At 42.1% G+C, this 144,179-nt stretch overlaps 2 protein-coding genes and 2 pseudogenes across 4 annotated transcripts; 2 read left to right on the top strand and 2 right to left on the bottom strand.

Moving 5' to 3' along the window:
• Positions 1-15,731: 15,731 nt before the first annotated feature.
• LOC309958877 (uncharacterized protein C5orf47) lies at positions 15,732-31,729 on the top strand (the record flags this gene model as incomplete). The annotated part of the gene is made up of 4 exons (XM_082835010.1): positions 15,732-16,317; positions 28,787-28,872; positions 30,637-30,727; positions 31,719-31,729. The coding sequence occupies 4 exons, from the start codon at positions 15,732-15,734 to the stop codon at positions 31,727-31,729; spliced, it is 774 nt and encodes a 257-aa protein (XP_082691136.1).
• Positions 31,730-36,961: 5,232 nt separating this feature from the next.
• On the bottom strand, positions 36,962-37,474 carry LOC309959129 (golgin subfamily A member 7-like; annotated as a pseudogene). Its single transcript has one exon. The product of its transcript is annotated as a golgin subfamily A member 7-like (transcript).
• A 39,764-nt stretch (positions 37,475-77,238) lies between these two features.
• LOC309959408 (large ribosomal subunit protein uL11-like) lies at positions 77,239-77,731 on the bottom strand (annotated as a pseudogene). Its single transcript has one exon. The product of its transcript is annotated as a large ribosomal subunit protein uL11-like (transcript).
• Positions 77,732-81,212: 3,481 nt separating this feature from the next.
• NSG2 (neuronal vesicle trafficking associated 2) lies at positions 81,213-136,685 on the top strand (the record flags this gene model as incomplete). Its single annotated transcript, XM_082835887.1, has 4 exons — positions 81,213-81,341; positions 97,164-97,247; positions 134,092-134,202; positions 136,494-136,685. The coding sequence occupies 4 exons, from the start codon at positions 81,213-81,215 to the stop codon at positions 136,683-136,685; spliced, it is 516 nt and encodes a 171-aa protein (XP_082692013.1).
• Between the last annotated feature and the right edge of the window lie 7,494 nt (positions 136,686-144,179).

Raw genomic sequence — 144,179 nt, 5'->3', positions numbered from 1 at the left:
GGGGAGGGGATGTGGAATGGCTTCATGACCGCGAGGACGATCGATGGTTTGGTTCTGCAAGAGGAAGCTAGCGACTGCTGATTGACGGTGGTGCATCAGGCACTTACGTACTTTGGCAGGTTAACCCCCATTCCCCCCCCCCCGCCCCCGTGAGGCACTGAACAGAATACAGAACTGTGTCCTGTCCCAGAGCAGTTGGGTGACCTGGAAGCTTACACAGCTAGTATGTGGTGAAGCCTGGACTCCAATCCCCACCTACCACAACCCTTCTTCCTCTATAAACCTCACTGCCCCTGGAATAGCAATGGACAGGATTTTTTTTTTTTTAAGTTAGGTTTGTTTTCAAAACAAAAAATGTTATTCCTAAACCTAATCCGGGTGCAAGCTCTCGTATTTGAAAGTATAGAGTGAGGGTGATGAAGCAATTCACTAGAGAGAAGGTGAGTTTTGATTGGAGTCCACGCGTGAGGTCACTTGCTCCCCCAAGAACTGGTTCTTGGTTAAAGGATTTTGCTCAAGGTTGTATAGGTGGGTAGGGGAGGCCAGGTAAGGAGGCTAAAGCGCTTCCATCTGTGAGGCGAAAGGGGGCTCCTGTTTACCTCTACAATTCTTGTCTGCCCCACTGGCCTCCCTTAAATGTGTGTATGTGATTCAGCAGCCAGACTGGGGTATACATTTCCAGGAGTAGGGGCAAGGGAGTTGAAATGTCATTCACTTCAAGGGACTACAGACTCCTGAGTGCATATCCTTTCTCTTTGACTTCACTACCAGGAAAAGACACGTATCAGTTTGGGGGGCAGGAAACAAGGAAAAAGGAAGGGCCTTTTCTCTAGTACTGTGAACCCCCAGATCCCAGAAACACAAGCAGCTCTGGCAGTGAGAATAATAATCATGATAATGATAACATCTACTAGCATCGATGGAGTGCTTACCAGGTGCAGGCATCGTGCCTCTCTGCCTCTGCCCACAGTCCTATGAGGCAGGTACTATTAGCATGCTCCTTTTAAACATGGTCAAGATTTAGAAAGGTTAACCAGTTTTCAAAATCAGGGTTCACACCCAGGTGCTGTTTCTCCTCACCCCTTGTAAGTTTCCAACAAGAAAGAAATTTTAGTAAAATTTTATTCCCCGCCCTGCATTGACTAAGAAATCACCAAGACGTTATACCGAAAGGATACATACCATTTTAGAAACCCATCAAAAAATTATTTTCCTTTATTTTGTTTGACAAGGATGTCTTTAAAGATAAGGTGATGGCTATTCCTTGTGGTTGTTATGTTGCCCGCTAAGTTGTCGGGTGACGAAGAAGTGGTCCAACCAATCATTATCACGTGGGTGCCAAGGAAGGATCTCTAGTTAGCTGGATGGATGGATGGGCAGATGGTTGGATGAACGGATGGAGAATGGTTGGTTACGTGGATAGGTAGGTAGGTAAGTAGGCAGACAGACAAGACAGACAGATACAGATAAGGTATACAGGTATAGAACTATACATCAGATTTTCTTTGAGATTCAAGGAAAATCCCACCAAAGAGAAAGGGTTTTACTTCCTTCTATAGAACTATAATTGAACAACACGTTCTATATAGAAATCAAGCCTCCTCATGAATCTCATCCTTTGAGACTCTGCACCATCTCTGTAATCAGAACAAAAATAGTCCTGAAAATCCAAAGGAGCGGGGGAAAGGCTTTCTTACTGGTGTGCCCTGTTGAATTTCAGAACAGCCCTTGAGTATTTTGCTTCTGGGCTGAGATGTCAGAATCGTTAAAATAGATTTCTACAGAGAATTTATGTTCCTGATTTTTATATATATGTAGAAAGAAAGAAGACGTGTTTGCCATTTTTAGAGCACTGGAGCTCTGGAATGTAGAGCTTTGATCATTGCTGCAGCCTGAACAGCTGTTCCTGAACAGATGTGACACTGTGGAGCCTGGAAGAACCAACTTAGAATCTGGAACATAGATTTGCAGCACAATGGTTCTTCTGAGGGAGATACTAAGGCCATAGCCAAACACAGTCATCAGTAACTTCCTTTTTATTTGCCACCCAAAGAATTCAAATCAAGGACCAAATGCAAAATTCTAAAATTGGAAGGGATGCAAGTGGGGACGCAGATTTACTGCCCTAAAGAGTCCGACTTAAATCAGGATCAGCAGCCCTCCTCGAGGGGTGTCAGAAGGTGGTGGGGAGGAGGGTAGGTGAAGGGGGGTGTGGAGGGAATGGGAAGGATGGGAGGAGAAGGGCAGTGGAATGCAACTGTCAGGTGCAATTTAGTGTCCAGAAGCCACTGGCACCTCCCTCCACCCCCATACACCCCATAACCAGGACACAGCGTCCCACACTCCTGATCGCAATCTCATCTCTCTCTCTCCCAGGGCGAGGCGATTTTGTAGTGACGCTGTAGTCCCCCATAAAGGGGGGAAATTGGAATCTTTTTTGGCTTTCCTTATACTTGTTTTATATCATAATAGTTTCTTTTCTGAATTACATATGAAGAGTGGAGCTCCATAATTCTCGAAAGTTGGGTTCCAGCCATGTCTTTTTTTGATAGGAGTTAGTGCGTGTTATCACAGAGTAAGTACTCAATATGTTTACCTGTAATTAGTAGCATCATAATGACAGTTGTTGTGCTATTATTATTATCTACACCCTTACGAATTGCGAGTCCCTGTACTAGGTGGGGGGGGGGGCAGGAGTGGGCGGCAGGGTCACTGGCAGCAGGTGGAACCCTCTGATGCTGCTTTCCCACCTCCTGCTTATTCTCACGGTTCAACCAGATCCACCCCGGCAGAGTTGCTATGGTGACGGAGAAAGCAGAGACTCCAGGCCCAGTGCCCACTGCTGCTGTGCTCAGTTCCTGCTATTTTCCTTCCCATCTTAGGAACAGGGATCCTCCCATGGGGCGACCACACTCTGCAACAGAGGGGCTGAGTCTGTGCTACCAACATGAGCATGAACTCCAAGGGGCTATGTCTTGGGACCCTGGTTGTCTGCAATATTTCTCTTTAGGGAAAGAAACAGGAAAAGAGGAGTGGGAGCTGGAAAGTAGACCTTGGGTCTCTCAGCTGACAGCTCCATTATACTGCTTTTGAGAAAATACGATTTTCAGTTCCTCGATTAGTTCCCCTTTGCCCTAATGAATGGCAAACTGTAGGCAAAGTGACCCAGGCACAGAGTGGGATCGTAGAGACCACATGGGTTTTGAAGTCAGGCAAAGCTGGGTTCAAACCCCAAAGACAGGAACCACCAGGGTTAAGGACGTGGCTCTGGGGTGAGACGCCCAGGATTTCTGTCTCTTTGCCACCGCTGGCTGAGTGACGTTGGCCACAGTAGGTAACCTCTGAGTATCTGTGGTCTCATTCATCAGAAGGGACAAATAATAATACCTCCATCGGGTTGAGGTTAAGATTAAATGAGGCAGTCATAAACACACACACACACACACACACACACACACACACACACACACCGCAACTATAAACATTAGAGACTCTCATTATCGTCACCATTATTGCCCCAGATCTGGCCATTACTGGCAGCAACTACCTCGGCAAAGTCCCTTCCCCTCTGCGATATTACACCCTACCCCACCCATCTCTGTACGGAGGGGATGGTGAGGATCAAGTGATGTGAACGCCCAGTGCCCCTCGGGCTGCAGCAGCGTCTCCTGGCGGCCCCTCCCCGCTGCCATACTCACCCTGCTGCAGTTCTCCCCCTGCAGCTAGAGTGGAACAGAAATCTGGCTTTGCCAGGCTTTGCTAAAACCCTCCAACATCTTCCCTTGGCCCTGGAGATAAAATCCGCACCATTCCCCAGGCCCGGGCGCCTAGCGTGATCTAGCCCCGGCTCCCACCTCAACCTCCTCTCCTTTTTCTCTCCGTCTCCATCATGCCCAGCCACGCAGCGGACGAACCTCTCCTTCCTCCAACGCAAGCCCCCTTTCCTCGGGCAGGGTGTTCGCTCTCGTTTTTTTCCTCCTGTGAGAAATTATCCACCTGCCCTGCTCTGCCTTCTCCCGCGCTTCAACTCAACTCAGAACAGACCAGGCTCCTCATTCACCCTTTGGGACTTGGATTAAACATCACCTCCGAGAGAACTTCCTGAATCACCCTTTCTAAAGATTCCCCCCGCCCCGACTCACCATCATCACACTTGATTTGTTATCACAAGCGCTCCTTCTGAGTAGCATTTATTACACTAATTATCACGCTATGTAATTTGTGTACCTGCGTTTTTGGGTAGGGGAAACAAATGCTGTCTTAATCATATTGTGTCCTTAGGACTTGTCACGCGCCTTGCACATCATAAGTGCTTAATAAATGTTTGCTGAGTGGGTGACGCACAGGATCCTGACGTAAGTTCTCTTTCCCAGGCCGGCTCTCAAAACTGCCACTAAGAGGATGGCTGTGCTGCAATGGGGCCCCAAGCCGAAGGTATTTCCCAAGCAAAATAGAGATCAGAATGCTCGATAAAGGCAGCTCAGAGTCCTCAAATGCTAATGGGCGCCAAGTTCACCTGGGGATATTGCTCAAATGTGGGTTCTGGTTCAGCCCCCCTGGGAGCCTGAGACTCTGCCCTTCTAACAACCTTCTCGGACCACGCTGGAGGCTGGAGAAAGAAGCAAGTCCCTGTGGAAGCCTTGGAGTAACAAGGACAGGGATAGTGTGGGTGCTGAGAGAAGAGGGTCTGGCTGGGTTAGGGATGCAGCTTGTGGACTGGAGACTGGGGGACCCAGGCCCCCGGGGGGAGGAGCAAAGAGCTGGTCTCTCCTGAGGCTAGAACAGACCAGCCAGATACAGCGAGAGGCTGGGAGCTGCTATGTCTTAGAATTTGCCTTAGTCCCAGAGAGAGAATTCTGTCCAGGAGTTTGCTCATTCATTTATTCATTCATTTCGTCAACAAATATTTGCACATTATTCTGAGGATACTGTGGGGATGAGACACATAAAGTCTCTGTCCTCTTGGCATTTACATTCTGGGGACAAAGACATGGATTTGAGCCCTAAGCTGTGTGTGTGTGTGTGTGTGTGTGTGTGTGTGTGTGTGTCTATGTGATTTTGGTGAGTCATTTCAGTAATCTGAGCCCTAGTGAAATGTGATGCCCACACCCAGCATTGGGAGTTGTTGGGCGGATCTCAGGAGATAATGCCTTACAAAGATAAGGCTTTATAATTATTCACAGAACCACTAATCTGAATTTTGAACTTGCTCTCTGTTAGCCAATGGTGGCAATCTGCAAAGGAGAATCGTATCAAGGAGTTTTCTTACTCATTCAATCATTCATCTAAGTGTTTGCCCTGTTCTATACTCTGGCAATATTATGGGGGCAAAGCCATGAAAGTCCCTATCTTGTTGGCATTTACATTCAGAAGAGGAAATCAGACAATCGCCAAGTAAGCACATATATAAACAAGAAAATGTTATTACTGTTAGTGTTATGAGAAAAACGAAACTGGATAATATGGTGGAGACTGGGAAGGGGCTACTTGAACTGGGGAGATTAGAGAAGGCATCTCTGACAGGTAAGATTTAAGCTGAGATCTGAATAATACGAGAAAAACTAGCCATGCCAAAATCTGAGGGAAAAGTGTTCTGGGCAAGGGAACAGCATATGCAAAGGTCCTGAGGCAAGACTGAGCTTGATATATCAAGGCTGTGACAAGACAGGGGGGTCATGAGATAAGCTCAGAGAGGTCAAGGGGCCAGATAAGGCAGGGCCTTGCTAGCCAGGGTAAAAATTTTGAATTTTATTTTAAATTAGATGGAGAGCCACTGAAAAGTAGCTGCAGCAGAGGGACGGGAAGTGATCAGTGATGACTCTGGCAATTGCATGGAGAATAGATTGTAGGGGAGCAAGAGTGGGAGCAGAAGAACCATTTAGGAGGGGGTGGCAGTGGTCTCTGTGAGTGATAATGGTGGATGACGGTGAATGTCAGTGGATGTCAGTGGATGACACTGGCTTGAGGATATGTGGGGAGTGAGGAAGATATCTGAGAATGACTTGGGTTTTGGCAAAATCCCACAAGCTGCACTATTTTTGGAGGAGATACCAGTTACCATGCAGTACTAACCCCACTCCCTCGGAACACTTTGGCAAAGGCAAAACCTTTGTGAAAGCAGAAGGAAACAAGGCCCGTCCTAATCCTACCCAGATACACAGATGCTTCAGAAAGGAGGGTGTTGATTACAAAGGGCAATCTTTACCCCAGTCCCCTCCCTGTCCTCTGAAGTCTCATTGAAATGCTTGGCTTGTATGAAAGGGCACAAGAGATCCTGCTTTAACAAGTAACAAGTGGCACTTAGTGGCATTGAACAGGCTCTAATTCTGTGTTGGTTTAGTGATGGTGAGGCAGCAGGGGAGGGGGAATGGGCTGAGTTTCCCTGCTACCAGGCCTAGAGGATTCTCTCTCAATTCCCCATAGGGTGGGGTCCTCCCATCCATTTGGTCCCAACAAACTCAGTGTTAGGCTAGGTCCCCTGGGACCCAAGATCCTCTCATTCACAAAGGGCCAAAAATGGAGACAGTTGACATTAAACAATGGCCATAGAGATCCAATGACAAGTAGGAGAACAGAATCGAGCCATCACACCCCTTTAAGCTCAGGGCCATTCCTCTGCTTGTAACACAAAGAATCCAGTCTTAAAAGTAACTCCTGGGATTTCTTAGAGAAAAGCATAATTCTGTTACACTGTATTTTGGGGGTTAACAGCATTTATTTGTTCGATGTAAGCATTTATTTGTTCAATGTAAGCATTTAAAACATATCACAATTTCTTCATTTAAAAATAAAGTATATTGGGCTTCCCTGGTGGCGCAGTGGTTGAGCGTCTGCCTGCCGATGCAGGGGACACGGGTTCGTGCCCCGGTCCAGGAAGATCCCACATGCCACGGAGCGGCTGGGCCCGTGAGCCATGGCCGCTGAGCCTGCGCGTCCGGAGCCTGTGCTCTGCAACGGGAGAGGCCACAACAGTGAGAGGCCTGCGTGCCGCAAATAAACAAATAAATAAAAAATAAAGTATACCTTTTCCCTTGCCTCCCTCCTCCTGCTATGGAATTGGCCTGGGCTTCTTTCTTTCTCGAAGTCCTGGGGTTAGCTTTTGGAAAGTCAAGGTGGGCTTGGCAGCAAGAACCATTTCAGTCCCCAAACCCATTCCACTCTCAGGAACACGGTGGAAGCTGCCAGCAGCGTGTGGCAGAGCCAGTGGAGAAGGAAGGAACAACATTTCAGGCGCAGATGAGGTGGGAAGGCCCTGTTCTGACAGTCATCTGTGGCTATCTCCTCAGGGGACCGTATGTCCCCACGCCTGCTGCTGGCCAAATGGAATTCACGACTAGGAATATGCATCTTTTGCTTTTCTGCTCCTGCAGCAGTTCGGTGAGGGGTGGGGGGAGGAGCAAATCATCTCTTCTGCTGGCTGAAAAGACATCTCGCACAGTTGCTCCCGGTCTTTCTATGCAGGGCACCCCCCAGGCAGGCGCTGAACTTCTCCACCAGCCTGGCGGAGCAGCCGGGGGCCACGCACTCCACAGCGCCTAGGGATTAGAAACGCACTTTCTCCAAGCACCATTTTCAAAAAGCTCAACCGAAAAGAGTCGAGGTTTGAATTCAGACTACTCATTCCTTGGTAAATATAAAAATTGAGTTCTTTCTGGAAATGGGGGGAAATAAAGGGAGAGATGATTTTATCTGGGAGGTGCGACTGCCACCTGGTGGATGAAGCTAACTGAGCAACTAAAAGGGCTGCTTACTTTAATGAGTCAGCCATTCAGTCATTTCTTCCCTCTTCTCAATTGTTTTCACGCGGAGAAGCTCCGTGGAGGGGAGGAGAGGGCTGGCCACCGCACAGTGGGATGGATGCTGTGATAGGGCCAGTCTTGAGTAGGGGTTAAGGGCATGAGTGCTGGAGCCACACCGCCCAGGTTTGATTCCCTGCTCTAAGACTTTTCTGTTGTGACTTTGGCTGAGCTGCTAAACCTCTTCTGTGCCTCTACTTCCTCATCTGTGAAGTGGGGCTAACACTTCCTATCTCATAGAGTGATTGTGAGACATAAACTACACGCTCCATACAAACGGTTAGCACAAATCTGGTGCACAGAAAGCATTCAGTTAAAGTTAGTTGGTGGTATGGTGTGGAGAAAAACATGGGGCTGTGGGCACCTTTGGACCTACTATGTGCTGGGCACGCTGTGGTGCCTTGGGGATATGATGGTGAGCAGAAACATTGCCCTGATCTCATCAAGTTCATTGTCTGGAGGGATTCAGGCACAAGCCAGCAAATAACCACAAGAAGAGCAAAATAGACATGGTCCTTACCCCCAGGGTCTAGCTGGGGAGTTAGACCTGTAAACGGGTGATTATAATTTGAAATAACTTTATTCCAGGATGGTCCTCAGTGCCCTAGGAGCACATAAGGAGCAACTAACACCTGGGGAGGGGGATGCTTTGTGAAGAAGGAGGCTGTAAGCTGAGTTCCAAAGGATGAGAAGGAGTAGCCAACTGAGGCAAGGAGAAGAGGGTTCGAGCAGAGTTGAAATGCTGCTCGCGGTGGCTCATAGTGAAATCAGACTCAGTGCCTTTGAGGAACTGACAGAGGTTGGGTAGGGCTGGAGGCCAAGGGAGAGCTGGGATGAGGGTGAAGATGCAGGCAGGGGCCAGCTCCGCAAGGGCCCTACGAGGCCCATGAAGGGGACTGCATTTTGTCTTCAGAGCAACGGGGAGCCATGGTGAGGTTAAATCGGGAGAGCAAGGTCAAAAGTGGAGAATGACCTTGTCATGTCAGTGGAATGGCAGAGGTGGGACACCCTGGTACAAAGGGTTGATTACGTAGGAGGAAATGTTGGCTAGGTAAATGGTGGAATGAACAAGCACACTCTCTCACCCTGTTATCAGAGGACTAAAGTCAAAGGAAGCTGGTACCATCCCTTGGAAACACACTTAAGGACAGGGGTGGCTTCTTTTGAAATGGCACCAGCAAGGTGAGGTGGAGAACAGGAGAGAATTAGAGATCTGGCCTCTAATGCTAGCAGGGGAAATAAACAGCTCTTCCTCCACAGAGTTTTGACCTGTATGTAGCCACAGAAAATGAATGTTTATCTTCGCTAAGTGACTTAATAAAGAGAAGCAGCTGTGCTGACAGAGAGACCCAACTGGGATTGGGACACTCCCATCCACCCTGGTTCTTAGGACTCAAGTCCGACCACCATCCTCCCCATCAGGTAGGACAGAGCGGAGAAGGCCACCGCCTGCCTGGCGGACACCAAAGGCATTGCTTGGGATTCCAAGACACAAGAAGGGACCAAGGGATAAGCTCCTCCTGGGCAGGGTGAAGTTTTCTGAGGGAGAAGGTGAGTTCTGGGAGATATGCAGGAGGCTGCATGCAGGGAGGGGTGGGGCTGGAAAAGAGCAAGACCCAGGAAGGGAGGAAGCTTTTGCTCTTTGCAAAGGTCTTGTGTGGAAGAGATGGTTCTTGTGGGATTTTTGCCGTTCATTCCTTCTACTCTTGCCCTTTTGTAATTTGTCTGCCCATTCATTTAGTTACAGGCAGACCTCATTCTATTGCACTTCATTTCATTGCGCTTCACAGATATTGCTTTTTTTACAGATTGAAGGTTTGTGGCAACCTTGCTTGGACAACTCCATCCACTCCCTTTTTTTGCAAAAGCATTTGCTCATTTCCTATCTCTGTGTCATATTTTGGTAATTCTCACCATATTTCAAACTTTTTCATGATTATTGTATCTATTACAGTGATCAGTGATCTTTGATGTTACTACTACAGCTTGCTGAGGGCTTCAGATGATTAGCAATTTTGACCAATAAAGTATTTTTAAAGTATGTACATTTTTTAGACACAAGGCTATTGCACACTTAATGGACTACAGTATAGTGTAAACATAACTTTTATATGAGCTGGGAAACCAAAAAATTCGTGCGACTTGCTTTATTGCAGTATTCGCTTTATTGCGGTGGTCTAGAACTGAACCCGCAATATCTCTGGGGTCTGCCTGTACTTCCTTATTAATACAACAAATGAAAGTGGAAGGCCTGTGTGTTTCAGGCACTGTGTTAGGCACCTGGGTACATGCTGTGGGAACAAAAGGGCCAAGGTCTTCACTTTCGTGTAGCAGTTGTGGGGTTGTGGGGAGAGGGTGGCACTCAATAAACAAGTAAAGCACTAAATGAGAAAGACAGTTTCAGGCCATGGTGGAGACCATGTATGAGGGAGGGACTGGGGACAGGGGCTGCTCTGGACAGAGGGTCCCAGGGTGGGCGCTCTCAGGAGGGGCCTATAGGCTGAGAACTGAACGGTGAGAAGGTTCTGGCTATGTGAACCCCTTTCACCCACCAGGCTCTCTTGTCATCCTGCTGGTCACCCCGTCAGTATCCATCCATGCTGATCTCGGGTGGAGCGCTGCGAAGGCCCGAGACTTTAAGTTGGGAGACCTGAAGAGCTAAGCACTGAAGAGTAAGACCAAACAAGATATACACTCGCCTATGTAAAGACTGAAGCCAAGCTATAAACAACTCAATTTCTGACAGGATTAAGATGAGCTCCCCCTACCTTAAGTGCCTGCCAGAATCAAAAGTAAATTGTAAAAGATAACATCATCCCAACCCTCCAATAAACTCTACAGCTTTAATTATACAATATCTGGCATTTGGTTAAAAAAATTCCCCATCACACCAGGATAAAAAAAAAAAATCAGATAACCAAAACACAAGAGAGAAAAAAGTTGTTACAGTTATCATAATGGTATTGAAAATAACTCTGATCAACATTTCTAGAAAATATTCTGAAGAAGAAAATTCAGCAGAATGGAAATGAAATTCTAGAAATGAAAACTATAATAATTGAAATTTAAAACTCAGTAAGGGAGTTTAATGGAAGATTAGATGGTACTGAAGAGAGGATTAGTGAACTGCTATATTGATCAGTAGAAAATAACTAGACAGAAGCTTCAAGAGAAACAAGGACAGAGACTACAGACAAGAGCAAAAGAGATAAATGGAACTGAGTACAAAGATTTAAAATGTGTAGTGGAGTCTCAGAAAAGAAGGGAAAGATTAGAGTAGAATTCACCCAAACTGATAAATGATAAGAAATCACATATTCAAGAAGCACTATGAAGTCTAAGCAAGACAGATGCAAAGAAAATCATGCTCAGTTGTATCATGGTAAAATGTCTGAAAAGCAAAGACAAAAAGAAAATCTGAAAAACAGGCAGAGGGAAAAAGAATGTATTACTTTCAAGTGGGGCAGTAATATGACTGACAGCTGACTTCTCAATAGAAATAGTAGAAGCCATAAGACAGAATGTATCAAAGTGCTGCAGAAAAAATAGCTGGCAACCTTGAATTTTATACCCAGCAATTTTATACCCAGTTATATAAAAAAATACAGTTATAAAAAAAGACATATCAAGTAAACAAAAACTAAGTGACTTCATCTCCAGTGGAACTATACTAGTGTAATGTGTAGAGGGAAGGTAAGGGAAAGTAAGGTAGAAAGAAAGTTAGGTAGAGGGAAAATAACCCCATTTGGAAGAATGGATATGTAAGAAGGAATAAAAAACAATGAAAAGTGTAAATATATCAGAAAATCAAAATGAGTATTGACTATATAAAACAATAATAATTTTAATGTCTCATGGTGTTTAAAATATATTCTAGAATTTTAAAAAATCTATATGCTGCTTACAATACACATTATAAACATAAGAATGAAAAAAGGTTGAAAGTAAAAGAATGAAAGAGATAACACCATGATACACTAACCACAAGAATATATGACAAGAAGCAGCGTTAGAGACAAAGAAACACTTCCTAAAGATAAAAGAGTCAAACTACCAAAATGATTCTAAATGTGTAGGCACCTAACAACAGTTAAAGACATATAAAGTAAATATTGATATAACCAAAATGACAAACAAATTCAGAGCCATAGAGGGAAATTTTTAGCATACCCCTCTCAGTAACTGATAGAACAATCTGATCTATTGATAGGGCAAACAGATCAAAGAAAGATCAACATGTATACTTGGAATAGGAAACCCAGATAAGACACTTCACAAATATGATCTTATTTTGTATATATAACACTAGACACAACAACTACAGAATACACATACTTTACATATGCATACAGATATTTCCCAAAAGTGGACCACATGCTGGCTCCTAAAACAAGTCTCAGAAAATTTCAAAGGACTGAAATCACTCAGAGTATGGTCACTAACCACTACGGAATAAAAATAAAAATAAACAACAAAAAGTAGAGAGTTCCTAAATGCTTGAAAGTGAAACAATATATTTATCATAACCCATAGGTCTTATAAAAATTATAATAAAATATTTTGAACTGACCAGTAATGAAAATATGACATACAAAACTTGTGGGATGCAGCTAAAGCTATGTTCAGAGGAAAATGTATAGCGTTACATGCTTGCATTAGAAAAGAAGAAAGGCTTAACATCAATGATTTAAGTATCCATCACAGGATAGTATAAAAATAATTAGAAAACAATAGAAGGAATCAACAAAGTCAAAGTTGATTCCTTGAAAAGATTAATAAAATTGATAACTTACTGTTGAGATCAAATTTAAAAAAAGAGAGCATAAAGTAACAGTATCAGGAACGAAAAAGGGATATCACAATGCTCCTAGGGACATTAAGAAGATAATGAAAACGTATTTGAACATGTTTTTTGCCATCAAGTTTTAAAGGATAGGAGGAATGAACAAATTCATAGAACACAATTTATTGAAACCGACCCAAAAAGAAATAGAAAATCTGAATAATCTTATGATTACCAGAAACCTTCCTCATAAAGAAAACTTCATGACTAGATGTCTTCAATGATGAATTCTACGAAATACGTAAGGAAGAAGCCATTCTCTCTCATGAACATAGAAGTAAAAAATCTAAACAAAACACGAACAAATCAAATTTAGAGGTATGTCAAACATATTAATTGATGATATGTTACAAACAAGTTGGACGTATTCCAAAATGCAGGTTTGTTTTAACATTAGAAATCAATCAATGTAATACATCACATTTTCAGAATAAAGAAGTAAAATAATTGTCTCAATAGATTTTAGCAAAAGCATCAGATAAAATTTAACACCAATTTATTACCAAAAACTCTTGGCAAATTAAAAATAGAAGGGAACTTCCTTAATCTGTTAAATGATATGACAAAAAACAAACTTACAGCAAATGTTATACTTAATAGTGAAACATTGAAACTCTGCTTTAAGATCAGAAACAAGACAAGGATGTTCATTATCATCATTTGTATTCAATATTATATTGGAAGTTTTAGCCTGAATCAACTGGATATACATACGGACAAATAATTAATCTTGTCCCTCTACATCATACTATTCATAAAAAATCAATTCCAGGTGGATTGAGTATTTAAATGTGCAGATAAAACAGTAAAGCTCCTAGAAGATAACAGAGGAGAATATCTTGGAATAGTCAAAGGTTTATTTAACCAAACACAAGAAGTATAATACTGAAGAAAAACATTGATATATTGGACTACGTTACAGTTAAACTTTTTTTTTTTTTTTTGGTGATATGCGGGCCTCTCACTGTTGTGGCCTCTCCCGTTGTGGAGCACAGGCTCCGTGGCCATAGCCATGGCTCACGGGCCCAGCCGCTCCGCGGCATGTGGGATCTTCCCAGTCCGGGGCACGAACCCATGTCCCCTGCATCGGCAGGCGGACTCTCAACCACTGCGCCACCAGGGAAGCCCCTAAACTTTTTTATTTATTGAGTTTATAAAGAGAATAAGAAGGTGAAGCACAGATGAGAAGAAAATTTGCAATATATACAACTAACAAATAGCAAATATATAGAATATGTAAGGAACTCCTCTTAATGAATGCGAACATTATGAGAACCCCATATAGAAATAGATAAGAGGGACTTCCCTGGTGGTGCAGTGGTTAAGAATCCACCTGCCAATTCAGGGGACACGGGTTTGAGCCCTGGTCTGGGAAGATCCCACATGCTGCGGAACAACTAAGCCCAAGTGCCACAACTACTGAGCCTGCGCTCTAGAGCCCGAGAGCCACAACTACTGAGCCTGCATGCCACAACTACTGAAGCCTGTGTGCCTAGAGTCCGTGCTCTGCAACAAAAGAAGCCACCGCAATGAGAAGCCCGTGCACCGCAACTAGAGAAAAGCCTGCACACAGCAACAAAGACCCAGTGCAGCCAAAAAAATAAAGGGAAATAGGCAAGAGATTAAAATGCAAAAGATAATATCCAAATGGCCAATGAGCTCAGCTTCACACATCATCAGGAAAATGCAAATTATAAGAAAGTAATACCACATTGTGATGGTTAATTTTATGTGTCAACTTGCCTAGGCCACAGTACCCAGATATTTGGTCAAACATGCTAGGTGTGTCTGTGAAGGTATTCTTTAGATAAGATTAACATTTAAACAAGTAGATTTGGAGTAAAACAGATTACTCTTCATAATATGGATGGACCTCATTATGGTGTCAGTTGAAGGCCTTAATAGAAAAAACAGAAAAAGAATGATGTCTCTTGAAGAAGGGTGGATTCTGTTAGCAGAAGGCCTTCAGACTTGAACTGCAGCATCAACTCTTTCCTGTGTCTCCAGCCTGCTGACCTATCCTGAAGATTATGGACTTGTCTAAGGTACATATCCTATAACATATATTCAACTATATATATATAGTTGTTCCCAGAAGCACTATTGATTGATGATTACCCTAAATTGGAAACAACCAAATTTCCCTCTACAGTGGAATGAATGAATAAATGGTAGTATATTCAAATGATGTATAAACTTATGCAATAAATTGTGTCTCATAGACATACAGAGTAAAAGAAGTCAAACACAATGGGCAAAACTAATTGATGCTGTTTGAAATCAGGAAAGAAGGCAAAGGGATTGGGACTGGGCAAGGACGTGATGTGCTTCTGCAGTGCGCCATTTCTTAACCTCAGCGGATACTACGTGGGTGTGTTCACTGCGTGAAAATCTATCCAAATGTATACTGATGATTCGTGCACTTTTCTGCACATATTTATAATCCAATTTCTTGAAGTTTAAGAGAGTATGTCTCTGTCACTGTCTATTACTTTGGGGAAGTCACTCTACATTTTGGAGCCCCATATCCTCTGCTGTAAAATGCTGTATGGATTTAGAGATGGTCCATGGTAAAGCTACTTGACCTGGTCTCTTCCCTCTCCCCCCACCCTGCTCTTGGTTCTGTTCATTTTCTCAGAGAGATCTGCCCGTCATGGTCTGCTCCCCACCCCTAAGTGATCTGGTCTCCAAACTCTAACTCCAACTTTCAGATGAGCGGCCCATCATCCACCCCCCAACCAAACACCTTCTTGCTCCCCACTCCGTGCAGAGTGGTCCAAACTCCCCTCTTCCCGCTGCCCACAGGGTGACCGGTCTCTGTAGCCTCTCTCACTCCCCTACCTGTTCCCTCATCCCTCATCTCTCCCCAACCCACCTGCCGCCCCCCACGCCCCCAGGGTCCTGCTCCACAGCTCGCCCCTCACCCCCTACACAGTGCACAGTGGTCCAGCCCCTCAGCTCTACCCGTCCCCCCTTCACACACACAGTGGTCTGGCCCCCAGGTCGCCCCCTCCTCCGCGCGTCGTCCGCCCCCACTCGCGCTGGGCTGGCCGCTGAGGGCACTGCGCGGCGGTTGCGCGAAAAAGGCAGCGATGACGGCGGCGGGCCGTGAGCAGGAGCGGGACGGGACGCGCTTCGTCTACGTGACTCGCTTCGGCTCGCACCAATGCGGCGCCGTCCTTCAGCTGGGCGGCCGCCGGGCTCAGGGTCTGTGTAGGCCCGGGCTCGGGGCCGGCCGCAGCCGGGAGGAGCCGCAGGCGGCTGTGCCGGGGGCCGCGGGCGGCGGGGAGCTGTGCCCGGGCTCCCCGCCCAGGGCCCCCGCGGCCTCCTCTCCGGCGCGGGCGTCGAGCTCGCGGAGCCGGCCTCGGCAGGAGGCACATGCAGGTGGCGCGAAGGGCCGGGCGGGCGGGGACTCGGGAGGGGGCCCCCGGCCTGTGGAGGGTGCCGGCTGGTCAGCCCGCCTTTCCGTCCTCCTCGGCAGCCGTCCTGCCTGGGGTCCGAGTCTCAGGGCGGTCGGCTTCTCTGCTCGCGGCCTCCCTGTCAGCTTCCGGTCAGCCTCCCTCCCGGTGGGCCGCTCCGGGCTCGTAGCGTCGCTCAGAGGCCTCGGCGCTGGCCGCGGGCAGTGGTCGGCCCTCCTGTCTGTCCGGGGGCTGAGAGACAATCCCGACCTGCGCTTCGGTGTTGCCCCGAGAGGGCGCTGAAGCGCACGTGAAGGTCATTTGAGTTCCGAATCCGAGAGGGGAGGCTCTTGGACGGAGCCGCTGAAGTCCTTCAGAATGATGGGGGCCTTGGCGTGTGTGTCCATATTCCTTTCAGGACTCACTGAATTTATAAGTTAGCCTGAGGAGAACCGACATCTTTAATGATGTCACTTCCTCTTTGAAAAGGGAGGAGAGGATGTCTTTCCATTTTCACTCTACTTTTGTGTCTTTCAGGAATGTTTTTAAAATTTTTCCTTCTATCGGTTTTTCATGTATCTTGTTAAATTTGTTCCTAGGTATTTGATCTTCTCTGCTGTTGTAAATGGGGTTTCCTCTTCCATAATGTCCTCCAGATGTTCATTGTTTGTGTGTATAAAGCCTCTTGATTAAAACAAACAAACAAACAAACCCAACAACTTTCAGGAGATTTGACAAAGTTATACACCTGATAGTACACCACCACAATCAGGATCTAGAACATTTCCATCACCTGGAAAAGTCCTACCTCTTTTTGAGAGCCCATCCCTCTACCTGTGCTTAAAAAAAAAAAAAAAAAAGAAAAAATAGTTTATTGAGACGTAATTTACAATCCGCTCAGTTTACCCATTTAAAACGGGCAATTCAATATTTTTTTACAGTGTTGTGCAACCATCATCAAAATCAATTTAGAACACTTTTATTACCCCCTCAAACAAACCCTGTACCCATTAGCAACTAGTCACTCACCGTGCCCCCTCACTGCCCCCAACCCCAGCCCTAAACAAGCACTAAACTACTTTCTGTCTCCATAGATTTGCCTATTCTGGACAATAGGCAAATTTGGAAAATACCAAATTTGCAAATTTCTGGATTTGCCTATTTGCCTATTCTGCCTATTTCATATAAATGGAATCACAGAATATTGGCGCTTTTGTGACTGGCTTCTTTCACTTAGCCTACTCATTTTTGTACGTTAATTTTTGATCCTAGTACTTCACTGAAATCATTTATTATTTGAGTTAGTTTTGTCATTAATGCTCATGATTTTCCAGGTATACTATCATATTATTTGTACATAGAGATAATTTTATTTCCTTTTAACCCATTTTTATGCCTGCAATTGATTTTTTTTTGGTCTAATTGCACTGGCTAATACCATGAATAGAATGTTGAATAATAGTGGAGATAGTGAGCATTCTTGCCTTGTTCCTGATCTTAGGGGAAATCCCTCTAGTATTTCCCCATTAAATAAGGTATTGGCTTTAAGACTAAGGGGGTGTATGTTTAAAACATTAAAATGTATTCTTCAATTTTAATTTTATTCAATGTTTTTACTAAGAATGGGTGTTGAATTTTGTCAGAGGCTTTCCTAAATCTATGGAGATAATATTTTTTCCTTAGATTTATGAACATGGTGTATGATACAAATGGATTTCCTAAGATTGAACCAACTTTGCATTCCTGAAATAAATCCCACTTGGTTATGATGTACTTTTTTCTTAATATAGTGTTAGACTCTCTTTGCTAATAATTTGTTTAGGATTTTTGCATTGGAATTTAAGACAGGGTAGTTTTTCTTTCTTTGTACGTCTTCATCTGGTTTAGGTATCAGATTATACTTAGTTCATAAAAGGAATTAGGAACTTTTCCTTCCTTTTCAGTGCTCTGGAATAATTTATAGAACATTGAGACTATCTGGTGTTTGAAGATTTGGTAGAATTCTTCTGTGAAACCATCTCGGTCTAGTGCTTTTTGTGGGATAATTCCTTAATAACTTTTTCTGTATCTTCTATGGAAATTGGTCTGTTTACACTTTCCAACTCTAATGGGTCAATTTAGGTAATCTGTATTTTCCTAGGAAATTATCCATTTCATCTAGGTTTCCCAATTTATTTGCATAGAGGTCTGCAAAATAGTGTCTTATGATTTTTAAAAATTCCTTGTGTTTCAATGGTTATTCCCCCTTTTCATTTTTTTTTTTTTTTTTTTTTTGCGGTACACGGGCCTCCCGCCGCTGTGGCCTCCCCCGTTGCAGAGCACAGGCTCCGGACGCGCAGGCCCGGCGGCCATGGCTCACGGGCCCAGCCGCTCCGCGGCACGTGGGACCCTCCCGGACCGGAGCACGAACCCGCGTCCCCTGCATCGGCAGGCGGACTCCCAACCACTGCGCCACCCGGGAAGCCCTCATTTTTTTTTTGATGTATGTGCTTTCTTCCTTGTCCTTGATCAAGTTCACCAGTGTTTTGTTAATTTTTTAAAAAACACAGGATTTTGATTTGTTAATTAGGTATTTTGTTTTTTTAGTCTCTTCCTCCATAATAAAGGTAAATAATAAAGATAAAACTTCATTATTTCCTTATGTATACTTTCTTTTGGTTTACTTTGTTCTTGTGTGCTTTTATTTTGAGCAAGAAATTTAATTAATTTTTTTCTTCCTTTTTATTGATAAAAGTGGTTAGTGCAATGAGTTTTCTTCTAACCACTACTTTAAATCCCACTGATTCTAATGTGTAGTGGTTTTATTGTCACCATTTAAAAATATATTTTTTTGTAATTTCAGTTTCTATTATTACTTTCACTCTAGAGTTGCTTAATAGATTTAATTTTTCAAAAATTTCCAGGACTTTTTCTTTTTTTTTTTTTTTCCTAGTAAACTCTAGTTTTATTGCATGTGATCAGAGTGTTGTTTGTAATGTCTCCACTTTATGGATGTTACTGATGTTTTCTTTGTGACCTAATTTATGAGCTTTCCTTTTGGTTCTTTCTCTCCTCCATAAGCCAAGAGATTGGAAGACTGTCCCTTTAAGTTGTTTTTATCCCTTTAAATCATGCTTGCCCCTTTAACCAAAATCAGTCTCATTAAAGTGCACGTTTTTGGCATCTGGCCCTTTAAATCGTACATTGAAATTCTTTCCTGTAGTCTGTGCTGTGATCTGCCTGGTTGTCTTCTAGTATTTTCAGAGTTAGGGTGGATTTCAATTTGCTGTTGGTTGCTCCAGCTCTCCCGCAGCCACCTTTTCTAGGGTCCCTCCTTTCTCTTCCTTGCTGGCCACAAAACCCTGCTTAGGGTGAGGTTTGAGCAAATGGGATCATAGTGCCACGATGTAACGACTTTTCTCATTTCGCTTACATTTATTTTTCATTTCCAGCATTCTCTGTCTTCAAGTAATGCTGAGGGTGTGGTTTTGTGTAGAATTTTTGTAATGTAAAGTTGTTTGGGGAGAAATTTTGGGAAGTTGATTACTATACCCTGCCTCTCCCCCCAACCCCATCACATCGTCTAGAGCTACCCAGATGTTCTGCCTTGAAAGGTTTTGAACAAGAGAAGTAATAGGGTCAGATTTACTTAGTTCATGCTGTATAGGGGAGATTGCATTGGAGGCAGGCAAGACTGAAGCTCAAGTTGAAAAATATATAAATACATTTTTTGGTATCCTTTCAGAACTTACTTAATTTTACTTTGATAATTTAACTTACTTAAATTTACTACAGTATAAAACTGTACTCTGTGTAACTTGATTGACTCCTGAGAATAAGCTTTTCAGAGATCCTTCATCAGGGGCACTATTTTAGACTTCGTGCTCCTCTAAAGGTCCCATTGCTAAAAGGCACTCAGGTTTTTTGTCTTTTTTTGGCCCCTGTGCTGGTGATTAAAAAATTTTAGGGGTAGTATAAGACACTTTAGCACTAGGTTTCCCCCTCCTTTGAATAATAAAAACAGATAAAAGATTTACTCTAGGAATTGGAGAGAGTATGGTGGTGTTGGTGAGCTCTTCACCTTTAAAGGGGGGAGAGCAGGAAGTGAGGAAAGAATAAAATGGATCTGGTATTGCATTAGCACCAACAGATCAAAGAGACAAATAATAGTCCAGCACTAAGATAGTGGATTGGAAGTGAAGAACATTGAAAAACAGGTGAAGAAGCTCATCGGGGAAGGGAAAGGATGCATGAATTAGTGCTGGAGATCCCCACATAAGTCAGGTAGAAATAACAGGATGGCAAAGAGCTGAGATTGTGAAACCAGCTTTCTGCTCTTGTAGCTGGTTTGTGCTGACCTAGAATGGCTTTCCTCTAGTTGGCTTCTCTTCTGGGAAACAAACAATAATGCCGTTTGTTTTGAAGTTTGGTCCTGAAATTTTGGAATTTTTTGCCGTTCCTTTGTGGCAGGGGTGACATGATCAGAGCTGGAGGGAGGATAACGGGGAGGGAGTGGGATTGGGAGAGATTGGAAGCCAGAAACCAGTTTTGAGGCAGTAATAAAGTAGAAAGATAGAAGGCCTGAACTAAGACAGTGGCAATGGAGGCAGAATGGACAGGACTGATGACTGGCTGGAAGAGGGAGAAGGATGGGTTGAGGCCAAGTCTGAAGTTTATCTGCTGGGCAGCTGGGTGGATGATGGAGCCATTAACTTTGGTGACCACTCTGCTGTGCTTGTGAAACCAACAATAGAGTCAAGGGAAGGAGGTCCTGAGGTAGACTTATATTTCAATCAAGCCAGAAAGTGCTTAAGTGCTTAATGATTTTACTCATTAAGTAAAATGAGTAAAATCACTAAGTGCTTAATGATTTTACTCATTCTTGGATGTATTTAGTATTAACGTTAAGTGGACATTCATTGCATACTTTTGTCTGGCTCTCTGTTGGAAACAAAGGTGAATTATTTACCCATTCAGTAACATTTATTTAACATCTACCATACTGTAGGCACTAAGTCAGGTGCTAGTGACACAGATAGATCAGACAAATATTTTATTCTCAAGGGACTTATAAATGAATAATGTGAATAATGGAAATATAAGCTAGCAGGCATCAGTGCTGTAAGAGAGACGACTTAGAAGGGCTTTGGTAGTTCAGGAAAAGGGAGACATAGAAGGAAGAAATCAAGGTAACGAATGGAGAAATTGCTAGTGGGACAGTGGATATTATCAAGAGCATTGGCTTTGAAGTCAGAAAGTCATAATCTTGGCTTTCTCATTTACTAGCAGTGTAATATTGGCTAAGTTAATTAACTATTCTGATGTTCAGTTTCCCTTTCTGTAAAATGGGGATAATAGTTCCTACTTTAATGAGTTACTGTGAAGATTAAATGAAGTAATGCATGCAGAATGCCTAGCACAGTGTTTGGTATAGAGCAGGTGCCCAGTATATGTTGGCACACTCAGCAGGAATGGCCTAAGGGAAGAGAAGGTGATCAGCCCAGTGTCTAGCACATAGTGCATACACTAAATATTTATTGAATAAATGAAAAATTAGTTTTGGACCACATTATGGAATGCCTTGGGGACTCTAATTTTATAATCACTGCAGATTTTTGAATGGTGGAGTCGAGTTATCAGAGATACAGACACTTCTGGAAGATAAGCTTTTAAGCCGTTTGAGATGTCTTATAGTTTAGAAATCCAGGGGCAGCCAAGTCAGGTAACTCTTCTAATGTTTCAAACAAGACTAATAAGTCAAGCTGGTTCCCTGTTCTCACAGAACTTGAGATACATACCCATAATTTATATATGGTAGAGGATGTTGAATGCTGTTGTGGAGGTACAAATAAATGCTTTGGAGGTGGTGAATAATTTGGGGATGAAGAAATCAAGGAAGGCTTCATGGTGGTGGAAGTAGCTCCATGAAATTTACACATATTCCTGAGATAGGAGGGGATTACAGGTAGGAAAAACATGTTAGTGAAGCATTGAGTATGGATCAGGGATGGGTAATGATTTGGGAAGAAGGAGAAGTGTATTTTGACTGGGTCAGAGTGTGTGGAAAGAGGAGGAGAGGCAGATTTGAAGCATAAGCTGGGACAAAAATCTATGGTATACACTGGAGCCATAGCCTCAGTAGAGTACACAAAATAAGTGGAAGAAATAATTTTGCCTTTTTTCTTTTTCCCATCCGCTATACTCCTTGACATATTTTATATTCCCAACTAATACAGATAGACGTGATGGCTCGTATCTTGACCTCAAGGAGTATATGTCTAGGTTATGTAAGACTAACAAACAGAAAACATTTGGAAGTGATGCTGGTATAGTATTCCAAAGGTTGTAGGTACTTAGAGGGAAGGATACATATGGGTATATGAAGAGCTGAGTTTCCCAAACTTAAGTTATTTTCCTATGTTTTATCTGCACATCATCTGCACTATCATTTACTTAATGTATTTATTTAAATAGGTGCATGTTATTCCTCCCAACTAGTTTTCTTTTTAGAACACTTTACATCATTACCTCAGTGGAAAACATGTATCATTTTCCATAAATAGAAATTAATTAAAAACAATCTAATAAAGGTAAAACAATATTAAATTCTAGCCAAATAGGTTGCCTGCTGGAGGTTGCTGCAGTCATAAAGAGAGATTAGCAAGTCTTAGAAAAGTCTTAATGACATACTAGTTACAAACTCAGACTTTCTCCTACCTGTAATCAGAAGATTGAAAAAGAATTTGAAAGGGAACGAGTTTCTCACCATGTGAGTTAATATTCTTTAGTGCTATGTCTGCGCCCCACTCAGAATCAGTGGCATGTTTCTCACAAATTGGGACATGCCATTTTATTATTTTTTTTAATTTATTTTTTAACATCTTTATTGGAGTATAATTCCTTTACAATGGTGTGTTAGTTTCTGCTTTATAACAAAGTGAATCAGTTATACATATACACATATCCCCATATCTCTTCCCTCTTGTATCTCCCTCCCTCACACGCTCCCTATCCCACCCCTGTAGGTGGTCACAAAGCACCGAACTGATCTCCCTGTGCTATGCGGCTGCTTCCCACTAGCTATCTATTTTACGTTTGGTAGTGTATATATGTCCATGCCACTCTCTCACTTTGTCCCAGCTTACCCTTCCCCCTCCCTGTATCCTCAGGTCCATTCTCTAGTAGGTCTGCGTCTTTATTCCTATCTTGCCCCTAGGTTCTTCATGACCTTTTTTTGTTTTTGTTTTTTAGATTCCATATATATGTGTTAGCATATGGTATTTGTTTTTCTCTTTCTGACTTACTTCACTCTGTATGACAGACTCTAGGTCCATCCACCTCACTACAAATAACTCAATTTCGTTTCTTTTTATGGCTGAGCAATATTCCATTGTATATATGTACCACATCTTCTTTATCCATTCATCTGTTGATGGACACTTAGGCTGCTTCCATGTCCTGGCTATTGTAAATAGTGCTGCAATGAACATTTTGGTACATGACTCTTTTTGAATTATGGTTTTCTCAGGGTATATGCCCAGTAGTGGGATTGCTGGGTCGTATGGTAGTTCTATTTTTAGTTTTTTAAAGAACCTCCATACTGTTCTCCAGAGTGGCTGTATCAATTTGCATTCCCACCAACAGTGCAAGAGGGTTCCCTTTTCTCCACACCCTCTCCAGCATTTATTGTTTGTAGGTTTTTTGATGATGGCCATTCTGACCGGTGTGAGATGATATGTCATTGTAGTTTTGATTTGCATTTCTCTGATGATTAATGATGTTGAGCATTCTTTCATGTGTTTGTTGGTAATCTGTATATCTTCTTTGGAGAAATGTCTATTTAGGTCTTCTGCTCATTTTTGGATTGGATTGTTTGTTTTTTTGATATTGAGCTGCATGAGCTGCTTGTAAATTTTGGAGATTAATCCTTTGTCAGTTGCTTCATTTGCAAATATTTTCTCCCATTCTGAGGGTTGTCTTTTCGTCTTGTTTATGGTTTCCTTTTCTGTGCAAAAGCTTTGAAGTTTCATTAGGTCCCATTTGTTTATTTTTGTTTTTATTTCCTTTCCCTAGGAGGTGTATCAAAAAAGATCTTGCTGTGATTTATGTCATAGAGTGTTCTGCCTATGTTTTCCTCTAAGAGTTTTAGAGTGTCTGGCCTTACTTACATTTAGGTCTTTAATCCATTTTGAGTTTATTTTTGTGTATGGTGTTAGGGAGTGTTCTAATTTCATTCTTTTACATGTAGCTGTCCAGTTTTCCCAGCACCACTTATTAAAGAGGCTGTCTTTTCTCCACTGTATACTCTTGCCTCCTTTATCAAAGATAAGGTGACCATATGTGCGTTGGTTTATCTCTGGGCTTTCTATCTTGTTCCATTGATCTATATTTCTGTTTTTGTGCCAGTACCATACTGTCTTGATTACTGTAGCTTTGTAGTATAGTCTGAAGTCAGGGAGCCTGATTCCTCCAGCTCCGTTTTTCTTTCTCAAGATTGCTTTGGCTATTTGGGGTCTTTTGTTTTTCCATAAAAACTGTGAAAAATTTTTTTCTAGTTCTGTGAAAAATGCCAGTGGTAGTTTGATAGGGATTGCATTGAATCTGTAGATTGCTTTGGGTAGTACAATCATTTTCACAATGTTGATTCTTCCAATCCAAGAACATGGTATATCTCTCCATCTGTTTGTATCATCTTTAATTTCTTTCATCAGGGTCTTATAATTTTCTGCATACAGGTATTTTGTCTCCTTAGGTAGGTTTATTCCTAGATATTTTATTCTTTTTGTTGCAATGGTAAATGAGAGTGTTTTCTTGATTTCACTTTCAGATCTTTCATTGTTAGTGTATAGGAATGTAAGAGATTTCTGTGCATTAATTTTGTATCCTGCTACTTTACCAAATTCACTGATTAGCTCTAGTAGTTTTCTGGTAGCATCTTTAGGATTCTCTATGTATAGTATCATGTCATCTGCAAATAGTAATAGCTTTACTTCTTCTTTTCTAATTTGGATTCCTTTTATTTCTTTTTCTTCTCTGATTGCTGTGGCTAAAACTTCCAAAACTATGTTGAATAATAGTGGTGAGAGTGGGTAACCTTGTCTTGGTCCTGATCTTAGTGGAAATGGTTTCAGTTTTTCACCATTGAGAATGATGTTGGCTGTGGGTTTGTCATATATGGCCTTTATTATGTTGAGGTAAGTTCCCTCTATGCCTACTTTCTGGAGGATTTTTATCATAAATGGGTGTTGAATTTTGTCGAAAGCTTTCTCTGCATCTATTGAGATGATAATATGGGTTTTCTCCTTCAATTTGTCAATATGGTGTATCACATTGATTGATTTGTGTATACTGAAGAATCCTTGCATTCCTGGGATAAAACCCACTTGATCATGGTGTATGGTCCTTTTAATGTGCTGTTGGATTCTGTTTGCTAGTGTTTTGTGGAGGATTTTTGCATCTATGTTCATTAGTGATATTGGCCTGTAGTTTTCTTTCTTTGTGACATCCTTGTCTGGTTTTGGTATCAGGGTGATGATGGCCTCATAGAATGAGTTTGGGAGTGTTCCTCCCTCTGATACATCTTGGAAGAGTTTTGAGAAGGATAGTTGTTAGCTCTATCTCTAAATGTTTGATAGAATTCGCCTGTGAAGCCATGTGGTCCTTGGCTTTTGTTTGTTGGAAGATTTTTAATCACAGTTTCAATTTCAGTGCTTGTGATTGGTCTGTTCATATTTTCTATTTCTTCCTGGTTCAGTCTCAGAATGTTGTGCATTTCTAAGAATTTGTCCATTTCTTCCAGGTTGTCCATTTTATTGGCATATAGTTGCTTGTAGTAATTTCTCATGATCCTTTGTAGTTTTGCAGTGTCAGTTGTTACTTCTCCGTTTTCATTTCTAATTCTACTGATTTGAGTCTTCTCCCTTTTTTTCTTGATGAATCTGGCTAATGGTTTATCAATTTTGTTTATCTTCTCAAAGAACCAGCTTTTAGTTTTATTGATCTTTGCTATCGTTTCCCTCATTTCTTTTTCATTTATTTCTGATCTGATCTTTATGATTTCTTTCCTTCTGCTAACTTTGGGGTTTTTTTGTTCTTCTTTCTCTAATTGCTTTAGGTGTAAGGTTAGGCTGTTTATTTGAGATGTTTCGTGTTTCTTAAGGTAGAATTGTATTGCTATAAACTTCCCTCTTAGAACTGCTTTTGCTGCATCTCATAGGTTTTGGGTCATCGTGTTTTCATTGACATTTGTTTCTAGGTATTTTTTGATTTCCTCTTTGATTTCTTCAGTGATCTCTTGGTTATTAAGTAGTGTATGATTTAGCCTCCATGTGTTTGTACTTTTTACAGTTTTTTTTTTTGTTGTTGTTGTTGTTGTTTTGCGGTACGCGGGCCTCTCACTGTTGTTCCCTCTCCTGTTGCGGAGCACAGGCTCCAGATGTGCAGGCTCAGCGGCCATGGCTCACAGACCCAGCTGCTCCGCGGCATGTGGGATCTTCCTGGACCAGGCCATGAACCCGTGTCCCCTGCATTGGCAGGCGGACTCTCAACCACTGCACCACCAGGGAAGACCTATTTTTTACAGGTTTTTTCCTATAATTGATATCTAGTCTCATAGCGTTGTGGTCGGGAAAGTTACTTGATACGATTTCAATTTTCTTAAATTTACCAAGGCTTGATTTGTGACCCAAGATATGATCTATCCTGGAGAATGTTCCATGAGCACTGGAGAAGAAAGTGTATTCTGTTTTTTTTTGGATGGAATGTCCTATAAATATCAATTAAGTCCATCTTGTTTAATGTATCATTTAAAGCTTGTGTTTCCTTATTTATTTTTATTTTGTATGATCTCTCCATTGGTGAAAGTGGGGTGTTAAAGTCCCCTACTATTATTGTGTTACTGTCGATTTCCCCTTTTATGGCTGTTAGTATTTGCCTTATGTATTGAGGTGTTCCTATGTTGGGTGCATAAATATTTACAATGTTATATCTTCTTCTTGGATTGATCCCTTGATCATTATGTAGTGTCCTTCTTTGTCTCTTGTAATAGTCTTTGTTTTAAAGTGTATTTTGTCTGATATGAGTATTGCTACTCCAGCTTTCTTCTGATTTCCATTTGCATGGAATATCTTTTTCCATCCCCTCACTTTCAGTTTGTATGTGTCCCTAGGTCTGAAGTGGGTCTCTTGTAGACAGCATATATATGGGTCTTGTTTTTGTATCCATTCAGCCAGTCTACGTCTTTAGGTTGGAGCATTTAATGCATTTATACTTAAGGTAGTTATCGATATGTATGTTCCTATTACCATTTTCTTAATTGTTTTGGGTTTGTTATTGTAGGCCTTTTCCTTCTCTTGTGTTTCCTGCCTAGAGAAGTTCCTTTAGCATTTGTTGTAAAGCTGGTTTGGTGGTGCTAAATTCTCTTAGCTTTTGCTTGTCTTTAAAGGTTTTAATTTCTCTGTCAAATCTGAATGAGATCTTTGCTGGGTAGAGTAATTTTGGTTGTAGGTTTTTCCCCTTCATCATTTTAAATAGGGACATACCATTTTAGAACATACTCTATTTCACTCAACAAACAGCATATTTATTGTGTATCTAATTTATACAGTACTGGACCTCTAATGAAGAATAGAACATACTCCTCAAGTAAACAATGTGATAATTCCTATGATAACTGAGCATAGGGTGCTTTGTGGATCAGAGAAGGCCCTCCACCCCTGGAAAGCTAAGTATTGGAGGAGTAGAAGAAAGCCAGGTATAGAGTGGTGGTAGGGCAGGAATGAGGTGGGGAAGGGTTGGGGTACATATAGAGTGTTACAGAGAAAAGGAGAATAAATATAAAAGCTTTCAGGGAACACATGCTCATTGTTGTACAGGTTGTCTTTGGACACACAATCCCTTAGGTTTCCTTCTCACAGTTAATATTTGGGAAGGCAGCATGGTTTAGTGAGTAGAGTCAGGAAGCTTATCACTCTGACAAACCTTTATTAGTACCTACTCTGTGTCTGGTAGCATAGATAGAAAGATGAATAAGGCACACAGTGACACGGACCCTCCAGGAGGTCACAGCCTAGTGGCAGAAACAGTATAAACACATGCTATAAAAGTGTGCTGAGTGCTGTGAACAAAGTGTCCCTGGAACCTGTTCCTGGAACCAGTGCTGTCTACCCCGCTGTTTGTGGGGCTGTGGGTGTTTGAGGGAAGGCTGTAGAGAGGAGGTGATGTGTGGGCTGAGTCTTGAAGAGCAGGTAGACATTTGCCTGGCAGGTGTGTGTGTCTGTATGTGTGTGTACAGGCATGCATGCACACAGTGGTCTAGCCCAATAGAACAGCATGTGCAAAGACTGGGAGGGGTAAAGAACAAGATGTATTTGAGGAACCACATGGTCTCCTGTGCAATTGGAAGCATAATGTGTACCTGGAGTTGAACAGAGGAGAAAGACTATAGAGATAGCCTGGGGCAAGATGTGGTTTTTGGTATTTATTTACTCTGTTGCTGTCCTTTTGGGGGCTCAGCTTTCAAAACAGTAAAGGAAGGAGATCTCCTAGGCACCCCCAAGGTAGTTTATCCTTAGTTTTCTTTTTTTCCAATATAGTATTAGCTAATTGGTAAACTGGTATTATCTAGTGATCTGAAATATACCAACAAGTGTAAATATCCCCAAAGAGAGCTCAAGAGACATTTATAATTGTCAATTCTCAGGATAGTGAATCCTTTAAAGTCTGTGCTGACCTTGATATTTTACCTTGTGACTCTTTTTTTTTTAAATTAGGTTTAACCCAGAAGAATTTAGCTAAAAAGTTTGACTTCCCCATACCTTTGAATGAAGCTTCCAAAATAGTGAAGAAAAAGAAAAAGGTATATTATTGTAAAGGGGAATGAGTGATATTTTGAATTTTAGATTAACCTGTCTAAATACAAACATGTGAAGATAATCAAGACATTAAAAATAGTGCCATCTTTTGAAAAATTTAATTTACTGAGATGAGAAAATAGAATTAATTTAGCAGTAATGAAACTGGGTTTGGAAATATTTATTAACCATAAAGAGTAGTCCTTCCAGTGTCTGAAGACATAAAACGCATTTTAATCAAAATGTAGCTGACTGTGAGCTTTTTCAAAGCATGAAAATATATGTTCCATAGAATATAACAAACTCAGATAGTGTTACATAAGAAAATCATGGATTTCACAGAAAAGAAAAAGCATCTCTATTGGTGTCATATTGCTCTTTTAAAGGCAAGGGGTGTACAAGTTTCTAGCAGGAAAGCTGACAAGCATGAACCTTTATGCTGAACCATTTTCATGTCTGGCTGTCCAGATGTCATGGTAACTTTGAGTGTTTTAAACATATTCAAGGGACTTCCCTGGTGGCTCAGTGGCTAAGAATCCGCCTGCAATTCAGGGGACACGGGTTCCAGCCCTGGTCCGGGAAGCTCCCACATGCCACGGAGCAACTAAGCCCGTGCGCTACAACTACTGATCCTGCGCCCTAGAGCCCGCGAGCCACAGCTACTGAAGCCCGTGTGCCTAGAGCCCGTGCTCCACAACAAGAGAAGCCACCGCAGTGAGAAACCCGCACACCGCAACAAAGAGTAGCCCCCGCTCGCGGCAATTAGAGAAAGCCCGCGTGCAGCAATGAAGACCCAACTCAGCCAAAAATAAATAAATAAGTAAAATTAATTAAACATATTCAAGATCAGTTACTCTACTAATCTTTGTTTACCACTATATATTTTACACTTCAGTTTAAAGAAACTGTTAGTTGATAATGACACATAAAATTATATTATTTCTGAGCTTTGAGTTTGTTTGATTTCTAATACATGTATAGTATAAAATAGCATTCAAAGTGACTAATCCTTGCAGCAAGTGTATTTTGAGTGAGCATTTAATCTTCCCACTATACTAAGAAATTTTTCTTCTAAGAACCAATTCCTCTTGGGCAATAGCCAATATTTACCTGTAACTACTTTGTGCCAGACACTGGGGTAAGTGCTTTACCTATATTTTTCATTAATTCTAATAATCCAGTATTTGAAGTTATTCCTAAATGAGATTAAAACACTTGCCCAATGTCAAGCAACTGGTTAAGTGGTGAAGCCAGAATTTGAGCCTAGATCTATCTGCTTCTATAGTCTCCATTCTTCCTATTCTAGTATATTCACGTTCTCTAGTAAGTTTGCTTTGGTATGTCCTAGGAGAAATGTTTAATTATTAAGTAGAATAAAATACATTAAAAATCATATCATTGTCCAGTGGTTTAGACATAGACATAGGAATAGAAATTCGCTATTTTTACTACCTTTCAAAACAAAATTGAGTATGTTGAAACCATAGGACTTACTAGATATTGCCTTTGAAAGACATTGCCTTCGACTAGGACAGTTAATTTAAATACTGCAGAGAGGAAATGCTAGGAAGTTGGAAAAAGATATCAGAGAATTCACTGAATATGGGAAAACAATCATGTTTAATTTTTAGATCTCTAAGTATAATATTGCATTACAATGATAATATCAAACTGGCATGCAACACAGTTGGCTCACTCCCAATTGCCTACATCACAATGTAGTCCAGATTCTCTGCCCAGTGTTCCTTAACTGTGCTTACCTTTTTAAGGTTTCAGTATGGAATGGAGTGTACAAAGTCATTTCTAAAATGCTTGAAGAAAATGAAAAATACAGACTTAGGCTGAAATTATGTAGTGAAAGTAAGTTAACACAATTTTCATTGCATTAAAGAGAACTGGCTTCTCTAATAGTTTAGTTACCTTTGGATTACATTAGACCAGTAGTTTTCCTAATTGTCACATTCAATGTATAGAGCTATAGAAAAAAGGCTACCATATTATCACTGTTCATTGTAATGAAAAGTCAATGCATTGGAAAGCATTAAGTGTAGAGTAGACCACAGGTGTATGTGTGTGTGGAAGAGTGCAGAAGGTGAATGTTGACTGGAACTGACTGAGTCAAGGGAACACACTTGTCTATTAAATTTGAATTTTAATGCCAACTCTTTTTTAAAACGCCAAATTTTTAATACAGATTACAAAACTCATCCATATTGATGAAGAAAAACATTTTAATTGTATTATAGAAGTATAAATTCTGTGTTGCTTCATACAGTCACTTCCTTTTCATGATGCTGCAGTCCAATTTAATGCATTTAGCAAAATCTGCCCTTGAGTTATGGCCTTGATGTCATTATTTCATTCCTGGAAAACAATTCATAAATTAAACCATGTTTTAAGCTGCATCAGTGAGTTGATATTGTGGCCAGAGCAAAATTAGATGTCATCTAGTATGTTTACTAAAGTAATTGGAAGTTCTGGATGCTCAAACAATTAAGTTGGATAAAATTTATGTAACATGAATTGCTGAATCATAAGGCATTTTCTTTCCTTTACATGCATGTCCTAATACATATATTACCATGCTGAATGCTTCTAGAAGTTTTTAGTGCAGTCACTCAAGGACAACTTTTATATTGACAGTCAGTAAATCTGCATAATTTGATTTTGTGAAGAATATTTTCGTAAGGTAATTAAAACAGAATGCCATTTTGTAAGCAGTGTAACACTGGAAACTCATTACTGTTATTGTAATATTGCATCCATAATAGCATAAATTGTTTGCAATCATGGTACATGAACTAATGTTCACATTAGTGATACTCTGTTTTATTTTTCTTGTCCATTTAAGAAGGAGAATGAAGCAGAGGGCATTTAAGAGGAAAAAAGTTGTCAGTGGTTTCTTAGGTGACAAAGATGTTTGAACAGGCAGAGAAATGTGCACAAACCCTGGACATTGTTCTGAGTGTTAATCCAGATCCAATTACTCTAATAAATGTACTAGATCACATCTAATTTTGCTCTGGCCATTACCTTGAACTTGTCAGGTTCTTTTGTGCCTCAGCAATAGACCTTCTATTAAATATCAATGATCTTGTAATATGATCTTGTAAGGATTATTTAGCAATTTAAAATAATATGCTGTGTTTTCCAGAAATAGCCTCTTATAAATGAAAGGTATCCTTGTAATTCATTATTTTTATTACAATTTTTAACCTGATTATAGAAACTAATAATTATATTTTAAAAATGTATTATAATTCTTGTTCCTTATTATATATTTATTAATGGGAAAGCCAATGCCAGAGACCAACTTGAATTTTCCTTATATTTTATGTTGTTCCTAGATTCAAATTACACAAAATGAATCTTCTTGTCATCTTCTGGTAAGAATCCACTTAGATAACAATGAAAAGGTGTAGACTTTTTCCTTCCCCTTTACATCCTACCATCTCCAACCTTTAATGTATACCCATTGCTAATTCTAGCCTGTTTCCTTCCTTAAACCCAGTGTCTGACACATAGAAAGCACTCATTAAATATTTGTTGAAATTTAATAAGCTTCATTTGGGCCTCATATTCACAACGCTATTGAAACTACTCTCTCTATGGTCCAAGTTTTATGCTTTTTCTTTTTCATATCTCTGCTTAGTTCTCTTTTCTTTTTGAACATGCTGTCACATTTAATATTGTTTTACTACTACTTGTTCAAATTTTTCTTCTTATTATCCTGAAGACTATGTCATGGTTCTCTTTCTACCTTTCTGACCATATTTTCTATGTATTTTTTATTTGTCCCTTTTGCTACCATCTAATAACAAATGCTTCCCTAGGAGTAATTGTTGGTCCTGCTGTCTCTTTACATATTTATTCTGAGATAACTCACCCATTTTATAACTTCAGTTACTCTTTCTGGGTGTATGACCCTTAAATCTCTATCGTACTTCTGACCTCTGGTCATGTGCCTCTGAATTTCTTTAGGCTGTTCTACAGTTACTTTTAAATGCCACATGGTTTAAACTGAGCATGTCATCCCCCCACTTTTTTTTTTCCAATTGTGCCCTGATTTACTAATCATCTGGGCTCATTCAATTCTTAGGAATAGGTTACACCCAGTTTGGTGGGGTTTGGAAAGTAGTAGAAAAGGTAAGTAAGATGGGCTTTGGAACAGAGAAATTAGACTTTTATAAGTGGGAATGTGGGGGAAGGGAGTATACTTTAAGACATGGACATGAGAAAATTCATGGAGTCACAGAAAATGTTTAGGAATATACAGCTTGATTAAAGCTTTTCAAGGTAGTCATAGTGAAGAAAGGTATACAATGTACTGAGAATGTATTTCAAATGGTCTCACATGGATACTTGGCCAAGGATATGTACTCAGTTCAGTAGGCAATGAAGAAACATGGAACATTTTCGTAACCCTTTATTCCAAATGATTTCAAATGTACATAAAAATCACAAGAAGAATACAAAGACCTCCAGAATACCCGTTACCTGGGTTCACCGATTTTTACATCTTGCCACTTCGCTTTATCATTATCCTACTCCCCCTCTGTCTTTCTCTGTGTGTTATGTGTATCAAGTATTGCCCCTTAATACTTTAGTGTATATATCCTAAGAACCAGGATATCTTTTTTATAACTACACTACAGTTATCAAATTCAGGAAATTTAACATGGATATAAAACTTTTATGTAATCTATAGTCTGTATTCCAGTTTTTTCTTGTGCCAATAATGTCTTTAATGGGATTTTTTTCCTGTTAGCAGGTCTGGTCCAGTGTCATGTATCACATTTAATTGTCATGTCTCTTTAGTCTTCTTTAATCTGTAACAGTTCTTCAACCTTTCTTTGTCTTTTATGACATTGACATTTTTGAAGAATGCAGGCCAATTATTTTTCAGATTATCCCTCTGGACTTGCTGATACCTCCCATGATTTGATTCATATTTTGCATTTTTGGCTGGAACATTATATAAGTAATGTTACTTCCTTCTCTCAGAACATCACATCTGGAGTCATGTGATTTTCATTTATCCCTTATTGAGGATGTTAACTTTGATCTATTGGTTAAGATGTCCATTTCTCCACTATATATAGTTACTATTTTTCATTTTGTAATTAATAAGTATTTTATGGAAAGATAATTAGGACTTACGCAAATATCTTGTATATCATCAGTATAGAACATTTTAAAGCAGTGGGTTGATCAGATCTGCATTTTAGAAAGAATCCAGTGTCATTTTATAAAAAGGTTTGGAATAGAGGCAAGATAAGAGGTGAACAAGAAAATCTAGGGATTGTAACAGCAGTCCAAGGGAAAAGTGAAATGCACTTAATGAGAGTGGAGAGGATACAGATGACTAGATGTAGGACAGTATGAGAGATGATACTAAGGTTTGAGAATGAGCAGATAAGAAATAAGGAAGTCAAGAGAAAGAACTGGTTTTGTGAAGCTACTGAGTTTTATTTTGGCACGTACAATTTTAGACCATAGGTATTCAGGTGAAAATTGTAAGCATGGAAGTGTCATATCAGATCCAGTGTGATATCTATACTGCATAAAGGTCATATGTAGTTCTAGCAGTAGATGCAGATGAAACCTCAGTGCGGGGATGGAGGGAGAGGAGAGGACTGAGAACAGAATGTCAGGCAACGTCTAGGATGAAGAGGAAGTCTCAGTCCCTCGAAGAGGGATTCTAGGGGCTTAATTAGGAGTAATGAGAGAAATGATTGTCAGTTTGGGGGGATACAAATGAAGCTTGTGGGAGATCAAGGGATCAACAGTTTAAAGGACAGTGACCTTGTTCAGTGAGAGTATAGGGGTACAAAAAAGTAGGGGTATAGAAGTATATGTATATCAGCTGGGAATATTTTAGGAGTTCCAGTGCTTAGAAGTAAAGTAGAAGTTCCAAGTGATGACAGTGACCATCCAAGCAATGACTTTGCTTGTGAGTGGCTGAAGTGACTTTGCTTGTGAGCGCTTGTGACTTTGCTTTTGAGTGACTTTGCTTGTGAGTGCTTGTGAGAGGCCTGGAGATAAAGGCCTGTGATATAGTCTTTTCTGTGTCACAGTTCTTGTAATTGGGACTGTTGAAGTCACCAAGGGTATTGGCAGGAGTTGGAGTGGAGAAGAGAATATGAGTTACATATTGAGTCCATCAGAAGCTTTTTATGGTCAACTAGAGAAAGTAAAAATCCAAACAGTAAACGCAGGGAGTGGCTAACTGTTGCTTTGCAGTTTTAGAAATGTTAAAATTTTTCAGTGACTACTGATTATGACATTTTGTATTAACAAGATTCAATTTTGTCATCTTTTATTTAGGGTTAACCTATTTTTGGATCTGTTTACCAAAGAAGATTATGAAGAGTTTAAAGATGGAACTTTAAATTGAATTATAATTATATGTTAATTTTGATGTGTTTTGTTGGAATTGGAACTTTAATAGTTGAACAGAAAAAACTATGTTCTTTATCAATTAGTAGTGTTTCTTTGCAAATTAATAAAATTTTAGTTAAATATTGTTATTATATGCATACAAGTGTTATTTTTAGAATTAATACTTATTCCATACTCATTCAAATTAATATTTTACATAAAATTTAAATTAGCATATCAATATAATTGCATGCATTTAAAATTGCCAACTTTTCCCTTTTATTAGTGAGTCTGCATCCACTGCTGGTTTTTTTTTGTTTGTTTAAGAAAAGTTTTACTAATGTGTTAATATTTCAGCAAAGTTATTGCAATGGGTTTAAAAGGCAGACAGACACTATTATAGGCTATAAAGTAACAAGTTTCATACAATTAAAATATTACATAGACCTATGGGATTTACTGAATAACTAACAGACCCATAAAAGAAATTAAATCTGAAATGTTAAATCCAGTATTAGCACCTACAATATCTCTGAAAGTAAAACTTTTAACCGTTTCATTCTCTCCTAGTATATGTCCTAACTTTCTCCCAAATACAGTGCTCTCAAACCCCAAAGATGAAGGGCACAGGAAATCCCAATACTAAGAACACACAGCCAAAAAGAACTAGAAACAGTGACCCAGACTTGAGACTTTTAGTTGGAAATCACTTAACTTACTGAACTTGAACCAATCATAATATTTCTGTGCACTGAATACTGTATATGAGGAAAGTCTAGGAATCATAAGGTTTGCCAGTAGGGATAGTTAAAAATTAGCAATATATAGTATTATTCCTATCAATTTTTTTCTCTTAAGTTATATTTATAACAAAACTATAATTAAAATATTTATTAACACTTGCTTATTCAGGGACACAGCAGGGACATTTGTGTTTGATGGTTTAGCATCCACTTTATTGTGCTTACTTATTTTTATAAGGAACAAGCAAGACATACCACATCTTCCCAATATTCAAGGTAATGCAGTAATAACAGAATTCTCAAAAAAAACCCCAAAAAACAAAAACCTGGAAATTGCATTAAATACTGCTTTAATCAGGAATTGCTATAATAAAACAAGTAACATTATACATTATTTTTCCAATGAGCTTTGGTTTGAGAAACTGAACAGCAGAACTTGATCCTTAAGCTTTGAGTCATGGCAAAACTGGTAATTCTCTGAAATCTGGGAGATGCATTAGCAAAACCAGACACAGCCCACCCTTCGCCAAAATCCTGGAGAAAAGCATTTTATGAATTTGGGGGAGTAAGACTGAGCACTGGCTAGTTTACGACTTTGCTGAAGCCCAAGGAATGACGAGAACCACTGGCACTGGTGGCAGGTAAGAAATAAACTGTGTTGGGCTGACCAACTGCATGTTTTATTAATGGCTTTGAATAAAAAAAGTGAAATGCTTCATTGTGTTTTCTCAAAAACTAATCAAAAGATTACAGAGTCCTACACAATTTGGAGACACAAAGTGGATGCTGAGTGACTAGAGGTCGCTCCAGGTGTGGAATATTACAAAGTCAGTCCTTGGAGTGAATGGCACCGTGGCTCTGGCAGCAGATACGAAGGAATGATGCTCTGGAGAGGAGGTGGGGTACACTCTGCGGTCGGCCGGTGCACAGGTGAGGGTCCCAGCTGGAGGCGGGCCTTTAATCCTATGGTTTATCTTCCACTACTCATGCCTCTGTCTTTATAAATAGTAATTTCAATAACTCGAAGTCCTCTCTCCATGGGATCTGTCAGGAGGAGGCCTTGGGGAGCATAGATCTTCTCATTCTGCTCTTGAATGTATTTGGAGACTTTCTTCAGAACCTTCTGGTAGTGAGTTTCCATGCACAAGAAGATGGTGTACGCTGTTAGACAAGACAGGCAGCCTTCAAGATAGGACTGGCCCCCGAGCTTCTCTGCTTCAGCATAAAGGTTATTTAGAGCTCGAACTGTTTCTTCGAATTGTTGCCTATCAATCCGATTCTCCAGCTCCGCGGGGAACTTTGGTCTGGAACTGGCAGCGGGTGCCACTGCTGTAGTCTCACTGAATGAAAACCTTCCAGGACACTGGCGCCTGCTGCGGCCTCATGGCGAGGACAGGACGGGCCGCGCTCCCGGGCCCGGCCCCGCGCACCCCAGAGCCCCGTTCGGCCCGGGAAACACGAACCCGCCTCCGCTGCCCTCCAGCGGCTGTCGCACCGCCTACACCTCCACTGCTTTATTCATCCCTTCATATAGATTTAATTGTTTTAAGTTAAATTTGGATTCATTTAAATTATTTTTGGCTTCCTCACTTTTTCTAAATTTCTCAATTATGATAAAGACCTACCATTTACATAGCAAACAGTTATTTGGGGTGTTTAATAGTTATTTAAGCCATCTTTTTATCCTAGGGAAAGTTAGTAAATTTATGCAGAGTCTGTATTGTAAAGTGGAGTATTTTAGGGAAATTTCTGGTTAAAGATCAGAGGAGACATTCTCCTTTCCAGGCCCTTAATTAAGATACATTATTTTTATATCAGTAAATGAGAGATTCAGAACTCTGAAAATAATTTAGAAGTGTTTTTCAGTGAAGTCCCTTTATATTCTACTCAATATTAGTAGTAATCATCTAGTACCTACATAAGTTCTGCTTTTTGCTGATGCAGTCTCTCTCCCTAAATTGTATCAAAGGCTGGAACTGAAAATGTGGGAGGGAGGAGACAAAAGGTTTTCCCTTAATCAAGCTCCATGTGCACTCCTTGCTTCTTTCCTTGAGGTGAAGGTCCTCTTTTTTTATCCAGGATGATGACAGTGACATCCATTATTTTTGAGGGTACTGAGAGGGTGAGCCTCCTCATTTCTCTTACAATGGCATTACACAGTGGCAGTAATACAGAATTCTCATGAAATGGTACAAGATGTAAGGATTGTAAAATAATTCATAATTTTGTTTCTTCTAGCTATAAGTTAACTACTTCATGAGCCTAGAACAGACTAGGGTTTGTGGTAACGTGGTCTTGTGACTGTTTACCAAATCCATCTGTTTCCCGTTGAAGGATACATTGCTTGAGTGAATGGGCCCTGCTTGCCATGCAGTGTCCAAAGGTCCCCTGGCAGCGAGGGTCATGCAACTTCTTTGGAATGCACTGGGCAAATTTTCAGGCTGCTAAATTCTTGGGTAAAGCTTCAAATTTTAGCTTAATACAATTTAAATCATTGTAAAATGAGACATTTACTTGTTTACACTGCAGTTTATGCTGCATAAAGTGTTGTGATGAACATGAATGAGGATGTTAGGTTTGCTTCAATGTAAGTTTATATTTATGTGAGTTATACTACTTGACATAGTGAAGTAGTCTGTTTTAATTTATCAAGTGTGTCAATATTTATTAGATTTTAGAAATGAGTCTAATGCTGGATACAAGCTTGGTCTCACTGTTCTAGAACTGTGGAGTAATGAAGACTCTTACTAAAATGAATGTTCTAGATATTTCCTCTAAATCTTTAAATTTTCATTTAATAATGTATACCTGACTCTTCCTTTCTTCTGCTTGGACCAAAGGCATTTTATTTTTGCCCAATAGTCTAGTATTTGCAACTTCTGTTTTGGAGTCTGCAGTGAGTGTTTCATGCTTAGCTGTGCATGCTGGGGAGGAAAGATATTTTAGTGGTTCAAATTAAGCATTTGGGTGAGTACAGAATAGAGGAGAAACATGTCAGTACTTCAAAATATTATTCAGCCATTTATTCCAGTCATCTGGAGGATTATACGTGAGCTTTGGAACTATTAGGAAAAATGAATGGGATCTTTTAGCAAAGGAAATAACTAAAATTCAAGACATTTTCCCATCTAGTATAAGCTGAAGAAAGGTTAAAATTTGGGGAAAGTTTTGGGTAACCTAGGAGTCTTTGAGAGTAGGCTTATAATACAATGATGAGAGACTAGTCTTGAGTTGGGGAGCCAGGCCTGTGGGAGTGGAGGTGGAAACACACTAGTGCATCATTAATTAAAGGGAGAATGCTTGGCTGGGAAGTGGTATGCCACTGGAGTAGCATCACAAGTTCCTAAATCAGGGACCATATATCTATGGCAGCCATGTAAATACGCTTCTCAGATTTCCTACCACATAGGGGGACATAATTGACTGATGGCCCACCTGTACTGCATTGTGCATTGACTATTACATTTGTATGAGGCCCTGCTTCCCAACTAGTTGCTCCTAGCCACTGATTAAGCATGGCAGGGATATTAAGGCAGATACATTTCTGTGAGATGAGCCTCAAAGACTCCCCATTTGCTTCGCTGAAACTTTCTTAGAACCACAGCAGAGAGAGAGTCTAAGACTTTTCCTACCCAACCATCTTTCCTTCCCTCCCTCCCCTGCAGAGATCAGTCCTTCGTCATGCTGGGATGGCTCTCCTAGGCTCCCCTGGCTCTCTCTCTTTTCCCTCCAGGCATTTCTCCAGTAAATACTTGCACATCTAATTCCACCTTGGCATCTGTTTCTGAGAGGACTCAAATGAATGCAAGTGATGTCCGGAGTGGTCTGATAAAGTAGGCAGCAAGATGGGGCACTGGGATGGTATATTCACCATCCGGATGGCAACAAGACACTTTCTGAGTGGTATGTGCAATATGGATAGTCCCTGGCACACGGTGGCGGTCCTATTCTTAAAGATCTCAACTGAGGTCACTTGGAAAAACTTCACAGTGGAGTGGAATATCTTCACAGGTGTGATGATCCAAGCATTTGAAAGATATGGGGCAAGTAATGCCTTCAAACATAGTTTAGTTGTCTGGTTACAGCTATGTTGTATTAACACTCTACAGAGAGGACAGTAAAAAACTGTATGTCCATTAACAAGTAGTTAAAGAATAAATGTGAGGACCAGAGTGTCTCTCTGGTAGTTTATTGAAAGGTCTTTATCTGTTGCAGTGGAAGAGTGGACCTTGTTAAGTGGCAGTTAGAGGGTCTAAGAGCTAAAGTTGAAGAGCTCCAGAGGTGAATAAATGATCTGTTAAGGCAGGTCTGCTATGACAAAGTCAAGGCACAGGTTGGGGAAATCTGAGGCCCTGGAATGTGTAATGGCACTATCTGGATATATTTCCCTGAAGGTGTTGGCTCTGCAGATTCCCCTGAACCCTAGGAATTTGCAAGGTAGTCCACCCTTCCCCTGTGCTGGAAGGTGTTGCAGAAGCCCTTCCCCTTCAAGGCAACAGGTGCCCTCCTCAGGAGCTGCCCTTATCTCCTCTCCTAGCTACTAGGCCATAACTAAGGTTAAATCCTAGGGTAACCCAACTGGAAAAGTGCTAGGCCACATAAGGCAGGAAAGAGATTATATACAGAAAGAACTCTAAGAATTAGCTAGCATGCAGTGTCATGAGAAAGGAGCATACCCCAGAGATTGGATTTTGAGGTGCTTGATCAAAGGGTCTGAAACGTAAGACTATAGATAATAAAGAATCCATAGACATGGAGGAACTTTCTTGGGATACATGGGAAAAGGGGAATACTCAGAATTCTTGGACACAGGTTCTGAGTTTACTTGGATATCTGGAGCCCCAAAGCATCTTCAAGGCACTCTGATTAGAGTGGGGACATCTCAGGACCAGGTGATAAATGGAATCCTGGTTACAGTCTGGCTTACAATGGGCCCACTGGATCTACAAGCTACTCAGGGGTCATTTCCATAGTCCCCAGGAATATACCTGGTATATACCTGGTAGTTGGAGTAATTTCCACATTGGATACTTGTCATTTGGGGTAAGGGTTCTCATAGTGGGGAAGGACAAGTGGAAATGTCTGAAACTTCCCCCTTTTCCCAACCAAGGTATTAAATAAAAAAAAAAAAAAAAAAAACAAGATCACATTCTGTGGGATGCAGGGAGAGTGGCAGAGATTAGCACCACCATTAAAGATCTAAAGGATGCAAGGATGGTGATTCCTATCAGACCTCTGTTAAATATACCACTCTTATCCCTGAAGAAACTAGATGGATCCCGGAGAGTGATCGTAGACTACTGCAGACTTAACCAGTAGCCCTGTTTGCAGCTGCTGTGCTGGATAAATATTGGTAGAGCAGGAACATGATGTGTAGCCACTGATGTGGCAAATGCAGTCTTTTCTATCCCAATCAGAGGTCAGAGACAGTTGCATTCACTCAGGGAAGATAGTGTTCATTTAGTTTTGCCTTAGGGCTATGTTAAGTCTCCTGCCTTTCATCATAGTGTAGTCCAAAGAGAGCTGGCCTGCTTGGTCATCCCACAGAACATCACAGTGATCCATTACATTAACAATGCTGATCAGGTAAGTCAAACAATAGATGGCTAGTACTCTGAAAGCCTTGATAATGCACATGTGCTCCAGAGGGTGTGAGGGATAAACTGCAAAGTTTCAAAGACCTGCTTGAATTTTTAGTGAAATCTTAGGATTCCAATGAAGAAAACTTCAGTGACGTTTTTAGGGTCCAGTGGTCAGGAATATGCCAGGATATCCTCTCCAAAGTAAAAAAAAAAAAAAAAAAAAAATGCATGCATCCTGATTCCCTTACCACAGAAATTGAAGCACATGCATGGTGGACATCTCTGATTCTAGAAAAAAGCACATTTCTCACCTAGGAATGTTGAACTGGTCCATTTATTAGGTGACATAGAATGTTGCCAACTTTGAGTGGGACCCAGTGCAGGAAAGAGATCTGCAATAGGACCAGGCTGTGGTGTAAGCAGTCCTGCTGCTTGGCATAAGATTTGGAAGACCCTATGGTGTTGGAGATATCAGTAGTGGGAAAAGATGTAGTGTGAAGCTTATGAAAAGCTTAACATAGGCCCCATAATAGAATTATAAATCATAGTAGAATGATAAATTTATGTCTACATCAAGAAATAAAATGCCTTTTGAGAAACAGCTCCAACATGTTTTGGGGCTCTGGTAGAGACAGATTGCTTGGTCATGAAGTACCAAGTGACTGTGAATCTGAAACTTCACTTTATGAAAAGAATTCTGTTGAACCCATCTAGTCAAGAAATTGAAGCACCTGCAGCAGAGTATCATAAAATGGAAATAGCACATCTGGGAAGGAAGATTAAGCAGGACCAGAGAACACAAACAAGCCACATGAACAGGTAGATCACCTGCATCATTTGTACTAGCTCCCTTCCCCCTGCTTGCACCTATGGCCATATGGGCAGTCTCATACAACCAGTTGAAAGAGCAGGAAAAGTCTGAGCTCTCTTTGGATGGATTGGCTTGATCATGGATGCAAGCCAATATATATGGTGGCAGCATGACAGTCATGTTCCAGAGTGGCCCTGAAAGATACTGGAAAGGGAAAAGAGCAGAGTTGAAAACAACACACCTGATCATCCACTTATTATAGAAGTGACTCACAGTGAGAATCTGTATGAATTCCTGGGCTGTAAGCAAGGGCCTGGCCATCTGATCTGGGGCCTGGTAGGAAAGACTGGAAGATTGGAGACAAGAAGGTCTGGGCTAGAGGCTTATGGTTAGACATATGGGAAGGGGCACAAAGTGTGAAGATTTTTGTATTACATGCTAACACTCACCAGAAAGCATCCATTCTGTGTGTTTGTTGCTTCACAGCAAATTATCCCCAAATTTACTGGCTTAAAAAGACACACATTTATTATCTCACAATTTCTATGAACCGGGAATACAGGCACAGCTATACTGAAGGCTCCACTTCATGGTCTCTCTCAAGGCTGCAAAGTATCAGCTCAGCATGTGTGGTCTTATCTGAAGGCTCAACTGGAGAAAGACCTACTTCCAAGTTCTCTCATTGGTTGTTGGCAGCATTTGGTTCCTAGCTGTTAGCTTATGGCCACCCTCAGTTCCTTGCAATGTGGGCCTCTTCAAAATAGTGAAAATATTGCCATCACTTTTATCAAGTTATATAAGTTTGAAGCAAGTCACTATGTTTCTTCTGTATTCAAGGGGAAGCAATTACATGAGGATGTGAATACCAAAAGTGGAGATCATTAGTGACCACCTTAGAAATGTACCTACCACAGATTTTTATTTATTAACTCTTAAGAAGATTTAGTGGTCTCTTTAGGGTTTTCAATATACACCTTAAATTATTCAGCCTACCTTCAAATAACCTTTTAGAGCAATTAAAAATAATAAAAATGTGAAGTATATATTTACACTCATGCCATTTCTAGTGATTTTCATTTATTTATGTTTATTCAAGTTTCTGTCTGCTTTCATCCTGACCGAAGAACTTCCTTTAACACTTCCTGTAGTGCATGTCTGATGGTAATGATTACTCTTATTTTTTGTTTTTCTGAAAAAATTCTTTATTTTGTTTTCATTTTTGGAGAATATTTTCCCTGTTTAGAACTCTGGGCTAACTTTTCTTTTTAAGCATTTTATGGATGCTACTCCATTACCTTCTAGATTGCATAGTTTCTGATGAGAAATCTGCTGTTTTTCTGTCTTTGTTCCTTTGTGTGTAAAGTTTCTTTTGTCTCTGGCTGCCATCAAGAGTTTCCTTCTATTTTTGGTTTTCAGTGGTTTGAATATGATGTGTCTAGGTTGTGGTAGTTTGTTTTTTCTTTTTATACTTCTTGGTGTCCTCTTTTTGGATATTTCTTTTGGTGTTAATACTTTTGGGCAATTCTGGTCATTATCTCTTCCATATTTCTTCCATTCCATTCTTTCTTTCTTCTTTTGGTATCCAAATTATACATATTAGACATTTGATATTGTCTCACAGATTGTGGATGCTCTGTGCTATTTTTTTTTCATTCTTTTGTATCTTTGTTTTTCAGTTTGGGCAATTTCTATTGATTTATTTTCATGTTCATTGATTCTTTCCACCACTGTGTTAAGTCTGCTGACGAGCCTTCAGAAGGCATTCTTCATCTCTGTTACTAGCATTGCACTACATTACTAGCATTACAAATTTTTAATTCCAGCATTTTTTTTATTCCTAGCATTTCCACTTGAAAATGGAAATAAAAACTTACCGTTTTTATTTTTCTGATGAAATTCCTTATCTGGCCAATGCATATTGGCAATCTTTTCCACTAGACACTTTGTTCTATTTATCAGACTTATTTTAAATTCTCTGTCTGTTAACTCCAACAACAGCATCACATATGAATCTTTTTCTTTTGATTGCTTTGTGTGTTGAATTTTTGTCCTTGCTTCCTCATGTGTCTCTTAATTTTTGGATACATCATCAGTGCTTAATTCTTTTGCTTTTAGGGGAGATAGGGAAGAAAGATCTGAACAGGATTTTGTGCCTTTCTTTCAGTGCTGCTATTTTCCTATCCAAGTTCTACACTATAAGGGTGGCTGTCTGGGGTCTCTGTTCTGTCTGAGGTCTTTCTTGTGAGCACCTGGGAAGATATGTGTAGAAGACTTGTGAATAGGTGAAAATTCTCACGTCTGTGGTTCTGGGGGATTCATTCTATACTTTCACACTGGCTCACATTAAGCTTTTAGCAATTCATCAGAATTTTAAGCTGAATTGTTCTTACCCATTTGTACAATGTCTGGCATTTACCCTAGGTGAGCAAATGCTAGCACCTTGTTTCTTCTTGGAGGTGCCTGTCTTTCCTTAAATTTCAACTAAATTGTTTGTACTACTCCCTCAGCAATCTGATGGATTAAAGAAAAACTGTGACTTTGCAGTTATCCAGCTTTCTTTTTGTTATGGTGGGAGTGATGCTCTTTCCAGTTTGGCACATACTAAGCTGAATTCAGAAATTTGGTCCATTTACTCTTAATTGATTATGATTAATTTCATGCTATCATGTCATTATAGCTACTTTGTTCTTGCTTTTTCTACTCAAGATAGCTACATTATAGCTACTTTCTTCTTGCTTTTTCTACTCAAGATAACTATCATACTGAATCCATGCATATGATTTCTTTATTTTGCTTTTTATATAGTTTTATTGCAATTATATGTCTTTTTAAAACTTCATTATAAATCTAGGTGTTTAATTTTCTAATAAGGACATTAGGTTACATATAATCTTTTTAGACTTTTAATATTACATTAATATTACTTTTTAATATTACATTGGTAAAATTTATGCATATTGTTGACTGTCATCATGGTTCATTTGTTTTATTCAGAACTTTCTAAAAGTCAAGTAAAGTGTGGGGAAATATCCACATTCCTGGGAATAACAGAATTTGAGCCCAGATTATCCCACTTTTCCTCATGATCATGATAAACTCATTTACCACTTGCTTAATTTGTTTACTTTTATTGATAATAAATGACAATAACCCTAAAAGAGACCTCTGATTCCTGTGCTTTTAGAAATCTGATTGCATGTATAAAAACATTTTATATTCCTAGAAAAGTTACAGTATAAAATCAAATTAATATATAGACTCCCAGTTGAAAGACCTGACATGAAATATCCTCATTTACCCTATTCTCTACTTTCTAAGAATCTGAGTATGAGGGAGTTTTTTTCAGATTTCAGGACATGCTCCAATATGATCTCAAATGACTCCATTTAGTTGTCAGTTCTCATGTTGGTCTTTCCATGACCCTAATGTGTCCTTATGGTACCTTATTATTTCAGGAGTCTGGTGAAGTTTAGAGAAATTTTTCAAATAACTGGAAATAGCCTAGTTGACTATGGATGACTCCATTCGTCGCAGTATTTTAATCTATGAATTATGTAAGTTGGTATATTTCAGAGAGGAAATATCCTCTCTGAGCCTGACCTTTTATTTTCTTTTTAAAATATCACCATGAAATGGAATCTTCCGGACATCAAGAGAAAAAGAGACCAACTGAAAACTGAAATTATCTCACAAAAGGTAATACTAGGTAGTTACCAAACATGTGCTACCCACTCCTGCCTGAAGGTGGGAGTCTTCAATTATGTAATGGTCTAGGATAGAGCTTGTGGAGGAGTGGTGACATCCAGCCCTAACTTATGTGAGTCAGGTTCCAGTGGGACATTCATTCATTCACTCACTCATTTATTTATGTAATATTTATTGAGTCTATATCATGCTCCTAATTCTGTTCTAGGCCTGGGGCAACAGAAGTGAATGAAATATGATAAAAATATACTATGGAGAAAAAGGAGATGCAGGTATGTCAAGGGATACAGTGTTAAGTAGGGAGGTGAAGAGAAAGCCTCACATAGATGGTGACATTTAGATAAAAACCTGAAGTTTGGAAGCCAGACGTGCAGAAAGAGCATAGGAACATTCTGGGTAGAGGCCAATATCCTGAGGCTGGAGAGAAGGAAAGAAAAAAGAAAGAAGAGCTCAGGTGGAATAAGAAAGATAGAATAGTAGATGAGGTGAGAAGGTAGAGAGTGAGGTGTTCTATTTTGAGGACTTTACTTAGATGGAAAACTACTGGAAGGTTTTGAGCAGGGGATTGACACGAACTGACTAATATTTAACAGAACTACTTTGGCAACTGTTTTGAGAATGAACTGAGAGGAGGCAGGCCTTTCTTACCTTTATATGAGTCAGTGGGGGGTAGTTTTTCTCCCATTCTTTAACATGAACATAAAAAGTAAAGGAAGTAAAATTTCTCTACAAAAAGGAAATTTTCACAGGGAATTTGCAAATATTATAAGCTCTCACTCCTTGGTGGAGATACACAGTCCATTTCCTGGGAAGGGACACTCATATTCTGGTGGTACTTTAAGAACAACAGGTATATGAAAAAACACTAAACATCACTAAGCATCAAGGAAATGCAAATCAAAACTGCAATGAGATATCACTTCACACTTGTTAGGATGGCTATTATCAAAAAGACAATAGATAAAAAGTATTGGTAAGAGAGTGGAGAATAGGTAACACTTGTGCACGGTTGATGGGAATGTGAATTGGTCCAACCACTATGGAAAACAGTATGGAGGTACCTAAAAAAATAAAAAATAGAACTACCATATGATCCATCAATACCATTTCTAGGTATATACCCAAAGGAAATGAAATCAGTGTCTTGAAGTGATATCTGCATTTCCATGTTCACTGCAGATATATATATATATATATATATATAGAGAGAGAGAGAGAGAGAGAGAGAGAGAGAGAGAGAGAGAGTCAGCTCCATTTTTCTTTCTCAAGATTGTTTTGGCTACCTGGGGTCTTTTGTGTTTCCATAAGAATTGTGAAATTTTTTGTTCTAGTTCTGTGAATAATGCCAGTGGTAGTTTGACAGGGATTGCACTGAATCTGTGGATTGCTTTGGATAGTACAGTCATTTTCACAATGTTGATTCTTCCAATCCAAGGACATGGTATATCTCTCCATCTGTTTTTTATCGTCTTTAATTTCTTTCATCAGTGTCTTATAGTTTTCTGCATACAGGTCTTTTGTCTCCTTAGGTAGGTTTATTCCTAGGTATTTTATTCTTTTGGTTGCAATGGTAAATGGGAGTGTTTCTTTTATTTCTTTTTCAGATTTTTAATCATTAGTGTATAGGAATGCAAGATTTCTGTTCATTAATTTTGTATCCTGCTACTTTACCAAATTCGTTGATTAGCTGTAGAATTTTTCTGGTAGCATCTTTAGGATACTCTATGTATAGTATCATGTCATCTCCAAACAGTGACAGTTTTACTTCTTCTTTTCCAATATGGATTCCTTTTATTTCTTTTTCTTCTCTGATTGATGTGGCTAAAACTTCCAAAACTATGTTGAAAGGAGTGGTGAGAGTGGGCAACCTTGTCTTGTTCCTGATCTTAGAGTAAATGGTTTCAGTTTTTCACCATTTATAACAGTGTTAGCTGTGGGTTTGTCATATATGGCCTTCATTATGCTGAGGTAGCTTCCCTCTATGCCTACTTTCTGGAGGGTTTTTATCATAAATGGGTGTTGAATTTTGTCGACAGATTTTTCTGTACCTATTGAGATTATTGTATGGTTTTTATCCTTCAATTTGTTAATATGGTCTATCACATTGATTGATTTGTGTATATGGAAGAATCCTGCATTCCTGGGATAAACCACACTTGATCATGGTGTATGATCCTTTTAAGGTGCTATTGGGTTCTGTTTGCTAGTATTTTGTTGAAGATTTTTTCGTCTGTGTTCATCAATGATATTGGCCTGTAGTTTTCTTTCTTTGTGACAACTTTGTCTGGTATTGGTATCAGGGTGATGGTGGCCTTGTAGAATGAGTTTGGGAGTGTTCCTCCCTATGCTATATTTTGGAAGAATTTGAGAAGGATAGGTGTTAGCTCTTCTGTGAACGTTTGATAGAATTCGCCTGTGAAGCCACCAGGTCCTGGGCTTTTGTTTGTTGGAACACTTTTAATCACAGTTTCAATTTCAGTGCTTGTAATTGTCAGTTTATTATTTTCTATTTCTTCCTGGTTCAGTCTTAGAAGGTTGTGCATTTCTAAGAATTTGTCCATTTCTTCCAGGTTGTCCATTTTATTGGCATATAGCTTGTAGTAATCTCTCATGATCCTTTGTATTTTTGCAGTGTCAGTTGTTACTTCTCCTTTTTCATTTCTAATTTTATTGATTTGAGTCCTGTCCCTCTTTTTCTTGATGAGTCTGGCTAATGGTTTATCAATTTTGTTTATCTTCTCAAAGAACCAGCGTTTAGTTTTATTGATCTTTGCTATTGTTTCCTTCATTTCTTTTTCATTTATTTCTGATGTGATCTTTATGATTTCTTTCCTTCTGCTAACTTTGGGGTTTTTTTGTTCTTCTTTCTCTAATTTTTTAGGTGTAAGCTTCAGCGTTTTATATGACATTTTTCTTGTTTCTTGATGTAGGATTGTATTGCTATAAACTTCCCTGTTAGAACTGCTTTTGCTGCCTCGCATATGTTTTGGGTCGTCGTGTTTTCGTTGACATTTGTTTCTAGGTATTTTTTGATTTCCTCTTTGATTTCTTCAGTGATCTTCTGGTTATTTAGTAGCATATTGTTTAGCCTCCATATGTTTGTATTTTTTACAGTTCTTTTTCTTGTAATTGATAACTAGTGTCATAGTCTTATGGTCAGAAAAGATACTTGATACAATTTCAGTTTTGCTAAATTTACCAAGGCTTGATTTGTGACCCAAGATACGATCTATCCTGGAGAATATTCCATGAGCACTTGAGAATAAAGTGCATTTTGTTGTTTCTGGATGGAATATCCTATAAATATCAGTTAAATCCATCTTGTCTATTGTGTCATTTAAAGCTTTTGTTTCCTTTATTTATTTCCATTTTGGATGATCTGTCCATTGGTGAAAGAGGGGTGTTATAGTCCCCTACTATGATTGTGTTACTGTCGATTTCCCCTTTTATGGCTGTTAGCATTTACCTTATGTATTGAGGTGTTCCTATGTTGGTGCATAAATATTTACAATTGTTATATCTTCTTCTTGGATTGATTCCTTGATCATTATGTAGTGTCCTTTTTTGTCTCATAATAGTTTTTATTTTAAAGTCTATTTTGTCTGATATGAGAATTGCTACTCCAGCTTTCTTCTGATTTCCATTTGCATGGAATATCTTTTTCCATCCCCTCACTTTCAGTCTGTATGTGTCCCTAGGTCTGAAGTGGGTCTCTTGTAGACAGCATTTATATGGGTCTTGTTTTTGTATCCATTCAGCCAGCCTGTGTCTTTTAGTTGGAGCATTTAATCCATTTACATTTAAGGTAATTATCAATATGCATGTTCCTATTACCATTTTCTTAATTGTTTTGGGTTTGTTATTGTAGGTCTTTTCCTTCTCCTGTGTTTCCTGCCTAGAGAAGTTCCTTTAGCATTTGTTGTAAAGCTGATTTGGTGGTGCTGAATTCTCTTAACTTTTGCTTGTCTGTAAAAGTTTTAATTTCTCTGTCAAATCTGAATGAGATCCTTGATGGGTAGAGTAATCTTGGTTGTAGGTTTCCCCCTTTCATCACTTTAAATATGTCCTGCCACTCTCTTCTGGCTTGCAGAGTTTCTGCTGAAAGATCAGCTGGTAACCTTATGGGGATTCCCTTGTATGTTATTTGTTGCTTTTCCCTTGCTGCTTTTAATATTCTTTCTTTGTATTTAATTTTTGATAGTTAGATTAATATGTGTCTTGGTGTGTTTCTCCTTGGATTTATCCTGTATGGGACTCTCTGTACTTCCTGGACTTGATTGACTCTTTCCTTTCCCGTGTTAGGGAAATTTTCAACTATAATCTCTTCAAATACTTTCTCAGTCCCTTTCTTTTTCTCTTCTTCTTCTGGGACCCCTATAAATCGAATGTTGGTGGGTTTAACGTTGTCCCAGAGGTCTCTGAGACTGTCCTCAATTCTTTTCATTCTTTTTCTTTATTCTGTTCTGCAGTAGTTATTTCCACTATTTTATCTTCCAGGTCTCTTTTCCATTCTTCTGCCTCAGTTATTCTGCTATTGATTCCTTCTAGAGAATTTTTAAATTTCATTTGTTGTGTGTTCATCATTGTTTGTTTGCTCTTTAGTTCTTCTAGGTCCTTGTTAAATGTCTCTTGTATTTTCTCCATTCTATTTCCAAGATTCTGGATCATCTTTACTATCATTACTCTGAATTCTTTTTCAGGTAGACTGCCTATTTCCTCTTCATTTGTTTGTTCTGGTGGGTTTTTACCTTGCTTCTTCATCTGCTGCATATTTCTCTGTATTCTCATTTTTTAAAAATTACTGTGTTTGGGGTCTCCTTTTTGCAGGCTGCAGGTTCGTAGTTCCTATTGTTTTGGGTGTCTATCCCCAGTATGTGACGTTGGTTCAGTGGCTTGTGTAGGCTTCCTGGTGGAGGGGACTGGTGCATGTGTTCTGGTGGGTTGGGCTGGATCTTGTCTTTCTGGTGGGTAGGGCCATGTCTGGTGGTGTGTTTTGGGGTGTCTGTGAACTTACTGTGATTTTAGGCAGCCTCTCTGCTAATAGGTGGGGTTGTGTTCCTGTCTTGCTAGTTGTTTGGCATTGGGCATCCAGCACTGGAGTTTGCTGGCCGTTGGGAGGAGTTGGGTCTTAGTGTTGAGACGGAGATCTCTGGGAGAGCTCTCACCGATTGATATTATGTGGGGCTGGGAGGTCTCTGGTGGTCCAATATCCTGAACTCGGCTGTCCCACCTCAGAGGCTCAGGCCTGACCCCAGTCTGGAGGACCAAGACACTGTCAGCCCCATGGCTCAGAAGAAAATGGAGAAAAAAAGAAAGAAAAAAAATTTTAATAATTAAAAAATAATAATAAAAAAAGGAAGAGAGCAACAAATCAATAAACAAATCCACCATTGATAACAGGGTCTAAAAACTAAGATAAACATAAAAATCAGAAACAAATCAGTCACAGGCAGCAAACCCCAAGTCTACAGTTGCTCCCAAAGTCCACCGCCTCAATTTCGGGATGATGCATTGTCTAGTCAGGTATTCCACAGATGCAGGGTACATCAAGTTCATTGTGAAGATTTAATCCACTGCTCCTGATGCTGCAAGGAGAAATTTTCCTTTCTCTTCTGTTTTGCACAGCTCCTGGGGTTCAGCTTTGGATATGACCCCACCTCTGCATGTAGGTCACCCCTTGGTGTCTGTTCCCCACCCAGAGAGGAGGGGGTTAAAGCAGCGGCTAATTAGGGGGCTGTTGCTCATTCAGGCTGGGGCAGGAAGGGGTATGGTAGTTATAATTGGAATGCAGAGTGAGCCTGTGGTGGCAGAGGCCAGCATGACGTTGCAATAGCCTGAGGCACGCCGTGTGTTCTCCTGGGGAAATGGTCCCTGGATCACTGGACCCTGGCAGTGGTGGGCTGCACAGGCTCCCCTGGGGTGGGGGGGTGGGCGGCTGGGGGGTGTGTGTGTGTGTGGTATGGATAGTGACCTGTGCTTGCACACAGGATTCTTGGTGGCTGCAGCAACAGTGTTAGCGTTTCATTCCCATCTCTGGGGTCTGAGCTGATAGCCGCATCTCGCGCCCATCTCTGGAGCTGGTTTCGGTGGTACCCTGAATCCCCTCTCCTCGTGCACCCCAAAACAATGGTCTCTTGCCTCTTAGGCAGTTGCAGACTTTCTCCCGGACTCCCTCCCAGCTTGCTGTGGCACACTAGCCCCTTCAGGCTGTATTCACGCCAACCCCAGTCCTCTCCCTGGGATCTGACCTCCGAAGCCCGAGCCTCAGGCCCCAGCCCCCACCCCCTCTGGCGGGTGAGCAGACAAGCCTTTCAGGCTGGTGAGTGCTGGTCTGCGCCTATCGTCTGTGCGGGAATCTCTCCGCTTTGCCCTCCGCACCGCTGTTGCTGCGCTCTCCTCCGTGGCTCTGAAGCTCCCCTAACTATACCCCGTCTCCACCAGTGAAGGGACTCCCTAGTGTGTGGAAACTTTTCCTCCTTCACAGCTCCCTCCAAGGGCTGCAGGTCCTGTCCCTTTTGTCTCTGTTTTTTCTTTTTTCTTTTGCCCTGCCCAGGTACGTGGGGATTTTCTTGCCTTTTGGGAAGTCTGAGGTCTTCTGCCAGCGTTCAGTAGGTGTTCTGTAGGAGTTATTCCACATGTAGATGTATTTTTAATGTATTTGTGGGGAGGAAGGTGATCTCCACGTCTTACTCCTCCACCGTCTTGAAGATCCCTCCTGGTCTTTATCTTTTAAAAATAAAGAAGAAAAGCCTCAAGAGTTCTATACAAGGAAATAGCACTACCAGAATTTTATTTTATAGAAGTTGCTTGGACTATAGTCTAAAGAATAGATTGGTGCGGAGGAAAGCACAGTTGTCAGGAGACTTGTTAGGTAGGGAAATAGAGAGCAATTAGGGGGAGTCATGGACATAGGGAGGGGTGGACTGGTGTGAGAGATACTTGGGAGGGAGAATTATCAGGACTTGGTGATTGGATGTAGGAGTTAGGAAGACCTCAAGGGTCCCTCTCAATTTTCTGATTGGAGCAATGGATGAATGATGGGGCAATTCACTGAAAGACAACACAGGAGGAGGAGCATTTCTGAGAGAGAGAGACCAGGAGTTCAGTTTTGGACATGTTGAGATTCAGGTGCCTGTGAACCATCCAATGAAGATGTCGAGGAAACAGTTGTATATAGGGGTCTGGAGTCTAGAAGAAATCTATCTGTTGGAATTTAGGAGTTATTTATATATGAATGGTATTTGAAGTCTCAGGATGTGATTGCCAAGTGAAGGAATATGATATGAGGACAGCCTAGGATAGAGCCTGTGGTGGATGCTGTGCTCCCAGATAGATCCCCCTTCAGGATGGAAAGTCTTTTGTCCCTTGGCTGTTGGCTGACAGCCTTAGCTATTAACCCTCTCCAGGAATTGCCCTTGGCTGAAGAGTGACACTTTGGCCGAGGTCTTGCCCTCTTGGGAAGGGCGTTCACTTGCATCTCAACTCAGGACAACTATGAAGGGCCATCCCAGCTTTATAGGTACTTGTGATATTGGCTGAGGGCTTTGTTGAGACTGTATCACCATTCAAGTGCTCCCTCTAACCAATTCTGCTTCCTTCCCTTCCTTTCTTTATCCTGAGAGCACTCCTGAATAAAATTTCTGCATTCAAACTCTCAAAATTGGCTTTTGGAGAAACCTGTCCCACAACAGAACTTTCCACTCAGTTGAGACTTATTTTACAGCGTAGACTGGTAAGCACTTTGTTAGATGAGACAGATGAGAGGATCGATTATTTAACAGGAAGAGAGCCCCTTGGAATGCCTTTTAAACCATACATTTCCAGGCAAAATTTAGAAACTTCTCAAAAAGCCTTTATTCTTATCAGCTTATTTCTTTCTAAGTGGATCCCCAGCCCTTAATTGGAATGGTTCTTTGTAAGCCTTCCTATATCAAGCTGATGTCAATTTTCACCCCCAGGGCTTGCCTCCTTTACAGTGTCTCCTTCTTCATCTATTTCTAGCCAACTAGAGGAGACATTTGCACTGGGTTTTCTGCCACTTGCCTTTCTGTTTCTCTATTGTTCTTTTTCCCTTTAAATCAAAAGTAGGCAGTGTCCCCTTCCCTTTTTAAGAAGAAAGAGAATCTCAAGCTTTTCATAGCTTTCTGACTGCTGTTATTTGAAATTTAAATATAGAGCTCCTAGCAATAATATGAGCCTAGCTTCCCTTTATGCTTGCCTCTGGGAGAGTCTTAGGACAGATTTCTAAAAAGCTTATATTCCTATCATACCATTAAATTTGGAATAAACTCTTAAACTGACAGCTAAACAAGATTTATAATGAGACATCTAAAATGCTTTTTTTTTAAAAAAATTAATTTATTTATGGCTGTGTTGGGTCTCTGTTGCTGCACGTGGACTTTCTCTAGTTGTGGCGAGTGGGGGCTACTCTTCATTGCGGTATGCAGGCTTCTCACTGGGGTGGCTTCTCTTGTTGTGGAGCACATGCTCTAGGCACGTGGTCTTCAGTAGTTGTGGCATGCGGGCTCAGTAGTTGTGGCACACGGGCTTAGTTGCTCTGCAGCTTGTGGGATCTTCCCGGATCAGGGCTCGAACCCGTGTCCCCTGCATTGGCAGGCAGATGCTTAACGACTGCACCACCAGGGAGGCCCCTAAAGTGCTCTTAGGGACTTCCCTGGTGGTCCAGTTGTTAAGCATCTGCCTGCCAATGCAGGGGACACAGATTTGGCCCTTCGTCAGGAAACTAAGATCCCACATGCCATAGGGCAACTAAGCCTGCATGCTCTAGAGCCTGCGTGCCACAACTGAAGAGCCCGCCTGCCACAACTACTGAGCCTATGTGCTCTGGAGCCCGTGCCACAACTAGAGAGAAGCCCACCCACTGTAGTTCTATAACAAGGAGTCTGAACGCCACAACAAAAGATTTCGCATGCTACAGCAAGCGTCCCATGTGCTGCAATTCAGACCCAATGCAGCCAAATTAAATAAATAAATAAATAAATGAATATATTTTTTAAAAGGTTACTTAACATGACCTAGTCAAGAAATAAAGTCCAATTATGAAAGACCAGTAAGAGCAAAATACAAACAACAGAAGGAAGGGTTTGCAATTATATTTTACATAGAAAGGAATCCAAATCATGAAATATTAAATAGGACTAATAGGTTATTTTACATCTATAAGCAAAACTCATAAGAAGATGTGGCATCATGAAACTATGTGCCAAATAATGTAGCTTTAATGCAAGGAGAAACATCACAACAATAATGGAAAACAGCAACACCCCTCTCTCAATTCTTGACCGATCAAGCAAGTAAAAAATCAATGCAGGTATAGAAGATTTAAATAACTTAAGGAACAGACTTGATTTAATAGTTATGTATAAAAATCTGCATTTATATAGAATATGACTTCTTTCTTTATGCTAAGAGAATTTTAACAGAAATAGTTCATATGTTAGGCTACAATGAAAATTTACTACATTCCCCAAATCAGAAAAAAAAAAAACAGAAAACACTCTTGGACTACATGCAATGAAACCAGAAACTAGTCTCAAGAGATGTAAATTAGTAACAATGAAAACCAAGCATTTAGGAATTAAAATGAAACAAAATTATTTTACTGAATGACTCTTGAGTCAGAGAAGCAAATCTTCAGTTATACAACATTTAAAGGAGGATAATAAAAAAGCAGCACTAATCAGAGATATATTAAAGTAATAACATTATTTTATTATAGAACAGGAAGAAAGTAAATCAATAAACTAGATATTTGTTCCAGGAAGTTCAAAAGAGAAAAATGAGATACAAACAAGGGAGAGAAGAATAAGAAAATAATTTTAAAAATAAGTTAATAAATTATAAAACTAAACCCCCCCCCGAGCTAGTTATAAAAAATGCTTATCTAATAATTGAATAATAAGAGTAAATATTTATTTTTCACTTATAGTTGTTGTTCTAAGCAATATATATATATATATATATATATATACACTCATCTAATCCTTATAATGAGCCTATGAAGTATTACTAGTACTCTCAATTAACAATGAGGACATTGAGGCACAGAGAGTTTAAGTAACTTTTACCCCAAATCAGAAATCTAGGAAGTGACAGAGCTGAGATTTGACCCCAGATAGTCTGGCTGCTAAGACTATGTCCTTAATTCTCACATTATACTCACAATTATGAAGGAAAATAGTTACAAGCTCATGGAAATAATAAATAGCAATTTAAAAATTTATAAGTGAAAACAAGCCATATGATATTATGCTAAAAACATGGGTAATTTAAACATATTCTTTATAAGTAATATATGGCAACAGTCACCTGGAATTATCAGGTAATGCTCAAAAGAATAACTATTTCTTTGTTTTATCCAAGCCAGTGCCTATACACTACCTTAAGTGTGTATTATTAGTTTAAAAGTAAAGTTGATAAACTAAACTGTTCATCAGGGGATTGTAGTATACACACATCAGTTTTGGTTGCTTTTTTTTTTTTTGAGTGCTCAACACTCCTTCCAACTTTTTGAATACTCCCTTCCTTTCTTCCAAGAAATGGCTTTGTCCCCATCAACCATCTGGTTTGAGTAGGGGGTCATCTTCAGATCTCATTTCTCTTGTCAGAAATGGGCACTGGATTCAATTGTGCCTACCAGAGTCCTTCCTTGGAAGTTTTGAACTTAGGACCTGAGAGAACAAGTCTCATGTTGTTCTTTGGTATGAAGGAGATTATCTTAGCAATATTTCAGCTGAGAACAACTAAAATTTTGGTTAAAATAAAACCAGCTGTTTGAAACAGTGATGAGATACCACTACATACCTATTAGATTGATTAAAATTCAAAACACTGACAGCACCAAATGCTGGTGAGAATGTGGAGCAATAGGGACAACCCATTCATTGCTGGTGGGAATGAAAAATAGTTCAAACACTTTGGAAGATGGTTTGGCAGTTTCTTTCAAAAGTAAACATACTCTTACTGTCCTATCCAATAGTACTGTTTTTTGTATTTTTCCAAATGAATTGAAAACTATGTTTACATAAAAACCTGCACATACATGTTTAAAGTAGCTTCATTCATAATTGCCAAAAGTTGGAAGCAACCAAGATGTCTTTCAATAGGTGACTGGATAAATAAACTGTGGAACATCCAGAAAATGGAATACTATTCAGTAGTAAAAAATGACCAGTCAAATCATGAAAAGACATGAGGAACTTCAAATGTATATTGCTAAGTGGAAGGAGCCAATCTGAAAGAGCAACATACTGTAAGATTCCAACTTTATGTCATTTTGAAAAAGTGGAATTTATAATCTGTGGTTTCCACAAGGGATTTTTAAGGCAGTGGAACTCTTCTGTATGATACTGTAATAATGAGTATATTACATACTTGTGCTAGTGGATACATTATACATTTGCCAAAACTCATAGAATGTACAACACAAAGTAAACCCTAATGTAAACAATGGATTCTAGTTAATAATAATGTATAAATATTGGCTCATCAATTGTAACAAAGGTACCACACTAATGTCAGATGTTAATAATAGGAGAAATTGTGTATGTGTTTTGCTGTGTGTGCATGTGTGGGGTGGGGGGTGGCAGGAGAGAGGGTATATGAAAACTGTACTTTCCACTCAATTTTTCTGTAAACCTAAAACTGCTTTTAAAAACAAAGCCTGTTAATTAAAAACAAAACAAAGCCCAAAGTAGCTGTTTGAAAGAGAGGGACCAATGAAGCAAGGAATTGAAGAGCTATGGTTCTGGAGAGAAGTTAATAATGGATTGGGGCAAGCCTCAGATTCTCTACTGCTTTCCTCCTTCACACTGCCAATTCTTTTTTTTTTTTGTTTTTTTGTTTTTTTGTTTTTTGCGGTAGGCGGGCCTCTCACTGCTGTGGCCTCTCCCGTTGCAGAGCACAGGCTCCAGACGCGCAGGCTCAGCGGCCATGGCTCACGGGCCCAGCCGCTCCGCGGCATGTGGGATCTTCCCGGACCGGGGCACAAACCCGTGTCCCCTGCATCGGCAGGCGGGCTCTCAACCACTGCGCCACCAGGGAAGCCCCACACTGCCAATTCTTGATGGCAGACCTAGAAGCTGAGAAGAAAGCAGTGGCCAAGAGCTTTCAGCAGTCTCTTGGGACTGGGGAATCAAACATTGGGGTTCATTGCTACCAAGATATCCAGGACTGGAAGGGGACATGTTCCCAGAGAAAAGGGAACTGCTGAGCAGTCAGCCCAAACTTCCCTACCATTTTTTTTCCTCAAGATGTTTTCTGATTCCTAATCTGTCCTTGAGACTGATGGCCCAAATGTAAAGTGGATATGAAGAGGTTAAGAAACTTAAACAGAACATTTGAAGCCTCCTGGTGCCACAAGAGACAACAATTGGAGTTCAACGTCTGCCTTGGAGGAGGAGTCTTGGTAAATGACCTAAGCTTCTGTTTGAAACCCCCAAGGGACTGTTGAAACCCCAAATAGACCAGACCTTACAAGAACTGAAACTCAGCCTCTATCTCAATCCCTAAGTGGACCAAGGTGAATTGCTCCTACTTAACTCCCTGTGAGAATTAATTTAACTTTGTTAGAAGAAAATAGTGTCTAGTTCCTTTATACTTTTTTTCATATACAATGTAAAACATGTAAGACATACAGTGTAAGACATAAAAAATTAATAGGCATGCCAGAATCTAATCAGTAAAAGTCAGGAGAGAAAAAGACATAATAGAGATTCTCATGAGATACAGATACTAAAGTTATCAAACATGGATTTAAAAATATATGTGAGTAATAGCATCAAAAAATGACAAGATGCAGAGTGTCACCAAAGACCTGAATTTGATAAAAAGAACTATAAAAACTATTTAGAAAAAATTTAATAACTAAAATCAAGAACTCAATAGATGATTTAACAGTAAATTGGATAAATTAAACAGAAAATAAAACCCATAAAGATTACACAGATAAAAAGATTAGTCAAGTGGAAGATGGAAAATATTTAAAGTATGTAGAAGAAAAATAAAAATAGATGAAAAATGCAGAAAATACCATAAGAGATATTGGGCAAAATCTAAAGCATATGTAATTAGCAAGCCAGAAAAAGAGGATAAAGTGGTGCTAATAAATATCTGAAGAAATAAAGTAACAGGAAATCAACAGAGAAAATCAATGAAACCAAAAGATGATTCTTTGAAAATATCAATAAAATTAATAAGCTTCTTACCAAGGTAACAAAGAAAAAAAAAGGGAAGAAATAAATTACTAATATCAGAAATAAAAGAGGGTACATCACTGCCAATCCCATGGATATTAAAAGGATTATAAAGGAATACTATGAGTAACTCTTTGCTCACATATTTGATAACCTAGATGAAACGGGCCAGTTCCTTGAAAGACACAGAAAAAATAGGTAATCTGAATAGGATTATATCTATTAATGAATCTTAATCAATAATTAATAACCTTCCCTAACATAAAGCACCAGGCCCACATGGGTTCACCAGTGAATTCTACCAAATACTTAAGGAAAAAATGATACCATTCTCTACAATCTCTTTCAGAAGAGAGAAGCAGAGGAAAAACTTCCAAACTCATTATCCTAGTCCTAGTCTAGCATCATCCTAATGCTCAAACCAGACAAAGACACTATCAAAAAGAGAAAACCACAAGCCAATATCTCTTATTGAACATAAATGCAAAAATCCTCAATAAAATATTAGCAAATTGAATGCCATAATGTATAAAAAGAATTACACACGCAGCCAAGTGGGATTTATCCCAGGTATGCAAGGCTGGTTCAACATTTGAAAATCAATTAATGTAATCCATTACCTCAATAGGCTGAAGAAGAAAAATCACATGTTCATTTCAATAGGTGCAAAAAAGCATTAGATAAGATCAAACATCAATTCATGATAAAAGCTCTCAGCAAGCTAGGAATAGAGGGGAACTTCCTCAACTTGATTAAGATTATCTGCAAAAAACTACAGCTAACATCATAGTTAATGGTAAGAAACTGGAAGCTTGCCTACAAAGATCAGGAGCAAGGCAAGGATGTCCCCTCTCACCATTGCTTGTTGACATCATACTGGGAGTACCAGATAATACATTAAGACAAGAAAAGGAAATGAACGGTATACAAGATGGGGAAGGAAAAATTAAAACTGTTTTTGTTTGTAGATGATATGATTGTCTATGTAAAAAATCCAAAAGAATCAACAAGAAAATTCCTGGAATTAATACTCAATTACATCTAGGTTGCAGAAAACAAACAATATGCAAAAGTCAATTGCTTTCCTATATACCAGCAATGAACAAGTAGAACTTGAAATTAAAAACACAATACCATTTACAGTATCACTAAAATATGAAATGCTTAGGTGTAAGTGTAATAAAATATGTACAAGATCTATATGAGGAAAATAACAAAAATCTGATGAAAACAACAAAAATCTGATGAAAGAAATCAAAGAACTAAATAAATGGAGAAACATTCCATGTTCATGGGTAGGACAAATCAATTTTTTCAAGATGTGGGTTCTTCTTAACTTGATCTATAGATTGAATGCACTCTCAGTAGAAATCCCAGAAAAAGTTATTTTATGGGTATCAACAAACTGCTTCTAAAGTTTGTGTGGAGAGGCAAAAGACCCAGAATAGCCAACACAACATAGAAGGAGAAGAACAAAGTTGTAGGACAGAAACTACCTGACTTTAAGACTTACTGTAAAGCTGCACTAATCAAGACAGTGTGATATTGGTGAAAGAATAGACAAGTAGGGCTTCCCTGGTGGCACAGTAGTTGAGAGTCCGCCTGCCAATGCAGGGCACACGGGTTCGTGCCCCAGTCCGGGAAGATCCCACATGCCGTGGAGTGGCTGGGCCCATGAGCCATGGCTGCTGAGCCTGCACGTCTGGAGCCTGTGCTCCGCAACAGGAGAGGCCACGACAGTGAGAGGCCTGCATACTGCAAAAAAAAAAAAAAAAAAAAAAAAAAAAAGAATAGACAAGTAGAATAATGTAACAGAATAGAGAACCCTGAAATAGGGCCTACATAAACATAGACAACTGATTTTTGATAAAGGAGCAAAGGCAATAAAATGGAGAAAAAAGTCTTTTCAACAAGTGGTGCTGGAACAATTGGGCATCCATATGCAAAAAAAGAAAAGAAAAAGAGTCTAGACACAGATCTTATACCCTTCACAAAAATTACCTCAAAATGGACCAAAGACCCAAATGTAAAGTGCCAAAATATACAGCTCTTAGAAGATAACATAGGGGAATTTCTAGATGACCTTGAGTTTGGTGTTGACATTTAACATACAGCAGCAAACAAATGGCTCATGGAAGAAAGAAGTAATAAGCTGGACTACATCAAAATTAAAATTTCTGCTCTACAGAAGACACTGTCAAGAGAATGAAAAAACAAGTCACAGACTAAGAGTAAATATTTGCAAAAGTTGTATCTAATCAAGGACTGTTAACCAAAATATACAAAGAATTCTTAAAATTAAACAATAATAAAAAACCCAATTAAAAAATGGGCCAAAGACCTTAACTGACACCTCCACAAACAAGATATATGGATGGCAAATAAGCATATGACAGCACCAAAAGCTGATGAGAATGCAGAGCAACAGGAGCTCTCATTCATTGCTGGTATGAATGCAAAATGGTACAGACACTTTGGAAGAAGTTTGGCCATTTCTTACAAAAGTAAGCATACTTTTATCATTTGATCCAGCAATCGAACTCCTTGGTATTTACCCAAATTAATTGAGAACTTATGTCTACACCAAAACCTGCAAACAGATGTTTATAGCAGCTTTATCCATAACTGCCAAAACTTGAAAGCCACAAACATGTCCTTCAGTAGGTGAATGGATAAACTGTGGTACATGCAGACAATGGAATATTATTCACACTGAAAAGAGATGAGCCATCAAGACATAAAAAAAACATGGAGGAAACTTAAATGCATATTACTAAGTGAAAGAAGTCAATCTGAAGAGACTACATACTGTAGGATTCTAATTATGACATTAGGGAAAAGGCAAAACTATGGACAGTGTGGTTTCCAAAGATTGGGGGGAGGGTGGTGAATAGATGGAATAAAGAGAATTTTTAGGGCACTGAAACTACTCTGTATGATAGTCTAGTGGTAGATGCATATCAGTATAAATTTGTGCAAACCCATAGAAGGTACAGCACCAAGAGTGAAACTTAATGTAAACCATGGACTCTGGGTGATAATGATGTGTCAATGTAGATTCATCAATTGTAACAAATGTACCACTCAAGTGGGGGATGTTAAGAATGGCGGAGGTTATGAATGTGTAGGGGCAGAGGACACATGGCAAATCTCTGTACCTTCCATTCAGTTTTTCTGCTCTAAAATATATATATACATATTTAAAAAATGAGGTAAGAAAATTTCTCTAATCTGACAAAAGACATCAAACCCCAGACTCAAGAAGTACAATGAACCCTATTCAAGATAAAGTAAAAACACATTTTGGTACATCATAATAAAACTTCTGAAAATTAAGCCATGAAAAATATTAAAAGGATACAAAGTAAAAAAGAAATATTATCTTCAAAGGAGAAACAATAAGATAGACAGTTGATTTATCAAGAAAAATGAAAACAATATGATACCACCTTTTAAAGGGCTGAAAAATAAAATCAACTGCCAACCAAGAACATTATACCGAGCAAAAATATCCTTTTTAATAGAAAGCCAACGTCAAGCGAAAATGAGGGATCTTATTACAATAAAGCTATACTAAAGTAAATACTAAAGACTATTCTCTTTTAGAATAAATTTGAGAATAAAAATGATCCTAGATGGAAGTGCAAAATGCAGATAGCAATAAAAAGTTATATAAAGGATAAACATCTGGGTAAATCTAAATGAATATTGACAATAAAACTTAATTAAAACAATAATCTATGTTGGAGAGGTTGGTTCAAGGTGGCAGAGTAGAAGGAGACGTGCTCACTCTTGCGAGAGCACTGGAATCACAACTAACTGCTGAACAATCATTGACAAGAAGACACTGGAACTCACCAAAAAAAAAAAAAAATACCCCACATCCAAAGACAAAGGAGAAGCCACAATGAGATGGTATGAGGGGTGTAATCACAATAAAATAAAATCCCATAAACTCTGGGTCGGTGACTCACAAACTGGAGAACAATTATACCACAGATGTCCACCCACTGGAGTGAAGGTTCTGAGCCCCACGTCAGGCTTCCAAACCTGGGGGTCCAGCAACAGGAGGAAGAATTACCAGAGAATTAGACTATGAAGGCTAGCGGGATTTGACTGCAGGACTTTGACAGGACTGGGGGAAACATAGACTGCACTCTTGGAGGGCACAGACAAAGTAGTGTGCACATCAGGAACCATGGGGAAGGAGCAGTGATCCCATAGGAGACTGAACCAGACCTACTCTCCTGCAGAGGCGAGGGGTGGCTATGGTTCACTGCAGAGATGAGGACAATTACAGCAGAAGTTCTGGGAAGTACTCCTTGGCATGAGCCCTCCCAGAGTCCACCATTAGCACCACCAAAGAGCCTATAGCTTTCAGTGCTGGGTAACAACCAACAGGAAGGGGACTCAGCCCCACCCATCAGCAGATAAGTGGATTAAAGTTTTACTGAGCACTGCCCACCAGAGCAACACCCAGCTCTACCCACCACCAGTCCCCCCCATCAGGAAGCTTGCACAAGCCTCTTAGATAGCCTCATCCACCAGAGGGCAAACAGCAGAAGCAAGAAGAACTACAATCCTGCAGCCTGTGGGACAAAAACCACATCAACAGAAAGACAGACAAAATGAAAAGGCAGAGGGCTATGTACCAGATGAAGGAACAAGATAAAACCCCAGAAAAACAATTAAATCAAGTGGAGATAGGCAACCTTCCAGAAAAAGAATTCAGAATAATGATAGTGAAGATGATCCAGGACCTTGTAAAAAGAATGGAGGTAAAGATCGAGAAGATGCAAGAAAATGTCTAACAAAGACCTAGAAGAATTAAAGAGCAAACAAACAGAGATGAACAATACCATAACTGAAGTGAAAAATACACTAGAAGGAATCAATAGCAGAATAACTGAGGCAGAAGAACGGATAATTGACCTGGAAGACAGAATGGTGGAATTCACCGCTGTAGAATGGAATAAAGAAAAAAGAATGAAAAGAAATGAAGACAGCATTAGAAACCTCTGGGACAACATTAAACACAGTAACATTTGCATTATAGGAGTCCGAGAAGAAGAGAGAGAGAGAGAAAGACCTGAGAAAATACTTAAAGAGATCTTAGTTGAAAACTTCCCTAACGTGGGAAAGGAAATAGCCACCCAAGTCCAGGAAGCACAGAGAGTCCCAGGCAGGATAAACCCAAGGAGGAACACGCCTAGACACATAGTAATCAAACTGACAAAAATTGAAGGCAAAGAAAAATTGTTAAAAGCAACAATGGAAAAATGACAAAATACAAGGAAACTCCCATGAGGTTAACAGCTGATTTCTCAGCAGAAACTCTACAAGCCAGAAGGGAGTTACACAATATATTTAAAGTGATGAAAGGGAAGAACCTACAACCAAGATTACTCTACCCATCAAGCATCTCGTTTAGATTTGATAGAGAAGTCAAAAGTTTTACAGACAAGCAAAAGCTAAGAGAATTCAGCACCACCAAACCAGCTTTACAACAAATGCTAAAGAAACTTCTCTAAGTGGGAAACACAGAGAAGAAAAGGACCTACAAAAACAAACTCAAAACAATTAAGAAAATGGCAATAGGAACATACATATTGATGATTACCTTAAATATGAATGGACTGAGTGCTCCAACCAAAAGACACAGGCTTTCTTAATGGACACAAAAACAAGACCCATATATATGCTGTCTACAAGAGACCCATTTCAGACCTAGGGACACATACAGACTGAAAGTGAGGGGATGGAAAAAGGTATTCCATGCAAATGGAAGTCAGAAGAAAGCTGGAGTAGCAATACTCATATCAGATAAAATAGACTTTATAAGAGACAAGGAGTGACACTACATAATTATCAAAGGATCAATCCAAGAAGAAGATATAACAATTATAAATATATATGCACCCAACATAGGAGCACCTCAATACATAAGGCAAATGCTAATAGCTGTAAAAGAGGAAATTGACAGTAACACAATAATAGTGGGGGACTTTAACATCGCACTTATACCAATGGACAGATCATCCAGACAGAAAATTAATAAGGAAATACAAGCTTTAAATGACACAATAGACCAGACAGATTTAATTGATATTTATAGGACATTCTATCCAAAACAAGCAGATTACACTTTCTTCTCAAGTGCACATGGAACATTCTCCAGGATAGATCACATCTTGGGCCACAAATCAAGCCTCGGTAAATTTAAGAAAATTGAAATCATATCAAGCATTGTTTCCGCCCACAACGCTATGAGATTAAAAATAAATTATAGGGAAAAAAATATAAAAAACACAAACACATGGAGGCTAAACAATACATTACTAAATAACCAAGAGATTGCTGAAGAAATAAAAAATACCTAGACAAAAATGGCAACGAAAACACGATGATCCAAAACCTATGGGATGCAGCAAAAGCAGGTCTAAGAGGGAAGTTCATAGCAGTACAATCCTACCTCAAGAAACAAGAAAAATTTCAAGTAAATAATCTAACCTTACACCTAAAAGAACTAGAGAAAGAAGAACAAACAAAACCCAAAGTTAGTAGAAGGAAAGAAATCATAAAGATCAGAGCAGAAATAAATGAAATAGAAGGAAAGAAAACAACAGCAACGATCAATAAAACTAAAGTCTGGTCCTTTGAGAAGATAAACAAAATTGATAAACTTTTAGCCAGACTCATCAAGAAAAAGAGGGAGAGGACTCAAATCAATAAAATTAGAAATGAAAAATGAGAAGTTACAACAGACACTGCAGAAATACAAATCATCATAAGAGACTACTACAAGCAACTCTATGCCATAAAATGGACAACCTGGAAGAAATGAACAAATTCTTAGAAAGGTATAACCTTCCAATACTGAACCAGGAAGAAATAGAAAATACGAACAGACCAATCACAAGTAATGAAATTGAAACTGTGATTAAAAATCTCCCAAAAAATAAAAGTCCAGGACCAGATGGCTTCACAGGTGAATTCTATCAAACATTTAGAGAAAAGCTAACACCTGTGCTTCTCAAACTCTTCCAGAAAATTGCAGAGGAAGGAATACTCCCAAACTCATTCTACGAGGCCACCATCACCCTGATACCAGAACCAAAGGTACTACATAAAAAGAAAATTACAGACCAATATCACTGATGAATATAGATGCAAAAATCCTCAACAAAATACTAGCAAACAGAATCCAACAACACATTAAAACGACCATACACCATGATCAAGTGGGATTTATCCCAGGGATGCAAGGATTCTTCAATATATGCAAATCAATCAATGTGATATACCATATTAAATACTGAAGAATAAAAACCATATGATCATCTCAGTAGATGCAGAGAAAGTTTTGACAAAATTCAACACCAATTTATGATAAAAACTCTGCAGCAAGTGGGCATAGAGTGAACCAACCTCAACATAATGAAGGCCGTATATGACAAACCCACAGCAAATATCATTCTTAATGGTGAAAAACTGAAAGCATTTCTTCTAAGATCAGGAACAAGACAAGGATGTCCACTCTCGCCACTAATACTCAACATAGTTTTTAGAAGTCCTAGCCACAGAAATCAGAGAAGAAAAAGAAATAAAAGGAATACAAATTGGAAAAGAAGAAGTAAAACTGTCACTGTTTGCAGATGACACGATACTATACATAGAGAAGCCTAAAGATGCCACCAGAAAACTACTAGAGCTAAGCAATGAGTTTGGTAAAGTTACAGGATATAAAATTAATGCACAGAAATCTCTTGCATTCCTATACACTAACAATGAGAGATCAAAGAAAGAAATTAAGGAAACAATTCCATTCACTATTGCAGCAAAAAGAATAAAATACCTAGGAATAAACCTACCTAAGGAGGTAAAAGACCTGTACTCAGAAAACTATAAGACACTGAGGAAAAAAATCAAAGATGACACAAACAGATGGAGAGATATACCATGCTCTTGGACTGGAAGAATCAATATTGTGAAAATGAGTATGTTACTCAAAGCAATCTACACATTCAAAGAAATTCCTATCAAATTACCAATGGCATTTTTTACAGAACTAGAACAAAAAATTTTTTAATTTATATGGAGACAAAAAAGACCCCGAATAGCCAAAGCAATCTTGAGGGGAAAAAACAGAGCTGGAGGAATCAGACTCCCTGACTTCAGACTATACTGCAAAGCTACAGTAATCAGACAATAAGGTACTGGCACATAAACAGACATATAGATCAATGGAACAGGATAGAAAGCCCAGAGATAAACCCATGCACCTATGGTCAACTAATCTATGACAAATGAGGCAAGTATATACAATGAAGAAAAGACAGGCTCTTCAATAAGTGGTGCTGGGAAAACTGGACAGCTACATGTACATGAAATTAGAACATTCCCTAACACCATACACAAAAATAAACTTAAAATGTGTTAAAGACCTAAATGTAAGACTTGAATCTATAAAACTCTTAGAGGAAAACATAGGAAGAATACTCTTTGACATAAATCACAGCAAGATCTTTTTTGACCCACCTCCTAGAGAAATGGAAATGAAAAGAAAAAGAAACAAATGGGACCTAATGAAACTTACAAGCTTACAGCAAAGGAAATTATAAACAAGACGAAAAGACAACCCTCAGAATGGGAGAAAATATTTGCAAATGAATCAATGGACAAAGGATTAATCTCCAAAATATATAAACAGCTCATGCAGCTCAATATTAAAAAAACAACCCAATTCAAAAATGGGCAGAAGACCTAAATAGACATTTCTCCAAAGAAGACATACAGTTGGCCAAGAAGCACATGAAAAGCTGCTCAACATCACTAATTATTAGAGAAATGCAAATCAAGACTACAATGAGGTATCATCTCACACCAGTCAGAATGGGCATCATCAGAAAATCTACAAACAACAAATGCTGGAGAGGGTGTGGAGAAAAGGGAACCCTCTTGCACTGTTGGTGGGAATGTAAATTGATACAGCCACTATGGAGAACAGTATGGAGGTTCCTTAAAAAACTAAAAATAGATCTACCATATGACCCAGCAATCCCACTACTGGACACATACCCAGAGAAAACCATAATTCAAAAAGACACATGCACCCCCATGTTCATTGTAGCACTATTTACAATAGCCAGGTCATGGAAGCAACCTAAATGCCCATTGACAGATGAATGGATAAAGAAGATGTTGTACATGTATACAATGGAATATTACTCAGCCATAAAAAGGACTGAAATTGGGTCATTTGTAGAGTCATGGATGGACCTTGAGACTGTCATGGAGTCATGGATGGACCTTCACTCTGTCAGAGTGAAGTAAGTCAGAAAGAGAAAAACAAATATCATATATTAACACATGTATGTGAAATCTAGAAAAATGGTACAGATGAACCGGTTTACAAGGCAGAGATAGAGACACAGATGTAGATAACAAATGTGTGGACACCCAGGGGGGAAAGTGGGGGTGTGGTGGTGGTGGTGGGATGAATTGGGAGATTGGGATCAACATATATACACGAATATGTATAAAATAGATAACTAATAAGAACCTGCTGTATTAAAAAAAATAAAATAAAATTCAAAAAAAGAAAAGAAAAAAATAATCTCTGGTGGGTTTTCAATATATGTATAATGTAAAATTTATGACAGCAGGATCACAAAAGTAGTAGAGTGTGGTTAAATTGTTCTAAAGTCCTTGAAAAGTAAAAATATTAATTTATATTAGACTATAATAAATCAAAGTTGCACATTGCAATCTGCAAGTTAATAAGCAAAGTAATAAAAAAAGAAATAATTAAAACAAATATAGGTAAAACTAACACAATATTTTAATAACCCAAAAAAAAAGGTAAAAAAGGAGAAAGGAATAAAGAATATATAGGACACATAGAAAACAAATAGTAAGATGGTAGATTAAACTCAGATATATCAATAATTAGATTCAGTGTTAGCAAGTCTGTAAAAAGACAAAGATTTTCAGATTGGATAAAATTTAAACCCAGGTATATGCTGCTTGCATGGGGCATACCTCAAATATAAGAACACAGAGAGATTGAAGATTTCATCAAAGGATGAAAAAGTATTTCCTGTACAAACATTAACAAAAGAAAGCTGGTACATCTATGCTAACACCAGATAAAGAAGACTTTAAAACAAGATGCAACTGTAGAGATAGAGGATATTTCATAATGACAGAAAAGGGTTAATCCAACAGAAACAATTCTAAGTTTGTATCTACTTAATTTTGTACACTCAAATATGTAAAGCAAAAGCAACAGAAATAGGGACTTCCCTGGTGGTCCAGTGGTTAAGAATCCTCCTTCCAATGCAGGAGATGTGGGTTCAATCCCTGGTGGGGGAACTAAGATCCCACATGTCACGGGGCAACTAAGCCTGTGCACTGCAACTACTGAGCACGTGAGCCACAACTAGAGAGAAGCCCTTGCCACAGTGAAGAGTCCATGTGCTGCAACTAAGACCCAATACAGCCAAAAATTAAATAAATAAATAAATATTTTAAAAAGGGATTAAATAACTAACAGAAATAGGGATTAAATACTAACAGAAATAAAAGAAGTAGGTAAGTCCACAATTACAGTAGGAAACTTTAGTACACTTATTGCAGTTATTGATAGAACAAACAGATGAAAAAAATCAACGTGCAGATTTGAACAATATGATAAACAACCCTAACCATGTTGACTTATACAGAATCCTGCACCCAACAATTCAAGGATACTCATATTTTTCAAGTGCACATGAAACATTTGACAAAATTGCCCATAGGCTGAGCCATAAAGTCTGTTTTAATAAATTTCAAGGGAATAAAATCCTAAATAACATTTTCTTTGATCACAGCACAATAAGGTATTCATTAATAACAAAAGAGATATCTAGAAAAATCCCCAAATGTTTGGGCATTAAACAGTACTCTTCAGAGAAAGGGAATCTCACTGTCCATTAAGAGGTAATCCTGAAGGCTGTTGTTAACCTTAACTTTTGTTTTATGGAGGAAAATGATCTGAGAAAATAAAGTCAACACAGAGAGAAACAGAAAAAATGATAGACAAATTAATCAATTGATCCATCTCTGTGGTCCCTACAGTTGGACTATTTGAGCCAATACATTTCTGATTCAATATAAGGTGACTCCACAAACTTGTTATTTGAAATCACAAGAGTCCTGATTAATGACAACACACAGGAAAGTTTTGCCTCACCTGACCTCTGCTCACTTCTATTTCTTCTGCAGCTTAAACTCCATGCTCTGAACTCTGAACTCCAGCCAGACCAAACTACTCTGCATTCCTGGGAATTGTCCAAGCCTCAGTACATGTCTCTACCCTCTTTGCCTTCCTGTCCCTTATTTGTCCTCGGATCTCAGCTAAGACTTCCTCTGGGAAATCTTTCCTGTTCCTAGGCTAGTACTGGGTAGTGGAATCTCAGTAATCTTACTGTAGTCTGTGCTTCCCTTTATTATAGTGGTCATGTTAGTGTCTGGATTCAGAGAGACTTCCAATTTTGTGACTTACTAGCTGCTTGACATTGGGCAGTCACTTCTATGAGTTTGATTTATTTTTCTTTTGTAAAATGGGGGTAATAACAGTATCTACACTATAAGGTAATTGTGAGAATTTAATGGTATTATACATGGTAAGTGCTTAGACTATTGCTTGGCACATAGTAAGTACTCAAAAAATGTTAAATATTGTTATCATTATTTCAGAAGTTTGTTGTGAAGTGTAAGAGAAAATGCATACAAAATCTTTATCACAGTACCTGGCACACAGGAAGGACTATGTATCTGCCTGCTAGTTGAGTCTCTTAGTGGATTGTGACATCTTCAATATCTGGAACCATGTTGGAGGTGGCTTCAAAGCCCCATGTCTGACCTCATCATCCATGCTTTTTCCACTTCACATTATTGCCTCTGGGAAGTAGGTGAAGTTTACCTTTAAAGCATTTTAAGCTTCTTTCTTCCATTTAATCATGCTCGATTTCTTTCTCTATGAAGTCTTGGAAGGGGTCATAAAGATTCATTCATTAACACAAAGTTTGATTGACTTAATTATGTCCTCTTCTAGGACTCTAGTGGCTCATGATATTTGAACATCATTTAATGTGTTTATTTGCCACCTATTTGTTCTCTTTGATGAAGCATTTGTTTCAGTCTTTTGTTCATTTTCATTTTTTTCTTTTTTACTGTCTTTTTTTTTTTTTAAAGAAGATATTGGGGGTAGGAGTTTATTTATTTATTTATTTATTTATTTATTTATTTATTTTTGTTATGTTACATCTTCATTTCTGTGCGAGGGCTTTCTCTAGTTGTGGCAAGTGGGGGCCACTCTTCATCGCGGTACGCGGGCCTCTCACTGTCGCGGCCTCTCGTGTTGCGGAGCACAGGCTCCAGACGCACCGGCTCAGTAGTTGTGGCTCAAGGGCCCAACTGCTGCGCGGCATGTGGGATCCTCCCAGACCAGGGCTCGAACACGTGTCCCCTGCATTAGCAGGCAGACTCCCAACCACTGCACCACCAGGGAAACCCCTACTGTTGAGTTTTGAGAGCTCTTTGTATGTTCTGGATACAAGTATTTTGTCGGGTATATATAATTTGCAAATATTTTCTTCAGTCTGTAGTTTGTCTTTTTAAAGTGTCTTTGGCAGAACAAAAATTTTAAAACGTGATGAATACTAATTTACTAATCTTTTATACATTGATTTTGGTGTCAAGTGTATGAACTCTTTGCCTAACCCCAGGACACAAAGAATTTTCTCTTATGTTTTCTTCACAACGTTTCATATTTCCATATTTTGCACTTAGATTTATGATCTATATTTGTATAAGGCATATGGTTTAAGTCAAGTTTCACTGTTCAAACACCAGTTTTTAAAAAGATTATCTTTTATCCATTGAAATGCATTTGCACTTTGTCAAAAAACAATTGACTATTATTTATATGGGTCTATTTCTGTTGTCTCTATTCTCTTCCTTTAATCTATATGTCAGTCCCATTACTAATACAATGCAGTATAAATAACTGTAGCTGTGTATAGTAAGTCTTAAAAATGGGCAGTGTGATTCATCCAATTTTATTTTTCTTTAAAAAATGGTTTTGGTTATTCTAGTTCTTTTGTCTTTTCATATACATTTTATGTTTTATATTTTTCTTATTATTTTTAAAATTTATTTTTAATTTTATTTTACTTTTTTAAAAACAACTTTATTGGAGTATAATTGCTTTACAATGATGTATTAGTTTCTGCTTTATAACAAAGTGAATCAGCTATACATTTACATATATCCCCATATCTCCTCCCTCTTGCGTCTCCCTCCCACCCTCCCTATCCCACCCCTCTAGGTGGTCACAAAGCACCAAACTGATCTCCCTGTGCTATGCGGCTGCTTCCCACTAGTTATCTACTTTACATTTGGTAGTGTATATATGTCCATGCCACTCTCTCACTTCGTCCCAACTTACCCTTCCCCCTCCCCGTGTCCTCAAGTCCATTCTCTACGTCTGTGTCTTTATTCCTGTCCTGCCCCTAAGTTCTTCAGAATCTTTTTTAGATTCCATATATATGTGTTAGCACACAGTATTTGATTTTCTCTTTCTGACTTACTTCACTCTGTATGACAGACTCTAGGTCCATTCACCTCACTACAAATAACTCAGTTTCATTCCTTTTTACGACTGAGCAATATTCCATTGTATATATGTGTCACATCTTCTTTATCCATTCATCTGTTGATGGACACTTAGGTTGCTTCCATGTCCTAGCTATTGTAAATAGAGCAGTAATGAACATGGTGGTACATGACTCTTTTTGAATCATGGTTTTCTCAGGGTATATGCCCAGTAGAGGGATTGCTGGGTCATATGGTAGTTTTATTTTTAGTTTTTTAAGGAACCTCTATACTGTTCTCCAGTATAGAGGCTGTATCAATTTACATTCCCACCAACAGTGCAAGAGTATTCCCTTTTCTCCACACCCTCTCCAGCATTTGTTGTTTGTAGATTTTTTGATGATGGCCATTCTGACTGGTGTGAGGTGATACCTCATTGTAGTTTTGATTTGCATTTCTCTAATGATTAGTGATGTTGAGCATCTTTTCATGTGCTTGTTGGCAATCTGTATATCTTCTTTGGAGAAATGTCTATTTAGGTCTTCTGCCCATTTTTGGATTGGGTTGTTTGTTTTTTTTATCATATATATTTTAGAATGATCTAGAGTTACTTACAAAAATTGCTACTGAAGATAATAGAAAATAAATCCATAAATAAATTTTTAGAGTTGACATCTTTATTATGTTGACAGCTCCAATTCATGAATGTGGTATGTCTTCAGTTATTTACGTATTTGAGGTCTTTCATAAGTATTTCATAGTTTTCCCCTTTCAGATTTGGTACATATTTTGCTAGATTTATACCTAAGTGTTTCATTTGGGGACAATATTTTAAATGATGTCTTAAAAACCTTTTGGTTTCTAATTGTTCACTGCTAAAATATAGAAATATTAAGTTGCATACATCCATGTGTCTGCAACTTTGCTACACTAGAGATTTAAATTTACATTTAGTCCCAGGAATTAAAAAATAGATTTCTTGGAATTTTCTATGTAAATAATCATATTGTCTGCAAGTAAGGATAATTTTTTTTTTAAGAGTCAATTGGATTTCTTTTTTTTTTTTAACATCTTTATTGGGGTATAATTGCTTTACAATGGTGTGTTAGTTTCTGCTTTATAACAAAGTGAATCAGTTATACATATACATATGTTCCCATATCTCTTCCCTCTTGCGTCTCCCTCCCTCCCACCCTCCCTATCCCACCCCTCCAGGCTGTCACAAAGCACCGAGCCAATATCCCTGTGCCATGCGGCTGCTTCCCACTAGCTATCTACCTTACTACGTTTGTTAGTGTGTATATGTCCATGACTCTCTCTCGCCCCGTCACAGCTCACCCTTCCCCCTCTCCATAACCTCAAGTCCGTTCTCTAGGAGGTCTGCGTCTTTATTCCTGCCTTACCCCTAGGTTCTTCATGACATTTTTTTTTTCTTAAATTCCATATATATGTGTTAGCATACGGTATTTGTCTTTTTCTTTCTGACTTACTTCACTGTGTATGACAGACTCTAGGTCTATCCACCTCATTACAAATAGCTCAATTTCGTTTCTTTTTATGGCTGAGTAATATTCCATTGTATATATGTGCCACATCTTCTTTATCCATTCATCCGATGATGGGCACTTAGGTTGTTTCCATCTCCGGGCTATTGTAAATAGAGCTTCAATGAACATTTTGGTACATGACAAGGATAATTTTATTTCTTCTTGTCCAATCTGTTTACCTCTTATTTATTTTTCTTGCATTATTGCAATGTCTAGTACTTCCAGGTATGCTGTTGACTAGGAGTAGTGAGAATGGACATTCTTGCCTGCCTGTTCTAGATCTTGGGAGAAAGACATTCAGTCTTTCACCATTAATTATGACATTAGCTTTTCTTTTCTTTCTTTCCTTCCTTTGTTCCTTCCTCTCTCTTTCTTTCTTTCTTTCTTTCATTCCTTTCTCTCTTTCTTTCTTTTCTTTCTTTCTTTCTTTCTTTCTTTCTTTCTTTCTTTCTTTCCTTCTTTCTTTCTTTCTTTCTTTCTTTCTTTCTTTCTTTCTTTCTTTCTTTCTTTCTTTCTTTCTTTCTTTCTTTCTTTCTTCTTTCTTTCTCTCTCTTCTTTCCTCCCTCCCTCCCTCTCTCCCTCCCTTCCTTCTTTCCTTCTTTCTTCCTTTCTTTCTTTCCTTCTTTCTTTCTCTCTCCCTTCCTCCCTCCCTCTTCTTCCTTCCTTCCTTCCTTCTTCCCTTCCTCCCTCCCTCCTTCTCTTTCTTCTTCTTCCTTTCTTCCTCCCTTCTCCCTACCTCATTCCCTCCCTTCTTTCTTCCTTTCTTCCTGCCTGCCTTCCTGCCTTTATCTCTTTCTTTCTTATGCCCTTTATCAGGTTGGGGAACTTCCCTTCTATTCACAATTTTCTGAGAGTTTTTATTATGAATGAATGTTAAATTTTATTAAAATCATTTTCTCATTGAATTGCATCCCCATGGTAAAGCCCACTTTCTCATGGTGTTTCATTTTTTTTGTCTAATGATGGATTTGATTTTCTAATATTTTGTTGAAGATTTTTGCACCTATGTTCATGAGGTATATTGAATTGTAGTTTTCTTGTCTTGTACTGTCTTTGTCTGTTTTTGTATTAAGGTAATGCAGGGTTTGCAAAATGAACTAGGAATTGTTTCCCTCCTCTTTTATATTCTGGAAGAGATTGTGTAAAATTGGTGTTATTTCTTTAAAAATATTTGGTTGCATTCACTGTGAAATCATTTGGGGCTGGAGATTTGTTTTTTCTGGAAGATTTTTAACTACAAATTCAATTTCCTTAATAGTTAGGACTATTCAGGTTATACTTTCATCTTGGGTGAGTTTTGGTAATTTATGGTGTTTGAGGAATTGGTCCATTTAAATTAGTTCATCAAACTTATGTACATAGAGTTGTTTGTATTATTCCTTTATCATCCTTTTAATGTCTGTATGCTTTGTAGTGTTATTCCCTCTTGCATTCATGATATTGGTAATTTGTATTTTCTCTCTTTTTTCTTTTTCAGTTTTTCAAGAAGTTTATCTGATTTATTAATTTGTCAAAGAACCAGCTTTTGGTTTCATTGATTTGCTGTATTGTTTTTTCTGCTTTCAATTTTATTGATTTTTGCTCTTTATTATTTCTTTCCTTCTGCTTGCTTTGGGTTTATTTTGCTCTTCTTTTTTTCTGGGTGATGGCTTAGATTATTGATCTGAGACCTTTATTATCTTATGTTATACACACTTAATGCTGTAAAGTCTCCTCTAAGCACCATTTTATCTGCACTCCCCAAATTTTTACATCTCATATTTTCATTTCTGTTTAGTGCAAAACATTTTTAAATTTCCCTTGAGACTTTCTCTTTGACACATGGATTATTTCAAAGTTTGCTGTTTAATTTTCAGGTGTTTGGAGACTTGCCCATTATCATTCTGTCACTGATTTCAGGTATAATTCTATTATGGTCAGAGGACATTCTTTATATAATTTTCAATTTGAAAAACTGTGTTCAGGCTTGTTTTATAACTCAGGATATAGTATATCTTGGTAACTCAGGGTATAGTCTATCCTAGTAAGTGTTCCAAGTTCAATTAAAAATAATACATATTCTTCTGTAGTTGGGTGGAGTTTTCTATACATGTCAATTAGATCCAGTTGGTTGATGATGTTGTTCAGTTCTTCTATAACAGTGGTTTTCAACTGGTAGTGGTTTTGCCCTTCTTTCTCAGGGGACATTTGTCAATGTCTGGAGATATTTTTGATTGTCACGACTTGGGGGAAGATGCTGCTGACACGTAGTAGTAGAGACCAGGAATGCTGCTAAACATCTTACAGTCCACAGAACAGCCCATGTCCCCCACAAGAAATAATTATTCAGTCCAAAATGTTAATAGTTCTGAAGTTGAGAAACTCTGTTCTATAGCCTTGCTGATTTTTAATTTGTTTTTTCAATTAAGGAGATAGGAGTGTTTGAGTCTTCAACTACAATTGTGAACTTGTCCATTTCTCCTTTCAGTTCTGTCAGTTTTCGCTTCATGTATTTTGCAGCTTTGTTATTAAGTTCATGCACATTTAGGATTGTTATGTCTTCTTAGTCAATTGACCCTTTCAGCCCATGTAACGTCGTTCTTTATCTCTGGTAATTTTCTTTGCTCTGAAGTCTACTTTGTCTGATAATAACATAGTTACTCCTGCTTTCTTTTGCTTAGCGTTATCATGGTGCATCTTCTTCCATCTCATTACCTTTTTTGTTGTTGTTGTCAAATAATCCTTTAGTGAAATATTTTCCTTTGTAGTTTTTAACTGGCTGTGCATTCTACTGTACCATTGTTGATGTCGTCTATGATGCCATGAGGATGAAGGCCATCAAATCACAGCTCATTGACTAGTCAGTCCCCAGCACCTCTTTAATGTTTCTAGAGAGTTCTCTAGCTAAAGATCAGTGCTGCATCTGTCAAGCAATGTTGACAATGTCATCAAAAGTGATATTTCCACTGTGCTTACTGTTTGTCTGCTTCTTTCTCTCTCTGGGTGGTTCCTTGAGGACTTTGGTGGTCAGAGCAGAGGCAGAATGTACTACTTCAATCTGGGCCTCTTTGCTCTGAATGGTTTCTCTATACTCCTTAGACCCTTCCAGTAACCAGTTGTCTTGGTGACGTCATCACTAACATTTTTTGGAGACAGATCCAGCAGGATGATTTTGGGGGCCAGGGAAGACGTGGCACTGACTTCCTCACAGGTGTACCTGAGGTTCATGACTTTGATCTCATTGAGGTCACACTTGGGTTGCATGACAGAGGCAGCTAGTGTCAGATGAACCCAGAGGTGGGAGGACAGAAGAGAGTTACACCTTGTCTTCCTTTGAGCTGAAAGTCTGAGCCAGTACTTTTATCCTGCCTATATCATTTTATTTGAAGTGAGTTTCTTGTTGACAATATATATTTGGTTCATGCTTTTCCTTCATTTTGACAAACTCTTCTTTTTATTTGGTTTGTTTAGACCACTTACACTTAATGTAATTATTGATATGTTTGAATTTAAGTCTACTATTTCATTATTTGTTTTCTGCTTGTTCTCTCTTTTTTTTGTTGTTTCTCTGTTTTCCATTTTCTGCCTTCTTTTGGGCTACTTGAACTTTTTTTAGTATTCCATTTAAATTTATATATCACATTTTGGACTTTATCTCAGTATATTTTTGGTTATACTAGCGATTACAATAGCATAATTAAGTTTTCACAGTTTAGTTGGAATCAGTACTTTACCATTTCAAGTGGAATATATATTACCACCAGATTGGTCCCTTTATCCTTCACTTATTATGTTGCAGTTGTCTAATATATTACATCTATGTCTACATACTTGGAGAACCTCATCAGAAAATATCATAATTTTTGTTTTCAGTTGTCAAACATCTTCTTCAGAGCTCTACAGGAGAATAATAGTCTATTATATTTAGCGCCCCTCAATATAATTCTTCAACAAGGGGCTTCTCCACATCACTCTGGCCCCCTGTTTCTTTCTGCACCCTCTCTCCTGTCCTCACATATAAGGAAGCCTGGATTTTCCATTTCCATGAGACAGGCCCTTATCCTGGACCTTACTAAACTCTCAGGGCCTGTGGCTTAGAGTTATTAAAGGCACAGTTTCTGCTTGTGAATCAATCACAAGCGGTGTTGAAGGGACTTCCCTTTTCCTTTGGAGGCAGCAATAATAGAATCAAATACAAGTGTTCACAATTGTTTCCATGTAGCTGTCTACATTTTGTTGTCCTTAGTCAATGCCTACACCTGAAAATCCTCCAGGTCTTTGGAAAAGCAGGGAGTGGGGGACTAACATTTATTGGAATACCTCCTTCTCATATATATGCATACCTCTATTAACAGAAGTGCCCTACGCAGCTCTGATGTAGTAGAGCCTCTATTGTCTCAGAAACATCTCTCTCTTTTTACACACACACACACACACACACACACACACACACACACACACACACACATTTCATTCCTAAACAGTACAGGTAATGTATATGTTTTCTCCTGGCCTTTTAGCTAGGAGACTATATGCTCAGTATGTGAACACCAACTAAGGTGACCAAATAATTTATCGTGCAAGCCAGGATACTTTTGAAAGTGAAAGGGGATGCTGTTACTAATGCCAAGACCTCATGAAGTGCCTCATAAACAGCACTGCAGCTGGGAATGAATGGCCGAATGTGATTTGGACACAGCTGGGAGAAACCAGTGGAAACAGCCATGACCTCGGAGGATTTGAAGAGCATGTAAGAGCAACCCCCAGGGATGAAACAATTCAGCCATTCAGATCCCTGTCCCTGAACTAAAAGGGGTTTCCTTGAGTGCAATCTCTTCTCATATTCACAACCAGTCTACAAGGGAGGTGTTATTATCAGAGATAAAGAAAGGGAGTCTTGGAGAGTGAATGCAAAATGTCTAAGATCCCCACAGCCAGAATTTCGTAGAGCTGACACTAGGACTTTGCCCTCTCTGATTCCACACACCAACCTGGAAGCCCCGTAATGTCATGGACTGCATACAGATTTTGACAGCAATGGATCGGGGCTCAAATCCCAGTTCCTGGTGCTATACCAGCTCTGTGACCTTAGCTGACCTGCATGATGACAGTAGCATTGTGAGAATAGGAGCTTATGTTTATGCATTGCTTGCCAAGCACCCTGCTCTGAGCTAAATGCTTTCCCCAAGTTATCACATTCACACCTCACACTAACCCCATCATGTAGGTACTCTTAGAAATCACAATTTGCAAATGAGGGAAATAGTCTGAAAGAGCCTGGAAAAGTCCCCACTGCATGGGAGATAATGAATATTAGTTCTCCTTCTCTCCTTACACAGGTCAGAGCACGATGCAGGTCCTGAACAATTCTGTTTCATGATATTGTTCTGGAGGATCTTAGGAGTGGTCCGTTCTCCTAATGAATGTGCCTCCTTCTCCAGTTTTTCTAAAGGCTCAAGGATTGCTTATAATATGGTGCGTATTAATTTTTTATTTTTTATGGCCAGAATCCCTCCCATTTTTTTGAAACCATTTTGTTCCATTCTGTGGTTGTGGCCATGCATGAGAAACAGCAGGTGGTGCCAGATGACAGATGGTGTGGGAGCCCGTTTCCCGGTGGGAGGGGGCGCGAGCGAGAGAGCGAGCAAGCCGGCAGACAGCTGCGAGGAGCCCGCTCGCTTGCGCCTCGCTCTCAGAAGCTCTCACTCCAGACGCACGCAAGGCGCTGTCCTTTCAGCACCACAAGCTCCGGCTGAGGAGGGAGGACTCCTGGCCGTCCTCCTCCTCTTCAAATTGGCTTGAATCTGCTCTGACCCCTCAAGAGTGCAGCGCAGTAAGTAGGCATTTGTTTTTGCTATAAACCACTCCCCAATGTCCTCCAACCCTTTCCCTTTCACTCCCACAACAACCCTATTTTGTCTAATAACATTCCATCAGCAGGATTGACAAGAAAAATTCAGTTGTGCTGGGCTTCTGGGGCTGGGGTGGGATCACCGTTTCACTTCCAAGGGAGCTGGAAAGAAATAAATGTGATTTGTTTCTTTAGTTGGCAATCTTGCAATATGGGGATTGCTAACTTTCCATGGAACCAAAAAAAAAAAAAAATGGCCCTTTGCTATTGAGGAAATGGAGGCATTCCATGGCTGAATAACAGGATCAGGTTCAAGCCAAACCTTTTTTGTTTTAGGAAATTGTATCTCCTGTACAACCTACATATTGAGTCAAAAGGTACACTACACATAGGGGCATTGAATGTATTTATTGTATTTTAGGGAGATTAATGGAAAATAAACAACAACATAATAAAATAGCAACCAAGATGGTAAGGTGAAATTTATCATACTGCAGGGCGACCCAGAATAATAGGATTTATTTTTGCACTAAGAATAAGCTTTCCACTGAGATCATATGATTATGTTAGCTCTAGTGTCTTGGATATTTTTTAAGATTGTATGTTTTGTACGTGAGCCTAGGATTTTCCTTGAGTTTCTCAAATTTGAAGGCTCTTAAGTGCCGTGGGTAGGTGGCATATCTGGATGATTAAAGAAGTTTTACTGGATGATGGGAATCATGTCAGGAAATCTAGCAGAAGATCGATGACTGATCTGTACACTGAAGCTGCTGGAGTGGAACTGTTGAGGACAGCGCTATTTTCTCTGTCGTCAGCCCTCTGTTTTCCTGCCTCACTTCCCACTGTAACTAGAATCCCACTGCTTGCCTTAGGTCTGGGAAGAAAGGCGTAAGGATGGTGAAGCTGAACAGTAACCCCAGTGAGAAGGGAACCAAGCCGCCTTCGGTTGAGGATGGCTTCCAGACCGTCCCTCTCATCACTCCCTTGGAGGTTAATCACTTACAGCTACCTGCTCCGGAAAAGGTAAAGCAGGTGCTCTTTTCCTCATCAGCCCCCCCATGCTCCCCCCTTCCCAGGAAATAAAGCAGCAAAAAATTCCACCTCCCCCAAACCCTTTCATTCCCTCATCAGCCAAATACATTCCCTATCTTGTAAAATGTAGTTATTCCTTCCAGAGACATGACATCTCTTATGTTATTTCAGATTTATGGTAAGTGTTTATTCATTTTTTTTTGTTCACATATACATACATGGGCAAGAAAATAATCTTTCCTCTTAAAAGTTCCATCATAGTAGATGAATACTAATAAGCTTCTAGATGATGAAAGAGAAAATTGTCTTGATTATTTTGGGAAGGTGTTTCAAAAACTGACTGCTACAGATTTGAGGACAGAGAATTGGATGCAGTCCAGCAGGCATTTAGTTTGCGCCTCCTAAGGCCCCATTCCTATGCTGCAAGTTGGTTATAAAAAGACACATTACGAAATCCCTATTCAGGATAACGCTTAAATTAATATAAAGCATCATGGTAAATGCAGTGCCTGAGCATTACAAAGATTGTGAGAGCACAGGAGTGGAAAAAACTAAACCCTGTTGTGGCAGAGAGGGGACTGGGAGGACAGATTAGGTAAGCTGCAGAGGAGAACATTTGAATTTGGCTTTTAAAGGTGAGTAAAAACCTCCCGGGTAGACCATTGGAGGAAAAGGCGTTTAAGGCAAAGGGCACACATATGCAAAGGATGGAGAGCTTTGGGGAAATAGCATGACTGAAGTAGAGTGTCTTTGGCGGGGGCGTGGCTGGAAATGAGTGGCTGGCTGATGGCCCGTCTCCTGACATGGGAGTAGTCCATGAGGAATGGAGGTGAGCAATTATACAAAAGTGGTGGAGTTAGCCCGCGGACACAGGTGGGAGAAAGGATATTGTTTAAGATCCCTCTGAGAGAACCTGGGGTTTTACGATGTGAGCGTTTACCTACCATAAGAGAGAGCTTGGGAGGCAAATGATGAGGTTCCCTTGCTGAAGAGTGAACAATGGATCATTCCATCTGTTTGATTTTTCTCATCGGCATCTCCAGGAGGGCATTGTGTGTCTTAACCAATTGGCTCTATCCAATGAACAGAAGAGGAGCCGAAGCTAGATAGACGTCCTGGCTGATTGGCTAAGGGTTGAGTCATCTGTTTTGAAAGTGCAGAGGTTGTCAGTATGAAAATGTGCATAAGGGTGGCAGAAATAAAGAATCCTTGAGCCATTCTGAGAAACTGGTAAGACCTTTTGAAAATAAAATTTGAACAGGCAGTTAGCACTAAAGACATGTGAAGGAACAGTATTAATTGGGTATTGGCTACCTGTACAGCAGAGGTTCTCAGTTTTTGACTTGCATATTAGAGTCACCCGGGGAGCCTTTGAAAATCCTGATATCTGTATCAGAGCAATTGTATCAGAATCTCTGGGGGTGAGACCCAGGTGTCAATATTAATTAAATCTTCCCAGGTGACTCCTGTGTGTAGCCAAAGTGGAGCGCCACTGTGTTAGATGCACATTACCCAGGGATTATACATCCACGTTTGTGGGCAAAAGGCGAAGGACCAGAGAAATTTGGTCAGTTATCCAAATTCACAGAAGGAGTAAGTGGCAATGATGGAATTTGATCCCAGATGTAATGGAGATTGAGGAGAAGCAGAGGGAATATTCTCTCAAGGTTTCGTGAAGTTTCAGGAAGAATCTTTACCCTTTATAGTCTCAAAGATCTGTATGTCCCTGACAGGTATGCAAGGAAAAGGGATTGGGGTGAGGTCGCTTCTCCTCTTAGCTCTACACACATCTGCGGGTCATCCAGAGATATCATGGCCTCTGTCTCCCCTTTCTCCCCACCCCATTTCCCACCTCCAAGGGCTTCTTTCTTTCCTTGAGAGAGGAGACACACCTGATAACCACTGAGCATCTGGTCCAGATGTCCCAAAGCCCGAAGATAATACATTGTGGACTTGTATGCATGGAAGGCAAACCAAAGTATCCTGTAAGATGCAAATCCCTAAAGGGACACATTGCTACAGGGGCACATCACAGACTCACTCTGATGTTCATGATAAAGTCTTTGTACCAGGAGGACCTCAGTGTTCTCCTCTATGACGTGGGGAGGATCACACCTACTTCACAGTGGTTGGGGCAAAGTTAGATGTGGTCTTATAAATAAAGTCCCTGGCACAAAACTAACCATAAGAGAATAAAAATTATCATTTTCATGTGCTTCTTAAATGCTAGATGCTGTTGTAAATCACAAGTACACACCACACACACACACACACACACACACACACACACACACACACACACACAATGTTCTTTCATCCTTTCAATAGTTAATAGGACCTAATAAGGGAGTTGCTACTTTGATCCAGTTTTTAAAGATGATAAAACTCAGGCATGGAGTGGTAAAGTCGCTTCCCAAAGCACAGAGTTGGTAAGCCTCCTGGCAAAATCTGGAGAACCCAGAGCCCAGGCAGCGCTGTTCTAGAACCTTTCACCTCAGCAGGAATAGGGAGCCAGCTGGTCTGGGAGTCCCCAAACTTGGACTCTAGCAAGAGCTCTGTCACCAACCTCAGCTCAACTCCTGTGAGTTTTCTGTGCTAGGATTTAGATTTTATAATATTTACAAGAGTAAACCAGGTTTTTCCCCCTGACATTAGAACAGATGTGTTAACAGTAAATTCCACTCAAGAAGCCAAATGCTGAGAGCAGTGTTGTGTTTACCAGCCCAGACTCGGAAGCCCCTCTCTTGGGGGGTTCAGTGCTCTACCTTTTATGAGCCTACCCTGGCTGAGGACTTGAGTGAGGTTCTCTAACTGCCTCAGCCTCAGCCTCCTTGTGGGTAGAGGGGGGACTCAACCTCAAGGGGCTGTAGAGAAGGCAAGGTGAGTTCTGACACAGTTGTCAGCTCTCTCACTATGTCCAGCCAGATGGTGAGGGTTTGAAGCTAAAAAGGTTATCAGAAAGAAGTATATTTAGCCCCAATGTTACATCCTGGGTTTTCCTCTTGAAAATGTAAAATACGGAGTGCGCTTGGTGTGTAATACTGACAATTATCTTGTTCACTACATACTCTTTAGTATGGAATGCGAGTTTCTGGGGAAAAGCTTTTGGATGCTAAGCAGTGAGGACGAGCATGTCTGAAACCCTTGCTCTGGGCCAGGAATGGGCCATGCAGGGCATTCATAGCTGTCGTTTCAGTTAATCTTCCCAACGGCCCTGTGAGGTGGGTGTTAGTGCACCCACTTCACTGCTGGGGAAACTGAGGCTCAGATCAATGGAGTGACTTGTCCAAGCTTCACAGAGAGAATGGAAGAGCTGGGGTTGGAACCCCGGTGCACCTGACACTACAGCTTTCCCCTCTGCACCGTGCTACCTTCGATAACAAGAAGCCTCCCATCCCCAGGCAGTGCTTCCTCAAACTCCGCATTCCCTCATCTACGGCCATGGCTTCTTCTTGAGCTCTCCTGGACATGCAGGTGGGGCCTGGGGCGATCCTGCAGAGAGAATGTCACGGCCTCCAGGGCTCCTTCCCTACCCAGTGCTAGTGGGACTGTGCATGCCTTAGGAGACGAGATTGGCTGGCCTCGTGGTTGTTTCCCCACCTCTTCTATCACGCTAATCAATCCTCCACAGCGCACCTGCAGTAGTGCCTCTGGAGTTGTGACCAGTCCTTCTCCCAGGGAAAGCCTGTCCAGTCACCCGCACAGGGTACAGTCCTCAAATCCTGACCTTGGCACTCCAGGTCCTCCATTATCTGCCCCACTGGCTTCCATTCCTATCACTCCTCACTTTGTACCTTGAACACCAGCATGTCAGAACTAACCTAGAGCCATGGTTTTCAACCGGGGGTGACATTTCCCCACAGAGAGACATTTGGCAGACGTTTTTAGTTGTGACAATAGGAGGAGGGATGTTTTGGGCCAGGAATACTGCTGAATATCCCACAATGCACAAAATTCCACCCCCCCACCCCCCCCAAAAAAGAATTGCCCTGCTCAAAATGTCAACAGTGCTGAGGTTGAGAAACCCCGCCCTGGAATTTTCTACACTCTCCAGGGTATTTCTTGCTCCCTCCTCTTTGCCCACGCCATTCTTTCTGCCCAGAATGCTCTCCTGGCCTCTTTGCCTGTCTGATAAGCCAGTGCTCATCTTTCTAAACCCAGTTCAGATGGCAGCTCTCCTGGATACCTTCCCTGACCACCCATAATTATAGCTAAGGTTATACTTATTACACTGGAAGGTACTCACTCTCTCATCCAGCATGTCTATTGGGCACTTCTATGTGCCAGGCCCTATGCTAAGCTATGCATATACAGCCATGAAAAGTCAGGCATGGCCGTTGCGGGCAGAGGGACTTCAAACAAGCCGGCACACAAATAGAAATACAGAGATGCAAACTGCAAGAAGGGCTATTAAGGAAAGAATAAGGTGCTGTATTGTTAAGAGACGCTAAGACTTAAGGGGATTGGGCTTCCCTGGTGGCGCAATGGTTGGGAGTCCGCCTGCCGATTCAGGGGACATGGGTTCGTGCCCCCGTCCGGGAAGATCCCACATGCCGCAGAGCAGCTGGGCCCGTGAGCCATGGCCGCTGAGCCTGCGCGTCCGGAGCCTGTGCTCCGCAATGGGAGAGGCCACAACAGTGAGAGGCCCGCGTACCGCAAAAAAAAAAAAAAAAAAAGACTTAAGGGGATTAAATTATGATGGCAGGATGGTCAGGGGAGGTCCTTCTGAGGAAGGAGCCCTGGCTGAGAGATGGAGGATGGGTTGGTAAAGGGAGTAGGGGGCAGAGGGACCAGCATGTGGACAGACACTGAGGGAATGGGAGGAACAGTCCAGAGGTTGTGTTGGCTGGGTCAGCTGAGGGAGGGGGAGAGACTTGGGAGATGACGTGGGGTGGGCACCAGCTCATGAGGGGCCCCATGCATTTTTCTGAAGAGGTTTAAAGAAGAGATCAGATTTCTATTTTAGGAAGATTCCTCTGGCTGCAGTGGGCCACCCTAGGGCCAAGGGACTCACGCTTGGTCTCCTGGTCTCTTCTTCCTCTTTTCTCCAATCCATCTTCCAAATGAGGCAGCACCAGAGAAATGTCCCCAAAACAGAGGCTACTGGGTTTCCTGCAGTACCACCAACCTCCCAGCCCTGGCCATGTATGGTGGAAGAAAAGAGTGGGGGGCAGGAGATCAGCTAGAAGGTTACTGCTGTGCTCATGAAGGGGATGGTGGTGGTGGGTTCTAGGACGGTGGCAGCAGAAATGGGGAGGTGGATGGATTGATGGAGACTTGGTGCTGGGTCAGCACTGAGGAGCTTTTCCTACTAGGCCTGAGGGTCCTGGCTCTGTCTCATCTTTGTACCCTTAGTCCTGGCATAGGGCGGGCAGCAGGAAATGCTGGCTGAATGAGGCCCCCTGCCCCTTGCCTAGGGTAAGGCTGGGCTTAATTTTTCCACTTGAATCTAAGCAGTCTGATGGCTCTCACTAGGTCATGGGAGCAAGCTCTTGAGAAGCTGGAACATCAGTCTGTAGATACCAATTTCCAGGACGTGCCTTTGGTTTACCTAAGTGACCACAAGTGACCACAAGTGACCACCTAAGTGACCACGATAACCCAGATGTCCCCACAACTCCTCTGTGAGGTTGTAACCATGCAAAACAGGCTCAGAGAAGGGGAATGCTGTCCTAGGACACACCAAAAGAAAACAGTGCAGCCAAGATCTGCACCCAAGAGTGCTGGGAAATGCCAGCTAAGGGATGGCTGGTCTGCGGAAAGCGAGCCACAGACCGGCACAACTCCACCTTGGCAAAGCCCCAGATGAACTGTGTATTCATCAAGCCAGCTGCCAGGCTCTAAGCAAATGTACCTTTCCTTTCTACTAAGTCTTTACACATCCTAGAGGACGTTGACTCACCTGCTTGTGGGAGGAAAGGAACGCAGACATTAAAATATCAATTATTGATGTTTAGCACCCTTCACTCTGTGTGGTAGAGTGCATGTGCTTGGTTGTCTTAGAGACTTGGATTCAACTCTCAGCTAAACTAATTATGTACTGTGTGGCTTTAGGCAAGTTGCTTGGCATCTCTGGGCTTTTTTTTTTTCCTTCTGTAAAATGAACATAATAGCTACCTAACCGGCTTACTGTGAGGAAAAAAAAAAAGTGAAAATTGTCTAATGGCACAAAGATGGTACTCATTGATAGAGTTTCCTTTCTTTCACTGGATATTCGGAATATGTCTCCCGAAGGTGACATTTTTGGAGGATGACTGTAAACGTGAGACATGCTGAGAAGGATGGGGTTTCAACAGCGGGGGAGCAGGGGTCCGACAGGACGGATCTGGAAGGATGTTGGGCAAAGGAGATGCTGCTCCTGTCACTGAGTCCTCCATACCTTTTTGGTCATTCTCATGGCTTCACTAGAGGGTTTCTTTTTCTCCCTGATACACAGGATCAGAGAACTGTCAGCCTTTCCCTGGGGAGCAGAGAATGCACGTCTCTGCCGATTCCAGGCTCATTGAGCCCCCTCGTTCTGCTCTTCAGAGACTCACAAGATTATAAATCACCCTAACTTGGGCAAAGGCTTTGACTAGGTGATTCCAGAAAATAGACAAAAAATGACCTATAAGCAGATTAAAAATTATTTATAATTTGAAAATATAATTTTAATGAAACATAAATTTTTACCTATCTGATTGGCAAAAAAAAAAAAAGTAATAGTGCCAAGTGTTGCTAACACTGGGAGAAAGCAGATCTTCTCATTGCACTCCGGTTGGTTATATAATGGGATGCAATGGTTTTTAGAGGGTATTTGGATATTGTTTATAAATTTAAACTGTATATCCTATTTAGTTGGTATGTTTGCTACTGGCAGGAATTTATTCTATGGGTATGTTTTTCAAGTATGCAAAGGCATATATATATATATATATATATATATATATATAGAGAGAGAGAGAGAGAGAGAGAGAGAGAGAGAGAACAATTGGAATGATCCATGAGATTGGAGTGGTTGGACAAACCCTGGTGCATGGATGTGGAATAGTAAGCAATTGTTATGAGGATGAGACAGATTTGCTTGTGTTTGCGCTAATGTGGAAAAAGCAACAGACACATTGCTCTATTAAAACAACTTTAAAGAGTGTGGTATAGAGTGATCCCATTTGTGGAAACACGTGTGTATGTTTCATTCTTATAATTCATAAAATAGTCTTGAAAAGACACACAAGAAACCATTAGATGGTTAGAGTATGGATGGAGTGGTTGGGGTCCCTTTGAAAACTTTTATTCTACAATTTTCATACATTTTTTTTACCATGAGCATATATCAAATTTTCTATTTTTAAAAAATCACCTCCATCTCACAGATGGTGAAACAGTCTCAGAGAGCTGAAGTGACTTACTTACTTGCTCACGTTCACACACGGAGAGACCACTGTGGAACGAGCTAGTGCCCCTGCATGTAGAGGGAGGTCTGTATAGATGCACATGCATTATAGCAATGCAGTTTGAATTTGAATCCTAATTCCACCACCTACTCGCTGTGTGACCCTGGGCCAGTTTACTAACCACTCTGTCTCTCTGTTTTCTCGTTGTTAAAACGAGGACAGCAATATCTTCCTCTAAGAATTGTTTAAAGGGTAAAATGAGAAAATGCATATCGAATGTTTATCACAGTGCCCGGCAGAGAGTAACTGCTTAATGCTAGGTTGCTTTTATGGTTGTTGCTGTTATCATCATCATCAGTCCAGTCCCAGAATCAGGATTGTTTTTCCTGAAGTGCACGGGGCTGGCCCCAGGCTGTAAGAAGGCTTGAGCAGAGAGGTGGGCTGGACCTTGCCCTATAGGGGACAGGCCTGGGTGGCAGAGCTGTGGGCCAGCCTTGCTGTAGTGACTCCGGCCCCGGGCAGCTAGCCTCTACTCAGAGCAGGAGCTGGCCGTCCCTGTAGGAGTCAATGAAGAGTCGCTCACCTTGCCCAATTCTGTGCCTTGCCTGAGAGTTGGAGAGTCATAGACTTATTGGGCTAGACCATCCATTTGAGGCCCTACTGGCCAGCCTTCCATTCTGCCCTGAGAAATCAAAGGCCCAGCAAGTAAAAGAGACTCAATCCACAGAAAGAGCCCTGGACTGGAAGTCAGCAGGTCCATACTAGCGTCCTACTTCTGACACTGCCTTGTTGTGTGACCTGCAGCAAATCCCTCTCCCTTTCTGGGCTTCCATGTCCCCGTCGGTGAATGGGTGGGATTGGACAACACTGTCACTCATGTACTCTGAGCACTGACATTTTACCTTGTGCTCTGGGCCCACTACCAAACTTCAAGGGTCCAGGGAAAGACTCGAACGCAAAGAGATGGAGTGTGGGTTGAAGAGTGAGGCAGTCAAAGGGAGAGGGTTCCCAACTATGTACTCAGGCTCCATTGGGGTGACTTCATCTTGTCTCTTTAGAGGAAGGATTCATTCATTTGTTCATTCAGTTAATAGCATTTAGGGAGCATCAGGTGCCATAGGATCAGAGTTCGAGTGTTACGAGTTTTGAATGATGACCTTACTAACGGCTCTTGATCTGAGCCAGAAGCTCAGGTTCAAGCCTTGACTCTGCCTCTTAGTGGTTATGTGAGGTTGTGAAGTCATTTCTGCTCCCTGAGACTCAGGTGCCTATGAAATGGGGATAATCAGTCCTACCTCAGAGTGATTGAGAGGATTTACTGAGATATAGGATGTAAAGCTTTTGGTACAGTGCCAGGCACATAGTGGGTACCTTAAAAAATGATAGAAAAAAGCAACGTGTTCTTGAGTTTGGATACCAGCTCAACCACTTACCAGTCATTTGATCACAGGTAAGTGACTGAAGTCTCTGAGGCTAAATGTCCTCATCTGAAAAATGAGAATAATAATGATCTTAAAGGAGAGATGTGAGGATCGGAGAGGGGGGTTGTGTGAACTAACTGAGGCCACATCAGTAGGGCCCGTAGGTCAGTGTCTGGCACACAAGAGGTGCTCAGGGGCTAGCCTTTCATTGTACTGCCCTGAACTTCTCTCTTTGCTGCAGGAATGAGCCGAAGGATACAGCTTAGGTCTATTTTTGGCCTGTGCAAGTCCAGCTCATAAAAATACAATCATGCTCCTTGTCAGCACTTCTGCATTTTTATTTATTGTTCCTGCCAATCCTGGGGCCTCTCCATGTACGAACCTCTTCATTATTGATAATCCTGGGAAGTAGTATTTTAAATTTTTATGATCTGTACTTTGCACCATCTGAACCACCATGTATTATCTGGCCTTGCCAGCAAAGGGGGAATATATCCAGATGAGGGGTCCTTTTGGGATGAATAATTTATCCCATTTTCACAATGCCAATTATGTTAAATTATGTTCTTCATATCAGCTGCTGACCGAACAATGGGGACTGATGTATTGATATGAAAAGAAAACAAATTTATTTCTTTGCCCATATCCACAATGATATTTGAAAACCTGGAGTTTCATTCTCCCAAGTGTCTATAAAACCCCACTTTTAATAATAACAAGAGTAGAAAGAATTTTTTCCTCCCCTCTCTCCACTTTTTCCTTCCATTTCTGTTATTAATCAAGGAGCCCAGGGCTCTGTTTTGCTCCACTTTTTTTTTCAACTGCAGAAAATAGACCCTTTCTTTGTAAATTTATTTTCTCTTCTCTCTCTTTCTTTGCGTATGCAAGCTGATTCCTCCGAGGTACAATTAATAACGATTGGCTAACATTTCTTATGCTTTCCCCTCATAGTACTAAAAAAAATTGACTGTTACTATATCTCCTTTTATAGAAGGGAATTGTTTCTGGCTCCAGTCCATGGGAGCAGCACACCACGCTCCATGACATGCCCAATAGCTGGTTGATTCCAGTAACTGTAGGGCTGGTTTTTCCTGCTCTCTACATCTCTCCAGCGTATCTTCACTGTGCCAGAGGCTTTTCCTCTACGTGTAATGCACACCTGGAAAGCCATTCTCTGGTTTATAATCCTTCCTCAGTTCCTCACTGTTCTCAAGTTCATCTTCAAGATGCTAAGCATGGCATTCAGAGCCTCTGTTTATCGCTCACTTCACCTGCCCTGTTCCCCGGCCACTCAAAACTACCTCTTTGTGGTTTTCCCAGGTCCAGCCTCCTGGATGTCTTCTGAATGTTTGCTGGTTTATGATGCTCTCTTGGTCTAGAAATCTCTTTTTGTTTGGGTTTGGGGAGGCAAGGACGGAAACAAGGAAGCTGTCAGAGCAAAAGTTCGCGGAGAGAGGATGATGCTCTGGATTAGGGTGTTGGCAGTGTAACTGGACAAATGGGTTTATTTGAGAGAAATTTTTGAGGAAGCAGGAACTGGTGATTGGAATGGATTTGGAGACTGAAGGGAAGGGACGGGTCATGAGAGATTCCTGTATATGACTTGACATAAACAATGACATATCATGCTGCTATTTTCTTATCTGGCGATTACACGGGGAAGAGAATGTTGAGGGCAAGATGGTTGGGGAAAGTGGGTCAGGGAACCCAAGTGCTTTGCTGGGGACATGGTAAATTTATGTGTGTCTATCCAAGGGCAAATGTCCAGTAGGGTAATCTGAGTGCTGGGTGGGGTCCGAATTGGAGATGTAAATTTGAGACTTATGAGAATAAAGATGGACTTGGAAATGATGGGAGTAAGAACACTCAGAAGGGACTTGTAGGAAGGAAGCATGCCCATGACCTAGCCCTGAGAGATTCTAACATTGAGAAGTCAAGCAGGGCTGGAGGAACCTGAGGAGGGCTGGTCAGTGAGCAGGGAGAAGACCATGGACCTGGGAGGAGGACTTTTAAGGAGGAGTGAGTGGTCAAAAAATATTACTGAGAGGTCAAAGAAGATGAGGCCAGCGGACTGCCCATTTGTTCCAGGCAAGTAGGCAAAGACCTACTTTTGACATGGAGAAGGGGTTCTAATGAGCTAACACTTCCTTAGGGGCAAAGGTAAAATATTACCTGGGTTGCTTTTGGAGAAAATATGGTATAACTAAAGAGAGGAGCAGATGACTGAGGACTGACACAGGGTCAGTCAACCTGTCTGTTGGCCTAATTTGAACTCAGTGGTTTGATAAGTGTTCTGAAGCCAAAAGAAGTGTTTTCATTAGAAACTCACTCAGGGCATAAGCAACATCTCATAGGGGTTCAGGGCAAAGTAGTATATGGATTTGAAGGAGGGCTATGACCCCAACTCTGCCTAAACTCAGCATCACTCCTGCAAATGGTAAATGGCGTATTAAATATATATATTTATTCAGATAATATATAAATTATTATATATATATTGAACTTGATATAAATGAAATCACACAAGACATAAAAAAATACTTTTTTTGCATCAGATTTCTTTAGTTCAATATAATACTGTCTGTGAGAGTCACCCATGTCTATGTAGCATTGCTGTGTAGCATTCCATCTTATGAATACACCACAATTTATCCATTCTCCTGTTAATAGACATTTGGGTTATTCTCAGTTCTGTGTTATTATGAAAAAAAAGTTGCTATGAACATTGTTGTGTGTATCTTTTGGTGGATTCATCATATTTTGAGGTGATTTTTTGCTGGTGCAGAGAAAATCTATTGGTTTTGTTATACTTATTTAGTACTTGAACATCTTACTAAATTCCAATAGCTTTTCAGTTCATTTTTTCTTGGAACACATTTCTATCAGATAGAAAGCTTTTCACCTCAAGTACTAGAAAACACAACCTAAATTGGGTTAAGTTCAAAGAGTATATATTTGCCCCCCTCCCCCCCCATGACTGCAGGGTACAGCATGTGTCTGGTTTCAGGCAAGGTGTGATCTAGAGGGCAGGGTGTCATCAGGGCTCATCTCCACTTCTCTGGGTTCCTCTTGGCTCTGCCCTCTTTTGTATGCTGCCTTTGACCTCATCCTGGGTCCTCCCCATAGTGGCAACAATTGCTTCAGCACTTTCAGAACTAAGTCCTCACCACACCATCCAGAGGAAGAACATGTTCCTTAGGGAACACTCATAAAGAGCAAGGAGGTGTCTTCCCCCAAGTTCCCAGTCAGTATTGCCTCATATCTCTTTGATTCAAGTTAGGTAATATGCCCATCTCTGAGCCAATCAAATTTTGTGATCAATAGAATAATATGCTCTGATTGGTTTAACCTAATTAGGGTCCATCCCCGCCATCAAGGAAGTCATCAGTTCCACCAAACCACATGGCTGCCACATGGGACAGGGGTGAGTTCTTGAAAGCAATATCGGGCGGTGGGGGGTGGGGGTTTTGGATTGAAGAAGGAAATGGTTGTTAGAGAAGCAACCACAAAATATTTATTATGACAATTATAATGATATTGGCTGTAATGGTTATTCATTGTCTCATTCCAACAGTAATGTTTGTTTAGTTTTGGCTCCTATCTCAACATGTTGGCCACTGCATGAGGTCTTTAAAAGTTACATGGAATGATATAAATGGTTTAGGGCTTTTTGAGAAGTTTTGGGAAAGATGTTTATAAAAATAAAGGGGCAGAGGGAAAGACTAAGAAGCTTAAGAAGAAGCTAAGAACTAAGAAGCTAAATGCTTCTTAACACTTGAGGTGTTATGCTTGAGACCAGTCTGATGGCTAAGGATCTAGAAATGAAGGACTCAAGCTAAGAGATGGTTGAGATGGACTTTGCAATGTGGGAAGGCATATTAGTTTTCTGCTGCTATGTAACAAATTATCAAAGCTTTAGTGGCTCAAAACAACACACGTTTATTATCTCATAGTTTGTATAGGTCAGAAGTTCAGGCACAGTTTAGATGGGTTCTGTGCTCGGGGGTCTCCTGGGTCTGAAATCAAGCTGTCAGCTAGGCTGCATTCTCATCTGGTTCTTAGGGTCCAGGTTGTTGGCAGAATTCAGTTACTTTTGGTTGTAGGACTGAAGTCCCCATTTTCTTGAGTGACCTGGCCATTGATCGGGGTCATTTTCAACTCCTAGAGTCCACCCTCGGGTACTAGCTGCATGGCCCTCTCACAACATGTTGACTTACTTCTTCAAGGCCAGCAAGAGAATCTCTCTCCAGTCTGCTGTGACCGAGTTTGCATAGCATACTCATGGGAGTGACTATGCCATCATGTTCACAGGTCCTGTCCTCAGTCTTGAGGGAGGAGATTATACAGTGCATGTATACAGGGGTGGGAAGCTTGGGGACCGTCTTAGAATGCGGTCTATCATAAAAGGCAAAGGCAGTTTTTGCCCTAAGGCTTATAGGTCACATGGCACACTGACCAGGAAATTCACTATCTTAGAAATAGACATTGAGATGGATTATAATATATTTATATATATACATACAGACATTAGATATATATACACACACAACATGGGGAATTGGGAGAAGAAACTATAATTTCCAGTTTGTGAATATTTCTAAAAATGTGGATTCAGAGAACTGATCAGACATCTAAATTTTCAATATACTTCATAGCCTGTCAGTTGATCTAGTGCTATTCCAAATATTTTTAATCATTACAATTTGTAGAATATCTTTTAAGTTCACAAGCACCTGCGCGTACATTGTTTCATTTGGCCCTTCCCAGAATGTTGTGAGTTTCTAACAGAAACACTTAGCCTGTGAACCGTGCCTTGGCATTTACTCTTACATTTATATTAGCTCTTAACTCTCACTAACACACTGAAGTTCACATAACACCAAAACGGCCAAATGTGTAGATTACATGCTATTTTACACTTTTGTTTATTTGACCATGTGGTTCACTTTGCATAAAGTATCTTGTCTTGTTCACCCAGGAAACTTCTATTCATCCTTGAAACCTTTTTTTTCAGACCATGCTTGAACAGTATTGTTCTTGAGAAATCCTTGCCTTGCTCTCGAAGGGCTGGATAGGGAGAACCTGCAGGCTGACAGGTGCAAGAGAGGCCCGATTCCATATCCGCCTCAGACACCTATTGGAAGAACATTTGGCAGCACTCAGAGGCAGTGTTCAAAAAAACGTTGTTATTGAATGAACGGTCTGAGTGCTTAACTTATATTAACTCATTTAAGCCTCCTAACAACCCAACCAGGTAGTGATGGTTATTTTCCCATTTAATAGATGAGAAAGCTAAGCCACAGAAGGTGTAGTGCTTGAGCCAGGATTCAAACCCAAAGCACAATGTTTCCTCTCCCTACAATATTGACAGTATCAGTATTTGCCCCACAGCACAGAATTAAGTGAGATAGTGCATGTCAAGCACTCAGTGTCTGCTGTGTAGTAAATTTGCAAAGCATGAGGGATATTTTTATTACTTGTGGCAAAGAAGCTTCTGCTTTCCTATTCTTTGGAACAGGAGATAGAAAAAAATAAAAAGAACATTCCCCACCCCACTCCCCCGCAAAACCCTCATCCTTGTTTAGCTGTACCATTTCTTTAAGGAAGCCAGGGCTCACTTTTTAATATTTGGAGAAGCAGAATCCAAAGGGGGTGGAGCAAAACAACAGAATTTACATTTGCAAATGAGTTCTAAATGTCAGGGAAGGAGTGATGTTCTAGATGGGCTGGGACCCAGATCCTCCTTAACTAACATATTTAAGTGCCACACCGTAGATGTTCAGTAATAGTAGTTCCTCCCCATCCTTTCCTTTTTGAGCTATATTTTGTCCAAGGTATGCCTCACAGACCTTAAAGAAAATTCTTCATAGAAGAATTCTTGCAGGAGTTCATACACTTGACTATTGTCTCTAGGAAAACTTGGTGAAAGTTTTCAGTGAAAATTTGGTTAATTTAAGCACTAATGAGAAGAATGATCATAGTTAGAAGATTGCTTCCTTTGAGCTGTGTGACCTTGGACCAGTGACTTGACAGCTCTGTGCTTCAGTTTTCCTTTCAGGAGAATGGAAATAGCAGTGGTATGTAGATAAAGTATATGGAGGGCTTGATCTAGCTGTGGCACATAATAAATTATTCCAAAAGTATTACCCACTATCATCTCATTCAACCCTCAAAACAGCCTTGTTAACTAGGGGTTATGATTATGATTATTGTCCATATTTTACAGCTGAGGCCCCGAGACTCAGACATCTTCTGTGTTACCCATGACACTGTGACACTTGGCAATAGTTATTGATTGTCTGTCAAGTTTCTTTTTTCTTCCACTTTGCCTCCACAGTGGGATGGAGTCCCATAAATGTCTTGGCAGGTTGACAGCTTATCTTGAAAAGATATTAACCACCTCTGCAAAATATTCAGACTTCAGAAAAATAAGATGATACAATAGATTCAGTAGACCTTTCTGTTTTTCTTTGTGGAAGTCCCTAAATGAAATTGGAATTAAGTATATGTGCAAAAGTTTTGCTACAAGATGTTCATCATAACTTGTTTATATACCCTGAACTGTGGAAACAACCTACGTGTTCAGCCATCAAGACCGGTTAGATTAATTGTGGTATATGCATACAATGAAATATTAAGCTACATCAAAAGGCAAAATGAAATTGTATATTTTTCTACGTGGAGAAAATGTTAGTAGAGTGTTGTGTGATAAAATGAAGTATGAATCCGTTTCATAAAGTATATATTTGCATAAATAGCAAATACATATGCAGAATATGTGCATATATATGCATATAAAAACTGGAAAGGTGAGACCAAAATTGTCACCTATGGCTGTCTGTTGGAATTGGAAAGTATTATGGGTGATTTGAATTTTCTATTTTCTTGTGTTTGTTTGAGTGGGAGGCTCTTTATTTTCTGATCTTTATGCAATATACGGTAAATTCTAGTTACTAAAAAAAAGGAACAGAAAAGTCTTTCAAGTCTCTGTGCATGCTAACACTGGTTGAACATTTCAGGTGATTGTGAAGACAAGAACGGAATATCAGCCCGAACAGAAGAACAAAGGGAAGTTCCGGGTGCCGAAAATCGCTGAATTTACGGTCAGTGTCTTGATGGTGTAACAGAAAGACTGGGTGTGGGTCACTGAGTCTAATCACATAACTAAAGCTCTGCCTCTTGAGGACAAGTTATCCTCTCTCCTACTCCGAAATGTTCAGACAATTTGATAATGGATAAATGTGTCTCATTTCTTCTTTTTCCTCCTGTCCCTGTCTCTCTGCCTTTCCATCACAATCTTCAGGAAATGTGATAGAAATGTATAAAGAAACTCAAAGTTTAGACATTGGTTGATGGCAACAAATACAAAAAAGACAAAGGGAGAGAAAAGTTGACTTCTTAGTGGTAAAAACCGAATGGTTGATTTTCTATTTATTGGTAGCCGGGTCACTAGGAGCACTGGCGAATACATATCACTGTGATGAATTGCGTGAAGGAGCCATGAAGGCCGCTCTGTGAGGATGTATGGAGGAAGCTCAGGGAAGTACCCTGGGGAAGTCACTTAGATGGCTAAGGAGAGCACAGCTTGTGCAAAGGCCCTGAGGCTGGAGGGAAGTTGAACCCAACATTGAATAGGAATAAGGGCAGTGAAGCTCAGCTCTAGGAGGGGTGTGGGGACCAGACAGAGATGAGGTATGAAAAGTGGGCAGAGGGCAGACAGTCCCAGTCATCGTAGGCTGTATGGAGGAATTATGATTTTAGGCTAGAAGCATGAAAGAAACCCCAAAGGACTTCAAGAAGAGGAAGGATATGATTAAACTGGGTTTTTGGAAAAAACATGCTGGCTTTTACATGAGTAATAGGGGAGACTGCTGGGTTACTGCAAGTAAAAAAACAGTAGTGGCTTAGCAAAGGAAGGTGAGTGGAGAGAGGCCTAAAAGATACTTAGAAGGCAATATCAGCCATGGAGGCAATAGAATAAGTGGTTCTGTGGATGGAAACTGAAGCAGTCTGGCTGGATTTGAGCCCTGTTTCCACCTCATACCAGCCATGTGGCCACAAGCTAGTCAATAAACTTCATTTATCAAATGGCGATAATAGAAGGTTACTGTGAGAATGGAGTATAGAATACATGCAAAGCACTTGGATCTATACGTGATAAGTGCACGATTAATAGTAACTATTTTGTATCAACTGTAGCTGAGGGCTTTGGAGGTGAAAACAGCCGTTGGTTGGTTGTCTGTATGTATTTGTATAATACATACTTGGTTGGAGTATGTATTATACATGGATAAGCATATTGGTCCGTTTCTGTCCCTATCTGTCTCCCTGCTACATGTGTCAGAGCAGCTGGGTGTGTGAGCCTGGGAGGGAATATGGCACGTCTGTGTACATCCCCCCAGAATGTGGGACTTCCCTGGATGTTGACCCCCTCTTTGAGGGCAGGAATTGCTTTTATTTTTGGCTGTAGCTTTAGTGTCTGGCACACAGCATGGGCCCAGTGAACGCTGACCTGGCCTGAACTGCATGCAGGTATCTGCAAGAACCAGCAGGTAGCTGTGAGGGGAGGGGAGGAGTATCATGGTGCATAATGTATGAGCATCAGGCCAGGGAGTAAAGCTGACCTGTCCTCCTGGCGGCAGAGATCATCAGAAGTATGCCCAGATTCATGCACAAAAATGTTTATTGCAGTGTTATCTGTAAAATCGAAGCGTTGGAAACAATGCTAGATTTTCAGCAGCTTTCTCATGATTCCATATGTAAGACCACATGTATAGGATGGACTGTTTCAGCAGTTTCTTAGGAATCACTTTTGCAGGGAGAGTATTTAGTTTACTCTGAATTATGGGCTTAACGAGATATTTTCATCTTTCTTGTACTTTCTCAATTTTACACGAGCATGAATTGTTACAATAATCAGAAAAAAATTAGAATATTTTAAAAATTTGCTCTTTTTGCCAAATAGAGTGTTACAGTTTTTGATGGAATTATTCCTTATTTAGCAATCATTTAAAATGATGGTTATGAAAACATGCAATAATTTGGGCAAATGCTTCATAGAGGAAGCTGAGTGAAAAAAGCAGAGATTAAAATTGTATGTTTTCTATGGCTGGAACGATGAAAAAAACCACAAGTATACAGAGGAAAAAGGACATGGAAAGAAATGTCTCAAAATGTCGTTTGTGGCTGTGTTATCAGCCGTGGTGTTGGACCATGTTGTCATTGTTTTCTTTTTTTCCCTCTTTGTTGGCAACTTCTGGTGATGTGGCAATTTTATCATATTTGATGTCCGTGAGTCCCTGAGAAGCTGATATAATCCCGTTTTTTTCAAGGGGTACTATGGCTCAGAGCAGTGATGTGACCTGCTCACCCACTAGCAAGTGGCAGGGCCAGGGCTGAAAGCCGGCCCCACCCCCCGCCTTTCTGTTCATCTGTGCCGCCTGCTTTGGGTAACTATGGGTTAGAACAGAAGCGAGTGAGCCAGGAGAAAATGAGTGGCTTGTCAGGGTCCAGGGCCTGAGGAAGTGCCCCACGCAGCTTGACTCAGTTGGCCCTGGAGGTTGGGAAGAAAGGGCGTTGGGGTTTGGGGGCAGCCCTTTGTCAGCACAGACTGTCAGGTGTGGGCGGAGGGCCCTGCCGCTTGGAACAAAATGGGAGGAATGGAGCAAAATTGTTTGCTTTTGTAGAGCTGTGAGCATTTATTAGCCTGGCTTTTCACTTCCTTAAAGAGAGCTCCCCCTGGGCCACGTGAAGGATGTATCTGCTGGGGTGAAGGTGGATGCAGCACCCTAGGGAGGAGCTTGTGCTGCTGGCGATTCTGAGGCAGGAAGAGTCTGAGACAGGAATAAAGACAAAGACCTACTAGAGAATGGACTTGAGGATACGGGGAGGGGGAAGGGGAAGCTGGGACGAAGTGAGAGAGTGGCATGGACATATATACACTACCAAACGTAAAATAGATAGCTAGTGGGAAGCAGCCGCATAGCACAGGGAGATCAGCTCGGGGCTTTGTGACCACCTAGAGGGGTGGGATAGGGAGGATGGGAGGGAGACGCAAGAGGGAGGAGATATGGGGATATATGTATACATATAGCTGACTCACTTTGTTATACAGCAGAAACGAACACACCATTGTAAAGCAGTTATACTCCAATGAAGATGTTAAAAAAAAACAAGGAAGCGTCTGAGGGTCTGAGCTGTCAGCTGCAGTGGGACTCGGGGGTCCAGCTGGGTTGTTATGGAGGTAGAATTGTTCCTGGTTGGAGAAAGGGGCATCAGGGGCTCCTCCGTGTTTGGCTTGGCTGACTGAGCCGGGGGGTGGGGGTGGGGCGGGATGCTGTCCACTGGGTAGGAGGTGGGGGACCGGGCAGTGGGAGATGCATTGACTGGGAGGTGCCTGGGGACCATGGGAAGGGTGGGGCAGAGGCAGTCTGGCCACCCTTGGATGTAACGGGTCTGGAGTTCAGGATAGAAATTTCGGCTAGACCACGGGGGCTGGAAGTCAGAGAATTCCCAGTTCATCTTAGAGAGCATAACGCTGGTAAACAGTGGCCGGGCTACCCCTCCAGGATACTGCCCGGGGCAGAAGTAACCACGGGGGTGGCAAAGATGCCTCCCTCCCTCATTCCAATATCTTCATGGAGGTGGCACAGCTTGTGAGTTCACATCTCAAATTGGACCTGGGGAGATCAGCTCATAGCAATTCTCTATGAGAGAGAATGAGAGGAGAGAGCAGGGAGGGAGAGACGAACTGAGAAAGATTGAAAGAATCTCCTGGAACTTTTTTTTAACACGAAGGCTCTTGCAGTCATTGCCAAGGCCCACAGACTTGAGAGACCATTCATCAGGCTTCTTTGAGAAGATGGGAGCGTGCAGAGAGAAGCCCCTCCTTCTTTCTTAGTCCTGGGAGCTGGAGGTTCTTCTAAAGCTGATTATGCTATCGAAGGAGCTGGTGCATCCGGCCATGCCCTAAGATCTGACTGTCCCCAGGCTCACCTGTGAGAAGGAACTGAGTCTTGCATTTGGAGGCTGTTGGTGCCAAGCTGATGAGAGGTATTGCAGGGAACACCTGCACTTTGGGGCTAGATCCACTTGGCAACTTGGGTCACAGCCCTGTCACCTCTTAGCTTAGCTTCCTGACCTTGGGAAAGTCCCTTCACCTCTCTGAGCTCTGATTCCTCATCAGTAAACCGGGACACAATAGCACAAAGTGTAAGGCCTTGGTGCACTCTAGTGCTCAATGAATGATCATTTTATTCTCTTCCTGTTCAGATCCCTTTCCTTCACCCCGGGTTCTTCGCTTGCTACCTCATTAGCTGAATTTTGTGTGTTGGTTGAGACAGACCTGGTCCTCCCTCTCCTGGCTTTTTCTCCCTGGGAATGTGGCTGGGAAAACCTGGAGGAACTGTTCTAAATGTAGCCAGTTCGATGTCAGGATCCATGGGTGGCCTCTGGCTCTCTACAGTGACCTAGAGAGCTATCTCTTTGCCTCCTGGGGAGTGTAGGCAATAGTTTTTGGTAGGCTACTTCTCAACACATCCATTATAAAATGAATAATCCTAGTACCTGTTAAAAATGCCTTAACGCCCACTTTGTAGGCTAACAACCACCTTGTGCACTTGTTACTGTTATTCTTATCCCCATTTTACGGACGAGGAAACTGATGCTCAGAGAAGTGAATTGTCTGACAAGGCCACGCGGCGAGGACGTGTCAGAACAAAATAAGAACCCAGCCCTATGGCTCCACATCCCACTCTCTCTGCTACACCTGATGCCACCCTGCCATTGTCCTTGCCGAACTGTAGCCTGTCTGAATTCTTCCCTTCCTGCCCGACTTCTTCCCTTCCTGCCCTTTCTCCCCTTTCTTCTTTGTCTTTATCAAATTTGCTCTGGGCTGGGCTGGATGCCTGTTGCTGGGAGACACACGGATATGCAAGACAAAATCCTTGCTCTGGAGGAGCTTGCAAAGGTGTGGATTAGACAAGAGTGTCCTGGCCAATTTCTTGGAATACTGTCCCTGTATGGTCACCTCCTCTGGGATGCCTCCCTTGATCCTCTGAGCTGGGTTTGGTGTCTCCTCTGGGCTCTGCAGATCATATGGGGTTCTCGAATGCTGCTGTACTGTAACTGGCTACTCTGGCATCTTCAGCCCCCTCCAGCCTCTGGTCCCTGGAGGGTAGGATCACACTGGCCCACTCATGTGTTCCTAGTTCCCAGAAGAGGGCCTGGCATAGAGTGGGTGTCACGTGTGCTGCAACGTGAGCCCCAGACTTTTGGGACCGCCTCAGTATTCATCCCCAATAGCATGCTGAGTCTGGGTTCAGGAAATTTGACTCTGGTGGCTATGGCCTGGATAAGCTCAGATTAGAGGGTGTCCGGGCACATGGGGAAAGATCCTGGGGATGCCTACAGACCAGACCCTGAGCACAGTCAGTGGGGAGAATCCAGAATGGGAGGGATGCATTAGTGTAAAGGGACCAGAACCCACCATTCCCGTCAAGCAAATGGACGCATTAAAATAAAGCTGGTTGGGGAGAACTAGAAGCGAGAGCTTAGCAATTTTTAAGGAGCTGGTGTCTGTGGGCTATTATTAGAAACAAACGACAACAACAAACCAACAGAACAAAAATAAACGAAAATCCAGTTGAAGCTTCAGGCCTAATATTATAGGGTGTTGATTTTTCAGTGTTCCATCCATTCACTGATCCACTCAACTTTTGGGGGCTTGTGCTCTGCTCCTGACCTGACCTGTGATTGGCGCTTTATGTAAGGTATCCCACTGAATGATCCCAGCAAACTGGGCTGGCGAGACTGTCACCCCACCTGCAGGTGAGGGAAACAGGCTCAGAGAGGCTGGGAACTTTCCCAAGTTCCACGCCCAGGAGGCTGTGGAGCTGGGATGTACTCGCAGGTCCAAAGCAGGGGGCCGTGGCCGGGTGTAAGAGGTTAGGGAAGCTGCCGCCAGTGGAAGGGAGCCTGACTACCAGTGAATAGCTCCCGGGGGATGCTGCTGGGCCGGTCTACCTGCCAGACGTTTCTTTCCTTCTCTTCCTCTTCCACCCAGCCAGGGTATGGGGGTGTTTGCACTCTGTCTCAGGCCTCAACTCTGTTCACATTCCTTCTAACTCCAACCTGGGAAAGACATGGCAAAACACCAGAATCAGCCTCCCCGGCTGGGTGTCGGGAGGTGGCCACATCTAACAGCCGGCAGAGCCCAGGCCCCTCTCCTTCCTGAGAGTCTCTGGTAACTGTGCTTTCTTCTCTGGTCTCTGTCCTAACCCATCATCTCCTGGCCCATCCTCCTTCTGGGTCCCTCTGCCTCCTTTCTCAGCCCCCTCCTGCCCATTCTTCTCACCTCCCCAGAGGAGGACTCTTTCTAACGTGCATATCCTGCAAGGACGCTGCCATCCTCTAACCCTGCCATAGCTTCCATTGCTCACCTGCCTTCTCCCTGACCTGCTCGAAGCCCTGGTCCTTCCCTCATGACACCATACTTCGTATGCCTCCCTGTCTTTGTTCGTGCTGTCCCTTCCCACTGGAATGCCCTTCCCACCTCCATCATTGGGCAAACTCCCTATTCATCCCTCAGCACCCAACTCAAATGGCTCTGGCCTGTGAGGGGTTGCCTGCCAGCCCTTGCGCAGTCTGTTCTTCCTCCTCGGGGTTCCTGCACCTGCTATATAACCCTCCAGTTACACAGTGTTGGCATCAACGTTACCTGCTGTGTCTCCCACTGACTTGAGGCTGGGATGGTGTCTTCTTTATCTTTGCTCCCCAAGAAACTAGCCAGTGCCGGCCCACACTTGGCAGCAAATGATGTCTTTAATAACTAAATAAACAGGTTAATGAGCAAACAAAAATAGCTGGCTGATGGAAAACTATACACTGATAAATACCAGAGCTCTGGCTGCCTCATTTTCAATATCTTTATTTAAAATCGGGGCTCTATCTTTGCTTCTAAGCTTCTTGCCGATGACACATTCTCATAAATGTCCTCTTCCTGATGTCACATTCCCTGGGAGGTGAGACCTCATTTATAGCTTTGCCATTTGCTTCTACCAATTTTTCATCAAAACCCCAGGGGCTGCCCTCCATTGGTGGGATTCTAATATTTGCTGACAGCAGCAAATGGGGATAAGCGATTTTACTTTATTATCTGTTGTCTTAGTTTTTATTGCCCTCTTTTTTTTTTTTTTTTAACTTTTGAGGAACATTTAAGGTAAGTTATTAAAAACACTGCCTGCTGGCTTAGGAGCAGAGTCATCATCTGGAACGGAAAGAATTTACATGTGAGCGCTTGGTGGAGAAAATCTGCAATAGTATTTGATGTTTATGATCGCACTTCTGGTTAGGGTTTTATCAAAAATCAGAATAAAGATGTAGGCCTATGTTTATGGCTGGGTGCTTTCTCCTGGCCTCATGGAATGGCACTATTAGAGTGACCTTCAAAAACATATATTATTGAGAACTGAAAAGCAAATGTGGCTTAATTTTTTTAACAAAACATTTCCCTGGGAGAGAAAACATCTGTGGTGCTATCTCAGGAGGAATGGGCTCAGGGTTTGGATGTGGGACTGGGAGATTCAATGACCACTCCACAACCTAATGACTGGGCTGCTTTTATTGCCAGGTTCTCATTCTCATTGACTCAAACATTGGCAAATAAATGCTGTAATAAAGCAAGTCACTTGTTTATAAGTTTAGTGTAGATGACTTCTAGAGTTTAGTGAATATTCTTATTTCCTATGGGACTCCTGTAGGAGTTGGCTGATTAAAAGTTTGCACACTGCTCGTTAAACCGTTGGAAGTTTGTAACCAACCATGGTGGGAGTATTTACACCATGGAAATGAGCAAACAGTGTAAATCATGCATCACCCCCCTTTCTCAGCCCGGGAGGGTTCACCAGCACACTTGTGTGAAGGGCAGTATGGAAAAGGGGAAATACATGGGCTGGGGGTTTGACACTGTGGGTATGTATGAGCTAAAGCGAGTCATGTCATCTCTCTGAACCTGTGTTTCCCAATCTGTAAAGTGAGATAATGCTGTCTACATCATAGGCCTGGCCTGAGGACAAAATGCGATACTGTAAGCCCCATGGTAGCTTGATCAATGTGAGCTGCCTCTTGTCGTTACATGATAGTTTCATTGCTGAGGTGTTGGTCATCCGGCTAGACGGAATGCTTCCACCCAGGGTGGGTCTCAGTGGGAAGCCACGCCTGGCTCCATCTCACTAGGCCCTCTGTCTCGACTGACATTGCCCTGGCTCAGTCGCTCCTCCTCGCCCACCATTCCTGCCGGGCCAGCTTTTGACCTTCCAGCTTCATCCCATCTTCCCCTTTCTACCTGTTATGAAGTCAGAATGATCATCAGATCCTGCTTGAGAAATCTCTGATGGCTCCCCACTCCGACAGGCAAAAATGTGAGGTTTTTGCGTGATATTGCAGGCTCTTGCAAAGGCGGTCCTTGCTGCTAAGTCCCTCCACCATTCCTGTGTCCTCAGTGCTCCGGGCCTCTCATGGCTCTGTAAAACCACCATGCCCTTTCACCCCTCCAGGTCTTTGCCCGTGCACTTTCCTCTGGCTCTATTGCCAGCCCACGTTTTCCGCCTTGTGGACCAGCTCACCTCCTCCAGAAACCTGTCCTTGATTCCCCAAGTCAATTTCTCATCTGGAGAATGTCCCAGCCTTTGCCTGCACCCACCACTGCTCTGAGATGCCACATTGGCTTCAACTAGAGTTCTCCTGCTACCTGGCTGGATTGCTGAAAGTAGTGCAGAAGGTAGGGCTTCATAAAGGTTTCTCACATCCCATGTTGGGGTAATGAAAGGAAGATGCTTGTGGAAAGTAAAACAAGATTTATTATTTGTAATTAATTAATAACAATAACTTCCATTTCACTGAGCTCCTATTATATGCTGGGTAGTTTGCTAGTCATTTTCTATTTTATCTTTAACTCTTGAAGTAGGCGTTATTTTTGATAGCCAGATGAGGAGACCAAGGGTCAGAGAGTTTAATGAAGGTATTCAAGGTCATGCAGCCAATAAGTGGCAAGAGTCAGGCTTTTCTGGACCAGAGGGGTATGTATGTCTATGGTATGTATATGAGAGTATGTGTGTGTTCTTTTGTCTCTGTCAGCTTCCAAATCAGGAAACCCTGTACATATGGGTAATTGGCTAACTTAAACTAAACTGAAAAGTGGTTGCTAGAATACTAAAATGTTGCTGCCTATCCCTGTTACTTGCCAAGCATTAGGCCAATTTTGCTTTGGCTCTCTTCTTTTTTCTCTTTAAATACACTGTTTGGCCAAGTCCTAAATGCATTGATCCAAAAGAGAGGAGAGAAGCAAACATTTCCCAGGGAAGACATGCCATTTTCCTCATGGCTTGTCATGTGGCTTGTCTCACGGTCCCCTCACGCAGTGGGAGGATTAATCTCCTGACTATCTTGCTCTCTGGGCCTCTGCTGCTGCAATGTGTGATTATTTTAAACGGGATTAAAAAAAAATGTATGATGTTTAAGCTCCTGGAACTGTCAGAGGAAGACAGGTCCTAACAAAGTGACTGTGTGGCTTTTTGTGTCACCATCATGTTCTATAATTATAAGAAAACTAGTTGTCATAGCAACTGCCACATAGGCCTGGCTTCCTCCTGGAGATGCTGGCAAGCTCCTCGGCTCTGTGATCTGAGCAGTTGCAGGTGGATTTGGTTCTCAGAGGGGATTCAACTCTCACTTGGGCGATAATCATGAATGCACTCTAAGACTCCACAACCCGAACTCAGTTTTACTATGCAATCTGACAGACCTGGGTTTGAACGCTGGTTCTAGAACTCAGTGGCTATGTGGGCAAGTCATCTCACTTGCATGAGCCTCAGTTTCCTCTTTAGTAACATGGGTATGCCAACGCCCACTTCGGAGGGTTGTTGTAATAACTGTGTTTAGGATGCGCCTGGCAGAGTGCCTGACACACAGGAACTCTGATATATACTAGACGTCTTCCCATTCACCTCTTCACTGTGAACAAATGAAAGAAGAAAAATGCTAAATTAGAGAAGGATGGATGTTTTCATATTCTTTTACTATTATTATCATCATCATTATTGTTATTAATTTTGGTAGCATTTGTAGCTAGAAAAACAAGTTAGTAAATCGAAATCTAGGCTGAGTCATGTGTATCAGGGAGAGAACGAGAGAGATGAAAAGAGAGAAGAGAGAGAGAAAAAATAAATGAATATTCAGCTAGATGAAACTGATTTGATTTATTTTTTTCCTTATCTTTAAAAAATTTTTTTTATTTTGCATTGGAGCAGAGTTGATTAACAATGTTGTGTTAGTTTCTGGTGTATAGCAAAGTGATTCAGTTATATATATACATGTATATATATATATATTCTTTTATATACATATACATATTCTTTTTCAAATTCTTTTCCCACTTAGGTTATTACAGAATATTAAGCAGAGTTCCCTGTGCTATACAGTAGGTCCTTATTAGTTATCCATTTTAAATATAGCAGTGTGTACATGCCAATCCCACACTCCCAATCTATAGCTTCCCCCCAACCCTTCCCCCGGTAACCATAAGTTTGTTCTCTAAGTCTGTGAGTCTGTTTCTGTTTTGTAAATAAGTTCATTTGCATCATTTTTTGTTTTTAGATTCTGCATATAAGTGATATCATATGATATTTGTCTTTCTCTGTCTGACTTACTTCACTTAATATGATAATCTCCAGGTCCATCCATGTGCAACTGATTTGATTTAAAATTCCTCCAACTATTTTTTTTGTGGAAAATTGCATTTCTCTGAGGCTAAGAAAAAGACATCTGAACTCGGGACTTCCCGGCGGTCCAGTGGTTAAGACTCCACGCTCCCAATGCAGGGGGCGTGGGTTCAATCCCCGGTTGGGGGAGCTAGGATCCCACATGCTGCACGACGTGACCAAAAAATAAATAAAATAAACAGTAAAACTGGAGAAAAAGTTCGAAAAAAGCAAAAAAGAAATATATCTGATCTCTAATAAAAAAGTTCTAAAATGAGTAAGGAAACCTGGTTTCTGGTCTCAGCCTCAGAGCTTCAGTTTTCTCATCTGTAACATGAGGAAGTTGGCTGGGACAGTCCCCAAGGGCTCTTCTGTCTGAGATGTTCTAAGAGAGTGGCTCTCAATCAGGGATGCTTTTGTTCCCCAGGGGACATTTGGCAATGTCTGGAGACATTTATGGTTGTCACCATTCTGTGTGTGTGTTTGTATGTATATGTGGTACTGGTATCTAGTGGGTTAAAGTCAAGGATGTTGTGAAATATCCTATGAGGCACAGGACAGCCCTCCACAATGAAGAATTATCCTACCTAAAATATCGATAGTGCCAAGGCTGAGAAAACCTTGGCCTAGGATTTATCGCCATATTTATTTACCTGAAAATAGGAATTATGTCCCACCACGACATGTCAGAGTTGTTGAATATTCAGTTTCTTATCTTAGCCATCTCCTGGAGATTTGAAGCCCTAGAAAAATTAGTAAAAAGACAAAAGACCTCTCAAGGTCCTAAGGGACTTACTAAAATATGAGATGGTCACAGGAGGTGGGAAAAATTAATTCCTTTGAATTTTCTTTCCCCTTGGTTCTGCATAACTCTTAATGGCTCAAAGGTGATTGTTCATGGGCAAAGTAAAATGTACAAAATGCAATTTTAAATCCATAAACAGCTTTATTATTTTTCTATATAGGATAAAAATATTTCAATTGCATCCCTCATTTTCCAGCTTGTCTTTGATTTTGACATTCCAAGCCATAGCCAGTCTTTTCTGAGAGTCACGTGTGATCAATTCTCTCTCCTGCTTAAAGTCATTCTGGGGCTTCCCTGGCCTTCAGGGTGAAATCTGAACTCCTTAGTCTACTGTGCCTGATCCTCAGAACCTCTTTCTTCTCTCTTCAACCTCCTCTCTTTTCTGACTTCACACCCCTCCCACCAACCAAAATTACTCGTGGAATCCTGGGCATACTCTGTCCTATCCTGCCTCCACTCCTCCAAATAGCTGTTTCCTCCACCCTGAGTGCTTTTTTCTCCCCCATGGTCTACCGGGCACCTTTTCGTCTCGTAGGCTGGCTCACACATCACCTTCTGGGTGAAGCCTGTTCTAATAGCCCCTCCTCTCTTCCCCACTGTCAGATGTGGAACTGACCCTTTCTTCCTTGGGGACCTTACTCACTGGGGAGTTTGTCAACTTGACCTCCTCTGTGCAGTTATTTCCTTACATGTGTTTTCCCATGGCCCTAAGAAAGCCTGGACTCTTGAGGACAGACACCACCTTTGATTCACTTCTAAATCCTCTACTATGACTATCGACCCTGGGACCTTGGTGGTCAGTAACTTTTTAAATAAGAATAAGAATTGGATGAAGGTAGTTAAAGGAATAAAATTCCATTTATAAAAAGATAAATAAATAATAGGGATGTACTGTACAACATGATAAATATAATTAACACTGCTGGATGTTATATATGAAAGTTGGTAAGAGAGTAAATCCTAAGAGTATTTATCATGAGGAAAAACTTTTTTTTTCTTTTTCTTTTATTTTGTATCTATATGAGAGGATGGATGTTCACTAAACTTATTGTGGTAGTCATTTCATAATGTATGTAAGTCAAAAGATTATGCTGTACACCTGAATCTTATTCAGTGCTGTATGTCAATCATATCTCAATAAAACTGGAAGAAAAAAAATAAAGTAAAAGTTTTGGAGATTCTGTGTAATCAAATGCCCATTGAAGAGCGTTCAGATTGCGGTGTAGAGTATATTCTACACAGATAATAAGTTGAAGGCAAATAAAATGTGCTTTAAACTATTAAAAAAGTAACACATATAATGCATGCACAAAATTCCAACACTATAGAAAGGCATAAACTGAAAAAACATCTCCCTTTCTCTCCTTTCATAATCCTTCTCCCCCAAACTATCCATTGTCTAAGTCTGTGCTATCCAAATTGGAAGCTCTGAGCCGTGTGTGGCTATATACATTTAAATTAGGAAAAATAAAATAAAATTCAAACTTTAATTCCTCAGTCACACAAGCCACATTTCAGGCGCTCAATAGCCACGTGAGCCTAGCAGCTACCATGTTGGACAGCTTAGATTTATAGGAAATTTCCATATTGCAGAAAGCTCTATAGAAAAGCCTAGGAATATCTCCTTATGCTTCTATCCAGAGGCGTTTTCTACGTGTCAGCATATTTGTATTTCTATATGCATATGCACATTTGATATTCTTTTTCATTTTCTCAAATGGTACCATTTTATATACCTTGCTTTTTTTTCTCTTAATAATATATCTCGGAGACCTTTCCACATCACCACACTGAGATCCTTTTTTGTTCTTGTTTTTTTTGTTCTTGTTAATGACTGTAGACTGAGGATTTTCACAATCTTTCTTAATCAGTCCCCTATTGTTTTAGCTTTCAGTCTTTTGCTGCTAAGAACTCTGCTTCAGTAATATTACTAGTATGTGTATTTTCACACACACACACACACACACACACACACACACATCTTTCATATACTTTACAAGTATATTTGTAAGGTATGAGAATATTTATCTTAAAAACTTTACCAAAGTGAATGTGAATTTTCAGTTTTAATAGCTTTTGCCAAATTACCTTCCAAAAATTTTCCACCACATATACATCCTCCACTGTGCCTGCGAATGTATTCTTCCCCACATTGCCAGCACCTGTTTTAACAAACTTTAAAAGTTTCACCAGTCTGATATATAGAAAATGGCTCTTCACCTTTGCTTAAGTTTGTATGTCTTTCACTACTGGTGAGATCGAGCCTCTTTCCATGTACCAGTTGCCTGTTTGTGTCCTTCCCGGAAAACATCCTACTTGGTTGGACCACTTGCTCTTCCTTCTTGTTGATTTGCGTGGCCTCTTCCAAAAGCTGAGAACTTAGTCATTCTCACTTATTCAGTATTTTCTCAGTTGTCCTTTGCCTTTTTGTTTTGTTAATGGTGCAACTTCTTTTTTATATCTTCAGTAATTCTTACTTTTGCTTTATAACTCAAATTAATCACACACTCCAGGAGGCATAAAGGAAATTATGGGTACATTTGACTCTATAAAAATCAAAGCCTTCTCTCACCCTAAAGTCATGTTTTCTTCTGCTGTGTTTATGATTTTTTTTTATGTTAAAATATGTATCCCTCTGGAATTTGTAAAGAGCAGGGTAGGAATCCAACTTGACTTCTTTTTGAATGGCAGTTTGACAGTTGATCGATGATTGTTAGTTAATCCTTTCTCTCTTTGACTAGACATGCCACAGTTTTTAGATACTGCGTTCCCATATGTATTTGAGTTTACTTCTCTGCTCTCTTTTCTTCCATGGATCTGACAATTATTTGCTATTGATAACAGAGACAATGCTAAATTGTCTCAATTACGTAGTTTTATAATACACTTTAAAATCTGTGTAAAGTCTTCTTCTCTTATTCCTTTTACATTTCAGGAACTCCTAATCCATTCTTGCACATTTACTTTTCCAGGTAAATATTAATATATATTTTAGGTCCAAAAAACTCCTGTTAACTTTTTAAATTTGGGTTACATGAATTCAAAGATTAACTTGAAGAGAAGCTACATCTTTAAAGTATTGAGTCTATTTAGAAACAAGATTTAACTTTGCATTTGTTGACATCTTCTTTTGAGGTTCTCAACTGCTCTTTAAAATCATCTTTACAGTTCTTATTAAATTTATTCCGGGGCTTCCCTGGTGGTGCGGTGGTTGGGGGTCCGCCTGCCGATGCGGGGGACACAGGTTCGTGCCCTGGTCTGGGAGGATCCCACGTGCCGCGGAGAGGCTGGGCCCGTGAGCCATGGCCGCTGAGCCTGTGCATCCGGAGCCTGTGCTCTGCAACGGGAGAGGCCACAGCAGTGAGAGGCCTGCGTACCGCAAAAAAAAAAAAAAAAAAAAAAAATTTATTCCGAAGTATTTTACCTATTTTTTGTTGGTATTGTAAAAGGCCCTTTTCTTCCATTATATTTTCTAATTTAATTTTTATTAAGTTTTTATTTATACTTAATAAAAATGTTTTTGAAGTTTGTACATTTATTTGCCACTAGGCAGTTACCAACTTCTCTTGTTGTTCCAAATAATTTGTTAAAAATTTTGATTCTTTGGGTTTCTACATATATAATTGTATCATCTGTCCATAATACTAATATAGCTTCCCTTTTCTGAAACTTCGTTTTCTTATGTTATTTCCTTTTTGAAATTTTTAGACTCCTAATGTCATTTTCTTGTCTAATTGCATTGGTGAATACCTTCAGATCTGCTGTTTCTAGCATTTCACCATTTAAATTTTGATGGATTTTTTCCCCCTCAAATGCCCTTTCTGCATTTATGGAGATGATCACATGGTTTGTCTTCATTGACCTAGTATTATGGTAAATTATACTGATAGACTTTTAAATATTAATGCATTCTTACATAGCCTCATTTGGTCATGGTGTACCACTGAATTCTGTTTGCTAATATATTATTTTAAATTGTTGCCTTAATAATATTGTGAGGTTGTGTTGAGTTTTCTTTTCTGTGCTCTCTTTGTCAGGTAAGGTTGTTAGTGTTATGCTGTGTTTGTAAAGAGAATATACATGCCTTTTCCTTTCTCCATGTTCTAGAAAATTGGAAAGAGTAGAGAAATAATGTTTCTTTGAGTCTTTTATAAAACAGAATTAACTCACAAAATCCTCTGGCTTAGTGTTATTGGGAGGGTGTGGGTAGTTTTCAGTAAATATGTGAAGAATTAATAAAAAAATTCCATTTGTACCCAGCTACCTCTCTAAAGCTTTAAAAGATGACATTATGAAATGCACCCACTGTCATTCTCCTAATTGTAACTCCCTTCAGTGATTTTTCTCAAAGTGGCCCCATTCAGTCAACAAGTATTTGTAGAGTAGCCACTGTGTCCTTGGCCTTGAGGTAGGTGGTACAGGTGATTCATGGAAGTACCTGACATGGCCCACAGTCAAATGTTCCCAGGAGCTGGCATACTGCTGAAACCTCCATTTATGTGAATTTGATTTGAAAGAAACATCATTCATCATTGAATATTAATAGAGCTCGGGGCTCTGTATTTACAGATCACCCTTTAGGCACACATTAGTTATTCTTGGATCTAGAGTAAAACATCTCACTCCAGGCTGCACACAGAGGTGTAACAATTTGTCTTTCCTTTCTGTATTTGAGCCTGCTCCGTTTCTGATGCTGGTCTGCAGGGTAGGGCCACGTTGGTCAGCAGTGGGTGGAGCCCGTCAGACCTGCCTTACTCCTGGGCTTTCCCAGTGTGACTCACTTCTCTTTACCTCCTTGAACTTTAGACTTTTTCATCTGTAAGATGGAGATACTAATCCTGTTTTGTGATAGTTAAATGAGTATGTAAATGTAAAGCATCAAAACACAGTTGGCATCCATTTCTTTTGGTATTTCCCAAAGTAGCTAGCTCAGTACTGGGCTGTGAAGAAGACATTCATGGAATACTCGTTTAGGTCTGGACTATTTTTAGAGCCCTCGTTCTGATTCTCCTACCTCCCAATTTCATCCCGTCCAATTCAATTTCCACCCATCCATTTAATTTCCATTTTAAAATAATAATGGAGCCATGTCAGTGAATACCAGATGTCAAACATCTGTTAGCTCTCCAGTGCTCACAATAAACTCTTTAGTCTGACACCCATGCTCCTTCTTGAGCTTGCCTCTGTTTACCTTTTAAGCGTCATCTTTCATGTACCACCCACACCTCCATATCTTTGTACAGACTGTTCTCTCTGCCTGAATCACCCTTTCTCCATCTCTTTCCAGGCTGGCTTAAGGACCCCTTCCCCAGTGCTTTCTCCAGCACAGTGCTTCTCACTTTGTCTTCTAAAGTCTTTCTTAAGGGCAGAGACCACACATATGTCATCCCTGAATCCCATGTGCCTGGCCTAGACCTGCTATGGACCAGGTGTTCCACTAGTATCTGTTGTCAGGTGCATGATTAGTCTTTGGGTTACATGGTAAAATATGAATGAGATTTTCTCCATTTCGGTTCTCTGAGGAGCCCGGGGGAAACAGTTCTTTAAAATATGAAAATAAGACCAGGAGAATCAATTGCATTTCTTGGCTGCAGGAGACGATGGAAAAGCATGACTTTCCTGAGCCTCCTAGGGCAAGGCCCTATAATGGGACGTTAGAGGCACCTTTCATTTTAAAGTGGATTTAAGTGGGGCCTAGGCTGGAACTCACCGAACAATTCAGCCACCCACTGCTTGTGAAATTCAGGAGCAGACCTGCTTGAAAAGCCCTGCATAGCTCCTTTCTTCTTTTTAGGCAACACTGAGCTGGCTGGGCAGCCTCGCTGATGATGTTACAGTTAAACACCCACACTCCAAGATGCCTCCTTCAATAAGTGGAGGGGGAGAAAAGGCCAGAAATATGACAGGGTGAATAATTGATAGAGCATCTTCTGGGTTCCAGGCACTGGGCTTGCCTCATTTATCATCTCCTTTGACCTTCGTAACTGCTCTGTGTTGGGGACATTATTGTAATCACTCTCTTTGTACAGAAAACAAAACCAAAAACAACCAAAGAACCGGAGGGTGAGAAAGAAGTGACTTGACCAAGACCACACATGTTAGATAGGAGCCATTTGTGCATCTCCCGAGCAATCAGTTTATTTTTATCTTCTGGACTCTTGAATGTTATAAAGGATCCAGTTCCTATCTGTGGCTAGGCATCCAGAAAATCTTGTACCAATTTTTTGCCCCCCTGCTGCAAGTACAGGCACTGTTATAACAGCTGCTTCTGATGTATGTCCATCCTTGTTCCTTTCATTTACTTTGTTCATTCACTTTCGTTTACTTCATTTACTTCACTTTCCTCATCTGTGCAATGGGGACTGTAATAATAATACCTATCACAAAGATTGCTGTGAAGACATAATGGGGAAACCATATAAGATGCTCAGGGCAAAACTTGGCAAACTGGGAGCACTTAGCGAATGTTAATGATTATTAAATCATGCACCTTAAATCATTTCTGGAAAAAGATAGGGGTGTAATGAAAATAAGATGAATGAAACTAGTTAGGGGCATTTATTTATTAAGCACAGATTTATTGAGCACCTACTGCAATCAAGCCTTGGCCAAATGCAGGGGATACCAAGATGAATCCTCAGGGCTGGGGCCCCCAAGGAGGAAACAGCTCAGTCAAAATTCAAGTCCCCCATAGGCATTCTCAGCAGGCTTGTGGTTTCCCACCACGGAGCCTCTAGCTGAGAACATTCTGCCTCTTCTGTCCTGCTTTATTTTCTGTACCCAGGAAGCAACCCTGACCTGAATCTCACCCCCAGCCCCATGGTTTTCTGCAACCCTGCAAAGAGCAGCTTCGCATATATATGAAACACAATGATCCTTTGCTCTGGGTCACCATGCCCAGCTCATCCTGCCAGGACTGCTGGGAAGACACAGCAGGCGGTCACAGTTGAATATGCACACAAACCAGGGACCCAGATTGCAGCCACTATGGGGAACTCGTTGAGGAAAGGCAGTTTCCTTAGGTTCCAAGCCCTTACCTTAATGCTCTGTGGAAAGGTCTCTGCAGCATCGCAGACTAGCTGTGTGTGCAGCCCTGTGTGTCAATGGGTGATTTGCTCGTCTTCGCAGAGTCAGAATTGGTTTATAAGAGACATGAACTTCCATTGTTTGGAACCAGGGATAGGGGGCAAGAGGCAAGGGCCTGAAACATGGTTTCCCAGTGAAATCATGGGAAAGTTAATTAAAGCTGTGACTCAACAGACCGTTTTGATGAAATTAAGAGGTCCAGCCAGGCATCATGCTATTTTAGTGACAGGACATCAAGCAGGTGGTTTTATAGGCGACTGCTTACGGAATGTACTTTAATAATAACGACAGTGATGATATCCAACGTTGCTGGGAGCTTTACATCCAGCGTCCTTGGGAGTCCTACCAATGTGCCTGGTAGTGGCTGTTATGATTAATCCCATTTTTGCAGCTAAGGAGACTGAGGCTCAGAGAAGTGGCATCACATGCCTAAGGTCACACAGCCCGTAAGTGGTGGAGCAGAGACTGGATCCAGGCTTGCTCCCTCTTGTACCGCCTGGCACTGCCTCCCTTTTAGACGCCTGCATCCCAGTCTCTGCAGAGCTGAAATTGGACAGCCACACCGCCTTTACCCTGGACACTTGGATGCCTTTCATTTTCTTAATAATAAGTAAAAATCATAATCACAGCAGCAGTAAACAAACTTCATGACTATCTGCTCAAAGCCCATTTGCCTGCACGTTGGGACGGATTTGTAGCTATGATCCCTCCCCATGGAAACAGCAAGGCTTGTGCAACATCTTAATTCACTGAGCTCCACTTTGTGCAAAATAACCCTGGTAAGATTTGTGAGGCCTTCTGGCCCAGACCGGTTTTTACAAAATACTGGTGATTGACCACATTGCAGTGGAAGCTCCAGGCTTCTCCTTGTCTAAAGCCCGGGCAGGAGGAAGGTCCAGGTGTTTTGAGCAAATATTAGAACAAAGAGGCTCAACCCGGGCTGGCTGTGTGGTCCTGGGAAATCCCCTCATGAAGACAGGAATAATAACATCTTCCAATAGTTGTGTGGATTCAGTAAAGCAGTGCATGTACAGCCTGGGGCCTAGCTTCTAGTAGTTGCTCAATAAATACTAGGTCCTCCTTCTCCATGCCCCCAAATCCTTCCTCCATGATAGACAGTGCTGGGCCTCTTTGCAGCTGTTTCCTAGACATGTGCTCCAGACCCTTCTAATCCCCCACCCTGCCGTGTACAGTAAGTGTCACAGGTGCTCTGGGTGCCACCTGGGCTGGCTCTCCACTCAGCCCCAGACCAGTCACACTCCCCAGTTCATCACCTTGGACCTCGTTACCTCCCTCCCAGAACAGATTGGGAGCGAGTCCTGGATTCAGTCTTTACTGGCTGTTTGACCCTGGACCAACCACTTTTTGGAACCTTATTTCCTATAAAATAGGGTTAAAAAGACTGAATTTACAGAGTCACTGAAAGGTTTAGAATGAATAATGAAAGAAACCATAGTGTTGTATCTGCTGCCCCCAATTTAAAAATTGAGACATTTCACTTGTGGGCAGAATCTCTGTCTTTTCTTGAAAAAGGAGAAGAACAGCCATATTAGGGCCTCATTCCCATCCTTGACAATTGTCTGGGGCTGAGCAACTACCCCATGTGGACGGGACATGTTTCCTCCATTCCCTCCAGTCTCCACACCTGGCCCTCTTGCCTCAGTTATGTGGCTTGTCTGCTGTGCGGTTGCACATAGTAGGTGACCAGGAAAGGATGGCTTCTCTCTTTGATAGGCTGTTTAGATCTAGGTACACTGGTTAAGATCTCTGTTCTGCATTTGCCTTTGATTATCGGCTGATAAAGACACAGCCTTGTGAAGTAAGGCCTCAGCTTCTCCAACCTGTAAAAGGTTTACTCTCAAAGGTCTTAATATCCTCTGGCCCAAGCTGAACAATGGTTTGCCCTTGCAAAATGAAAAATACCTCAGGAGTCCAGAGATTTATCTCCTGCATAACCTGGGCCCCAGGGCCCCTGTTTCTTCTTTCTAATGATTATGCCAATAGCAAATTCAATTGGAAAATGAGCTATTGCTTTGGAATGTTCCAATTTAAATTGTGCCTTTTCTCTTTCAAGGTTTCCACTAATATAAATGAATTCCTGGCTCTGGCCGGGATCACACTTCTGTACCGCTCCACCTTCCGTGGGGAGTTGCCCTTTCTGGGTTCTGAAAGAGACTCTTGAATTTTTGCTCATATAAAGTTTGAGGCCACAGATGTTTCATTTTCCCTTTCCTTTCAAAAGGCAATTACCTCAGCGGGATTCACTGGGGCCCTAGAGAATGGGCTTCTTTAATGGCTTTTGGGGGGCTTCCATGGGAAGCTGACCAAAGAATCTGACCAAACATAATCTTTTTGATTTGGGATGGAGAGAACCTTTGTATTCCAAACAGCCACTCTGGTAGCAGCCATTCCAGAGGAAGCGTACGTACACACAACCTTGGGGTTCACATCCGAGTTCAGCTTCTTCTCCACTCATTATTTGAGTTTACTTGGGCAAGTGACTTAACTTCTTTGGGTCTTACAACATTCTTCATTTATAAAACAGGAAAAACGATAAGACCTACCTTATAGGATTGGTTTTAAAAGTTTTCAATAAGAAATAAAGCAAAACCATAAGCAAAGCCAGCTCCTTCTTCAGGAACTGACCCCAAGTGAGGAATGAAATGGAATACGGTCAGTAAACAGAACGGATTCTCACCCTCCAGACCTGACCTGCCATTTCAACGTTTGCTTTTCTACCCAAGAGATAACATCTCAACAGAAATCATTCTGATACATTCACTTAGAAGGCACTTACCGAACACTGCTTCGGACCAAAGCCAGGCAGGTGATCTGTATGACCTCATGTTGCCTTTCAGAGCCTCTGGGAGCTAGGGATCATCGTAACTCCCATTTCATAGATGGAGAAACTGAGCCTTAGAGATGTCACAGAACTTGTCTGAAGTCACACAGATAGGAGGGGTGGAGCTGCCAATGGAGAGCATGTATGTTCTCAGAGTCTGCACTGGCTCTAGACTGGCTCTGGTTAGTAGTGATGGCCGTCTGCAGCCTCGTCCCAATATTTCATAAAACCCAAAGGAAACGGTTTCTTTTCTCCTGATTAGTCCAAACAAACCAACAAAAACACCATGGGTTGTTGTTTTGGCCCCTCTGGTTATTACCCATTCACAGCTATGTGCATGAGTCTGATGTGTCCAAAATAGGAGAATGAATTCATTAACATTGAGCGAATGCCGTCTGTTTGGCATGAAAAAAGAAATCACTCAAAGCATGGAACCATGGGACAGGCAGGGGGCACGTGGTTTTAGATCCTGAGGCGTGTTCATTCTTTCCAGATCCTTGGGACGAATATCTCCAGCTACCAGCTCTGTGCCAGGTGTTGCCCTCTGTGTTTTCACATAGCGATCTCATTTCATCTTTACATCGGGGCTTCAATATAATTATTAGGATCCCAATTTCCAGAAGAGAAAACTGAGGCCCAGGAAATGTAATAAGAGAACCAGGAGGTGCTGGGGTTAGAATCCAAACATGGGCATTTCTGGCTTCCAAGCCAAGGCTCTGGCCACCACCCCATTTTTCTCTCTTTCTTGCAACAGAACAGACTAATGGAAAATTTTCCATCTGAGGCCACAGTGACACATGCATAGCTGATCTGAGAACATTTGGGCTTGGAGGGTAGAGTCAACTTCTAGGTACTGCTTGACGGTGAGAATGGTGAGCCCTTGACAGGGCCAAGTAGCTGAGGGGTCAGCCTACATACCCACAGCTGTAGATTGACAAGGGGTTGGAAGAGTTTTTGGTTCCGGAATCCTTCCGCTGTTTCCTTCTGAGGCTCCCTGCCAAGGAGGTCTGCACATAAGGATGGACCCCAAATGGCAGATGAAGAACTGCCTTATTCACCTGGTGGGCACCCAATAACCCAAGAAGCAGCTTCTCCCATGAGCACAGCTGGGCATGAGGCTCAGAGTGGGAGGCCTAAGTGGTTCTCTAGCTTCTCACCCTGTTTTTTCCACCCTCACCCCAGGAAGAGATCTCATACTGATGGATACTCATCATCACTGGACGGAAAATTGAGGTGGGAGGTAGGAGAGAGAGTGTCTGTTCCTAGTTCCTAATATCGGGTTCACCTAGTGATAACCTTGGTCAAGATGCTGCAGGGGAGGGGAGGGATGGACGCGAAAGAGATGGCCCAGGCTTCTTCCATGTCGGAAGAGTGAGAACTTTACAGCCATCCTGACCCATGAGGCAAGGAGTCAGAGAAGAGGTGTTCATGGGGCCTGGGCTCTGGGGCGCAGGAAGGGAAGAGTTCACAGCTAGAACCTGGTGCTGCCTTTAAGGCACAGGATCCATAGTGTAGCATAGCCATTGCTGCCAGGCTCTGAAACATAAGATTCACGGTGTCTCTCCTTCAGGGGAAACCGAAAAGGGGACAGCAAGGGGAATTGTGCTGGAGGTCTCTGAGGCCACCCCCAGGTCGATGATTCACTAGAAAGACTCACAGGACTCAGGGTGTAGCTGTAGTGTTGGCTATGCTTTATTACAGCGGAAGGGTACAAAGCACAGGCAGCAAAGGTAAAAGGGGCAGGGGGCGACCTCCAGAGGAAAGCAGACAGGAGCTTGCAGAGACCTCTTCTAGTGGAGTCACGTGGGACACGCTCGCTTCCCCCCGCAACGAGCTGTGAGCGCACTCATGGAGAGTGGTGGACCAGGGAACTCATTAGAGACTCAGTGCCCAAGGTTTCTGCTGGGGGCTGGCACCCGCTGCCTAGCACGTACCCAAGTTCCGGACTCCAGAAGGAAGGCAGGTGTTCAGCCTAAACCACGTTGTCTGCACGGTTTACGCACGGTGAGCCCCTTTTACTAGTTCTGGGAATCGTGGGAGCCCTCCCGATGTCCAAGTTCCAGGACGCCAGCCAGGGCTCAGCCTCCCAAGCGGGCTTTTCCAAGGGCAGCTGTCTCGGGTCTGCTGTGTTAACTCTTTTGTGAAAACACTCCAGGACTCCTCCCAGGTAGGGAGTGTGTGTCTGTGTCTGTGTGGGTGTAAGTGTGTAGGGCGGGAGGCGTGAAGAGGTAGAAGGTTGGATAGAGTTTCCTTCCTCCTCATGGACAAAAGTAGCAGAAACTACTACTTCTGAGTAGTTTCTGAGGCAGAAATTGAGGAGAGGCAGGAACGCTTTCTCCCCCAAAGATGGCCACCTTCTGTCCAGAGGCGATCCTGCTGCGTGTGCTGCTGTGTTATTGGCAGGCATTCGTTCTCAGCCTTGCAGGAATTATAGGAAGACGTGGAGTAGCTTATCTGGCTCAGAACCCCCCGCTGGCACGCCTAGCAGTGCTACACATGGGAACTTGGAGAAGATGATTTCTAATTTTCCAAACCAATTTTGTTGACCTGATTTTTTTTTTTTTTTTTATCAATTCTTCTGCCAAGAAAGGGGATTGAGAAATGAAAGTAGCTTAATGGAACAGGCTATCTGGCCTGCAGGGTTGGTGTTTCCATGGAGATGCGGATGCAGGCTGCATCTAGACAAGGCTCGGCTGGGATGTGGTGAGGCAGCGGTGCACCTCCGACTGTGGCCAGGACGCGTGTAGTCGGCCATCTGGGGCAGGAGACCACCTGCCCTGCACTGGGGCCTGGCTCTGGGCTGGCTGAAGCAAATGGATGTGAGGCCTTCGAAGCTCACACATGTGCTCTTGGTGCTGAGCCCCAGCTGAGAGCTGGCAGGAGGTCAGTGAGGTACGCTCCCTGCCCTTGAGAAGCTCACGGTGCAGTAGGGTGTGCTGACAGGTCTAGAAGTCGTCATAACACAGAGCGACACATGACGGTGGTGAGGATGGAGCGAGGGGGAACCCAGAGAGACCTCACTCCTGAGGGAGAGATCTGCGGAGGCTGCCTGGTGTGTGGGGGTGACACCCTCCAGGGGAAGACAGTGGAAAGGCATGCCAGTAGCAGAAAGCCTAGAACTTTCAGGAACTAAGACTGTACTGTGTGTGTGTATGTGTGTGTGTGTCTACATAGGTCTGTGTGTGTCTGTGTGATATGTCTATCTATGTGAGTCTGTGTGTGTTTGTTGTGTCTGTGTTATTGTGTGTGTTTGTGCCCATGTGTCTCTGTGTGTGTCTATATATGTCTGTGTGTGTCTGTGTGTTTGTGTGTGTCTGTGTGTGTCTCCGTGTGTCTCTATGTGTCTGCGTGTGAGTCTGTGTGTGTATAACTGCGTATGTGTGTCTGCATGTGTTTGTGTGTGTCTCAGTGCATTTCTCTGTGTGTGTGTGAGGGCTCCTAGGGTCGAAGCAATTGGTGCTGTTGGACAGGTAAGTAGGGGGCCAGAGGATGAAGACAGTGCAGTGCTGAGGGAAGAAAATATGTTTTGGATCCAGACAGACCTGGCTTCTGGGACTTGCTTCACCACTGATGGTCTGGAAAATCCTGACAATTATGCAACCTCTGCAATCCTCAGTTTCATCATCTGAGAAACTGGAATATGTGCAGTACCCAGTTTATGGGACACTGGGTAGGACTGAGTGAGGTCATCTATGGAAAATGCTGAGTATCTGACCATCAGGGATGTGAGATCCTTGCTTTCTTCTCTTCAGAAGCCAAAGCATTTTGGCCCTCATCTTGATCTAACTACAGTTTCCAGGTCACTTGCATCCAAACCTCCTGGACTTGTGTGGACATGCTGACCTGTGAGTGCTGGGCTGACCGAGGGAACCCGGATCTCTGGGTCCAGGGCTCTGCATCTGATCGATCGCCTTTATCTGATGCGTCAGGGCTCTGATGCTCAGTAAGGTCCTGGACCCACTGTGTCAGGACACAAACTCTGCCCCAAAGCAGGCTCACGTGGGATCTTCAGCCCTACCATGAAAGGTTCAGAGGGGTAATTTAATATAGGAAGATCCCATCGGTGGCCAGCAGGGACGGTGGACTGGGAGTGAGAAGCAGCAGAGACTAGGGAGGAGATGGCCCGTGGCAGAGATGCTTTTCTCCCCCATCAACATGAATCACCAGCAAATCCTTTAAATAGTAGGACCCTCAGGCCCTCAGAAGCCCAAAGACAGAGGACACTGCCCTGCCCTTGAGGGGTGGCTGTTAGTTGGTCTGGGAGGACAGGTCACAGGTGATGGTAACACAGTGTAACAGCTGAAGGTCCTCGTGCTGAGGAAATAACTGAAGCACACTCAGCTCTGATGCTGTACAATTGTAAGGATAACAGTGGTGGCAACAAGAAGCATTAGCTTATCATTTTTGCCTTTATGTGGCAATTTGCTGTTTGCATTATTCATCTCGGTTGTACCTCATGACAGTTTTGTGTAGATCAGTGTAATGATTTGGGGCCACTTTGCAGATGGTGAAGTTGAGGCCTCTCTTCTGGGGTGGCTCGGACTAGGCCTGTGACGATATTCTACGTGATCAGAGAAAGTTGGATGGGCCACAAATGGGTGAAATGGGAAGAAGCAGAAGGAATCAAGATTTATGCAGGGAGGCACGTGGATAGGAACAAATAACAAGCGTGTAAAAACGGACTGGAGATGGTGGCAGAATTGTAATGGGCGTTTCTCCTCTTGGATTTCCAATATTGTTCTTATAATGGTACAATACATTTTTGATAAAAATGAACTCTAACATAGTTATAGATTTACTGGCAATATAGCATATGGTTAGGCAGCTGGACTTCTGAGTTAGACAGACCTGAGTTCAAATACTTAGTTCTCACCTCATATAGGGAAAGTCTTTCCATTTGCCTCTGATAGACCATCTGTAAAATGGGCACATTGATAGTGCCTTCCCCATAGAATTGTGAGGACACAAAATGATGTAATGTGTGTGTGCTCCCCCTGGATGCTAACGAAGGTCATTACTTTGGGCCAGGCCTATGCTGGAGGGCTTCAGACGCTAGCACATTCTGCCTCACAACAGCCGGTGGAGAGAAGTAGGCAGAGGATTCCAAAGGACAATCAGCTTGCCCAGGAACACAGTAATAAGTGACACAGCTGGGCTTTCAGACTGACGATCCAGCTCCAAAGACTCGACTCTATTCATTACTGGGTGCTAGGGAGAGGGCCAGGGAAACCAGGGTGTCATTTGGGCAGGATTTATGGATTCCGTGATTCTCCTGCACTTTCCTCTTAAGCCCTATTGTCAGGAGCTTTGGGGCAGAGCCAGGAGCAGGGTGCCGGGTGGTCTAATTCTGTCTCTGGAGGTTCCAGCTGTCACATACAAAAGATGAATGTCTGTTGGGAAGCTCTGTTTTTATCTCCCTACAAAGTTTAATTTCCCTGTTATGAGTGGTTCTATTGCTTTGAGATTTCCAGGGTTTGCATTCTTCATAAAGAAGGACGGTTTATTCGGTATCGTGGTGCCGAGATGCTGCAGTACATGAATGTTAATGAAGTTCATGTTTGCTGGCGTAATGAGGGTCTTAGATCAACACCCTGGCTTGGCAGAAGTGGGAGGGTTTTTGTTTTTCTCCTCTCTCTTCCTAAGTCCTGGGGTTTCATGTCTGTGGTGACACGTCCTCCTAGAATAAGTTTACAGTATACATCGCCTTGCTTCATTGCACTATTGCAAGCAAATGCAGCAGCAGGACTGAGGAATATTTATCAGAAAGTCTGTTAAGGTAGTGTTTAAGATTGAGGGCTACAGAATCAGATGTTCCACAGTTCCAGTCAGGCTCTGCTACTTCAATAACCACGTGAGCTCAGACAAGTTACTCTGTGCCTTAGTGTGCACGGGGGGACTGTAAAATGGGGGTAATACTTAGGCTTATAGGGCTATCATGAGGATTAAAGGAGATATTATATGAAAAGCTCTTGACACAGTACCAGTGCACTATTACAGTCAATAAGTGATTGCTATTATTGGTTAAGCCCAGGGGCCAGGACAGCACTGGATAATTTATAGACATCATCTCATTGAATCATCACACCAATCTTGTGGGGTGGACATCTATATAGCACATATGCCAGACACTGTGGGAAAGCACCCTGGGGCTGCCACAGCCAACGACCACACACTGGATTAATGCAACAGAAATTCATCCTTTCCCAGTTCTGGAGATCAGTAGTTCAACATCAAGGTGTTGGCAGGGCCATGCTCCCTCTGAAGGCTAGAGAAGGATCTATCTTTGCCTCTTCTAGCTTGTGGTAGCTCCAGGTGTCCTTCGGCTTGTGGCTGCATCACTCCAATCCCTGCCTCCCGATTCACATGCCCTTCTCTTCTCTCTGTGTGTTTGTCTCCTTCTGTGTGTCTCACATAACGGGACTTGTCCTTGGATTTAGGACCCACCTGCACAATCCAGGGATGATTTCATCTCAAGAGCATTAGCTTACTTACATCTACACAGACCTCTTTTCCAAATAAGATCGTATTTACAGGTTCTGGTGATTAAGACGTGGACATATCTTTTGAGAGGCCACCATTCAACGCACTATAGGGCTTCCCATCCATTATCTGATTTAATCCTCAGAATTCTGAGGGGCAGATACTACTATTACTCCCCTTTGCAGAAGTGGACACTTGTTGAAACAATTAAAGGTAAACTGTATGAGAGCAGGAACCTCACTGTCCTCCTCAGCACTGTACGCCCAGTGTGTAGAATCCTCTCTGGCACATGTAAGCGCTTAATATTTAGTGAATAAATGCTTTACGAGAAGTATAGCATAGGCTACGAGCCCAGGCCATACTCTAGAGAGTTAGACTCCTGACTATATTACTTAATTAGCTGTGTGACCTTGAGAAAATTATGTAACCTCTCTGTGCCTTAGTCTAAAAAGTGAAAATGGACCATCTTGTAGGGCTGTTGTAAGAATAAATCCACATGAATGGATAAAGAAGATGTGGCACATATATACAATGGAATATTACTCAGCCATAAAGAGAAACGAAATTGAGTTATTTGTAGTGAGGTGGATGGACCTAGAGTCTGTCATACAGAGTGAAGTAAGTCAGAAAGAGAAAAACAAATACCGTGTGCTAACACATATATATGGAATCTTAAAAAAAAAAATGGTCATGAAGAACCTAGGGGTAAGACGGGAATAAAGACACAGACCTACTAGAGAATGGACTTGAGGATATGGGGAGGGGGAAGGGTAAGCTGGGACAAAGTGAGAGAGTGGCGTGGACATATATACACTACCAAACGTAAAATAGATAGCTAGTGGGAAGCAGCCGCATAGCACAGGGAGATCAGCTTGGTGCTTTGTGACCACCTAGAGGGGTGGGATAGGGAGGGTGGGAGGGAGGGAAACGCAAGAGGGAAGAGATATGGGGACATATGTATATGTATAACTGATTCACTTTGTTATAAAGCAGAAACTAACACACCAATGTAAAGCAGTTATACTCCAATAAAGATGTTTTAAAAAAAAAAAAAGAATAAATCCACGTCCAGTGCTGAGAAAAATGCCTAGCACACAATCTGTGCTTAGTAAACGGAAGTGTGTTGTATTATTCCACACTGCCTCTCAGGAGGGGAGGCATACAGGTGGTGGTTAATTAGAGTGCTCTGGGAAAAGTGTGTCAGGAGCGGTGAGCAGACAGGGCAGTGGCTAAATACCACCTGAAGACTCTGGGGAAGAGAAGAAACTTGACCTGGGTCTAGGATGAGCAGGATCTTAATGGACTTGGGAGGGGAAGCTGACATTCCGGGCAGAGGGCCCAGCAGTGCCGGAGCTTCGAGGTGGGGGAAATGAGGGTGCAGTCAGGCAGCAGGGGGAGGGGTCGGGGCCGAAGAGGCACATCGAGTTTCCGTCAGGAAGGGCCTTGTCTGCTCCGTAACGAGTTCAGACTTGACCCTGTAGGTGTGATGGCTCGTTCACCAGGGAAGCAGCAATGCTCAGGCTGGCTTGTTAGAAAGTCTAGGGTGGTCTTAGAAGCCGGGAGGCTGGAGGCCAGGAGAGCAGCAGGGAGGCCGCTGCATGCAGGGGTGAGGTGATGGTGGTCCTACCCAGGGAAGTTATGATGAAGATGGTGGAGAGAAATGAACAAACCACACCAGAGGCAGAAGCTCCGGGAACCGGTGGCTGACGGGTGGGGCTGGGGGCAGAAGCGGGAGGTCTGGCAGTGTTGGCTGCAGGACAACCCACTCGCCTCTGGACCTCTGCAAGGTCCAGAGGCGAGTGGGCAGAGCTGCTTCCCACCACAGCTGAGGGGAAGACAGCAGGCTGGTTCTGGCATGGTGCCCTTGAGGTACCTCGAAGCATTGCTCAGACTTATCTTTTACTAAATGTGGGACCTGAAGCAAGTCACCTAACCTCTCAGAGCCTCAGTTTCTCCATCAGCAAAATGGGGTTAAGAATTCTACTTTCTTCATATGATGGTGGTGATATTAGTATACAGTAAGCTCCCAATAACTCTTGGCATCTTTTGTTACTGTGACTACCACTACTGCTGCTATTATCACTATATGGAGGTGTGGACCACAGGGTGGTCACGATGACTGCCATTTCAGTGCACCTTCACCAGAGGCCCTGGCTGCACACTCTGTTTTAAGTTCTTCCTCTATTCTCTCCCTGACCTATGCCCAAAAGCTGGAGGAGAGATCTTGGGCAGGTCTTAGCTGATGCTAACCCAAACCCTGAGTTTTTTCAAAGTTAAGGTACTTTATTTTGAGCATGTGTATGGGCGGGTGGTGGAAGGGGTTGAGACTAGGGGCTGGAGAAGTACAGATGTTTCAGTGCCCCACCCCATCCCATGTGATGTGGTTTGGACCAGGTTGAGTGTCTGCGTGTGTGTATGTGGGGAGTAAGGGTGTGCATGTGTGTGTGTGCATGTGTATATGGGTGTGTTCATCCTCCAGGTCTTAAGTCAATTCAGCATTTCAGTTCAGGAAGTGTTTACGGGTGACCCCCACCGTGGGAGCCATGGTGCTGGGTACAGAGGAAAGGATGAGATTGCTGGCTGCCCAGTGCACTCCCAGCAGAGGGAGGGTTCAGAGGTATGAGGAGGTAAGGATGACATGGTGGATCCCATCAGGGCAGCCCAAGCAGGCCCCAGGTACAGAGCAGGGCAGGACCAGGTGTTCAGGGAAGGGGCCCCAGGGCTGAACCAGGAGGTTGGTGAGGAAGGACACGGTAGTGGGGATGATGTGTTCCAGGGCTGGGCTAGGCACGGATAAGCATGACACAAGGAGCCCTCAGCAGCCTGGGGGTGGGGGGTGGCTGGAGGGGAAACTGTGAGCCAGGGACCGGTGGCCTAAGAGGCTGGAGGGTGGCAGAGGGACGCAAGGCTGAGCAGGACATTACCTGGAAAACACTGGATGGAAGCTGGAGGAAGCTCCTCTCCTGGGCAGGACAAGGGTGATCTTGGTCTCCAAAGGCCTATAGGGTCTCACCTCAGCACTCTTTCCCCTTGTCCCTCCTCCCATCTCAGTCAGACCGCTTCCTCCAGGTCCACTGAGACCCTGAGCTCCTCTTCTTTTTAGGGGTTTGGGGCTGCGCCTCGGTCTAGGTGGCTCTGGCCCAGGGTCTTCTTGGGTGGGGCGCTTTCTCCCACTCTTGCCCACCATATCTGAGGCTCCCCTCCTATTCACTGTTCCAGATCCTGCTGTGGTCTTGTTTCGAAGTTATTTATTTGGTGATTTGCTAGTTCGGCGTCTGACCCTCTCCCTGCCGTAAACTCCCACTGTATGGCGGCATCTGGCTCACAGTGGGCGCTTTAATAAACAATGTGCTGAGTGAATGAAGGGATGAGCAGGGAGATGGGGAGCAGAGAGGACCCAATCTCTAAGGAAACCCTCAAATCAGCATTGAGAACTTGTTTATTTCTAATCCAAGGCTGTTACGTTCAGGAGGTAAAGCCAAGGGCTTTAGAATGTTTCCAAGCAACAAGGCTATATAAACTGAGTCAATCAATACTGATGTGCTGCTGGCTTTCACATTCAGAGGTGCTGTGTGGGGGAAGTGGGGACTGCTCTCCCGGGTCCTCTGAGGCTCCCCTGCCACATCGGGAGCTTTGCTGCAGGGACCAAACCCTAGGACCTCTGACTTCCAAGAATCTAATCCGTCGGAAAGGGAGAGGCCAGCTTCAGGATGCCCCATGGAGACCCACCTTCAGGAAAAATCTCACCCTGGAACCAATCAGAAACCTTGGTCTCCCCCTCCCACCCCAGCCAATAGCCAACACTGACTCAGTCATTAAGAATAGGAATCCAGACCCAGCTCAACATCCTCCTTCCTCCTTCCTTTTCACACCACTCTGCTCACCTCCCAGGCCTTCTCAAGCCATTGACCCCTTCCACCCTTACAGCCCCAGGTCTGGCCTATTTAGGGCATATGTCCTGGTGCATCAGCCTCCCTGCCTCCGGCGTTGCCCCTGCAAACCTGCTTCCATGTCCACCTCACTCCTCCCTTCCCCCACCATACCATCTTTCCAAAACGTAATTCTAATCCTGTCATTCCCCTGCTTAAAACCTTCAGGGGCTCTCTGCCACCCTGGAGATAAAGCCCAAGTTTTAGCTTGGTCCTTCCTTATCTATTCTCTTCCTACCTACCCGTTGCCCGAGGCCTGTCTCTCCCTCATTTGCATCCTCCGGACCAGCCATGACAAACCATATGATGTTTCCAGAACAGCCCCAGCTTCTGCACTGTGGCAGGTGTGACTTCCCCGCTCAGAACCTTCTTCCTCCCCTATCCTGGCATTCTTCCCTGAAGTTACTTCCGGAGTCACCTCCCACAGGAGGCCTTCCCTGATCTCCCCAACCGCAGGCTGGTTAGGCCCAGCCGCCCTCTGTGCTGATGTCCTCACTCATGGTGCCAACCTTGTGTTACAAGGTGCCTGTGTCCTCCTGTCCACCTCTCCCCCGCCCTGTGGGTTGTGAAGACTTGAGGGAGGGCTTGTGCCCGATTCACAGCCCTGAACTCTCTGACCTCCACAGGCTCTTAAGGAATGACCGACCTCTAGTTGTTGCAGAAGTTACCAAGATTCAGGGCGGGGAGGCAGACTTATCTTCGCCTAAAACGGCCTCCCATCACCCTCGTGCTGGGGCCACGGAACACGTGGCAGAAGTTAGCCTTGCTCGGAAGAATGCCCTGAGGTGAGCTGCACCCCTGGCGTCCCAGTCAGCATCAGACCTTGACTCTGATGGTCATAGAGGCCACCCTGCCTGGGGTCTGTGTCCCGCACTCTTCTCGATACTTGCCCGCACACAGCAACTGCCTTGGGATTCTGATGTAATTGGTCTGAAACGGAGCCAGAGCATCAGGATCGCTTAAAACGCTGCCCGGGTGATTCTAAGCTCAAGGACCCTCATATATAGTCATACTGGAGTAGCAGTTCTCATGTCTGGTTGTACATTAAAATCACCTGGAGAGTGTCCTGGACCCACCATCCCTGACCAGATAAATCAGAATCCACTGCGGTAGTGGCCATCTAGGCATCAGCACTGAATCATTTAGGATCCCCCCTCTCTCTCTCCTCTCCTCCCTCTCTTTTCTTTTTTCAGAAACATTTGCTATGCTCACCCTGTCAAGCCATAGGAGCTTTGCTGCAGGGACCAAGCACTAGGACCTCTGACTTCCAAGAATCTAATCCGTCGGAAAGGGAGAGGCTAGCTTCAGGATGCCCCACGGAGACCCACCTTCAGGAAAAATCTATGGGGAATCAGATCCTGCCCCTCCTAGGTGGAGGCTGTTAACTCAGGGCTGTTAGGAATGAAAGAGGTCCCCCACCACCACCAAAAAAAACCCACCATAAAGGGAACCTGTCTCACAGCCAGCCTGCCGGGCCCTGCTTCAGCTCCCAGCTCCATCACCAGCCTGCTGGGAACCAGGGGAAGCGTCCAGCCCTGCCTGGGGACGCCCACACTGGAGTCTTGTCCTGCTTCCGAGTCAGTGAAGAGACCTGGTTCTCTGCTCAGTCGGAGATTGGGGCTGTATGGGGTCATTTGGAGGGGGAGATCTCTGAGGGTTCCCCCAGATCCTGCCTCAGGTGGTGGCAGGGCGGGCTGCAGCTCTCGACTTTTCCTTTGCATGTTCAAGGTCTGCGACCATGGAGGCGACTGTGAGTGTGTCTGTCCCCGTCATGGGGGCAGCTCTGATGAGGGGGTGCTAGCAGGAGTTTAAGGTCCATTTGACAAAGTCAGCCGGAGCTCTGGGCATTTTTTAGAAAGTTGAGGTAAAATTCACATACCATAAAGTTGAGAACGTAGAGTGAAAAGTCCAGCGGCATTGAGTACATTCACGATGTTGTGCAACTATCACCTCGATCGAGTTCCAAAAGGTTTTCATCACCCCAGAAGGAAACTCTATCCCCATTAACAGTCATTCCCTGTTCCCCGCATCCCAGCCCCTGGCCACCACCAGTCTGCACTCTGTCTCTATGGATTTACTATTCTCAATATTTTGTACAAATGGAATCATACAATATGTGGCCTTGCATTCAGCATGTTTTCGAGGCCCATCCACATTTGTACGAGAACGTCATTCCTTTTTATTGCTGAATAATATTCCATTGTACAGATAGACCACAATTGTTTATCCATTCATCAGCTGATTATGTTTGGGCTATTTCTACCTTTTGGTTATCGGGAAAACTGGGCATTTAAAATTCTTTACATCTATACTCCAAACACCTGCTGACTGGGTGTTCTTAGGTCCTCAGCAATGAGTAGTGGTCTTGGGTGGCTCCTGTCCCTGTACTAATCAAATACTATCTTTGGAGGTTCTAAGGGGTGCATGCATCTTTGGGGGCACCTCTTGCTCCAAATTCTGGCCTCTGACATCTCCATCTCTCTCCACATCTTGCTGGGTGACTCCAGTCTGACCTCTGTACCGTCTCACCCCATGTTGTCACCACCCTAGTCCTGGGGAGGAGGCTGATGAGTGAGCAACAGGCTGCAGCTGAGGGTTTGGGATGTGAATGGAGAGGGTGGACAGCACATTGTGTGGACAGTAGTTTAGAACTGAATTTTATGTGTCACCATGTAAAAGGAAAAAACATTTTTTCTCTATACTCTCACTTCTGACACCAAATGTGTGGGGGTTTTTTCCATACCATGCACTTTTCCAATTCTTGGTGGAGGATTTCCTACAACTTAACTCAGCTCTGACATTAACTGTCCTGAGTCAGTACAGACCTCACAGGTCGAGAGCTCAGTCCCACAAGACTGCCTCCACTTCAGATACCAGTCACAAATCTCAGGCTGACATCTGAACTTCTGACTGACTGGCTATAAACTGGGGGCTTCTGCAACCTCCTCCACAGGTTCAGTAATTTACTGGAATGGCTCACAGAACTCAGGAGAGCACTTTACTTACTATTACTGGTTCATTATGAAGGATGATAAAGCCAGATGAGGAGATACATGGGGTGGGGTCTGGAAGGGTCCCAAGCACAGGAGTTTCTGTACCAGTGGAGTTTGGGGTACGCCACCCTCAGGGGCATGGATGTGTTCTTGTTCACCAACCTGGAAGCTTTCTGAGTCCCTTCGATTAGGGTTTTCTGGAAGCTTCATGATTCATTAAGGCATTGGCCATGGGTGGTTAACTTCATCTCCAGCCCCTCTTCCCTCCCTGGAGGTCGGGGAGGCAGTTAAGTTACAACCCTCCAATCAATGGTTACTTCCTCTGGCAACCAGCCCCCATCCTTAGGGACTTTCCAAAAGTCACCTCATAACATAATATAACATAACATTAACTCAGGTGTAGTTGAAAAGGGGTTGTTATGAATAATAGAAGCTGCTCCTTTCACCTTTATGGATCAGTTATTTCAGGAACTGGGCACAAAAACCAAATATTACAACAAAAGTTGCTGCTACCCTGCTCTTATCACTTAGGAAATTACAAGTGTTTTAGCTCTGTGCCAGGAACTGGGAACAAGACCAAATAGATATATTTCTTACATCACAATAGCACATCGTCCTAAAACTTCATACACACACATGCACAGGAACTTCTCACGGACAATGTCTGCCCATAGGATTCAGATGGATGTCTCCCACACCCATCTTCCTCTTTTCCTTTTCAAATTCCTTCCATCCAGTATTTACAGCTGCTAACAAATGACTCCATTTGGAGTAATGTAGAATCCCATCTCCTCCTGTCCTTATAAACCATGTCCTGAGGTGGGAAGGAGATGGGATAGGGACGCCCCCCCCCCCCGACACTCCAAAGTTGATTTTATTTTTCTTCTGAATCACAGTAAGCCTTCTCTCCATGATAGGAATTCTACCATATTTCTAGGCCAACTGACTCAAAAGCCCAGCAGCTTTAAAAATAACATGAAAAAAGTCTGCTTATAAGACTAGGTGCCCAGCATCATGGGGGTTACCCTACCACTTTGTACACAGGCGGTGGGATGGGGCCAGTGCGAACCTGGAGGTGCCCCTGAAATTAGCTACTTAGTCCTTTCTGGTAAATCCTGTTGGTGACTTCAGTTTGTTTGGTGTTGTATTTTTTTTAAAGCTTACTTGTTGATAACGGTTAGGAGCTGGGCTTTCACTATGAGCAATTTGGAGACCATTAGATGCTTCTGAGCAGAGAAGGAACATGCCTTGAGTTCAAGTCTGAATGGACTTCTCAGGTTGCTGTGTGTGAATACATGTAGGGGTAGAGGAGGCCCCTAGTTAGAAGGCAGTTTCAGTACTGCAGGTGAGAGGTGATGATGGCTTTGGCTGCAAAAGAGATGATTTAGGGGGTCAGAAGTGATTGGATTATGGATGTGTTGGAAGGCAGAAATGACAGCTTCTGCCGGTAACTAGGACGTGGAATGTGAGAAGAAGAGAGAGTCAGAGATGACTTCAAACTTTTTGGCCTGAGTGACTGCAAAGGTGGGGTTGACATTTCCTGAGATGGGTAAAAATGCGGGGCGTGGAGCAGGTTTGGGATGGGAGGGAGGCAGGAGTTTTGTTTGAGAACGCACTTCAGGTGAGTACCGGACATCCAAGTGGAGGTGGAATGAGCATTGATACCTGAGACTGGAATTCAGCAGTGGCAGGGAGGGAGGTGATGGGAGGCAGGAACACCATAAGTGAGGGCTTAATGGTCATCCCCCTGCCCCCACAGAGTTAACAGGAAAAGTAAATGGGGAGGGGGTGGAAATCACACATTGGGCCAAGACGGAGCTTCCGAGAGTTTCTGGAAGCAGGAGACACCGAGACCCAAAGACTGCAGATGGTTTGCTCAGGCTCACGCTCCAAGTTGGTGACAGAGCTGAGACAGAGCTGGTTCTTTGGGCCCCTGGCCACCCCCTACTCTTTCTAACATACCAGGCTGCCTATCGGCTCTGGGTTTCGAAGGCTGCACCACGTGAAATGAAGTCAGGCAAGCTGAGGCTGGAGGATTCTGTTTTGTTTTCTCCAGGTCACCATCCTCGTCAGCCTGGCCCTAGCTTTCCTCGCCTGCATCGTGTTCCTGGTGGTTTACAAAGCCTTCACCTATGACCACAGCTGCCCAGAAGGATTTGTCTATAAGGTAAGGGACTTCTGGCAGGGGAGTGGCCCAGGTGACTGTCAGCTTCAATTAAAGGGTTTATCAATGTCTTCTTTTCATCAACATTTAAATTCTGGGTATGGCAACCTCCCTACAGACTGTTTAAAATGTAAGATGTGTCCAGAGAAAATGAAAATACTAATTTGAGGGCTTCCCTTGTGGTGCAGTAGTTGAGAGTCTGCCTGCGGATGCAGCGGACACGGGTTCGTGCCCCGGTCTGGGAAGATCCCACGTGCCGCGGAACGGCTAGGCCCGTGAGCCATGGCCGCTGAGCCTGCGCGTCCGGAGCCTGTGCTCCACAATGGGAGAGGCCACAACAGTGAGAGGCCCGTGTACCGCAAAAAAAACAAAACAAAAAAACACATGTCCTTTGGTTATGCTACATGACTTCCTAAGATGACATTTTTAGTTGTTAGAAGCTGAGGTTCGGAAAGATTGGCAACAACTGTCAATAGGAGACAGTGGAATAAACTATGATGTATCCGCACAATGGAATTTCAAACAACTGTGAAAATGAGTGAGGGGGGGCTCCAGACATGGACACAGAATACCCTCAGGATAATAGTGAAGAAAAAAATGTGCTACATTGGAGTGAGAAAAGGGGAGGTCAGGGATGTTTACTTCTATTTTCAGAAAGAAATTCTGGATGGATAAATTTTAAAAAACTAAGAAAAATGGTGACTCAGGTGGGCAGGAAGGGGACAGAAAGAATAGGGCTGGGGAGCAAGGCTTCTCTGGATGTATCTTGCTCTACATTCATCCTTGATGTGTATCAGTGTTTGATGTATTTGTAAAAATAAATAAATAAAAAATAATTCCTGAAATTAAAAACAAGCTAAAATCTAGCTGTATATCAAGTTGGGAACATAAACTTACCAAGAAAATAAATATTCCAAATGACTGTAGAATGCAGTATATTGACTGTACACCCTCAGTGGCATATATTCTAAGGACACAGAGAGCTGCAGAGAAATCCTATAGTTCCTTCAGTAGTCTAACTATTACTCATAATATTGCTGTTATTTTGTGACCGTTCGATATATATTGTAGGATAATGCAAATATATAATTATATTAATGTTGTCAGGAACCAAAGCTTTTGGTATAAGAGAAAAGAGTTACAACTATCCAATCAAGGGAATGAAATGGACAGCAGTTGGCTGCAGGCAGTGGCCCAGAGGAGGAGTTGGGGGGTGGGTGAATCAGCCAGGTAAAGACCTACCAAGTGTCTACTGTAACCCCACAGTCAGTAAGCAGAGGATGTTGACCTTGAATTAGTATCATCAGCAGCTTCCTCCCTCCCTCTCTCTCCCTTTTTCTTTCTTTTCTTTCTCTCTCTCTTTCTCCCTTCATTCCTTCCTTCTTTCTCTTTCTTTCCCTCCTTCCTTCCTTCCTTCTTTCCTTCCTCTCCCTCCCTCCTTCTCTCTCTCTCTTTCTTTCTTTTCTTTTCTTTCTCTTTCTTTCTTTTTCTTTCTCTCTTTCTTCGCTCCTTCCTTCCTTCCCCTCTCTCTCCCTCCCTCCCTCCATCTCTCCTTCTCCCTCCCTCCCTCCTTCCTCCCTTCCTTCCTCCCTTCCTCCCTCCTTTCCTTCCTTCCTTCCTTCCTTCCTTCCTTCCTTCCTTCCTTCCTTCCTTCCTTCCTTCCTTCCTCTCTCTCTCCCTCCATCCCTCCCTCCTTCTCTCTCTCTCCCTTTCTTTCTTTCTTTCTTCTTTACTTTTTATTGAGGTGTAATCGGCATATAACATTATATTAGTTTCAGGTATACAACATAATGATTCAATAGTTGTATATATTGCAGAATAATCACCACTATACATCTAGTTAACATCTATCACCCTGCATAGTTGCAAATTTTTTTCTTGTGATGAGACCTTTTAAGATCTACTCTATTAGCAACTTTCAAAAATGCAACTTTCAGTATTATTAGCTACAGTCACCATGCTATGCATTACATCCCCAGGACTTATTTATTTTATAACTGGAAATTTGTACCTTTTGACCACCTTCACCCATTTCTCCTACCACCTCTCCACCTCTGGGAACCTACAACCTAGCATCAGGTTAGTTTCTTCTGGCTTCAAGTAGGTGGCAGCTTTGGTGATGGTGATGACGCTGGGGAAGGCCTGATGAGGGCCAGGCGCAGGCCAGGTACCATCCCCTGCCCTCTGGCTGAGAGTCTGGCGTGCCTGTGGGCCCCAGGTGGGGTGGCCGTGTTGCAGGGGGGGCTGGAAGCAGTCCACTGAGCTACCCCTGACTCTGTCTCTCTCTTCCCCAGCACAAGCGCTGTATCCCGGCCTCCCTGGATGCTTACTACTCATCCCAGGACCCCAGTTCCAGAAGCCGCTTCTACACGGTCATCAGCCACTACAGCGTGGCCAAGCAGAGCACTGCCCGGGCCATCGGGCCGTGGCTGTCGGCAGCCGCCGTCATCCACGAGCCCAAGCCGCCCAAGACCCAGGGCCATTAGAGGCCCACCCCCAGCCAGAATCGGGGGCGGAGAGGGGGACCCCCGAGGGCTAAGCCAAGTTCCAGTTACAAGACAACACTGTACTCCCGGGATATGGGGGCGGGGGTGGGGCCGGGGGTGGGGGTGGGGGGATCTCACCGAAAATCTCCTGCACTGGAGTTGTCTCAATCAATATTTCTTTTCGTCCTTTGGTATGGTTGATTCGTCCCCGAGTCAGGCTCATGTACAAAGGCATGTTTCGTGTTGACTGTTCCCATGTAAGATATTTTCAAAGCCACTGCTTATCATTTGTTAGGAAAATTTAAAAACGGAAGAGAAAAGAAACAAAGAAAATGAACAAAAAAGGGTGAGACTGGCTGCACCTGGAAGACACTGAAGGGTAGTAAAGAGCACAGATGCTCTGGGCTTCTTAGACGAGAGAGGGTAGCTTCCGTGTGAGCTTCGGAAGGTCCAGAACTTGTGAGTGATGCAGGCGGGCTGCTTGCCTTGGCCTCCGGTCTGCAGGGGAGGAATACCGGAAGTTAGGAACTGCTGAGTTGGAGAGAAGGACTGATTTTGGCATTTATAAGCCCAGGATGCATGCAACCCAGAGAGAAAAGCCTCCACCACATCGTGTGTTTTGCAAAGTTAGCACAAACTCGTCTGTATGGGCATCGGAGCTGGGGCCGGGCTGCATGGCCTAGGGATGTGTAGGGTATAAGAAACACTGAGCAGCGGGCAGACTTCCTTTGTCTTTCTCTTGTGTTTCTAGCCCTACACCTGGGTACTGCCCAGGAGACAGAAGGGGTAGAAAGAGAAGAAAGGAGAGGCTGCAGGAAGAAAGCCCAGCGTGGGCATGTGACATTTGGCCAAGCTATAAGCACAGCACCAAGTTTAAAATCTGTGTCTGTTTGCTGTTTCCTAAAGTGCTAATAACACGAGGAAGAACAGGAAGGGTCCTAACCAGGAACCTCAGGTGACAGCCAGGGAGACTTTTCACTGGAGCTGCAGCAAAGCCAAATCATTTCTAAAGGAAGCTAAGACCTGTGGCCGTCTTTTGGCCACTCCTTTGTGTTGACAGGGGGCACCGTCCAAACTCCGCAGTCTGGTTCTGGAAGCTCCTAGCCAGGAGGCAGCATCCGACATTGCCCAGGCCTCCCGTGGCCCTGGTCCCACCTCAGGCGCTCCCGCAAACGTTTTGGGGAGAGCCCCTCTGTGTGGCGTTGGCTCCAGCTCCAGCAAACCAGCACTGGCTGGGAGAGGCTGTATGAGATGTGGTACTGGCTCCCCTCGAAGCTCAAACAGGCCGTTTAAAGGGCATTTTGTTGTGTGTGGCTTTGCTATGATGCTGAAATCATCGTACATAATAGCTGGGTAATAAGACAAGCGTAGCTCAAACTAGTCTGCTGAAAGCTATCATCTGACCTTTCCTCCCTCCCCACCCTTCAGTCACCTCGAGTCACTTGTAAATTCATTGGTCATCTAAAGCGGAATAACAAGTTGTCCCTAGCAAAACTGCTGAGCGCTTTATAATTTTGTGGTGTATTTTTGTCGGTAGGTAGCAGAGGCTGAAGTATTTTTTGGTGTAATCCTTGGACTTTTCTGACAGGAAACAAATAAAGATAGATGTGTCTGGGTCTTGACCTTCCTTTGCATTTTTCTTTATCTTCTGCTCAGTGAGCCTGCTGGGGAAGATGCTGGGGGCAGGGGTTCCTGAGGATGGGTGACCTCTGGGGGCAGAGTGTCCTGTTAGGCTGGGGCTGGGTCTGGGCTGTGGAGGGAACTCCATGCTCAGCCGAATGGGTCTGAAATGATGCTGAGATCAAAAGCAAAGGACCAAGAGGTGCACCTGGCTCTTATCTTGCAGCCCAACATCCTTCATCCTATGAGCATCTGCTGAGCACCTGCAGAGGGCCAGGCTGTGCCGGGCATGGGGCATTCAGCCATGAATGACACATATTCACTCTCTGAAGTCTGGAGGTAGGGTCGGATGTGGAAACAGACATTGGCACAAGAAGAGTCTGAGGGTGCCATTGACAGAATGCATTTGGCCAATAGCTTAAGGAGGAAGCTGGTGGGTGATGAGTGGTCCCTTTTCATAATGAGCTCATTTAAGGCTTATTATTACCTAGGCAGGTAGAGATTATTGGTCCCCAATTGACAGATGCAGAGACTGAGACTCAGAGGGATGGAGAGATGCCCTGGGGCTACAGCAGATGAGCTGGGATTCAAACCCAGGTGTGTGTGACTACTGTATCCCCCTCGACTCCTTCTGTAAGACCCCAAAGCAATGCCGTCAAGGTTCATGCCTCAGAAAGTCACGTCACACTTATAAAAGCGAACTAGCTTATTCTCAGCCTGAATTCAGTATCAGCAGTGAATGTTAAGGATAGCAAACATTTAAAGGTCCCTTTCTACATTCCAAGCACTAAGCGGTTTGAGCATCCTGGTTCCTGTAACCCTTCCGCCATCTCCGTGAGGTAGGTACCCCCATACTCAACATCACTGTCATCATGTCATCATCACACCTATTTTGAGATGAAAGAGCAGCGCAGCACCTCCACCTGAGGCCTGAAGTTAGGGAGCGGCTGAAGCGTGATTCCAACCCACATATTTGGGTACCAGCTTCTCAACCACAGTGCCATTCCAGCAGTAACCGCTCATCTCTGCCTTTTGCTTGGGAGTTTCTAGTTTGTGTTCACAGCTCTTCTCAACCTCAGATGGCAGACCATTGGGGGAGAGGTCAAGATTGACTGTGGGCAGAGCTGGAGGCTAATTCCCCAGCCTCATTGCTGCACTGGGGGTGGTGGCCATGCAGGCATTGCTGGAGGGAAGGAGGAGAGAGGTAGTACGGCTCCTGCACAAAGGCGGCTGAGCACAAACGGGCCTTAGACAACCGCACCTGCACCCCTAAGGCCTTAGACTGCAGCCTCTGTTCAGGGACTGGTGAGCTGGGCAGGCAGGGCCAGGCTGTGGGCTGGCCTCCCACTCTCAGAGGCAGCCTCATCCTTATGGCCAATGCATAAACACCCACTATTTTTCTCAATTACGCAAAGTCAGCTAAAGACTTAGTGAACACATGTTCAAACATTCTGTCATAAGTGGATTTGCCACTCCATTGCCTCAAAAAATAAACCAAAGCTATCTTTTCTCTGGAATGAACAGGCTCTGGGAGTACGACTGGAAGGAAGGGAGAACGTCCGGGACAGGAGACGGGGACAGAGATTTCTGATTTTAGGAGCGACCCTAGGACCATGTGCTATTCCTGGCGGAGTTGGAATTTTCTCATCAGAAAAAAGGAGGATGCTTAACTCCTCCCACAAGTATCCAAGGAGTGGGAGATTGGTTCTAGAAGAGTTTAACCAAAGGGGGTTTGGTCACGGGAAAGCTGCCCTGGGTTTTGGAGGATGGGGTTTTGCAGGGCGCTGCTGGCTGACAAAGGGCCAAGGGGAACCAGGAGATGATGATAAAAACAGTGCCTTGGTTTGTAGAACAAGATCTGTTTGTGGCTTTTGCTCATTTTTTAATCTGCTCTCCAGCAGTGGGAAACTCTCTCAAGATGGTCACAGTTTTGGGGGAGGTCAGACAATCAGGTGTGCAGGAGAGGAGCTGGGACAGAAGTTCTCAGGAGGGGAGAGTGTAGCAGTGGGGTGCCAGCCTGGGGTTCTTGGAGGAACTGAACTTAGACCTGGACCTTGAAGGATTTTGCATTTTGACAGGAAGAAATCAGGAGGTGGAGAGAAGACACCGCAGAGCCGTCCTCCCAGGTCATGGGAACAGCCTCATAAAGGTGCCGAGGAGACAGCCCAAGGCTGCCCCTCACAGATGCCCGTGGGATGTCTCCCCAGTGCCAGTGCTGGATGCGAAGATTAAGCAGGCACAGGAAGCTGCTGCTACTGCCCTGGGGCTCACGGTCCAGGCCAGGGAGAGGGGGAGGGAGATAAATGAAGGCACAATCGCTTCACCTTGGGGAGAGGCAGGAATGGCGCCTGGGGTGATCCCAGCAGTCAATCAGGTTTGAACATATTAGGCAGATGTACATTTTTCTGGAAAATTGAAAGACCACTTGGAGCTGCTGTGAATCACTTTATCTCCCCTCCATCCCTACGATGGGCTTTAATCCCAGGGGGAATTCATGTGGAGGAAGAATAAGAAATAAATTTCTGGGCTTCCCTGGTGGCGCAGTGGTTGAGAGTCCGCCTGCCGATGTAGGGGACACGGGTTCGTGCCCCGGTCCAGAGAGATCCCACATGCCCGTGAGCCATGGCCACTGAGCCTGCGCGTCCGGAGCCTGTGCTCCGCAACGGGAGAGGCCACAACAGTGAGAGGCCCGCGTACCGCAAAAAGAAAAAGAAAAGAAAAGAAAAAAATCTCTGATAATTTTTTCAAGAAGTACACAACACTGTCTCTTTAGAAAAATAGCTCTCGGGAACCGTTGAGGGCTGGTTTCCTTGGCAATATCAATGCCATGAGATGCAGTCTGGCACAGAGGGGTGTTCATCTGACTCTGCTCTTTTGTCAGAAATGATGTGTTTCTGAGAACCCAGCCCCAGAGACCATGAGTCCGAGTTGCCCTGAGAGGTGGCCACACCTCTTTCAGACTCTGCTCTGTCTCTTCTCTGTTCTTATCTGTCCTTGTCTGTGCCTCTGCCTCCCTGTCTCCTTCCAAGGGAAACGGTGTCTGGAGGTGCGGACTGACTTGCTGTAATTATGCTTCAGTTTTAGGTCCATGGTGGGCTCTGTGCTGACTTTGGGCTGGGTGTGAAGTGGGGTGCGTGGCAGAGGGTGAGACAGCCCCGGAGAAGTGTGGCTCCCAGGCTCTGCTCCTCCTGGCTCTGTAGCCTTGGCCAGTTCCCTTCCTCTCTCTAAGCTGCAGCTTCCCAATCTCTAAAACTGGCATAATAATTGTATCTACCTCGTTTTGCAAGAATGCAATGAAATAATAAATTTCTACCTGTAGCAGGCACTCAACAAATTGTGGCTGCTATATCTTAGTAAGTCTCACTCAAACTCAGTTTCTTTATTCGTAAATTGGAATTATTTATAAATAACACCCCCCCCCCCCCCCCACCCAATAGAGTCGCCGTGGCTTAAACTAATGCAGTGGCTATGAAGTGCATAGCCCAGAAGTCAATTACCTCCCATGGGCCCTTAGGAAGCTCATGGGCACACCCCTTTCTTTCCAGGCCTCCCAGAGATCGTCAGAGCAGACTCCCTGACACAGAGCCACATGCACCCCATCTTCCTCTGTCTACTAACAGTTTTTATTTGCTAAACTAAGACACAAATATATCATTTTAATGAAGACATTAATTTTTTTTTTTTAAGGAAAAAGCGAATTCACTTGTATTTCTACAGAGGCTGTGTGCTTCTTCTAGAATGGTTGCTAATGTCACTTTTTGTAATTTTATTCTTTTTTTTTTAACATCTTTATTCGGGTATAATTGCTTTACAATGGTGGTTAGTTTCTGCTTTATAACAAAGTGAATCAGTTATACATATACATATGTTCCCATATGTCTTCCCTCTTGCGTCTCCCTCCCTCCCACCCTCCCTATCCCACCCCTCCAGGCGGTCACAAAGCACCGAGCCAATATCCCTGTGCCATGCGGCTGCTAAGACATTAAATATTGCTTTGAGGTCTCCATCACATTTCCAGAAACAATTTTGATCAAACTCCTTACATGCATTAAAAAAAAAAAAAAGAAGAAACAACCAAACTACAGACTTTATTTAGATTTCACGAGGTTTCCACTAAAATCCTTCCAGGATCCCACGTTACATTTAGTCGTCTGCTTAGTCTTCTCTTATTTGTGACAGTTCCTCTGTCTTACCTTGTCTTTCATGACCTTGACACTTTTGAAGAGAACTGTTCTGTAGACTGTCCCTCAATTTGAGGTTTATCTGATGTTTTCCCATAGTTATACTGAAGATATGATTTTGGGGATTCTGAGGGGATATGCCATTCTTAGTGCATCACGTTTTGGGGTATGTGATATTGATCTGTCTTATTCTTAGTGTTGTTAACCTTGACCCCTCAGTTTAGGTGGTGTTTTCCAAGTTTCTCCATTGTAATGTTACCATGTTTCCCTCTGTAATTAGTAAAAATTGGGGGGAAGGTACTTGGAGGATGTACAAATATCCTGTTTCTCCTTAAACCTTCTGACACTAATTTTAGCGTTCATCAGTGGGTCTTGCCTGCAGCAGTTACTACTGTAGTGTTCTGGTAGTAATTTTCTATTTCTTCTATTCCTTCTACTTTTATTTATCAGAATTCTTCTGAAAGGAAGAGTTGTTTCTTGTCCCCATTTATGTGTTGATTCAATCATTCATTTTATTAGTGTGGACTCAAGGATATTTATATATTCTTTGGGTTATAATCAAATACTCTATTTTGTTGCTCAGATTGTTTCAGCTTTTGTAATTGGAAGCTCTTTCAGGTTGGTTCCTGTGTCCTTTTGACACATCCCACTTCTGTTTTCTTCACTTTATTTTTTTTTAACTTTAAAAAAAAATTTTTATTGAGTATAGTTGCTTTACAATATTGTGCTAGTTTCTGCTGTACAGCAAAGTGAATCAGCTATACGTATACATATACCCCCTCTTTTTTGGATTTCTTTCCCATTTAGGTCACCACAGAGCACTGAGTAGAGTTCCCTGAGCTATACAGTAGGTTCTCATTAGTCATCTATTTTATACACGTCCCACTTGTTTTCAGTGCTTTCTTAGTTTCTGGCACTACAAGATGCTCCAGGCTCATCTTGGGTTCTCCCTTTCCCAGTCCTGGAATCAACTATGACTCCAAGGAGCTCTGATTCTTTTTTGTTGAGAAATTGTATTTAGAAACCAAGATCTGATGTTAGTTGTTCTAGAGGAGTGCCATTGCTTCTAGTTCCTCTCAGTGGACAGAGTTAGGAAATGATGGAGGTACAGCAGTCCATGTACGCACACACACCTCTCTCTCTCTGTCATTCTCCATCTCTCTCTCTCTCTCTCTCTCTCCATATTTCTCTTTTATCATCTATCATCTATCTATCTATCTCTATCAAAATCAAACATAAGTTTATTTTGATACCTCTGGTTCCAATGTAAAGGGTTTATTCTAACATCCTCTCTTTGCTTGATTGTAATTTCTTTCTCTGACAGTGAGACAGATGACTATTATTTACAATATATTTACTTATTCATCTCTCTCGTATACATGTAATGTTTCAGATACATGCCTTTTTTGACATTTAGAATTTCTGACATCACTAGAGACACATTTTGATTCGTAAACTTTGTGTTTTAGGGTAACCATCTTGCTTTGTGTTTCGTTGTAAGACATATATAGAGAGCCATTTATTTTCTGAAAGCTAACATTTGTGAACGGCTCAATGCATTGTGTTATATTTAAGCTGAGTTTCTCAGGCCTCACCACTGAGAGTAATGATGGGGTCTTAATAACAATAACACCTTAAATGTCATAGACACCTGCCCCCATCTGCCTTTGGGAGATTCCATCCTCTTATGAAG

Source organism: Leucopleurus acutus (genome assembly GCF_964270905.1).
Source record: "Leucopleurus acutus genome assembly, chromosome: 3".
NCBI lineage: Eukaryota > Metazoa > Chordata > Mammalia > Artiodactyla > Delphinidae > Leucopleurus > Leucopleurus acutus.
The sequence above is the reverse complement of the archived record's forward strand: the minus strand, read 5'-3'. Positions and strand labels throughout refer to the sequence as shown.